A 110474-nucleotide genomic window follows, 5' to 3' on the forward strand; every position below is an offset into this window, starting at 1 on the left:
CAGGCACTAGAGGGAAACTAGGCAATCTTTCAATCCATTTATCAAGATGCTGGCAGTTCCCATTTCCAGCCAGGTGAAATAAACCACGTGCAAAGAAAGCTGATTGGTACCCAGAGCATCTTAATAGATACACGCGTTTAAACTCCAGTTTGACTTGGATGCATAAGTAGTGTGTCAACTCTGGGATCTACTCCAAACTGTAGGGTTCTCGCTAAGTGTAGGAAAGGCCAGTAAAGGTCCAAGTTGTCAGGTTCCCATGCAGTGATCTTAAGGCAAGTAGAGAGGGATACCATACCAACCTTTCTTTGGATCCAGAACTGAGCACAGAGGCCCAAAACCCAGTAATGAAGTTCTGATCTGGATCAAGATTTTTTCCCAAAGTTCAGATGAGGGTGGGACACAGTGTTCCATTTCACGCATACTTTTAGTTTTAGGATAAACAGTAGCAACTATAGGCAGCTATTAAAATCCATGGGAGTTCCAAGAAAAGTAAATTGCTTTACTTAAAGGGAGAAGTGGGTGGATTACAGTGAAGGAATTATGAAACACACTTTGTTTTCTTTCGATAAGTTTGAAGCTGTTTCAGTTTTTGCATGAACGATATTACATTATAATAATTTGTGTAATAGTAAAAGTATAAAATAAAACACTTTTATGTATTTTAAATATTTCTGAAATGAAACTTTTCAGAAATTTCATTGTGTGGAAAACTTTTGCCTTTTCATTCTGATTCAGGATGAAAGAAAATTCCAAAATGTTGGAATTTCCCATGCAATGGAAATTCCAAGTTTTTCACCAGCTCTAATTGTGACACAATAGGATAGTGCCGCTGTTAATCACTGGAGATCTCTTTTAAAATCTACTCTAAAATTATAACACAGTAAGGATGTCACTGTCATCTGATGTATTCTGGGCAGTGGGTCCAAACTCCAGACCTTTCATTGAACCTCAGTAGTGCTGCTGGTGGGAGAAGAGGATTCTTCCAGAATAATCTCTGGTTGCAAACCTGACTCTATAACTTTGGCAATGGATCAGATACAAAAGCTGACAGTATTTCACTAACACTACTGTTTTCACAGGATTTTGGCCAAGAACAGTGTAAATCTTGCGAGCGCTGCTAATGTTGTGAAACTTCCATAATTTGGGGCCAAAATTACACCCAGCAGTTAATAAGACTTCAGCAGCCTCAAACTCTGTTCCCACAATTCAGGTCCCAGGCTTGCAAAACTTACAGGTGTGCTTAACTTCGCTCAAGGACATGCAGGATCAGGGCCTCTGAAATGTTCAGGCAACTTAATCAGATGCGGAAATGTCCAGCTTGAATCAAACTCTAATTCTGAGTTAGTAAAATGCAAGGGAATTCCACCTTGCCTTCCTTGCTGCACTCCCAAGAAATTCATAGATCTCCTCCTTGCTGGATGGTTAGTATTTGAGCCCTCCCAAAATGCTTAACAAAATCAAGCTTGGTTTGCAGAAAAATAAAATAATCTATTTTACAAACCAGATTTGATTAGCCATATGTAGCAGTCCAAATCTGAAGAGTTGTTCTGTGCTTGGTGCGTAAAAAGGGTGGGGAGAAATCAATAGTGCATTCTCTCTCTCTCTCTCTCTCTTTCCCTCTGTCAGCAGTCAAGAAATCTTTCAACTATTCTGAGAGGCGGGCGAAGTGCTGGCTTCCTTTGTCAGAGATCAAGAATGTAGTCGGATTCTTCGCACCTCCCCAGCCAACTTCAGGGAAAATAAATTGAAAAGCAAAGGTTTGTGACAGATCCTTGTTGGTTTCGAAGCTGTTTCGATTTCTCTGTGCTAGGCTACAGGGGGCTGTATTGTTTTGTAGAGTGTGCTTTTTTGCCTGTACTCTTTCCTTTCTCTTGACAGAATAAAGAACTTCTATAGACCTGCAAACTTTGTGAAACTCCCAACTAGTGCATTGACCTAGCCAAAGTTTGATGGTTTTGTACAGTTCTCAATTCCATAGCGACTGTAGATCCTGAAAGTTTAGAATTTTGATCTCTTTAAGGTGAAGTAACTTTTAGACTCACGTTATCCTGTGATGAAGAGTAAATTCCCCCAGAACTGACAGGAATGTCTTTCTTATAATCATTTGATGCTCTGTAGATAGCGAATGGTGAGATAGTGTAGAGAGTGGTGGACATTAGAAAAGGAACCCAGTTTTGATCTTTAGTGAATTTTTTGTGGCACACAACCTGAGGGAATTTCTTATGAGGGGTGAAGTAGTTAGAAGGGTTTGTTAGCTCACAACTAATCCTGGTTGTCTGGATTGTTTTTCCCCAGCTGTTTCTGTGTTTATATGCCTGTACCAAACTGATACTAAGCTTATCTATGGTTTGGGGAATTTTCACCCTGTAAGGGAACCTAGTACCTTAGCATTCCTTTGAGGTTTTTCTCTCCTAATCTTTCTGCAGCTTCCAAGTCCCTTTAGAACCCTGTTAACAGCATCTTTAAATTCTCTTCAATTTACCTGTTGAACATGGTGAAGGTAAATATAGGAGCAAAATCAAAGGTGCTAAGTGCCTTGCAGGGGGCATGAGAAAATATTGGTTTAGAGGAGTCCTGTCCCTTTGCTCGTTTTATACAGCACAACATGCAGCCCCGACTACATAATCAAAGGTGTGGCAGGTGCTGGAAAAGCATCCCACAAAATGTTTTTGATTCAGTGACTAGGCATTTTTCACCAAACCGCCCACACTTTTTGTTTTTTTCAAGTCTGATTTTGCAAATGTTCCAGTCCTGAGATAGCAAGTCACCCCATGATGCTAAGCACGTATCTCTTCCTGGGATCTGGAGCAGGTGACTGACTCTGGAAGGTGTTTGGGAAGCTTAGAACTAACTGAATTTACCAGCTCCAGGTGTGTCAATCTCTGAAGGGAAATTCCACTCGGCCAATGATGCTGGCTTCACCTGTCATCCTCTCCCATGAGTATCTTTGTGGTTTTTCTCATGTAACCTCTTGTGAATGGAAAATCCTCTCTGAACTAGGCCATAACACTGCACCTTCAGCAGAACCACTTGAAAAGCATGCCAATTTTGTAGAAAACCTCATTTTCTTTGGTTGAAAATAAAAATTTTGAAAAACTTCTATTGCAAACTTGGAAAATGTCATCCGGTGCTAACCTTCAAATCCCATCCCAAAATGCACTTGATACTGATGGGAAATTGCAAATTGACAACTCTAGGGGAGAAGGTTGCTAATATCAATGAATTCAATATTTTTAACGATCAGGAACCAGATAAGCCAGACAATGTAAATTCATGCTCTTCTTGCTGGCTCTTTTTGCTCCTGGCTTCATCCCTTCCTATTGCTGATGTTAGCTTGTTGCATCTTTTTAAACTAGACTATCTATGATTTTGTGGCAGGGACACTTTCCTGATGCATTTGTGCAGCATTCAGAACTCTGAGCCTGATTGGAGCTTTTGAGTGCTACTCCTATATTACAATAATGACAATATTATTATTATTAGACCCACTTTGAAAGGTGGCATGTTCCCACACACAGGAAATCCTAGTGATGGGAAATAGGTATCATGTGCTCTATGTACGGTCCATGAATTCCTTCCCGGAGTAAATAATGGGAGAAAGGAATCCACATGCCGGAGGCTCTGTGCTGTCAGAAGGGATGATGTCATATTGGTCCTGTCAGTATCTTGCACTCACCTCTGCATGGCTGAATGCTTACCCCATTAATGGCAGAAATAAACAGGTGGAATAACATGGGAGGCGGTTTGCTGTTCAACAGTTAACCCTTAGGGTCTGAAATCTCACTCACCTGCTGTTGGGGGAGGGATAACTGCCTAACTTTCATCCACACTTTCCAGCTGTGGCTCTCCAAGCACTTTACCCTGAAGCTCTGTATTGTTGTTTTCACTTTACTGGTGGGGAAACCGAGGCACAGAGGTGATGTGACCCACCCAAGGTAACCCAGAAGGCCTTTAGCAGAACCCAGGTCTCCTGGGTCCTACTCTAGTGCTCTATGCACTAAGCCATAAGGACACAGGTATACTTCTTACCCTTGGGTTATTTTCTGAGTCAACACTCGATAAACACGATACATATATTACTCCCCCGCACTGAAGCTTAAAGGTACAATCCTCTGTCTGAATCAGAATATTGCAATGGGCTTGATCCAACACCCATTAATGTAAACGGGATTCTTTATATTGAAAAGCATTATATACGAGCCAGGTGTTATTAATTACTTTGCTTTCTTTACCTAATGGACTTTGGATCCAGCTTAATCTTTGCTGAAGTGGAGAAACCCACGTACAATTCAATCGGATTCCTCCAGATGGCATTCTCTTTGCCGCTGATCCTCCTAGCAGAGCTCTGGGAAAGATTGCTGGCATAATAAATAAAGAACAATTAAAAAAAATAGTATTCCTAATTTTAATTCAGGGCCTTTTTTGCAAGTCCCGAATTGTTGGCTTTGCATCAGGCATTCATAAAAAGGTGGGCTTTGCATTTTTTTGATATGAAGGTTGATCTTTACCTCAACACAGTTTCAAAATGTGGATATTTTTCCATGAAAATATCTATATAAAATGGAAATGAGAAGCAAGATGCTGAAGCTTTCAGATTTTGAAGGCAAATTGCAATTGTTTCACACAGCCGAGTGCCTTGCCATGAACACAGTCACTGCAGGGGTGTAAGTTAACTACCATATGTTGCAACTTGCATGTCTTTCCATTGCAGCATTTTACAGTTCCTGGATTAAAAGTGTAGGAAATTCTGGCTCACCTACCATTTTTTCCTTTTAACTAATGAGGAGCTGACGCAATTGGTGGGAAATAGAAATTTGCCAGAGGCCACTTTGTAACTGTCCATCGTCTTGTACTAAATTGAAATTTTGCTGTAGAGTGAATGGTAGAACTAGTGTTTACAACCTGTCTATGCCAAAAGTAATAAGACTGAACAGCGTGGCTGTAGAAGTGGCAGATGCTGATTATATGTTGGACTATGTGAAATAAGGCCAATAGAATAAACTTTAAACATAGGGACCATGAGACATTGGGCCTGGTGTTCCATCACTTGAATTGTTTTTTCCCAGTTGGACCTGATTCACAGCCTGTTGAAGTTGATGGGAGTGCTTCCATTGACCTCAGTGAGCTTTGGAAGGGGTCCTTTGTCCTGATTCACACCAGTGTCGGACAGGAGAATCAGACTCTTGGTTCATAAACAGTGCTCTCACTTACACTGCTGTAGATTCAAAGCCGCTCTTTAGAACGCCAAATAGATTTTCCCTCTTGGTCTATAGTTGGAACAGTTTGTCCAGGGATACCTCAGGTTCTTGCAAATCTCTTTATGTTGTGTGAAGGAGCAATGAGCCAAGGCCATTATGTCTCATGACTGTGGCAACGGAAGAGGGACTTATCACTACCTGATGAGAGCAGTTGAAATGGACTGGGTAAATAACCCACCAAATGTTTCCATAAGAGAAAAATCCCTCTTTTCTGCATGAAGATTCATTCCTCTTATGTTAGAGAAGGGCCTGAATTAGGAAACCCAGATCCATATTTTGAAACCCTATCCCAAATTCCAGGCCTGTCTGGTTTCAGGGTATTGGCATTATAAGGAAGGGACCAGTCAGAAAATTCAGGTCTGGATTCATATTAAACAACAGGTTTGGATCTGGGGGTTTGGCTTAGACCTTTCACTTCAGATGGTCCAGTTTAGAGTTCAGATTGACAACTGTTTGCCCAACACGTGAGACCATTATCAAAGTGAAATAAGGACTCGCTCTCAAGATTGGCAGGCACAAAGTTGGCACCTCCCCAGCTCTTTTAAATAAAACAAACAAACCACACACCCTTTCCCCTGTATTTTAGCCAGATGCATGTAATACCTTCAGAGGGAAATTGACTGGTGGTATGGAAGGCCAGTGTTTGGATCTCCCTTGCTGTTACAGCTGGGGGTAAAAACGTGTTTTGTTTTTCATGAAAAGCTGAGAGGGAAACTGGGAAAAAAATCATTTTCACTTAAATATCTTGTGGATTTTTTCAGGTTTTCATTGAAAAACTGAAAAAAATAATTGTTCATTGCCTGAAGCCCTGCAAAATATTGAGGAAAATTGGAAATGTCAAAAAGCGTTTGTGTGTTGGTGGTTTTAATTTTCTTTTACAAAACAAGTTTCGGTGCAAAGTTTAACAGGTTCTACTGGCTGAACAGGGGCTGTGTGGGGTACTGCAAGGGACCCTGCACCAGCCCTACAGGGTATGGCTGCACTGCAGCTGGGACCTGGCTCAGAAGCCAGCCCCAAAGACTTAGTGCAGGCCACTGCGGGACCATGGCTCTGGGTTTGTGCAGGTCTAGTGGCCTCCGCTCCTGTGCAGCTGGCCTAGAGGAGATGCAGTGGCTATTCCAGCCTATCCAGTAGCAGTGTTATTGGGGCAGCCCAAGAAGCAAAAAGTTTTTTTTTCTATAGGACCTACATAAATGACAATTGGTTTTACTTTAATATTTCTCAGGAATAAAACTGTGGGTTTAAAATGTTTAAAAATGGTTAACTGGGGATGAGATCTGGATTTTATCCCGCAGAGGCCTGTAACATTTTGAAGGCCCTATCCTGCAAGGTGCTGAGTGCCTTTAACTCCCACTGAACAAGGAAAACAAAGGATCAGGGTCTTAGACAGTGCAAATATATGGCCTAAAGCACTGTTGTTATAATGGTCCTTTGATTGCACTTCTCCCTTCCTTTGTGCTGCCCAGAGAACCTGACAAGCTCACGATCTCCTGCTGCCTTCCCTGTGCAGCCATGCATCACGCTGTTGCCTTTCTACCTAATGAGAGCTTTGGCGAGAGAGAGAGTCAACAAATTGCTTTGAAAACCCACAAAATACCTTCGAGGGGGCGGGGAAGAAGAGAGGAATCAAAAGAAAGTCCTCGCTGGCACCGGGGCAGAAAGATACATAAAGAGACGCTTGCTGTCAGGCATTGATTGTTCGGAAAGCTGAAGGAGCCGGGATGAGATTGTCTGGCAGTGCAGGAAGGCAGATGGAGGCATGCAAACTGCTCACCGAGCAAGTCCTGCAGTGACATGATTGAAACTGATAGCCTCCCCCGGGAGGAGGTGCTTTGCTCTACCTTTGTCATCCATCTTGTGAAGCAGAAGGCATTGCTGAGAAAGGGCTGATTGCACTGTATAGGACTTGGGTACCAAGCGCTATATGCTAGTGGGATTGCTCATGTCGCTCTGCGGCCAGCCTCTTCCATACTGCTGGTGTTGTTTTGATGCAGGCGAAACGGGCTGAGTGAAGTTTCCCAACGTAGCCCTGGCGAGTGGGAGCGAAGAGTCTGTGTGTATTAGTATTCGCAGGTGTGCAGGTTCCCCACGATGTTCTGAAGCACGAGCAGCAGGGGGATTCAGCATCTGTGAAATTGTAGGCCGCTTGTATAGCGACGTCTGGCTTTTTGAATGGCTGGTTTCCCTAAGCCCCCAAAGCACGATAATTGCTCATTCAGCAATGGCAGAGTCAGGCAGCACCCAGAGCCCATCCCAGGTCTTGAGTTTGTGGAGCAGGCAGCTCTGAACTACGAACCCTAAAGCACTCAGACCAAGGATCTGCCAACATTAGGGAAAGGCTCCCACTGACTGGGTTTTGGCTCAGAAGCCATAGCACGGGCGCAGGGGCTTGCACTGCAGGTCTGTCCGTCTGTCTGCATCACGAATGGTGTAGGATTGAAGCCCTGGGTCCATGCAGATCCGGATGTGGATCTGAATTTTGTCGCTGTCACTGTTTCAGTTGTACAAGATTCTCAATCCCGTTCCTGGAGTTTTGCTTTTGAGTTTAGGGTTTGAACACGCATTGAAACCAGGCAACACCTTCAACTCTGAATCCAAATATTCCTCTTCTTTTCAACCCTGCTCAGGAGACAAGTCAAAACAAAAAACTATCCAAATGTGTCCCTGGTGTAACATCAGTGAAGTTCTGCCAAGAATTAACTTAGCCTTCATCTCTGGACTGCCGGCGCTACAAGCGCAATCAGGTGTGTGATTATAAAGCTGCGTCCCTTCTGCTCCATCCTCACAACAATCGCAACGTCAAACAATCTGTGCTTCGAAGAGTGTTCATTGAATAATGCTGCTCTTGTGGGCATAAAGTGTGGACTTCCCCACTCCTTATATTGTAGTCCAGAAACCCGAGAGAGGTGCTGGGTTATTCTGATGTAGCCGTGTTTTGACTTTTGCTGTGATGATTGGGAAAAAATATTATTATTTTTTTATTTTCAAAAACCCAGGCAATTCTGAATTCAAAATTGGCCATTTTGCTGATGATACGTACACTGCAGCAGACTAGAACTGCTTTTCCATACCTGTATGGGCTTCACATAAAGGATAAAAAGAGAGGATAAAAAATGTTTAAATCAAGCAGATATAAAGAAACACGGGGCCAAAGTCTGCTCTGTTAGCTGTGTTGAAACTAGTGATGGTCCTGGAGGCTGAATGGCTCATCGTAGACGGCATCAGTGCAAACTTCACTACATTGCCCGTCAGTGAGCCCCTCAGTCCACTCTTAGGCGACCACTGCTCGGCGTGAGAGGGGAGCATTCACTCTTCTGCCTATTTATCAACCAGGGAGCCAAATTAGTCCGTGCAGTAAGTACGGTTTTGTTTGTTATGTGGTTAGACATAAAGTGCCTTTTCCTCTCCATATAGGACCAGGACGTCATGCTGAGTCACAGGTCCTTCTTGTTTGCCTGCATAACCTTGGCGAGTCATGTCATAGGACACGTGCATGGTCAAGGTAAGCAGGGGGTCTCTGATCACTTTTAAAATAGGCATTGGATACAATAATTACGGGAGTGGCTGTCACCTGAGCTAAGCTAACAGATCTAGTTGGTCCAAGGCCCTGTACTCCACTTCATCACATTTCTCGGTTTGTTTGTAACCCGATAACTTTTGAACACTGTACCTGATCAGAGTGTGTGTGCGTGTGTGTGTGTTGGGAAGGGTTTCAATCTGGGATTCAGTTCTGATCCTTTATACAGAGAGACCCAAATGATAGAATTTGGAACCGGGGTCAAATCCAATTCAAGCCATTTCTGTTTTGGATACCTGGAAGTACTGACCCAGAATCCCAAAATGTAGCCCCAGAAAGACATTGTTTGATACGAGAGGCCCCAAATCTGAAAGGCAGACACAGTGATGGGGAGGGTTGAAAGGGAATGTTCTTCCTCTGTCCACTCTGGAGAAGGGAACCCTGTCCTAACCCCCTGGTTTTGTTTTAAGAATAGGACTAAAACTGGTATAAACCGTCAGCAGCCAAAACGCTGACCACGTCCAAATTACATTGGCAGTTTGCAAGGTTTCCTCGTCAGTGCAGAATCCATCCTGTTATTTCAATGCCAGCTAAATTACTCTTTACAGTGACATCCGTAACCGAGTGTCTTATTACCAGAGCTCTCCCTGGTTTCCTGCAAACAAAGGTCAGCATTACAAACAAATGTCAAGGAGGTGTCTTGCTTTGTGGCATCTCACGTCTCTCTGTGCTGGGGAGAGAGGGAGGGATACTTCAGTTCCTAAATATAGTCCAGTAAGTCCCTTATATAAGCATTTAACAAAGGCTCCCACACAGAGACTTATTATGATTTTGCCTCTTTGACCTTGCACCGCCTCTGGCTATGCAATCCCAGCATCTCCTGCCTTCCGGCGACAGGCACTAAATGGCTAAGGGTCTGCATTGTCTGAAGGCACTTGAGTGCCAGATGGATTCAGGTGATGTACCCAGGTGTCCCACTTTAGAGCCAGGCTGGTTCCCAAGATGCAGCCATTAATAAAGGACCCTTCATATTTTCAATGCTATTGAGTTGTTTAGGCCTGAGCTGTCGCAGTACCACAAGAAAGGTTAGCGGAACTAGTCTGAACACAACTGGGATAACTTCGCAGCGGCACAGAGCACATGTGCTCCTAACGTGGATCTCCATGCCACCCGGCTGGCTGGTGGTAGTGCTGGATAGATGATCAGGTGGGTAACTGGAGGAAGGTAATTCATGTTGTGAGGGGGAGTTTTAACATGCTGTTATAACCAGAAAAGTGGTTTTAAAAAGTTATGGATCCACTTCCTTTGCTGATGAAAATAATCACTTCTGCTGGTAGCACTGGAGAGCCAGTCCAGCTACCGGAGGGAGAGCTGGAGTCTATTCCAGTCTGTAGAATTGCTCATGAAGTTCCCGTAGCATAATTATTACTTGGGATTGAGGAATGAGCAGGGAAAAGCTTACGTTGACCTTTAACAGCTGAAGCTGGGTTTGCAGGCCTGGTGGTTACGCAAACCCTCTTCTTTATTTTTACTTGTAAAGCGAACAGTTTTGAAGAAGAAAACACAGAGAGACAACGATGAAACCAATTTCCCACCGAACAGGAGTCCAGGGCAAACTAAGAGTAAATATACCTCAGAGAAAACAGGCAATGTTATCAAACATAACAGAAGATTTAAGTTGAGGACTGGGATAATAGCTATCTAGCAGATCAAATGGAAGCATGCTAGACAGACCTATCTAAAGAGTCAGAAGAGAGGTCATGAGTTAGCTTCATTGCCTCCATCTTTATTTTAGTCCCTGTCGTCTCTGACAGACTCTGTTAATATTTATGCTCCTGGACATAAGCAACAAAAGTTTAGGGAGGCTGATGTTCAAGGCAATGAGTGTGTTATCCTAGTAGCTCTTATCAGTGACTGTGAGACATAAACCCAACTATTAGAAAGACCTGCTAAGCCTATGGAATCCTGCATCGATATTCACTGCCCCCGCTCAGTTCTGGTTTTCCTTCTTTCTTTGTGTCAGATCAACAGCAGGGCAGCCTTAGACAGATCACGCCTAACCTAGCATTGCTCAGTTCGCCTCTGCCCCCATTTATAGTGAAACTTCCATAACAGCTGGTGGATTACATTGGTGTTATCTACAGTCCAAGTTCTGGTCCCTGCATAATTGCCAGAGTAAAGAAGTTGCATGTAGGAAAACGACACAGGCTAGGTCTACACTGCAGCTGGGCGCAGCCTCCCAGCCAAGATGTAGAGATCTGTGTTATAGGGCTCAAGCTAGCATGCTAAAAATAGCTGCGTTGGACCAGTGGTGTCATGATAAAAAAGCAGTGGGTAAATTAACTCTTTTGGTGTTCCACGCAGGGCAGCGGCAGGGTGGACACTCAGGTGGAGAGGTGCCCTTAGTTTGAATTGGGTTTAAACTAGAATGACATCGGGGGTGAAAAGCAGAAGTGGCGTGAAAATGCATTTGTGGCGTTCATTTTCACACGCAGAGTGATCACACCCCGCCAGCATTTGCTTCTCACGGGAGAGCAGGGGTGAGTAAACGCGGTATTCCCCAAGTGAGAAGTGAAGGGCGTTTACCCGTAACTACACTATTGGTGTAGATGTTGCGGCTTGGGCCGCAGCTCTGGCTTTCAAGCCCAGGGGGTCGGGTGGGCTTGAGATCCCGAGCTGCAGCTCACATCGTGATGGCCCCTGTGCTGTTTTTAGCAAGCTAGGTCAAGCCCTGTGAGCAGGGCCGGCTCCAGGCACCAGCATTCCAAGCAGGTGCTTGGGGCGACAATCCGCAAGGGGCGGCAGTCCATGTATTTTTGCCGCCCCAAGCAGCGCGCCGAATTGCTGCTGTGGACAGCGGGGGCAGTCTGTGTGCCATTAGGGCGGCATGCACGTTTCCGCAGCGGCGGCCATTCGGCGACAGCTTCTATGTTCCGCTGCCCGTGGCAGCAATTTGGCGGCTTCTGTCTTCCGTCTGAAGACAGAAGCTGCTGCCGAATGGCCGCCGCCGCGGAAACGCGCGTGCCGCCCTAACGGCACACTGACTGCCCCTGTGCTGCTTGGGGCAGCAAAAACAGTAGAGCCGGCCCTGCCTGTGAGCATGAGTCTGGTTACCCGGGCAGGGAGGCTCACTTCCAGCTGTAGAATAGACATACCCACCAGAGCCAGTGCTAGTCCATTGCGGGGTCTAAGCAGGAATATTTTGGGGGCCCCCCACACAACACATACTCATAATTAATAGGTTGCCCCCTTGAGCTGCTCGGGGCCCTAAGCAATTGCTTAGTCTGCTTGTGCCTAGAGCCGGCTCTGATACTCACAATGGTCTGTTATGAATCACCTTTTAGGGATTTAGGTGGCAGTGGATTAGACCAGTGAATCTAAGTAGCTGCAGCCCACCCTTGAACCTGTCCCCTCTCCACAAGGCTGTGGGAGACTGCCGTGAACTGTGCTCTGTGACATGCAGGGAGCACGAAGGTCTCCTGTGTAGCCTCTTTGCACCTTGCCCCTTTCAGCAGCAGGTCCATGCTGGTTCTGCTGTGTCCAGAACCTTCTGGGTAAGTGGTTAGTTCTTGGGTTTCTTGGAAGGTGGCAGTCTGTCTGGATTTGAAAGAACTTATATCCATGCTGTGTAGCTAACAATCCTCCAAGGCTTCCATTTAGAGCCTGGCCATAACTCCACGTCAATTGGAGAGCAAGGTTACAATATCAAAGAGTGCATGGAGAACCCAGGGCAGACAGACAGTGGGGCTTTCAGGGAGCTGGAACTCATTTGCATCCAGAATATAACAGCTCTTTAGAGAGTCGTGTCCTCATGTTCATCTGCGGGCATTCTGGCCTTTTAAATTTTTGGGATCCTAGAGCTAGGGTTCAAAAGCTGGATGGCACGTGTCCATCAGAAGACAGCTCTCTGTTTCATCATGCTATGAATCTGTCATTGTTCCATTCTCTTTCCCCATTTCTGCTTAGACTTAACTCTAGGTCTGGTCCTTCCAACACTCTCTGCCCCTGCTCTTTAAAAGACACGGCGCGGGGGAAGGAAAAAAGACTTTTCATTTCCTCCGTTTTGTTTTTGCCTGGGTGGTATGTGAATCTGAGCCTTGTTTTCCAAAAATAGTTGTCGCTAGTTGAGACGTTTTCAGGAAATGTCTGGATCAAAAGGTTAAGGTGCAGATGTTGGGCTGAAACAAGTAGGCCCTCATTGCCTAAACCATTGCTAGCTGCTGCTTTGTGTCTTGGGTTGTGACTACCCAGTAAAAGATGACAAGGCATTTGAGTGGAAGACATGTTGGATCCGAGTGGGCACTCAGGATAGTGCCATTCAATGGGTGGCTTTTCCCTACAAGCACAGTTGGTCAGTTCTAGGGTTACCATATGTCCTCTTTTTCCCGGACATGTCCGGCTTTTCGGCAGTCAAACCCCCGTCCGGGGGGAATTGCCAAAAAGCCGAACATGTCCGGGAAAATGGCGGCTCTGTTTAAGAGCTGGGCTGCCTGAACGCTACCGGCTTCGGGCAGCCCCGTGCCTCCAGACCCTGCGCCGCCGGATCCCGGGAGGGGAAGTGCCCGGCTGGGGGCGCAGGGTCTGGAGGCAGGGGGGCTGCCCGAAGCCGGTAGTGCTCGGGCAGCCCGGTTCTTAAACAGAGCCTCCAGCGGCTGCGGCTCTGTGTAACTGACACTGTGTTACACACAGTTACACACAGCCCCGGCGGCTGGAGGCTCCAGCCGCCCCAGAGCCGGGCTGCCCGAGCGCTACCGGCTTCGGGCAGCCCCCGTGCCTCCAGATCCTGCGCCCCCAGCCGGGCACTTCCCCTCCCGGGCTCCGGCTGCGCAGGGTCTGGAGGCACGGGGCTGCCCGAAGCTGGTAGCGCTCGGGCAGCCCGGCTGGAGCCTCCAGCCGCCGGGGCTGTGTGTAACTGACACAGTGTCAGTTACACAGAGCCCCAGCCGCTGGAGGCTCCGTTTAAGAGCCGGGCTGCCCCAGAGCTACCGGCTTCGGGCAGCCCCGTGCCTGGAGACCCTGCGCCGCCGGAGCCCGGGACGGGAAGTGCCCGGCTGGGGGCGCAGGATCTGGAGGCACGGGGGCTGCCCGAAGCCGGTAGCGCTCGGGCAGCCCGGCTCTTAAACAGAGCGGGGCGGCTGGAGCCTCCAGCCCCCGGGGCTCTGTGTAACTGACCCAGTGTCAGTTACACAGAGCCAAAGAGGAGCAAAGCCTCCAGCCCCCTGGGCTGTGTGTAACTGACACAGTGTCAGTTACACAGAGCCCCAGCCGCTGGAGGCTCTGTTTAAGAACCGGGCTGCCCGAGAGCTACCGGCTTCGGGCAGCCCCCCTGCCTCCAGACCCTGCGCCCCCAGCCGGGCACTTCCCCTCCCGGGCTCCGGCGGCGCAGGGTCCGGAGGCACGGGGGCTGCCCGAAGCCGGTAGCGCTGGGGCAGCCCGGCTCTTAGAGCCTAAGAGGAGCAGAGCCTCCAGCTGCGGGGGCTCTGCTCCTCTTCGGCTCTGTGTAACTTATACAGTGTAAGTTACGCAGAGCCGCCGGAGCCCCGGAGGGGAAGTGCCCGCCTGGGGGCGCAGGGTCCGGAGGCATAGGGGCTGCCCAAAGCCCGAGCGCTACCGGCTTCACGGTTTGCTGGGCAGCCTCCAGACCCTGCGCCCCCGGCTGGGCGCTTCCCCTCCCAGGCTCCAGCTGCGCTGGGGAAGCGCCGGCTGGGGGCGCAGGGTCTGGGGGCTGCCCGGCAAACCGTGAAGCTGGTAGCACTGGGGCAGCCCTTTCCCCCTGGCTGGGAGTGGGAGGGAGGAGGGGGCGGAGTTAGGGTGGGGGAAGGGGCGGAGTTGGGGCGGGGCTAGGGGTGGGGAAATGGGCGGGGCCATGGCCCGTGGAGGGTCCTCTTTTTTTATTTATGAGATATGGTAACCCTAGTCAGTTCTGAACATTGAACCTCTGGGTGTTTATAAGTTCGCTATCATTAAACACAAAGTAGGGGAGGGGAAAATGGTTCCTAAACGGTTTCTAAGGAATAGTCAAACTCCTCAACTTTGATGGTTTGTCCAGGCTGTGTTTTGCTCCTCAAGAATGTTGTTCATTGTTGATTTTATCTTTTAGGGCCTATATTTTTTAGGGGGTCTCTCTGTCTTCGCACATTTCACAAACGCAGATATGTATATGTGTTTGCAAAACAGTGAATGGTCACTGCAACTGCTAATTCTATGCACAATTCAGTATTTGTGCATTCACTTACCAGTTTTACATGTGCAAATGCTGCTTTTTAAACCGTGCACCTGCAACTGCATTCCTAATTTTTGCATTACATTACGACAATTGCATGTGCAACTCTGGTAATCATGCATGCAAATAACCATAATTGGCCATTTGCATTCCTAGTTACCAGTTTGCCTTTTCAATCATGGTGATTACAAATGAAATGAGCAATTGTTTCTGCGTTTTTGTGCACATTTTTGAAAATGCAGTCAGAGGACACGCTCCCATGTGAATTTCATGGGTGCAATTAGGGAAACCTACCGGTACTGGAAAAGTTGCTTTTAATTTGTATGTGATATTCAGGTGGAGGGACTATAAATCTGCCTGGTTTACACCCTGCATCCAATCAAGTAGAGGTATTTTGTAGCTATAGTTCAGCTAAGAGTCATCACATTTAAAAGAGTAACATGAGTTTAGGGATCTAGTTGGAAGATAGGGAATCTCTCTGAAATGGAGATTTAAAGGGAATGGCTGTCAGGAATCAGGGCCTGCATCAGAGCCAGGCTGTGGCAACTTAACGAGCACAGCTGCCCTGTAACAGGCTGCCTGATTGGCTATGCCAACGGGAAGAGTCAGCAGACCAGCTCTTAAGCTCCGCAGCAGTTTAGTGGCTGCTCAAAGCATTTGTCTGTGGCTGAAATAGCACCTCCTTGTTCCTGTCTGGAACCCAGCCCCACCCCTGCCTGGCCTCACTCCGGGTAACCTGGTTCTAACCCTCGGCTCTGATTCTTGGCCTCTGACTTTGGCTGTGACCAGTGGCTCTGGCTCTGGGCTCCACTCCTGGCTACCGACTCCTGTTCCAACCACTAGGCCTGACTCCTGCTCCAACCACTAGGCATGACTGTGCCTAGTCCTGAGACTGTGGGCATGTGCCCAACATATTATAAGTCTTGCTTCTTTCTCCCTGCCTGCAGTTCATTTTCTTCTGCATTTGCTGATTGTTTGCTGCTGGTACAGGCTGGAGCCTGCTGCCTTCAGAATTATAGTCCTGTCAGGGGTTGTTACTTACCCTTGATCAGGTTGTGTATTTTTTTAACATCTGGCCTCGGAACTGCCTGGGAAACTCTCTCTGCAGAATTGTGAAACATAGAATCTCTGGGATTGTTGTACTCCTTGGCAGCTCACGTCTTACGGGCGCGTCATTTGATACCTTTCGCCTTGTTAATATCATCCTGTTTGATGCAGTCCTAATTCTGAGATGGTTAGTGGTACGCTATGGGGAAGCCTGCACCTTGAGCCAGAGGTGTAATTCACAGCTCGAGGAGACGCACCCACGCTAGTTCTGATCGAGCTATGAGTAGAATCTCATCCGAGACATTAGGTGCACGCTCAGGGCCGTTAACCAGGGTGGTGGGCGGGGCTATGCTCCTTGCTCAAAGTGTAGATGTTACACTATGGTGTTGCGGGCCAGCTAGTGCAAAAGCCCTGGATCCACTTTGGTCTCCATTGCCTTTATGATCTAGCAGGTGCTGAGATGCCCACGCGACTATCCTTGCCCTCCTTGACTCTTGCGCTGCTCTGCTTATCGGTAACAACGAATGGAGGGTGTCTTGCTCAGTAAATTGCTGGTTATGGTAAACTCGTTAAAGTCATGGCTGGTCTGAGCCATGACAACAGACTGATTCTCTGTTAGATGAGAGGAAGGAAAACTAGCTACGTGGAACTTGCTCCTCCAAAATCGTGGGGACTCACGGATCCGTCTGAAAAGCAGACAGGGGGCGAGTATGTGTGGATTGTGGACTGCTTGCCACAGGTGCTTCTGGACCTAACACAAGTGATGTTTCTGCTTTTCCTCCAGGGCCAAACCGGTTGAAACTAACCGTCCTCTCGGAAGACAGGCTACAGATGAAATGGAAAGCAACAGAAGGGAACACCAACGGGTATAAGGTTCAAGTGAAGCCCATGGCAGGTACGTCCTGCTGGGATTTGGATTTGACTCTGCAAGGGATACAGGTTGCAGGAGCCGGCTGAGCCCAACTTTCAGCTAGCACACATCTAGGGGCAGGGGGAGGTGGGTTTGACTGTCAATAAGCTCATTGTTAGCGCTGCCATCCTGCGCTGCTGAGTGGGGTGTGGCCACTGCTGCTTTCTGTGATGGTCTGAATACTCTTCATCCATCAGTGATACTAGAACCTCCTTGTGCCCTTCACAACCTCCTCCCAGGGCTGCTGAAGCAGCAGCATCTCTGGCTGGGATTTTCAAAGCAACCTAAAGAAGCCCGGCACCAACGTCCACTCAAAGCTCAGGAAAGTTAAGCTCCTAACTCCCTTAGGCACCACTGGGAATCTCGTACTTTAAGGGTACTGCTTTTTCAGCAGGATCTTCAAAGCACTATGGGGTATCTGTGTTTTACCTTGTGCTTCCAGGTGGGGGAACTTCTGACCTACTTTCTGTTCACATTTACAGTCTGTGCATTTGATCAGGGGATGGTTTAGAGCATCATTTGCACACAGTCCCTTGGCTTGTCCACGCAGTCTGATTTCCTGGAATGCTTTGTGTTTCTAGATAGTCATGTCAAAGCAATGGGGGAGCAGCTCTTTACCAGTGTCCTGCATACTAATTCCAGTTCCTGAGGTCTTGAATCAGCTTCTGCATATAAATACAGTCCCTGAGTGACTGGCAAGATTTAGTGTCCTGTGCCAGAAGATCCCCAGAACCCCTTGAAATAACAGCATAAACATACATTACGTACTGATTTTGTCCTCCCTGGAAAGGGGAGGTGCCCACTTTGACGCCACCTCGTCTGCTGACAATGCCATGCATGGTGCCTTACATTTTTGTAGTATTCTGATTTGCAGGGCGCCTCTCGCTGCAGCCCTGAAGGTTTTACAGGAATTAAATCCCCTAAAATAATTATAGAATTCCCAGGCTCCAGAAGACCAAGCTGGGGAGCAGATTCCAGAGCTGAGGACGCTTCCTGGGCAATATCCATCCATCTACTGCTCTCTTACGCCGAGGGAGTTTAGACAAGCACTTCTGCTGATCGCAGTGGTGCGGTGCTGTCCCTGGCTGTGTCACTGAAGGGCCGTGCAGCGAGGCAGAGGAGGGTAGCTATCAGCAAGGAATGCCTGCATGCACACCGGTTGTTGGATGGGCTTTCACCAACCTTGCATCTAGCTCTGCAGGTACCTGTTTGCTCAGCTGGAGTTGAATGTTTCTCACTTCTCCATCCCCAGTTACAACCAGGGCTGCAGCGTGCACGGGGGATTGTCAGAATTCCAGTGATCCAGGCAATTCCCTTCTCACAGACGTTCACTGCTACATGCCTAAGGCTTTCCCTAATGCTCAGACTTAAAGAGTAATTTCTGGACCTTAAAGAAGGCATCAGTTCAGAAGCTGAGGGGTCAGAAACCTGGCAGTCACCATAGTTTCAGACACATGGACCTGTCAACTCAGTCACAGACTAGCAGTCCAGGGAGCAGTTGTCTCTTTCTCTCAATGTCTCCCTTCCTCTTGGTTTTGTGACCACAAACTCCACTCAGTCCGCCTCACCAGAGATGTCTCATTATAGCTGAAACGAGCATGTCAGAGCGAGGATACTCCTTCCTTTCCCCTAGGCTTATTTGAATTGCCATTGTAACTCTAGCGCCCTCATAGCCAAGATGGAGTCTGCTCTGAAGGCAGCTCTGGCCAAGAGAAGGCGTGCGCAGGAATGCGGCAGGAAAAAATCCCTTCCACCCCAGGGGCACCTGTTCCAACCCCCCCAGAGTGAACACGCCCACCCACAGGAAAAGTACAATGGATATAAGAAAGGGAAATATTTATTTACAGAGGGATGAGAGGAGAAAAGCAATAAGGGGAAATGTAGGGGGAGCAGTACAACAGGGTTGCATCCAAACCAAGGCACCACGTGCCCAGTGGTGGCACAGTCTGGAAGGGCAGACACTGAGCAATGTGTCTGCACACAGAGTTCAGGGGTCCTGAGCAAAGTTCCAGTCCAGTGGTGAGTCTTGGGTGCTCTTGGTCGTCTTCGGCGCCTGTGAACTTTCCCCAACAAACCCCTCCCGGTGCCCTCTTCTGCCGCTCTCTGCAAAGCCACACAGAGCGACCACCTCCCCACTTAACTAGCTACAGCCTCCCTCCTTCTTCCCAATGCAGAGTCACTAGCCCCATACTCACAGCCCCATGCAGCTCTGGGCAGCAGTGATACTGGGTCCAGCTCCGGCCTGTCCTTCCCAGGCTTCAGGCAGGTTCTCTCTGCTTCACTTTGTGAGGGCCTGCGGGCTGCAGCCCTTCTTTCTCTCTGCAACTCCAGAGCCACCTCCTGGACTTTCCCTTCTTACTCTCACTTCTCCCCCTCCCCCCTTGGGAAAAAGATTTAAAGGGGCCATGCTCTCTAAACCCCAAGGGGTTACACCATATGAGATCTTTCCTGGAGCTTCAGACCTTTCATTCCCCCTCGGGCAGGGGTGAGGTACTGCCGTGATCATGGATGGTAGATGAAACCTTACTCCAGGGCCACAATGGGAGAATGATGGGCACAGGCAGCATTGTCACCCTATCAGATAGTCAGTGGCGCCAATCAGACTTTCTGCCCACAGAAAACATGTTACCACTCCCCTCGCACCCCTCCTCTCCTCTCTCCTCCTTACATGCATTTGGTTGCGGCTTTGGAGAGTTAATCCATAGATGCTGTCCCCTCTGTTCTGCGGCTTCTTGCCATGTTGGTTCAGTAAGGGCATGTCCACAGAAAGGTGGCAGCTGCCCAGAGGCAAAGGTCCAGCTGAAATGTCCTGCATCACCAGCTGGCAGAGGCAATATTCCTCCAGCGGTTCTAACCGAGCGATATTACAGTGATGGGATGCAGTTCTACATCGTAGCAAGTTGTGTTGCTTTAAGTCACAAATTCCTGCAGCAAGAGGAAGAATGACTGGGTCTGCAAGTTAACCCCAGGGGAAATGCTGCCTCAGAGATGAAGCCCTTAGCAATGTCACTGTTCAGCTCCTGTCTTAAACGGACGGGTGGTGGCGACCTCAGCCTTCGGTCACCTGTGAAGCTGCTCTGTGCAACCAGCGTTTCTACGTGCCGCCACCAAACAACTGACAGCTCCAGTAGCAAGAGCACTGCTGGCAGCTGCTGCCAGACATATGACAGTAATAGAGCTGCCGTGGACTGTTGGATCTGTCAGTGCCCTGTGGCCTCCCCTTTCTATTCAGCTTCTCTGTTTCTCCATCCATCCATCCATCGCTGGACAGCAGCGTCACAAGCTAGCACAGCAGTGAGCCAGCGAGATTTTCCCACTGGCTCTTTTCCAGTATGTTTGATGCTTTGAAATGAAGCAAAACATTTTCCTCCATCCCTACCTATGGCATCTGTGCTTGTGTAGCCGGTAAGCGTGTGTTGGGGGTTTTGTGAGATCTGGTCACAGGCTCTATGAAACCTAGGCTAGCCCTGCTGATAGAAGGCGTCACTTCCAGAAATGGCCTCTGTCTGGACAGAGCAACTGAATCAGCCAGTGAGAAATGGGGTTTGCTCAGATAGCTGGGGTGAAAGTGACAGAGAGAGAGGAGGGATGACCCACTGGGTAGGGTACCACCAATTGGTTCAGAAGATCAAGGTTCAGTTCCCTGCTTTGCCACCGACTCCTTGTGCGACTGTGGCCAAGTCACTTAGGCATAAACTTTCAAAAGTGGCACCTAGCTTTGAGTGTCCAAATTTTAGACTTAATGGTTCTGATTTCCAGAGGTGCCAGACACCAACGGCTCCCAAGGAAACCAAGGACATGGGTGGGTGCTCAGGAGAGATGGGCAGGAAATGGTTTTCTTGTACCGGGAAAATGTTTGTTTTTTTTTCTTTTCCCAAAATATTTTCCCATCGTGAATCAGGAAGAACAATCGAAATCTCAAATTTTCATGAACCAAAATAAAATAAATCAGTTTGGATCAATTGATACATTTTGCTTAGACAATTCTGAAACATTTTGTTTCAATGTGAACTATTTTTTAATTTTCTTTCATGATTTTTACTATAATTAACTCCGATTTCAAAATGAAAAGTCACTTCCAACAAGGACACCAGAATATTTTGTTTAGAAAATATCAGACCAGGACGTTCTAACAATTTTTGAAACTTTTTGGGCAGAGAAATGGATCAAAACCGACTCTTTCCCACAAACAGTTTTGGTTTCAACAAACTAATATTTTTTTTGGATGGGAAATCAGCTAACTGAAAAATTCCTGACCGGCTGTGGTGCTCAGCACCTCTGGAGAGGCCGTCCCCCAAAGTGTCCAAAACTGGACATTCAAAATTAGAAGTCAGTTTTGCACATTTGGGCCTAATTTCTCTGGGCCTCATTCCCCCAGCTATAAAATGGAGATAATAGCACTGCGCGACCTGCCAGGGGCATTGCAAGGACGTATGTATACACTAAAATTGAGAGGTGCTCATACACTCCAGTAAAGGGGGCTGTGTAAGTACCTTGGATTGGTAGATGGGTGCTGCCTAGCCTACATTCCATTACACGGAAGGAATTTGCAAGAGCTCAACTGGCCGGTGTCCTGCAGTTGAGACCCCTGTCAAGGCTCATAAGACTCCGATATTCTGCATCGAGCCTGTTTTCAAAGGTGTCTGTTTTGTGTCTCTGCCCTCGCAAACCCCATTCCAGGTGACCCGGAACAGGAAGTCATGCTGAAAACCAAAACGCCTAAGGCAACAGTGGGGGGGCTGAGCCCCACGAAGGAATACACCCTGCAAATCTACGTGCTCAATGGCTCCCAAGAAGCCCTGTTTGCTAAAAGGAAATTTGTGAGTAAGTATGATGCACAGTATGTGCTGTCCCCGTTGGCATGGCTTACAGTGCCCGGACAAGCGGGTTTCCTCCGAGTTAGTCCTCTAAAGATATGTCTGTGGATGCACCCGAGCTAGCTTTAATGGAGCCAAGGAAGTTGCAGCCGCCCGTATTTCAGCGGGGGTTGTACAAGCCCTCCCAGAGCACTGGGTAATTACATGTGGGACGAGCCCATATTGGAGCATGTGGTGCTGCAGCTTCCCTGTCCCTGATCAGAGCTAGCTCGGGTATGTCTCCTCCAGCTGCAGTCACACCCTGTGGGGGCAGTGTCCACATCCCGTGAGTGGCATTGGACATTGACATGGCCTTGTGAACTGTCTTTTTATGGTGATTGTGGTTGGAGTGGTGGTAGAGGGCACAGGGAGAGCCTGAGAGCTGCAGTTCGTGGGGCCGATCTCAGTGGCACCAGGTTTACGCCGACTCCCTTTACTTCTCCACCTTCTCCTTTGCTGCTGCTGCTCCTCTTGCAGTTCAGGAGCTGAAAAACGTCTCGCAGGCTAGAAATACCCGAAGGAACACAGCGACCTCCCCAGAAAACAGCATCACTCCTTTGAGAAATACAGCAACTGAGCACATTCCAGCGGCTAAGACAACGTCACCGGCTCCGAGTGAAGCCTCAACACAGACAGGTATGTGCAGGGTCGGTGCACAGGCCAACAGCCACAGAGAGCCAGGAGAAGGCAGGGTAGCAGATGGGGGAAGGAAGGAGAATGGGGCAGGGACTATCTTACTGTTCTGTGTTTGTACAGCTCCTAGCACAATGGAGCCCTGGTCTGTGGCTGGAGGTCCTAGGTGCTGCCACAATCCAAATAATAAATCTGGCCATCAGAAGGGAATATTTCCCAGCAACCTTCCTAGAGGATGCCTTTCAGTTCTGGGTCAAGACAGGATGCCTTGTCCGAGAATCCAGGAGGATTCCTCAGGGTTCTGTGGAAGTGTAAGGATGAGACCTCCCTTCGCTTCACCTCTGGGTTCTCCCTCTGAGAATGCAGAGCCCTATTTTTCCTGAGCCTTTGATCATTTAAAAAACACCCTGACAATGGGCCAAATTCAGCCCTGGAGTAAATCTTACTTCAGGTACACAGTAGTCGGCATATTGCTTCCCCTCCAGCTAGACAAAGCTTGTCCGTGCACACCTGGGGCTCGCAGGAATTCAACTCCAAGGGATGCATTCATATCTGGTAACTGAGTACCAGCCCCTTTAAAAAAAAATCCATGGCTGGTTATATGTAGACATCACAGCCCTAGTTCATGACACTTGGCACGGCCATATAGGAGTCCATGATCTACTGCGGTGACAGAATTTAAGATTTTGGTTCCAAAAACCTAAGTCCCTACCTCTTCACCGATAAGAGAAACTCCATTAGAAGCAGCAGGGTTAGGGCTTATAGCCCCTGTGAGCCAGCCACTGGGGGTATGACACACTTGTGCCAGTCTGCCACTCCATCCAGTAGAACTCAGTGGTGAGACACACACACACACACACTCTTAGCCACTGTGTTCCAGTATGTTCAGCTTGTTCCTCTGAATGGGAGGTGCATGACGTGCTAAGGAGAATGGGCTCTTTCTCTTTTGTGATGCTGTGGAGTGCAGCAAGAGACAGACCTGAAAAGAGAAGACAGAAGGCAACAGTATCCAAGGGCTCCAGTGAAACCCTCGGAAGGAAACCAAACACCAAGTTCAGTGTGACAGAAACACTGACAGTGCTGAAAACAACTCCGCGCAGCCCCACAAAATCTGAGCGAGGAGATCTAGGCCAAGGAAAACACACAAAGGAAACTTTAAAGAGAGGTGAGTCTTGTTTCTAACACAACTTCTACCCCTCCAGAATGCACCCAGGAAAGTTATTCAGCTTAAAAATATTCACCATCCTACCCAAAGAGGAGAAATTGCCTCTGAACAATCCAAGCAAAGGGAGAAGGGTATTCCCAGTAGTCTTAGGTATTTTTATGGCATCTCCACATTCATGAATCTTGTCAAGAATACGGGTGTTTGTTCAGTTTGCTATTATGTGTGGGGTCACGATTTGGAGAACTGCCAAGTACTGATGGAAATGCTCGCAGCTCTGCAAAGTGTCACAGACCTTAGTGCAAAAATTCCTACTGGGAAGTGCACTGACTCATTAACTGCTCTTCTCCATTCATTATTCTCTAGTGTGGAAGTTTCAGGCATCCACTCAAGAAGTAAAAACAACACCGTGTGACCTGTCATGCACTGCAAATAATGAATAGTTAATAGTCCAACTGAAAAGCCTTGCAGACGGAAAGATTTTCATCCAAATTATTCAGCAGATCTGTCTTTCCTTCTTATAATGGAGAGGAAGGATGCTCCAGTGGTTAGGGCACTAGACAAGAACTTGGAGGACCTGGCTTGAAGTCTCTGCTCTTTCACAAACTTCCTGTATGGTCTTGGACAAGTTTAGTTTCTCTATAAAATGGGGATAATACCCCTGTGAGGTGGGACAGTGCTGTTGTGAGGATTAATGCACTAAAGGTTGTGAGGCACTCAGATACCATAGCAATAGGGGTCATATAAGTACCTTAGAGATAGATAACAGTTCCTATGATTGCAGCCGAGTAGCAGAGACTCGGGAATAACTAATACATTCACAGATATCTGGATCATATGCAAAGGATTTTCAAATGGGGGGTGGGAGGGAATGGCTAGTTTTACAAGAAATAGCACCAATAGTGCACAGTGTGTCCATCAGCAAACTCTAGTTTTCTCCAGGCCTTTTGTCCTGTCTCCTGGGGCCTTCTCTTCCTTAGGACAAAAGGTGTATTCTTAACTTGAGGTAAAATTCTAGTGAATGCAGGCTGCTTGTTTTCACAGGAGTTACCAGGTTGAGTTAAAGGCTCCTTTTAGTTTGTGATTTGACCTGCTAACTCGTGTGAAAAGTACAAAGCCTTGTCTTCACGAGGGTTTCACCTTGTGTTGGTTAGCTCGGATTAAGAACACACCTTTTGTCCTAACGGAGAGACCGCCTAAGTGACACTGGATTTGCTCCCTCAGTCTCATCAATGGGGAATGGCAATTGAGTGGCCAGGAGGAATCAATCCAGGGGATCACCAATGGAAACCAGATTGTCCTGCATGCCTGAGTCTGGTCCGTCCGCAGAGACCAGTGGAATCCCTGGCCGTCACATGGTAATTCTGTGAGATGCGGCAGGAATGCGTTCTGCAGTGCAGCCTGTTCTCTCTTGCCTGGTACCCTCTGGTGTTCACCCAAAAAAAAAGTAAATCCATCTGAAAAAAAAATCAGGGGAAAAGTGCAGCTTATCAGTGATGTGCCTTATCTTATTCCCTGCTAGCTGCAGGCATGGGCTAGGGAGGGAGGTGTACAGATACACGGTGCCAACAGTTTAGGAAGAGATTAGATTTAATATAGAGAAAGCATCTGAATAATTATAGCCCGTAGGGGATCTCCTGCTGGAATGGAACTAAATAATCACCTGAGATTCCATAAATTTTAGTGTGATATAAAGGAAAGAGCTGGATTAGAGCTGAATGTAATGGAGCTGACAGTTTACATAGAGCGGGGCTTAGGCGAGGCATATTTCCTAAAAGGTTTAACTTCTTTACCCCAAGAACATCCCCCTTCACTCCTGTACACCTGTGTGCTGATGCTATAAGCAAGCTTGTACTCAGCCAAGTGACCAGGCAACGGTGGTGCCTTGTTGTTGATCTCTCTCTCCTTGGAAGCAAGAAAATTGGTTGTGATTCTGGCCTTGGCACATCGTTTTATCTCTTTGTGCCTCAGTTTGCCAATCTGTGAAATGGAAATAATACTTGTAAAGCTCTTTGAGATCCAAGCATTCCAGAGGCACAAATGATTGTGTCTTAGAGTTGTACCTGCTTGGTGGATTATTTAATGGCAAAACTCAGTTGAGGAGGAGAGAGTGGGATTCTATTCTGCCTTGCTGATCAATCATCTACCTTATAATGGCAGATTACTGTACATTATCTGCAGTCTTGTACAGAAAGCATAAGCTTGATTGTCTAGACATAGACTGAGTTTGCAGCACTGATAGGTAGTACTATCACGGACTAATGCTCTAAGCTAATCACTGCAATTTATGGGGATCACAGACTATTGGTCCATCTAACCACAAAATGGGGTCTGGTTCTAATGAAGTTATGAAAGTTTCAGCTTTGACGTTTCACAAACCTGATTCTTGCCCTTAAAGCCAAGGGGATGTGTTTTGATTCGTGGTGCTGGGGCTCTCTTGTCACAGCTCCTGCATCCTCCGACTGATCTCAATCACTGTGTCTCCTAGGTCCTCAGTTTCGATGTGACACATCTGCCACAACTGATATCGTCCTGCTGGTGGATGGGTCTTGGAGTATTGGACGCAGCAACTTCAAGCTTATCAGGGAGTTTCTGAGCACCTTGGTTTCACCATTCAGTATTGCCCGGGATAAGATAAGGATAGGTAAGAGAGCTTCTTGTCTCCAGGCCTCCAGCTACAGAATCAGGATAAAACCCAGCACATCTCCTCTCCTGGGAATAAGAATGAGGAGTACTTGTGGCCTCTTAGAGACTAACAAATTTATTGGGGCATAAGCTTTTGTGGGCTAAAACCCACTTCATCGGATGCATGGAGTAGAAAATACAGTAGGAAGATATATCTATACAGAGAACATGAAAAGATGCGGGTTGCCATACCAACTCTAACGAGATAAATCAATTAAGGTGGGATATTATCAGCAGGAGGGAAAAAAAAACTTTTGTAGTGGTAATCAGGATGGCCCATTTCAAACAGTTGACAAGAAGGTGTGAGTAACAGTAGGGGGGGAAATTAGCATGGGGAAATAGCTTAAAACTATAATAGCCTGCCTTCATTGATTTGTCTCGTTAGAGTTGGTATGGCAACCCCCATCTTTTCATGTTCTCTGTATATACACCTCTACCTCGATATAACGCTGTCCTTGGGCGCCAAAAAATCTTACCGCGTTATCGGTGAAACCGCGCTATATCGAATTTGCTTTGATCCACCGGAGTGCGCAGCCACGCCGCGCCTCCCCCCCCCCCCGGAGCACTGCTTTACTGCGTTATATCCGAATTGGTGTTATATCGGGTTGCGTTATATCAGGGTAGAGGTGTGTATATATTCCTACTGGATTTTTCACTCCATGCATCTGATGAAGTGGGTTTTAGTCCACGAAAGCTTATGCCCAAATAAATGTGTTAGTCTCTAAGGTGCCACAAGGACTCCTCGTTGTTTTTGCTGATACAGACTAATGCGGCTACCCCTCTGAAGCCTGTCTCCTGGGAATGTCTCCTACACTTGGAGAGGATGTGCTTGTTGACCATTCTACGAGCCTAAATGATCTGCTAATGGCTCTGTTTTTCGCAAAGCTGAACAAATGCATTTTTAAGCAGCGAAGCTAGACGGATAATGAACGTAGCCCTTTGAGTGCCATGTCATACGTGCAGTCCTTGGAAGGATAAGGAGGGCATTAGGTCCCATCCAATTCTATCTTGTTTAAGTGCCCCTCTGGGCAGCTCTAGGATTTGCATTTTTGCACTTTGTTCTCAGCCAACCTCTTTCACGTGGCTGCATGTTGGATCGTATGCTTGCGTATTGACAAAAACAACAAGGAGTCTGGTGGCACCTGTATCTGTAACTTTCACTCTATGCATCCGAAGAAGTGAGGTTTTTACTCACGAAAGCTTATGCCCAAATAAATCTGTTAGTCTTTAAGGTGCCACCAGACTCCTTGTTGTTTTTGTAGATACAGACTAACACGGCTACCCCCTGATACTTGCGTATTGACAGCGATTCTTGTCTGACCTCTAGTGGTTGTAACAGACAACTACAGTGTGTGCTGTGGCCCACATTTTGAGGAGCACTTCAGACATTCAGTGCCTCGTGCAGTGGCAATACAATGAATAAATAGTAACAAGAGGCTGGGGAAGAGAAAAGTTGGGCCGGTGTAACTAAAGGGAGAAAGGTGACGCAGGTACGGAGTGGGAGGTGAAAGGGAAGAGCAGAAGGGAACTGTGGGATGGAATAGGAACCTGGCAACCGCCTTAATGACAATAATACCTAGCTCTTACATAGCGCTTCAGATCTCAAAGCGCATTGCAGGGGAGTTAAGAACCATTATCCCCCTTTCAGAGGTAGAGAAATTGTTGTAGAGAGGTGACTTTGCCCACAGAAGGCCAGCGGTGGAACTGGAAGTAGATCCCAGATCTGTTTGGCGCACTATCCGGTAGCCAACGCTCCCTGTCTATGGCAATCCTGGGAAAAAGTAGCTTTCATCTTGCTGCTTAACCCCTTGGTTGCACTCTGTTGACTGCTCTTGCCTTCCCCAGGTTTGTCCCAGTACAGCAGTGATCCACGGACAGAGTGGAACCTGAACACCTATGTCACAAGGGACGAGGTGTTAGAGGCGGTGAGGAACCTGCGATATAAAGGCGGCAACACTTTCACAGGTAACACAAGCTTTATCTTCAGCTCCCCCACTCTCTGTCTCTGGCTGGGCTGCATGTAGAACCTCTCTATGATCATTAGCCAAGAGCTTAGCATCCTCCACATTAAGGGAGGAATATTCTGGCCGGATGTGTCTAAATTGGATACAGGACCAAAGCAGCGTTACTTACGAGAATACAGTGCAGTCGCTGTACATGGTGCAGATATCTCTGACCTAAGCTATTGGTAATGAAGGAGAAGGTGCCTTTGCGTCTCTCGCATGTGCAAGTGCACCCTCCCCCCCCCCACACACTATGATAGCACCAATGCCCCAGCAAAAGGAAAGGCACGATTGTTACTTCTTTGACTGCATCACTACAGGAAATAATAATTGAATATGGACGTCCTAAGGCCGGGCTGACGCCACCACCAGAGCAGCCACCGCTACTGTACTGGGAACTATCTGAGCATCTGAAGTTGGGGAGGAGGGAGCAGCTCCCCCCTTCAGTCTCCCCAAATCCAACATGCGGCCTCAGCAGTACTCCCTTGGGAGACAGGTGCAGTCATCTCTATAGCACTCTCAGCCTCCGTGGGTCCAGGGAGATGAAGTCCAGAGATAATCTGGGAACCTTGGACTCCTGTACAGGATCTGGTAGGGCTTAAGAGCAGGATGAAGAATGAACTTCGCAAAGGGAAAATCATCTTCTTACTGTAAAGATTACAAGAAACGGTCTGGTTGATTATGGTTAAATTTGGGGAAAATCTATATATTCACCCAAATTCATTGTGTGATTGAAACATGTCACCATCTTGACCACTTGGCTTATATTTTATCCCTTTTCCCTACGCTTTGTCTGTCTGTCTTTTAGGCCCCGATTCAGCAGAGCACTGCCGCACTTGAAACAGTGAGAGCTAAGTGCATGCTTACGTGCTTTTGCTAAATTGGGGCTGTATCTTGTATGATCTTCAAGGCAGGAAATTTGCTTTCATTTATGTTTGGAAAACACCTAGTGCATTGTTGGCTTTGCTTAGGATATTAGTGTTTCATTATATTCCTGATCAGGTAAGAGGTCCATAAGTGACTTGGTAAAATTCAGTGTGGTTTGGTTTTGGATTGTTTACGCTGCTGATACATCTGCGGCCTGATTTTATCAAATGTCTGTGTGGAACGTCAAGCCTAGTTTCCATGCGCAACTACTTTGATTGCGAGCAAAATGGAATAAACATGCATGTAAATCAGGCACATAGTTTTGCACATGCATTTTTTTTAAAGGGACACTGTCAAGGTTTATCTGCCCACAGTTTGCCTCACCTTTGTTCTCTTATTTGTTTGCAAAATCCCCACCATTCTGTACATGTGTATGGAGTTCTACTTGAAACTGAAACTTCAGCAATCCCTTGAAACAAAGCAACTAACATCGCCCGCCTGTGAGCAACCCCACAGTCGCAGAACAGCATTTAGGTCTGCAACGAAGTGAGGAAAAACTTTGGCATGCCAGAAATGTCAGTTCTAACCCATTACCCGCCGAAGGTTTATTTATAAAGCAAGTCATTGTAACCTTCTTTAAAAGACCTTTTTACAACCGTCTCTTTCAGATTGCAATGCAGGAGATCATCCCCACAGCACAGGAGCTGTGTTTGTATCCCTCATGCGGAATTGGTATACCCAGTTTTAACTAAGGAGCTGAGAAAGGTGTTTGTACTTCCCCAAGGCATGTGCATCTCTGCAATCTTGTTTTCAGGGATCTAATTCCATTCTTCTTTCTTCCCAAGGCCTCGCTTTGTCCCATGTCCTAGAACAAAATCTGAAACCTGAAGCTGGCGCCAGGTCGGACGCAGTCAAGCTGGTGATCCTCTTGACTGACGGAAAATCACAGGATGATGCCAACCAATCTGCCCAGACCTTGAAAAATATGGGCATAGAGATATTTGCCATTGGTAAGATTACAGCTTTTAATAACACCAGGTGGGGTTGGCCTAACTCTGTTCCCTTTGAAATCAATGGTAAACGCTATTGGACTTTAATCGAAGCAGTTTTAGGCCAACACTGAGTGCTTTGGAAAATCTTACCCATAAAGTTTGGCCTGTTGGTTGGTTATTATTTTACCATGATCAGATGGGCCATTAATGCATCATTCAGACATGACAGATAGATAGAATCTTCAAGGAGTGGCCAATGGTGGGATGTTGTGTTTTTGTTTTTAAAAACTAGTTTAGTTTTAATTAAAAGTTTTCTCACCACCTACACATCAAAATCTCTAACAGCCTCAGATTTGTATAATGGGAGACCAATGATTACTAAACTGTTTACCTCAAAATGGAATTAAACAAACCTATTAGAGCTGGACATGAAATGGTTTTCCTGTCCTGCAAAACATTTTGAGATGTCAAAAAATGTTCCCACTCGGAATTGGGACAAAAAAGTCAATCTCAAATTTTCATGAATTTTGGTTTCAGGTTGATAGAAACATTTTAAATTATTAAAATTAGCTTACATTTTAAAACAAAATTGCTTCAAAGTGGAAAATTAGAATTTTTCTTTTTGAGGATATTCCCCCCCCCCCCCCCCCAAAAAAAAAGTTGAGTTGAAAATTTGCTGAACTGATCCTGTCCTGCAAACAGTTTTGGTTTAGATGAATTGGCCATTTCCAAAGAGAACCATTTGGTTAAATTCCCAACCTATTGTATCTGGCAATCTGCCTCCAATTACATTCATTTGATTAACATTCTGTATTTCTAATAGTCTTATCTGCTCTTTGCCATCTGGCAGCAATAAGGAGGCATAAAATGACTGGGAGAGGAGCTGTCAATTATAACTGAATTTATCTAGTAAAGGTTAATGCAAGAGGAATAAAATTAAACAATAAAATATTACCCCCCCCCCCCCCGTACTAGAAGTGGTTTATGGTGAGTACACCATAGAGAATTCATTGAATACCACTGTATGGCTATATCTTTTGCAATGTACTTTACTTAATATACTGAATGAAGACATTGACTGTAATAGAGTCTACAGCATAATACTTTAAAACCTGTGCATTTGGATGTATTGCCTGCTTTGACACTCCCCCTTGTTGTTTTGCTTAGGAATGTTTTCAGTGTTTGTGTAGTTTGACTCTAGACAGTCAGAACTTGAGTTACAGTCTCTAAAGAGGAAAGCGATTTACATCGCCTGCCCAGATAATTATTCCTGTAGTGCCTAGGACCTGTAGTCATGGAGCAGGATCCCGCTATGCTAGGAGCTTTACAAATGCAGAACCAAAACACAGTCCTGGGTTAGACAAGGAAACACTACCCGGCCCAAGAATAATATGGCAAGAAATTATGGAGGTGGATCCCAACTCGAGATGGGCCCAAGCCACGACCGCCAAAGCTGGCTCTTTCCCAAAGTATGGGGACGCTTTAATCCAAGGTTTTGGTTTGGATCCATTTCTAATCCCACGTCAAGCTGGGAAAGATGAGCATATTTGTTAAATACAAGATACCTTTTGGTGCTGGTTACTTTTTGCCTGTTACACAAAGAAAATCTCAAGAGAAACATCTTCCCAGAGGATTGCATGCTAATGGCCAGATCCCCATCTGATGTAGATGGCGTAGCTTCATTGACTTCACTGGAATTTCACTGATTTTCACCGTGATCTCCCTCTACATCTCTAATGTGCAAGGGTAAGGCATGGCATTCTACAGGCATAAGGCATTGGGCCTGATTCTGCACCTTGTATAGGCATTTATATCTGTGAAAAGCAAGTGAGAAGAAGTAAAACACTATCCAAATTGGGACCTGCTTTACCTATTGGTGAGCGACTACACCAGATGCAGAGCAATGGAGATTCAGACCCTTTGTGCACAGATGATATGCAGGGCTGGATTTGTGGAAAGAATAACAAGGATTTGTGATGGAGCTTTATGTTCTAGTGAACAGCAGATTCTCTGTGGGGGAAGCTGGCACCTCGTAAATATCAAAGTGTTATTCATTCATTCATTGATTTCTACATATGTTCTGATTTGTCTTCTAGTGGAATATTTTCAGCCTCTGTGGTAGCCAGGCCTGCAGTAACAGGGTAGAGGGGAATTATTAGGAGGATTCACAAGTGTCGCTCTGAACCACAAAAGACCCCCTGACTCCACTGTGTTTAAACACAATCCAGACATGCTCCTTAAAGGCCAGATTGTGCTTATAGCTACAGGCAAGACTCCAGGGCACTGCAGAGTAGCACCACCCCATGGGGCAGGCTAGGAGGCATTTTTAGCCAAGAGACTGAAGTTGTGCTTGGCTCATTAAATAGGGGGAAGACCTTTTTCTGGCCCTGAGTCTTGTTCATCTCCTGGGAGTTTTCTTAGCTGACTGGCTCTTTGCTCTCTCTCTTTTCAGGGGTGAAAAATGCAGATGAGGCAGAGCTGAGACAGGTGGCGTCAGAGCCCCTGGAGCTCACCGTGTATAACGTGCTGGATTTCCCCCTGCTCAGCTCGCTGGTCAGCAGGCTCACCCGGGTCTTGTGCACCAGGATCAAAGAGAAGCGCAAGAGTGAAAACTCAGGTGAGTTAAAGCCTGCAATCTCTGTTCAGTCCTCCCAGCTAGCCTGGCTTCCCCATCTCCCCCTGCAGTCCATGCCAAACGCACCCGCTATGCTCCCCTTCCTCACCCGCCCATTTTATCCCCTCTTCAAATCCTTCCACTTGCTCCCCACCTGCTGTCAGCTTATTGTCACCACCTCCAGAGCTCTGTCTACCTCTACCCTTCCCTGCGTATCCTCTCTTTCAGCTGTCTCCACTGCTCTGCCAGTGCTCCTCACCTTGCCCACCTGTTTGCCAACCTCTCACACGGTCACCATCTTCCATACGATCCCCTATGCATGGTACAGCCTCCCTTGGTTCGTCTGCAAGGCCCCTACCCTCTCCATGCTGAAGTCCCTCTCGAAGACCCGCTTCTGCCAGGCTGCCTACAATGAGCTGATGTATGTATAAATGTGTGTGGTTCCCCTTCCCCTACCCTCCATCCTTAGATTGTGAGCAGCGTGGGCAGAGACTTTTGGGGGTGGGGAAGGCGGTTGGAAAGTATGTAATGGATGGTCCTGTACATAAATAACAGTAGGTGAATACACCGGTGTAGGGAAGAGGGGGACTTACCTGTCCAATGTATCCACTTCAATGCCCGTAAACAACAAATGCATTCTCAACCTGGGTCTCTCCCAAACGTACCCTGTGCAGCTGCATCACTGCCTGTTGGGCTCATCAGTGAGATGTCCCAAGCAAAGGATTAATTTGTGAGCACTGTGGGCTTTTGTTGGGTGGGGAGAGATTGCAAAATTATTGAGTATAAGCCTTTTGCCACCTGTAGTTCAAGCCATATGCCCTCAAGGGCCAGCTAAATACAAATAAGTGTGGTTTTTCTAGCTAAAGAGATGCTAGAACTAGACTGAAGGACTCCCCCCTCCACACCCGCAACCCAATGTTAGGCTGAGTGCCCAGTACCAATACTATATCCGTGTGTAGGTCCCCCCCCCCCCTTTCAATTTTTAATCTCTGCTTATTTTTTCTGCAGATTTTCCTAAAATAGAATGGGAGAGTTCAACTTTCAAATGCACCTTTATTCAAGTGGGTTTGGAATTTGGCAAAATAAATGGACTCTTCCCTTTTAGTCTGTATCTGGTCCGATGTAATTAGACCAGTTTTTCTCAGGCATGCGATAGCCCAGAGAAAATGGGCTGTTTTTTAAAAAACAAACAAACAAACAGACCTTTTCTGGTTCAATTTGACTGTCTTTGGAACTGGCAAAAACAACAAGGAGTCTGGTGGCACCTTAAAGACTAACAGATTTATTTGGGCATAAGCTTTCGTGGGTAAAAACCTCACTTCTTCGGATCAGAAAAATAAACGAAAACGCTTTATTTATTGAAGGCCTCTTATTCCTTTATTGGGGGCAGGCAGGAAGGCGTCTAGAGTGACGCTAGCTAGTATGAGGTTACAAGGGCTTTCAGCATTCGTGTTCAAGGCACAGCACGGTCACTAGGTATAGTTGTGGCTGGTGCTGGTTTGTTTGATTGCTTCCTCTGCTACGCAACCCCTGATATTTGGAACTGGCAAATGCTGGGCTGTCTGTTGAATTGATAGCAGTGACTCATATTCAAATGTAAAATATATTCTCAGCCTCCAACAAAATACACAGTTTGTTCTCAATGGGATTTTTATATTTCCCCTTGGACCAACTTTTAAATGTTCATGGTAGGCTGGAATGCTTCCTTACTGTTTAGGGAAGAAGGCTGTAACTTGATAAAAAGAAGTAGAAACTGCATTTGGCATGTTAAGATAATATAAGAAGGTATCACAGTTTTTTGAAATCATAGGCAGTTCTGTGAAAGCTGTCTCGGCCAACACTGGTCCCCATCTGAGTCCCACCAACCTTATGATATCAGAGGTGACCTCCAGAAGCATGCACCTTTCCTGGACTCCTCCGCTGAGACCACCAAAGAAATATAGGATTGTATATTACCCATCCAGTGGAGGAACCCCCAAAGAGGTAGGAGATCCTGTATTTGGATGTGTGTGGCGGCAGGAAACTAGAGCAGACTTGGACTAGACTTGAGTAGACTTTTCAGGGACACACAGAGCAGTCAGGGAGTTGCATGCCTAATGTGTGTTGGTTTTTAATCCGATGTGTGTGTCAACCTTTTCAGCACGTTACATGGAAATGGCAAGAACTTTACTTTTGGGTCACGCTTATGCTGATTTTGGCTCTTCTTGTCTCTTTTCTCTTCTCTCCCTTGCCCCATCCTCATCACCTCATTTATAGGCTGTCTAAGCTCTTCAGGGCAGGGACCTTCCCTTCATTCTTATCTGTAAAGTATCTTGCATACTGTTGGAAACATAGAAGTAATAATAAGGTGCCCTGGCTGAAACTTTCAGGGCCTTGCTATTGGTAGTTCTTCCTCCGTTACAATTGTATAACCCCGTTGACTTGAGTGGGGTTGGGAAGCCTTCGGCTCAGTAAATATATGCCTCCACCCATAGGCTTTCATCTGAGCAGACAGCCCCGGTTTGTGATTCCCTGCATGGCTGCCACACTCTTTGGCATGTTCCTACTGTTACTATGATTTGCTGTGGTTGCAAAGTCGTCTAGGGAAATAGATTCTGAGTCTCTCAGCTGCCATCCCCACTCTTCAGTCTATATTTGCTTAAATTCTCCTTTCCTGGCATGCTGCCATTGCTATCTCAGTAGAGTTTATTTCCCCCCTCTCCCCAGCTACAAGAGGGTTGGTGCAACTAACCTAAATAACAGAGCTGGTTCCTGTCTGCAGCATGGGGCAGTGATGTCACCAGCAGAGATGCTCCCACGTCACACTGAGCATGAACCAGTGACTCATGGTGGATGCTGGGGATCAGAAAAATAAACTAAAAAGCTTTATTGATTGAAGGCCTCTTATTCCTTTATTGGGGGCAGGCAGGAAGGCGTCTAGAGTGACGCTAGCTAGTATGAAGTTACAAGGGCTTTCAGCCTTCGTGTTCAAGGCACAGCACGGTCACTAGGTATAGTTGTGGCTGGTGCTGGTTTGTCTGATTGCTTCCTCTGCTACACAACTCCTGATGCCACAACTTCTTACAGCCTTTCTCTGTGTTTTTCAGGTAGTTTTAGATGGATCTGCCTCCTCCACCCAGCTTGTCAATTTGACCTCGCACACCGAATACCTGGTTTCAGTGTTTCCTATTTATGAAAATGCCGTTGGAGATGGGCTGAGGGGCATCACTTGGACATGTAGGTCATGAGTAGAGAGCACTAGTCTAGCCTTCACTGCATCCCTCTCTGCTTTGTACAGCTTCTCTCTTCCCATGTCCCAAGCATCTTTCACTCCCTTCCTTAGGCCCAGTTCTCTCTGTGCTGATTTCCTCATCGCCTCAGCACTTCCCCACCTCCCGAGTGGTTGCCCCATGTATAGGGTATGTCTGAGGAAGCTCTTTAAGCAAGCTATGGATATAGGTGATGCCCTATTTTTTAAAAAAAGTGTGTGTGGGAATCTCGATGCTTCAGGCAAAATCCCCTTTGACTTCAGTAAGTGTTTTTGCATGACTGAGGTAAATCAGGACTTCTGGAGATAACGTTTGACCGTAAACAAAATGAACGTTCTTCAGGGGAGAAAATGAGCTATTTAGTATTCTGGCAGGAAGAAACAATGTTACCCAGATAGACTGGACTCAGCCTCGAGCTTTTTGTTGTGATTGTGGTGTTTTTATAATTAAGCTCTGTACATTTACTCAGCCATCCCTGGATCACATTCTCAGGATTGAATTAGAAGATGCTAATGGAATGACATCCCATCCCAGGAGTTTTGTGCCTGGAAGTATGGTACACATGCTCATATATCCTCCTACACATGCTTCCCTTAAGGATTTTTTTTTTTGGCTTGTTCACCCACTGCTGCTGCTCTTTTAAAATGTTGGAGATCCTTGCTGTTCCCTTGTGATGCAATAATTGAAAGAGGGAGATTTTTGTGCTAGGATTTTCCCCAGAACGTCCCCTGAAGGGTCAAGAAAGAGCCAATGTAAAAATAGATCTTGCAAATGCATTCATGCCGTTAAACACTGAGACTGACTGGGGCTGATTGCTGTGAGCCGGGGGAAGAACTCTGGGTCGGCTGCTGAAACTTGCAAAGGCAGAGACAAGCCTCATGAGGTAGATGTTTTACAGGTACTGCTATTAGGGAGCAAGCTGTGCCTTTAAATTGCCCTGCTGGGACTATATCAATTGCTAGAAAGGCTTTTGATCCCGTTGCTTCTGATTTTCCCCCACTGTTCCAAATGGTAATTAATTTGTATTGTGGAAGTGTCTAGGAGACCAGGACCCCATTGTGCTAGGTAGTGTGTTCACACTCTTACGTGGCCCAAAGATCTTACAAGCTAAGTGTAAGGCAAGAGTCAAGAGGTAGATACAGATAGGGGAGCACAAGGAAACAATGAGACAAGATTGGTTGGTATGATAGGCAGTCGTCTCAGCTGCCTAACTGCTGTCAGATTTGTTCAAAGGTTCCCAAGTCTTTGTACCTTTTCTGCATGTTGTTTCTTTTTTATTGCTAATATTTGCCAAATAATATCTATCTTGAAGGAAAGTTTGGCGTTAAATGACCACGTGACAAGGAAAGATTGTGATGGGAGTGATACGTTTCTGATTTTTTTTGCCCTAGATCCCTAAGTGCCCCCCTCAAGGATTGAACTCATAACACTGGGTTTAGCAGGCCAATGCTCAAACCACTAAGCTATCCCTCCCCCCATGTGGATTTCTTTGTTCCACATGTCAAAGATATTCCCCGCCAACAGGAACAGCCAATAAGACCTTCTGACCGGATTCTGATGATTCTCTGTTATAGAAGCATCATATACACATCTCCTAAAATAGCTTTAACCGAACTGTTTTGCTCTGATGTACAGTTTCGATAACCTTGAATCTTTGTGTGTGTGTGCGGGTGATGGGAGGGGTTAAGGATAGAAATGATCAACTGCCTTGTGAATCTTTTTGTTACGTTTTCCTTCATCTGAGTAGCTTTGTCACCACCCCTTTCCCTGAGAGCGTCTGAAGTGAGCCATAACCATCTAAGACTGAGCTGGCAGCCGGCAAGTGGAGCTACTCAGTACCTGGTGCTCTGTTCAGCGGCCCCCAATGGAGCAGAGGATGATACCAAAGAGGTATAGCTGAAGATAGTTATAATTATTCCTTTTGCCACGCTGGATATAGTCAGACATACGGGGCCCAAACTTAAATCCCAGGTCTGCATGAGAATTACTCAACTGACTTTCATTTAAATCTCTTGTAAGTCAAAGTGGATCTGAATCAATGCAGGCTTTGGGAAGGTTCAGATCTGCAAACTTCCTGGCTACCCGCTATTACTATAAAGGTCTGAGTGGAAGCCCTGGGTCTAAACATGGATTTCAAGAAAGTTTGGATCTGGATCCAAACTTTTGTGGAGTGAGCCCATATTTAGACATAACAATCCGTGGCTTTTATACAGCACTTTTCATCAGTAGATCTCAAAGTGGCTTACAAAGGAGGTCAGGATTATTATCTCCATTTTACAGATGGGGAAAACTGAGGGAAAAAGACTTGCTCAAGGTCACCCAGCAGGCCAGTGGCAGACTGAGGAGTTGAGCCCAGGTCTCTTAAGTCCCAGTCCAGTGCCCTATCCACTTGCTATACAAAAATGAAACACATGTAGATTTGGGAGGTTAGTTTTTATTTACTTAAATATGACTCACTCTTATGGCTTTGTATAAACCTTAAATAATACCATACAGTAGAAATGAGGAGAAAAGGAGCTCTCAGCTCATCTAATCCAACATGCATTTTTAATGAACGATCTCAAACATGTACAAAATGATGTGCTTGGAGCCTGATATCTTGTCAAAAAAAATCTATGGCTTCCTTGCTCGGTGTTGAGAAGAAGCGTGGTCTAGTCAGTGGAGCTTGAGGCTGGAAGCCAGGCCTTCCAAGGCTCTGCCACTTATTCTCTGGGTGGCCTTGAGCAAGTTGTGTAACTGCTGTGCCTTGGTTTCCCTACCTAATAAAATGGGGATAGTTACGCTTGCAACTCAGGGTTGCTCTGAAGATTCAGTAGTTCGGGCTTCTACTGCACTTTTGCTCTCAGTATTTCAGTATAGAAATGGTATCTTTAAGATTTGATATTGGGATGGTTGAACAGGGGTAACTTTTTTTTTATATATGTTCCTGGGCAGTCCCACAATTATCCCACCTGCCTCGCACAGAAATTAAAGCACTAAAGCTATGGGCCACCCACGAAGGAGTTAATTAACTTGGTGTGTCCAGCAAATGCTTCCCACCCCATCAAATTCTAGTCTTTCCATTAAAACCTCCTAGAATGTTTCTCAGATTACGAGGCAGGTATTGAGTTTTTGCAATAAGCGGCATTGTAAAACAAGCTGTCCTGCGCATGTTAAGTGGGTGCAGTTCTGCTCTGGAACCAGTAGATGGTGCCAATCCTGCTGTAATGAACAAGTCTAAAAATGGGAAAGCAAAGGAAAAGGTTTGTTTTGTGGGGTTTTTTTGGGGGGGGAGGGAGCGGGGGGGTTTCTTCTTCTGAAAACGTAGCTCTTCAAGTCTCTCTCAGGAAATGGGATATCATGTTCTTTGCATAGACGCAAATTCATAACCACTCTGCACATCCCTGCCATCTCTAGTGTAAAGCATTTTACATCACAAATGTAGAATGATGAAACTGTGAGAACTCTCTTCTTTGCCGTCGTTTGTTGAGTCCTGTCTTCAGTCATACTTCCCCAATGGGACCTTGGGCCTTGGCAGGCTGAGAACTTTGCGTTCTCCCATGGAATCTTAGGCTAGGTCTATACTACCCGCCTGAATCGGCGGGTAGAAATCGACCTCTTGGGGATCGATTTATCGCGTCCTGTCGGGACGCGACAATCAATCCCCGAATCGGCGCTCTTACTCCACCAGCGGAGGTGGTAGTAAGCGCCGCCGACAGAAAGCGGCAGAAGTCGATTTTGCCGCCGTCCTCACAACGGGGTAAGTCGGCTGCGATACGTCGAATTCAGCTACGCTATTCACGTAGCTGAATTTGCGTATCTTAAATCGACTCCCCCCTGTAGTGTAGATGTACCCTTAGAGACAGTTCATTTGAACAACTGGATCCTGTGAGAATCCATCTCTTCCCCTAATCTTTGTGCTGTGATGTTTTTCTGTGCTGAATATCTGTGAATGAAAGAGATGGTGATCTGTCTGTTATGATACCTTCTCCATGCTCACAAAGGATCAGATTTTTATTTTTAATTTGTATTTTTTTACTGCAGTGTGTATTGTCCCTGCATGCAATCTGGGCTACTAGGTTCTATTTAGAGCTGACCGAAAAATGTCTATCTATTTATTTTTTTCAATATCCTTTTTGTTTGTTAAAAAATCATTAAAAATTGAAATTTTTGCCTAAAATATTTTAGGTTTTTGTCAAAAAAACCCCAAACCCATTTTCAGTAAACTGATTTTTTTTGGCCTTTGGAGGAAAACCTGAATAGCTTTAATGAAAATGAAAACTAATTTTTATTTTCAATTAAGTATTTCTCAGGAAAAATAATCATTGCTTTCCCCACTGTAGTTCTACCACCCCTAACCTAAGCAAGCTGGATTGGCATTAATTTCTATTTAGCAGAATTGTACACCCAGAAGCAAGGGCAGAGTGTGGTGAATGGTGGGGGAGGCGTGATGTATAGTAGGGCTGGGCAGAAAATGGTTTTACCATTCCACAAGTACTTTTGAGATTTCAAAAATGTTTCCCATCCCAAATTGGGACAAAAAGTCAAAATCTAATTTTTGCAACCCGACAGACTGGAAAAAAAAATCCAGTTTGTCTCAACCATAGGGGTTAGAAGGGACCAAAAGGGTCATCTAGTCTACCCCCCTGCCAGGATGCAGGATTTGTTGCGCCTCAACCATCCGAGACCGGCTAGCCAGCCCCTTTTTGAGAACATTTTTTGGAAACCAATCAAAACATCTTGATTTGATTTTGACCCTTTTCTCTTTGTTAACCATTTTTTAAGTATAAATTAAGTTAAATTTGAAATGAGTCACTTTGAACCAAGAAACTGAAGGGTTTTTTTGTTTAAAAATATCAGAATAGGATATTTCGACTTTTTTTTTTAAGTTGGAAAACTAGTCGAAACCAACCTTTTTTTGTGAACTGTTTTGGTTTTAACAAATTGGTATTTTTTGGGTCGAAAAAATACTCCGGTGAAAAATTCCCAGCCAGCTGTAGAGTTTGCATACACTGTGCATGATGTCTGTTGGGTTGGGTGGTGGAGAAGCATTGACCACCACACAGCTACGTGGCTGGTGAAGAGTGTTACAAGTACTATTTAATGATCTGTCTTACAGCCGGAGCTGGGTGTATCACTCTGAGCTGGAGAAGACCTACTCACTCCAGCTTTCATGGAGCTAGCATGCTAGAAATAGTGTAGCCATGGTAACACGGGCAGAGGAAAGCCGTGGCATGTTAGCCATCTTGAGTACAAATCTGCCCTACCCCTTTGAATATGTACCTAAAGCAGCTAGCTCAAGGACAGCCAGTGCAAATTTGTCTTCTTGAGCTGGGAATCACACCCTCAGCTTGAAATGTAGACATACCCAAAGAGACAGCCAAGCTGTGGCCTTAGACTCCTGTCTCTGCAGCCCTGCTTTGCTCTTGGTTTGTTAGAGGATGCTACGGGGAGCCAACCATGGTAGAGCCTCACCCCAGAATACCTCTCTGAGCGTCACTCTTTATCCTTGGTAGGTGAAAGTGGAACAGCCCGAGGTTCTGCTGGATGGGCTGTCTCCCAGCACCGAGTACTCCGTAGCGGTGTATGCCATGTACGGGGAAGAGGCGAGTGATCCAGCCAGCATCCAGGAAACCACCTGTAAGTTTTACTTCCTTCTCTGCCTCAGCTGACCCTGAGGCAGGAGCATAAGTGGTTTAATGAATGGTGCACAATTGGCAAGAGAGACTTATTAACTGAGATGCTTCGCGTATTTTTCACATAGCTTGTAAACAGGCTCCCTCTTCCCTGGCTAATGCTAAATGTTGGTGGTTCTCTGAGGCTACCTCTAGTTGTATGATAAGCTTTCTCATGAACAACTCCAGTCTGGGGTACGGGGCTGTGAAAGTGAGTGGTTCTGTCCAGGCAAACTGTGACTGAATCTCCTTGAAATTCAGAATGGGGAAGTCAGATCTGGATCCAAACTGTTCAGAACTGAAGTTAGCTATCTGCTAGTCTATATCTTTATCCACCTGGGTTCTCATACCGCCCCCACCGCCATGGCATCTGAGCACCTATCCCAGCAGGTTTGACCCACTGTAGGAATAGAACCAAGGACAAAATTAGGATCAGGATCTAGACTGGAAGCTCCTGAGAGTTTTGAGCTCTTTGGGGAGTAGGTGGGTTGATTTGACCCTTTCTCTACCCATAAACCAGTCATTCTCCCTGGGCATCATATAGACCTGTGTAACAATGAAATCAGAAACTCTTTCATCTCGCAGTGGGAAAAGTCCAGTAGTTAAGAGGCAGGTAGCAGCAGGAGGCAACCAGTGACTTTACAAGTATAGCCTTAAAAATCTTCACCACATCCTTTTGCTAATTATTGTTGCAGTGGCACTGAGCCCTCCTAGACACCTGAGTTTCTCTGAGGTCAGCCATGGGTCTGTCAAGGTCAGCTGGGCCGCGGCTTCGCGTGCTGTGAGAGCTCACCGTGTGACCTACAACTCAAGCAGAGGGAGCAATGCCGGGGAGGCAAGTCCTTGCTTAGGGGACACGGGAATGTGCTAAAACCGGGAGAACGGCGGCAGAGTGCGAATGCGGTGTTAACTCCAGTGACTCGGCTGCGGAGTTACTCCGGGTGTACATTTGTGTAACCGAGAATGGAATGTAGCCCTGCCGGACTTGATTCGTCAGTTGGTTTATACCTGTCCAAGGGTGTGACCCCTGCATTGCCAGAAGACCGGGTAATAGGGAAACAGCCCTGCCCCAGCCGTAGTGCTATCCTATCTATCCTTTTAGCCCAGCGGGAACATACGGGCACGCGCTTCCATGGGCCCTTCTGAATTTCCTCACATGGTCCAAACCCTTCATATGGAGTCACGCATCCTAGGTGTGGCTCTAATAAAACCCTCCCCATCTTTCCTTTTGCATAAGAGGCACCATCACCGTGTGCTGTCAATAACTCTGCTGTCTCCTGACAGAGGCTGCTCACATGCCTACAGCGTTTTAACAATGATGGTGCCTCGAAACGGGAGGGTTTTGGGGCAACTATCCCGAATTCCAAGTCCCTCTTTGCCCTGGCTCCGTGCTACAATCCTGACCCTGGTGTTTCTGTTTCACTGCAGGTTGAAGTTCCCAGCAGTGCATCATCCACCGTGCTGAGACCTCTGTCCTCTCTCACCCAGTACTTCATTAATGTCAGCTCCATTTATAATGAAGGCGAATCCTTTCCGCTTACAGGCAATGTTACCACATGTAAGTAGGGCAGAGGCAGAGTATGAGGGTCAATAGGTGTTTGGTTCAAGGTCCATTATAAAGTTTGGTGCCTAGCTTCCAGCCAGCCAAAAGTTTATATCTGGACCCAGATGCCAAAGTTCCGGGATGTTCACCGGTGGTGTTTTCTGGTTCCAACAAATCTTAGACCTCAGAGCAAATCGAGGCTGAAATTTGTTGAGTTCTGCCAAGTTTCTACCTAAAGACTTAAATCCCTCCTCAGAGTCTCTCTCTGCCCATGTCAGGGCAGGTTTTTTCCTCCCAAACGTGGCCAAAATTCAGCCCAATGTGGCCAAAAGTCTCATTGGCACTGAACCTGGTTCTTACTGAGATTCAAAACCCTCATTAAATAGATTGCTTTAATAGGGTCCTTCTAAACAGTCACTCATTTTGCTGGGAAATCTTTACCAGGCTACCGGAATTTCCAAATGCTTGGTAGCCTTGAAATTAACTTTTGTAGCCATTGGAAGTTGGACAGTAACCATCTGAATGATACATAGATTTGAGAAAACAACACCTAACTGTGATCCTCCATTGGGAGCATTTGCCCTCAGTAAAGTCTGTTGGTCAAATCCTGCATTTATTTATAGATGCCATGACTTGGAGACAGAAGGGACCATTCTGGCCAGTTCTTCTGGCCTTCTGCATAGCAGAGGACACAGAATTTCACCCTGTAATTCCTGCTCCTAGACCAGCTCATTTAGAAAGATAGTCTTTAAGTTAGCTCTGCTTGAATAACAGAAAAGTTAGGAGAGAAAAAATAATTTGGGGTTAAGCAAAAATGTTCCATTCAACCCAAAACAAAACATTTCATTTTGGGCAGGAGGGATAGCTCAGTGGTTTGAGCATTGGTCTGTTAAACCCAGGGTTGTGAGTTCAATCCTTGAGGGGGCCATTTAGGGAATTGGGGTAAAAAACTGTCTGGGGATTAGTCCTGCTTTGAGCAGGGGGTTGGACTAGATGACCTCCTGAGGTCCCTTCCAACCCTGATATTCTATGATTTACATTTCAAACTTTTAACATTTTTGATTTTTTTTCAAATAAAAATGAAGGAAATTTCTGAACAAAAAGCTGTTTTAACTGAAAAATTGAAACATCTAGAAAATATTGAAACATGTTTCAGCTTTTTCAGAATATTTTTGTGAGGGGTGGGGTTGAGATTAACAATCTGGTGAAAGTGAGAGGGATTTGTTAAAGGTTTTTGGTGTCCCCCAATTTGCATCTTTTGTTGAAAAAAGGTTCAGACACACAATTTCATCCGGCTGTATTTTGAAGCCCGTTGAATTCAGTGGAGTTACTCTAGGGTTTATGTGGGTGCAGTTGGGAACAGAATATGTCCCTGTGTCTGAGGGTACGTTTACTGTGGAGCTGGAGGTGTAATTTCTGACTGGGGTAGAAGTACAGGTGCTAGTTTTGATTGAGCCAGCATGTTAAAAATAGATGTGTAGCCACCGGTGGTGGGAATAGCTAGCCACCCGTGTGAATACGTAGGGTCCTGGGCAGGATTGTACTCAGGGCAGCTAGCCCGTCCCTCTCCTTGTGCTGCCGTGGGTACGTGTCTATTTTTAGCATTGGTAGGGGAGAGCGAGCACTCGTATGTCTACCCAAGCTGGAAATGACACCTCCAGTGTCGACGTACCTCTCTGTCATCCAGGACGGGACTGTAAAGGATGAACTCCTCTGGGATGGCCCCTCAAGGAGAACTGGTTAGAGGCGCTAGCTGAAGCTCTTGAAGAAACCTGGAGAATGATGGTGTTTGTGTCTGTCAGTCTCTCCTGAGGATTATGTAATCAGCAGAAACTATTAATTTTCCCTTAGCAAAGGCGAGCCAGTACTTGAGGCTGGTTTGTTACGATGGGCAAGCCCTTGGAAGTCTCCTGTTGGCCGTAGCAGAGTCCTCATCCATTTACGTATGCCTCCAACTCCCGGCCGCTCGTTACCCCGCTGGGCCTCGCCAGCACTGCAGGAACTGTGTGCAGCTCTGTGCGGTGGGCAGGCAGTACTCTGCTGTCTCCCGAGCTCTGTTAAGTGTAGTCAGGGCAGTCAGGGGACTGCTAATGGGATGGAGCCTTTGACCTCCAGGTCACTGCAGAGCTTTGTAACAGCTCCAGAAAGATTTGGCACAGGCTCCCAGCAGCACTTTTTTCTCCTTCCTCTTCCCTGATGGTGGGAGGGGGACCAGGGGGCACCCCCAGTTTGTACCATTGAGAGCTGCATTAAGTTCCATAGAGAGCGGCGCCTTATTTGTATAGGAAAACTCTGCAAGTGAAGCAGATAAATACAGTTGTCCCTTTTCTGCTGGGGAAATAATAACACCGGAATTAATAAATAACTCTGTCATTCAAAGGGTGTGTGTCTTCTCCCTCCTTTGGTCCCCACCTCTTCCATCCCAAACAGTTCTTTCTCGTGTTATCCCTCTGCCTTTCAATCATTTTCTATCTCCTTTAGTTGATTACTCTTGTCTTTCCCTTTCTCTGACCCTTTTTTCCTCTGTATGCTCTGTTCCCTTTCCCTTCATCCCATTCTCCCCCCCGCTCCACCTGGGGGGTCTCTCCCTCAGTCACTTTCCTGGTTCCTCCCATATACATTTCATTTTGTCCCTCCCTAAATCATTGACCTGCCTCCTCCAGCACTTTCCACCTGTTTCTGATTCCAGTTCTCACACCATCACTAGCTGCTTTATGCTGTTTTTTTTTGCTGTGTATGTGAGAGCCTGGAAGCTTAAAATAAATAAATTAATGGAGATATCCTATCTCTGAGAACTGGAAGGGACCTTGAGAGGTCATTGAGTCCAGCCCCCTGCTTTTACTAGCAGGACCAAGTACTGATTTTGCCCCAGATCCCTAAGTGGCCTCCTCAAGGATTGAGCTCACAACCCTGGGTTTAGCAGACCAATGCGCAAACCACTAGAGCTATCCCTCCCCGCCCCCCCTTTTAGCTGGTCTACTACTCCTTCCCTCAAGTGGATGCGACTCCCTGTTTCCCAATCACCAAAGTGGGACAGCAAATTGAAAAAGGCCATTGAAAATATTTGTAAAGGAAAGTTCAAATGCAGAATAAGTCTCACCATTTTAGGGGGAAAACAGACACACAGAAGCCTGCCTTAATTCTTATTATACAGTACCCAATGGATCACAGCTAGATCTGGGTAAATCATTTGCAAGAATTAAGTTATTCAGATAATTCCTCCTGCTTTCCCATTTGTGAATCATCCGCAAACAGACGGTGACATTCTGACATTCCAGCAGTCAGCCCCTCTGCCCCTTTCCTGGGTTCTTGCAGGCTTTGGTAGCCACAGCTTTGGGACTGGGAAGGAATATTTTCCCATATCACAGGTGTGGCTGAGGCTGGTGGGTTTTTTCGCCTTCTTCGCTGTGAAACCTACGGGTTGGGTTTTGGGCAACTGGAGGGCTGAAATTCTCCTTCCCAGAGGGCACAGCTGGGAGCTATGGGAGAGTCGTTTAGTTATTGCAACTTCTGGCAGGGGCCCAGTGCTGGAACTTGCTGATTTAGGCTCCAGATCCCAAGAGCATCATCTTATGAGATGGGGGCATCATGTCTAACCCCCTAGGGACACGGGACACTAGACCAGGGGGACCACCCCACCAATGCACTTTACGGCAGTGCTGGCTGGGAGGTCAAAGTCCTCTCTCGCTTCAACCCCTGAAAGGGCGAGGGATGTGGGTGGAGGCTTGCAGGGAATCACCTAGTGTGATGACTGGCTACCCCCACGGTGGGAGCACCCCAAGAATTGGCAAAGGATCAAGGGGTTGTCAAGTGACTGCACTGAGCTGTCCCTCGACAGGAACCTTGGATGTAATTTGACTAATAAACTTGCAGCCTGGTTAAAACCCTTCCCACATGTCCTTGCTGCTCTCCTGCAGTGAGCACACCAAACTGAGTGGGTACCTGTGCATTCAGGCTTAAAACGTGCATGTGTTAGAATATTCGCAGAGAGCGAACCCAATGGAGGGGGTGTAAAAGCCATCAGGGCAAAACTCAAACAAACCTTTGCAGGATGTGTGTGTGCGTCCAGCTGTATTATTTATATGCCGAGATGGGTCTGCTGCATTGTATGCTTGTCTATACCGTGCCTCGCCCAAGCTGCCGCTGGGAGTCCTGTGAACTCTTAGAAGCGCTAAAGTTTAAACAAATTCATCCAAAATTATAAAAGTAAGGAAGACCCCCCGAAAAGACACTCTTGCCTCTCTGGGAGTTTAGTACATGGCATAATACTAACCTCTTTGTCCTTGAAAGCCACTCCCGGCATCTTCCCGCTCCCAGCGCCAGCACTGCACATGTCCTCTCGCAAATACAATAATCATCTGTAATTCGTGTTTACAAATATTTTATCCAGGTCCCTCATGATGACCTGTTGTCATTTGGGGTCTGAAGAAGCGAATGGCAGGCTAGTGAGAGACAGCTGCCGGTGGACACTTTTCTCCCTGACCATCTGCTCTGTACCTTGGCTCTGGACAACCAGCTCCTGACGCTTGTTTTCTTGGTGTCTTTCAGTAAAGGTTCCACCACCAAGTGACCTGAAGGTGGCTGAGCTCTCAGGAAACAATGTCCAGTTGCAATGGGAAGCAGCCGCTGCCTCTGACGTCCTGGTTTATCAGATTAAATGGAATGCAAGTGGAGAAGAGAGCTCCCAGGAGGTAGGGTACAATATAGGCCTGGGGAGAATGAGGTGGTGTCCTGGATTTACAGGATCTATGCTATGCCCTGGCCTTTAAGCAGTCCTGTGGGAAGATTTCTTCAGTGTGCCAGTCCTCCAAGGGGTCACACTCTGCTCCAAGGATAGACCATGGGGCCTCAATGCCTCCTAGGCTGCGCCTGGGGCTCCAGTCCTCCTGATTCTCATCGTGAGCTCTGCCCATTGTGGCAGACTCCTGCTCAGACTTTTACTCCCTTCGGGGGTCAGTGCAGTTCAGCAAGTATCTGCAGTGACTCCATGCACCTTTTCAAAACAGAGAAGCGTTTATTAGTCAGCTGGAATACAGCATCAGGGAAGGGCTTAGGTTAGCATAAATAAGGCAAGGTTAAGACATAGTCCATACTGGGGAAAGCCGGGGCTCCCATGAGTCATGCTGCTGTGGGGACCATCGTCATTTCCTTCCCCTGTCACCTCCGCCCATTGTCCACCTGCTGCAAAGTCATGCAGCGGTCACATGTTCAGCCCGCCGGGAGCTCCCATTGATAAGTGCCAGTAGTTAGCTCTTTGGGGTTCCCATGGTCTTTATAGGAGCTTCCATTGATATAGGTTGGTTCCAACCAGTCCTTAATGACCCATTCATAGCCTCCCAGAAGCTATGTGATGAATCACCTCATGTCTCCTGCTTTGTCCCGGTGCAGCATTTTAACCTTTCTACGCCCACTGGGTGGTAGGTACAGAGTCACACAGGTAGTTCATAAAAATATTACAGACAATTCCCACTTCCATCACAGATGGTGTGTTGCCTGTTTAAGGGCTGCTGGGCATGTATATATTACATGCCCTGCCAATGGCTACATGGATACTAACGTGGTCTACAAAGTGTAGTCCTGAGTGAGGAAGTGACTGCAGACATGTGCAAGGTAACTGGAGCTTCTTGAGTGAGCATCCTAAGACTTGGTATTAAAGTAACTATTAACTGTCATCAGCATATCCAGACTGCCTGGGCATCTACAGAACACTAACTAGGGCCAAATTTTGCCCTAGTTCATCTACACTTATGAAAGCTATGAGGGTAGGATTTGGCCCCGAAGTCCTGTGCCAGCATGTAGGTACCGCCTATCTTCTCCACACGCAAAATGATGGGTCAGATCCTCAGCTGGTGTGAATTACCATTGCTCCATTGACTTCAAAGAAATTACATCAGTGCGCAGTACCTCAGGACGGGTGTGTGTTTGTGTGTGTGTGAGAGAGAGAATGAGAGATATCTGTAAACAAAACTACTTCCTCTTCTCTCCTGGCCACCGGCTTAAACCTCAAGAGATTTTGAGCTCCTATTGTGCAATGTTCATTTAAAGTAAAAATAGGGGCTGGAGGGGGGAATGGGGTAGAGTTTTGAAGACCTCTAATTCCTCAGGCATGGCCACACAACTTTTCACAAAGCATCCTGCAGGTTCCAGAAGCAGCATCGCAAAGCTGGTAACTGGAGTCAGGAGACAGTTGGGAGAGCTTCTACTTAACCCCCGCTTCTGTTTACTGGTCAACAACTTAACTGTAGTTGGGCTTTTGCAAGGACATCAGAAACATAGGTCCTGATGATAGTCCATCATTTCTTTATAACTCTGCAAATACTGGGTGTCCTTATGCGAAGAGCAGATAATTCTATCTGAGGTGATCAGTCCTTTTGTAAGAAGAGACATGGTAGAGAACAGTGCCTCTTGTTATGAAAGCATTTGATACTTTAAGATGCCATACTCAACCAGGTAGTTGCAGCTGCCTGGGAACTCTACTTACATTCATTTCTCCTCCATGCTACAGCTGTCTGTTGCTGGGAACCTGGCTGTTGCCAGCTTACCAGGATTGAAAAAGAACACAGAATACCAGATATCGATCTGGGCATATTACAAGGATGGAGCTCGAAGCGACACTGTCTCTATTCTGCACAGAACCAGTAAGTGACCAATGTGAAATCTCTAGGTCTTCAGGGAAGGGAAGTCTCCGAACTAGTCACAGACTAATAACTCAGCTTTGAACAACAGGACGGCCCAGGCCTAAATGTCTAAAAGTGACTTGGGAGGCAAAGTGTGTGAGGTATTATCTTTTATTGGACCAACTAAGTGATTGGTGATTTTGGGTGACCAACCCGAGAGACCTTATAGGGTCTTGAGCACCTCCCCTCTGAAAGCCAGTCCTCTATGCAGATGTTTCAGGTGGATTAGCCAGAAATGGAGGCAGCCAATATCATTAATTGCCCTGGGGAATTTAGGTCCTAGTGAATGTATCTTTGTATAGATATTTTTAGAGGGGACAAGGCAGGGTGCATGTGAAGACTTATAATATCAGTTACAGGCATGTGCTCCCCTTCCCCCCATAAAAGCTGTGAGATGGCACCTTGGTCCTGCCCAGGAGTGATTTTTGCTTTGGTATTCTAGGGGTGAAACCCTGGCTCCATTAAAGTCAATAACAAAACACCGTTTGCTGTCAATGGAGGCAGGATTGTCCCCTAGAACTTCTTTTGGTGACTGCTGGCCTCTGCATCTCTGATGCCTCTTGGTGAATTGATGGAAGGCTAAAATGATCTGCTTTCAGGAAGTATTTTAAGCAGTGAAGAAATGTATTATAACAACATGTAAAATGGTCTTCTTATTAGACACAGCTGTAGATGAACCCACTGAGTGACTGTTCCTTGGTGATCATTGGTCTTTTAAAAGCCTCATGGAAAAATCATCATAACCTGGGACATCTGTCTCAACATAGTCTTCCCTGTACATCTGTAGGAGTGCCCTTTAGCTGGGTGTGCGTTGTATGTTCCAGGAAAGTACCACTGCATATGAAGTCGACATGTGTTTCTTAACGTCAAGTGACATGTATTGGGTGAGTCCCTAGTGCCGCAGACAGTGTGCTGGATGGCTGGTGCGTTATAGATTTGCAGTCTGCTCAAGAAAGCAGGCTGGTTTTATAAGCCAATAGTTTTCGGTACCCTTGAAATGTAGTTTCCTTTTTCCCCATAAGAGGTGTGATAGACCCAGGCCAGTTGGGTACAGCAGAATAGCAGAAGGCAGATATACCGGCCACTGGATTAACAGTTTTCTGTTCCCTGACTGACCAGAGCAGGGGCTGCTCCAGGCTAATGAGAACACCTGACTCCAATTAACCTGCAAAGAGTCAGGTGAGGGCATTAAGCTAATGTGACCACCTGACTCTAATTAAGGTCCCGCTGATACTATAAAAAGGGCTCACTCCAGTCAGGCAGAGGGGAGCAGAAGTGTGGTTGAAGGGCTGGTTAATGAAGACACCCTCAAGTTATTGATAAGGGAGCCCTAAGGTAAGGGTGAAGAAGGGAGAAGCAGGGGAGCTGTGGGGAAGTGGCCCAGGGAAATGTAGCAACTCTGGCAGTGAAAGGTTGGCTGCCAACAGCTGCTACCATTAGGGTCCCTGGGCCGGAACCCGGAGTAGAGGGCGGGCCCGGGTTCCCCCCAACCCACCACTACAGGAACACCTCCTGGGAGGGGAAGTCAGGCCCCTGTCAGGACAGGAGGCTAAAACTGTTCTAAAACAAGCCCTAGGGACAACAGAGACTGTGGGAGTTCTCTCACCAACCTCCTTGCTGGCTTATGATGAAAAGGGCTCAGTAGACTGTAACCCTGGCTCTAGAGAGAGAAGGGCTACGTGGAGGGTCACAGAGAGCCACTGAGGCTAGCATATACCACCTAGAAGTGCAGGACCCGCGGGGACAAGGTCAGAGCTCTGCCACAGAGGATATAGGATATATTGGAGTGGATTGCACGGACTTTCTGTAGGCTGTTTAATTCACTGTCTAGATGTTGCCTGATGAACGTTACTTGTTTATAACATACTGTCTATTAAGGAAGGCGAGGAATCATTTGGGGTCCTAATTGCTGAGTCATTCTTCATTGGGGGCACTTCCAAGAATGAGAGTGAGCCTTGCAGTCGGACTCTACTCTAAGGGAAAGTCTGAATCCTGCTTGGTGCCGACAGAATGAAGTTAAAAAGTGGCCTTCCCAAAGGTCCTCTTAATGAATACCCCCTGTCTAATGGCTTTGTGGCCAGTGAATGGAACACGAGTCATTTAATATCTGTGATCTGCTCCTTCTCCTCTTAGTTCCCAACAGTCTTTGCAGAATAAACTCGTTCTGTCTGGTTTTGTGTTTTCTGAGTTGGTGAAGCTCAGAGTAAATGGCTGTCTTGGAATCCAAAGCCCGGCTTTTATTAATAATGAATACTGATAATGTATGCTTGCGTAAAGCTACCTCAGGCGAGCCTCCAAATGCTGTGCAGCACAAAGGTGAATTGATGCAACAGACTCACTGTGCATCAGACTATTGTACAGGACAGAGGGATACCTGCAGCTATTTAGAGGCGTCAGTAACCAAACAAGTAGGTTTCAAGATGTGAATTCCACAATGTCAAACCTGAGCGGTGAGCTCAGACCAGATCCACAACACACAACCCACTGCAAATCTTGTTTGTGTTGTGCTTGGCATACTCAGAAGACAGGCCAAGGACAGAACTGACCCTAAGGTGTATATTTCCCATTCTTTGCTAGTGCTGGAATAAGTCTGAGAGACGTTGGTGGGACAATGAAGGGGGTGCAGGTTGCACTCCTGCTGCCCATTACGTATCTTTCCAATGAGTGAATAGGGGATTTTGTGTGTCACGGATATCAATCTTTCACCGCCACTTAATTCGTGCAAAGAGCCAGATGCTCAACAAATTAGGCCAGCAGTTACACAGCCAGAGCGCATGCTTAATTTACAAGCGCAATTACCCAGTGTGACAAAGTTCCTCCTCTATCTTGGTGGGTCCTGCGCTTATTGGCGGATTTTCTTGCCTCAGAGATTCACCATGTGGGTTGGGGAACAGCCCAGAGACCTTCCCCTCTGGAAGAACCCACAGTCCAGGTCAATTGGGAGGTTTTGGGGGGAACCCGGGCCCGCCCTCTACTCCGGGTTCCAGCCCAGGGCCCTGTGGACTGCAGCTGTCTATAGTGCCTCCTGTAACAGCTGCATGACAGCTACAATTCCCTGGGCTACTTCCCCATGGCCTCCTCCAAACACCTTCCTTAGTCTCACCACAGGACCTTCCTCCTGGTGTCTGATAACGCTTGTGCTCCTCAGTCCTCCAGCAACGCTCAGCTCCTTGCACCTCTTGCTCCCAGCTCCTCACACTCACACCACAAACTGAAGTGAGCTCCTTTTTAAAGCCCAGGTGCCCTGATTAGCCTGCCTTTTTGATTCTAGCAGTTTCTTCTTAATTGGCTCCAGGTGTCCTAATTAGCCTGCCTGCCTGAATTGGTTGTAGCAGGTTCCTGATTACTCTAGTGCAGCCCCTGCTCTGGTCACTCAGGGAACAGAAAACTACTCATCCAGTGACCAGTATATTTGCCCTCTACCAGACTCCTGTACCCCACTGGTCTGGGTCTGTCACACCAGTTTGCGCATGCAATCAAAATAAGTGCGTATGTAAACTGGGACTGGATTTTGCGTGCACAACTGGATGCCTAACATGTTTGAAAATCTGTCTCTCAATTTAAAGGAGAAAATGCCAGTGAGGAAAAGTGAAGTAAGAGGAGGAGGTGGTTTCAAAGAGAGAGTGCAACTCCCGGGGGCCCCCGAGAAGGCTTGTGGTCCCAATAGCTTGAAAAAGGCTAAGATGGCCGGTGTCCTGGTAGAGAGGGAGGGACTGGCAAGGTTATGGGAAAGACTCGCACTCTCTTTTGTGGCCAAGTTCAAATGAGCATCCGTGAAAAAATCATTCAGCTTAATTGTATGATCAGGGCCGGCTCCAGGCAGCAGCTTAACAAGCAGGTGCTTGGGGCGGCCAAGGGAGAGGGGCGGCACCTGCGGCAATTTGGGGGCGGCAGGTCCCTCACTCCCTCTAGGAGCGAAGGACCTGGCGCTGAACTGCCGCCGCCAATCGCGATCGCGGCTTTTTTTTTTTTTTGCTTGCGCCGGCAGAAATGCTGGAGCCGGCCCTGTGTATGATTCCTCCTCAGTCCCCACTCTGACGTGCTTCTTCAAACCAAGGTTTGCGGGATGAAATACCAATGATGTGTCAAAAATCTTCCAAGCCCTCCTCCGAGTGGAAGGCTTATGTTGCGTCGGAGCCAGCAGGTGCACGCATGCTGTGATAAGAGAGAGCCTGGGTGCAGAGCGGGGTGTATATGTGGGATGAAAAGTGACTCATGCTCTTTTTGTTGTTTTTTTTCTCATCCCTCCATATAGGAAGAGGCTAAACCAGTAAGTTCTTTTAAAAAAAAAATGGTATGCAGTATCTTGCAAGAAATACAGCAACCTCAGGGCAGCCACTGAAGTGAGTCTCTTGCCCTAGAAGCCTGAGGCTATGTAGGAAGCGTGAGGAACACAAGCGCCTCTCTTTCTCTGTTCTCCCCAGGAGAATATGGCCCCCTTGAAGGTTAAGAGAAAAATGACTGCCTTTGTGTATTGGCTTTGCAATGTGGAACTAAATACCCCTCTTGGTGCTGAGGTGAGCACAGCGAGTTCATTTTAATCAGGACTATTTCCCTGCTCAATCCACATACAAAACTCTGTGCAGGTAGATTGTACTCAATGGACGGTGCAGGACATGTCTCTCTTGCAGACAACAGGCCCTGTCACAAAAATCCATCGCTCGGCAGGGCAGTGTGTGCTGCCTTACAAAGGGACGGTTTCGAAACAACATAGGTGTTGTAACCACCTGTTCTCTCTCGTGTTACACTTAGATTTCAGGGTCTTTGCAACAGGGACTGTCTTTTCATTATCATTATCTAGCTCAGTGGGCCCTGATCCTTGATTGGGACCTCTAGGTGCTACCACAATGCAAGTAATTATTATTAATAGCAACACAAAAGCACATACACACAACCCTTTATGCACAGTAATGGGATATCATGTAACATTGCATATCTTTTTGGGACCTATCGGAGTCTTTAATATCTGTGCCATAGACCTAATGATCTTCCTGTTTGCTCCCTTTCAAGGATTTGTAAGGCAGCTGCCATCCTTCTGCCTGAGAAGGATGGGATGGGACTCCCTTTAAAATCCACCAAGACTGTTCTTTCAAAAGCTTGGATGAGTGAAGTGAGGCATCCAGCCCCCTTTCCCTGGAGCGAAGTACTACTCCTCCACCTGAGGTTGTCACCAATCTGCTTGTCCTGAAGGACAAAATGATCAGAGTCGGACCCCCCACATTTCAATGCTTGTGTTTGAAACCACAGCAATGTGCGGTAATGCTGGGTGAGCATGAGATGATACTTCATCAGCACATTGGGACCTGGCATTATTGTCCAGCATGGTGTTTCAAAGCCCCAACCTCTTAGGAATAGGGTGTGATGTGACATTTAAAGGAATGCCTGGGAACAAACATAGCACTCCAACTGTACAGCGAGCTTGGTTTCCCCAGTCCTAGGATTTTCCTACTCCTGACCTGGGAGTAGAACACGCGTTGGTCTGTCACCCTCTGGAGCTAACATCCACAATGGCAAAGTCATGAATAGATAGGTCCTTAAACTTGGGCAAGCTGATGCTTAGTTTAGTAAATAAGTTTAATGAAATTAATGGCGAGGAGCGGAAATGCTGGGAAGAATCCAGAATACTGAGCAATGGGGGCAAGAGAAACTCAGCTGCATCGTGTGTGTAATAATGATGGATAAGGCTCCGAAGGGACATTTGAAATGGGCAGCAGTGCAGCTTAGCAGAGAGGTCTGGAGCTTCTCTGATTTGAGGACATGTACATTATACCAATTAGACCGAGGAGTCCGACGGCTGAAAACCCTCCTGTGAAGGAAGCGTGGAAAAGGTTTAAGGGGCAGCACGTGAGGCTGGCACAGATGGCACTCTCCATGTCAGAGAAACTCACTTCCTCCTGGGCAGCCTAGAAATTTGACCTTTCCCCTGTCTGTCAGATCCGTGCTGTCAGATTCTGCAGGGCCCTGGGAGCTTTCCAAGTAATTCCGACTTTGAAGTTTTCCGCTAACTTACTCTATCTTGTTAGCTTGGGTTATCTTAAAATAACTACAGAGAAACAGTGAATTGGAGGCACATCTTAGCTGAATGAAATGGTCGGTACAGGCAGCAAACCTGTGAGAGGCGCTGGGTGCTATGAAGCAGGCTGGGGGCGGTCTTGCCTAATGGTCAGGGTGGGAGGCTGGCCTTGTGGTCGGTGTGGAGGTGACAGGGCCTAGTGGCCTGAGGCCAAATCAGGAGCCAAGTTACCAAGAGAGCGAGCTGGAGCCAAGCGCTGGGAATCAGGAGCAAAGGGTCAGACCCAGAGAATCAGACAGAGCAGGGGCTGGCACCAGGAGCAGGAACCAGGAACCATGAGTCAACGGGAAGAAGCCAGGAACAAGGAGTTAGGAGCAGAACCAGAAACCCAGCAGTAGGCATGGAATGCGTTTGAGCAGCCAGGGACCCGGTGCTGTTACAGGGCTGAAGTCTTCAGCCAGTCAGGAGGTCTGGTTCATCAATTAAACTCATCTGAAGGCAGTGAACTGGGTCTGGGTTTGGCGGTGGGTCCCAGACACGGGGAACACCCACAGAGCATGGGGTAGTGCAGGATTGTTAAGTGATAGTGCTACTGGAGGGATATTCCCTCCCTCACTGGCCTTGCATACAGGGAGTATTTTCAGAAAGTCTTCTACCATCGATTAAGCACCAGCACCGTTGGTGGAAGTGCTAGTGTAGACAAGGCACTGGCATTTTTTTTTACTACTGTGTCATCTAATCCCGCTCTGAGCAGGTCTAGATGATCTTGTGATGGGGCGTCTGGTGGGAACAGGTGTAATCTGGGCTCCGCTGAAACTCGCTTTCAACCTTAACTCTTTTTCTGAACACAGCTTTTTTTGTTTGTGACTCAAGAACCTGACCTGTGCCCAGGCAGACTGCTCCCCTCCTTCACCCCAGAACAAACACACTTCAGCCTGTCCTTGTTTACCTCACCTTGGGCTGCCATGCAGCAGTACCCTCAAGGCTCAGTCAATAGCTTTTGATTTGGTTTCAATAAAACAAAGCTTATTTGACCCAGGAAAGGGGAGAGAGAATCAATGAAAATGCAAAGCGAGCCACAAAGCTTCCTTCAAAGCACATTCTGAGGTGACCTCAGTCCTCGCTGTGTGGGCAGAAGGGCACCTTTGTGTTATAGGTAAAGCTTGAGAAGAGAGAGCTCGTATCCTGGATTCAGCCATGTCCTTACTTGTCCTTTGGGTTCATCTGCTACATTTTCGTCTCTCTCAGTTTACCTTGCTTCCCTTTTTCCTCCTTAGATTTTCCCTTCTTAGTGCCGGCCTTGTCCCCTCTTGGTTTTCAAGACCAGACTCTAACCGTTGGGCAAGAGACCCTTTAGCAACAAACTCCTTTTTTGGGTGACTCCATATTTCTCTCTCACGCCCTGTGATATGTTTGAACCATACGTCAAGCAGAGGTTGCCCATCCCTTTCGTGCAGTTGGCTTCCTCAGCCATTGTCTTAGGGTGTGTCCACATTGCGCTAAAAAACCCGCAGCACCAAGTCTCAGAGCCTAGGTCTATTGAGTTGGGCTCGCAGGCTTTGGGGCTAAAAATTGCAGCATAGACAATTGGGCTTGGTCTGGACTCTAAGACCCTTACCACTGTAGGAGTCACATTCAGCTCAGGATATGCAATGGGAATCGCACCCAAACTTCCCATGAAACATCTTCAGAAGTCTGTGGGTGGTCTGATGAGAGTGAGCCAAGCAGTGTCACGCTCTGCAAGGCTGCTAATATTTTAGTAAGAAATTGCATTTAAAAACAAGAAGGGACAAATGGATGTCGCATTTACTGGACAATATCAACTTAGCAATGACATCAGAGTAAATTGGAGTGTCCGATCCACTCCTGACCATCTCTAAAGCCATTTCACAATGTGTCTTCTTTATATCTTGGGTCAGAGATACATGCCACCTTGGGTATCTGTGGGGCGCACACACTCACTCACTATGCTTCTAGGTCTCCCTTCTCCTCTCCAAAGCTTTTCTTCCAGCTCCCAGGCCTCTCTTGTCTCAGTGTTGAGTCCTTTCTATATACCCTTAGGCAATCCACTCTCCTCCAAGATCTCAGTCTCTCTCGTTCCCTGGCCCTTAGGTGACGCCCCTCTGTCTCCATTCTGAGCTCTCACTATGATGGTAGCAGAGCAGAGCAGTGAAGCACTTACTAATGTGCCAGATGGAGTTTTTTTGGCCTAGTTTGTATCCATCGCTATCTGCCCGTCATCTAGTTCATATTTGTTCCCTGCTGCAGCTTCCCAGAGCCCACCCACCAACCTCGTTATAGACTCGGAGACCCCCAATAGCCTGCAGGTCCACTGGAGACCCCCTGGCGGCCACATACAGTACTACAGAGTAACCTACGCTCCTGAATCTGATGACAGTGCTCAGCAAACAGTAAGTCCTTGGTTGCTTTTGGACATGCCAGGCACTTGACTAAAGAGACAAAGGCCAATGTCAACCCTGATGTGTCTCTATTGAAGTCAGTGGGGTTACCCCAAGGATAAATTTGGTCAAGAGTACAAGAGCAACTCACTTCCTTCATCTGATTAATGGCAGCGCATTGGAGACAGGAAGGGGGTGTTCAGTTGTGAATTCAAACCAAGGCCTTTTAGGCTCTTGTATGGATTTCTGTATAAAACATCAGGAGAATTCATTGCAGTCAAAGCCCCACAGACTACAGCCGCCTCTTTTATCCCCTCCCTCGCCATAAACCGGAGGGCTGCATTTCCAATAGGTGAAGGATTATGGACAAATCCCCTGCTCTGACCTCAAGTGATTAAGCGTTAACCTTTATCACTCAAATTCTCCGTTTAGACCCAGTTAGACTGCAGTACCCTAAGGAAGTTTGAAATTCATCGGGATGGAGAATGCCCCCATGTTCATACAGAGCTGCCCAGCACCTAGATAAGCCTGGTCTGATGACTTTCTTCCTCCAGTCTATAGCTTCAATAGGAAAACAAAGCAAGAAACCATGGCTGATGAAACTCCCTCGGTGTTTCCATTTAGTTGAGGCAACATTGGCCTGAGACCGGTAGGCTTGTCCAATTTAGATACCCATTAGGAAAATGCGAACAGGGGACATTTTCCAGAATAAATAAGAAAACTTTCAATGGCAGCTGGATGCCTAACTCCCCCTATACCTTTGAAAATCTTCCCTGATGAGCTGAGGGGCAGTCTCGGCACCTAGCGGGAATCTAAGGGCTGGCGGGGGAGGGGAGGAGGGAGCTGGGTGTCTGCAGGAAAAGAGTTGGGAGAAGAGAGGATTTATCGTTTCGCTCGCAATTCAAAAACAAATTTTTACGTATTTTCAGGTTGAATTAAAAATGATTTTTTTCAAAATTTTCATGGCAACCAAAAAATCATTTTGGGTCAAATGAAACATTTTGTCGAGACAAAATTGTTTCATTTTGTTTCATTCATTTTTAAATGTTTGTAAAAATAAAATGAAAGGAAATGTTGAAATTGAAAGCGATTTCAAATCGACAAATTGAAATGTTTCATTTAGAAAATGTGGAAAGGAAACTTTTTGATTGTTTGGGATTTCCTCCTCCCCTCCCCACCAATTGAAACAGTTTGGAGAAACCAACATGAACTTGAGAAATGTTTCAATGTCACTGAATCTGCTGTGTCGGCAGAAACAAGTTTTGGGTGAAAAACCTTTCCCAGCTCTAGCTGGGAAGCGGAGTGTGGTCATCAGCTCTTAGTCTAAACTGCTTTGCTGTTGCCCTGTATTGCCCACTTGTATCCGCAAATGAATAAAAGCTGTAAGAGTCTTTCTCATCTTTGCCGTAGATAATGGTTTCTGGTAAAAGCAGCGGAGTGACCCTGCAGTCACTGCTTCCCAATACAGAATACAAGGTGATGGTTTCTGCTGTCCATGACACCGGAGAGAGTGACGTTGTATCCACTACTGGCCAAACTGGTAGGCAAATCAGTAGGCATTTACCTTTTATGCATTGCCTTTTATCCAGAGATCTCCAATAATTTACAAAAGTGTGATGCTGTCATTATCCCTATTAAGCTGGGGCTTGGAAAGAGTAACAGTGAAAAGCCACGTTAGAAGTTAAAGGGCCAGAGACCGATTTGGCCAAATTAATCTCAGTGTAACTCTGTGGAAGTCAACAGAGATACTCCTCAGATTAGTTGCACCCTGGAAGTATATGAAGATGTACTTGCTTGTGTAGGATAAGCAGTTTACGTATAGGGCCAGCCTTTCAGAAGGGTTGGTCACCCTTTTGCAGATGTAATGTGCACAGAAAGTTGAACTGTGGGTATAAATCTGAGTAATACAAATGAAAATATAGATGTAGCTACCAGTCTGTGTTTGCAAATCAGATAGTTAGAGATGCATGTACTTGGATAGGCAACCACGGTCCGTTCTGCAAGCACAAAAATGAGGGTGCAACATTTTCAGGGTACAACTTGTGCCCTGGAAAGGGAGCCAAGTCCTCAGCCCTTTTGCAAATTCCAGTAGGAAAATGAACGTCTAACCTCTTTAAAAAGGGAAATGAGGTTGGACACAATAGGTCCCCACTTGGAACAATGGGACCAAGACATGGCTCAAACAATGTGCCCATTTCCTCTCACATTCCCAAGCTATTGTTTCCAGTCAGAAGGGAGCACAGGGAAGGTCTAATAACCATGAACAATAGTGAGCCAAACATCACAATCCCAGAAACAGGACTCACAAATGCATTTATTCTTACAGCTTCTGCCTCAGCTAAACTGCCCTCAGCACAAGGCTCCGGTCCCTTCCAAACAGAGGGTAAGTCGCGTGAGAAAGCTGAAATTCACAAGTGTCTTCTTGCAGTGGCAACTCAAGCTGTTGGGGCTTAGCACTTCAAGTAGGACGGGGTGTAAGTCGTTTCTCACACCATGGAAGATGATGCTGGGGACATGTATCTTTCCAGCATGAGTCTAATGTAAACCCAGCAGGAGTAGGTGTAACCCATGCCTCCTTGGTGTGGTGCTCTGTCCCCCTCTGGAGACAGGGTCTGTCGGCATTACAAGTGAGGGCTCATCTGGAATATTAACTGGGAAGATTCTGAAGCTTAAGATGCACTTCCTCAGCTAGGGGAAATATGTGTGCAGGCTGTCTTGCTGTTTTTGAGATCTGGGTTCTCTGAAATGCTTTTGTTCTAAACCAATGACACTTTGCTTTAAGGAGGCTGTTTGATCGCTGATTGGCACTGTCGTTGCCCAGGGAGAACAGAACTGCAGGGTCTGGAGGTCAATCTGACCTGCTGAGGTGGTCACACTTGATACACAGGGGACTGCAACCCAGGGCCTGGTCTGAGAGTGGGAGAATTGTGTGATTCCACCCCAAGACAGAGATGATGGCCCAAGACCTAGAAGGAGCGCTCTCAGAGAGAGCAGGAGGGGTCAGAGGTGGAACTCACCCAGGAACTGGCCATTTCAATAGAACCCTATTCCATTTCTTTATCGCACAGTGCTGGTTCTAATCCCAGTTCTACAGAACTCTTCCAGAAAGAAAAACTTGCTTTATGTGCATGCAAACCAATGCATCTCAAAATAATAGAGGCCAATGGAAAATGTCACCCTTTTGGTTTAGTACCTGATGTCCATAGTCCCAGAGCCATCAGACTCACAGCCTTCAGGTCTCAGAATAGCAGCCGTGTTAGTCTGTATCCGCAAAAAGAACAGGAGTACTTGTGGCACCTTAGAGACTAACAAATTTATTTGAGCATAAGCTTTCGTGGGCTACAGCCCACTTCTTCAGATGCATAGAATGGAACATATATTGAGGAGATATATATACACATACAGAGAGCATAAAATGGTGGGAGTTGTCTTATCAACTCTGAGAGGCCAATTAAGTAAGAGAAAAAAACTTTTTAAGTGATAATCAAGATAGTACAGACAGTTTGATAAGAGGTGTGAGAATACTTACAAGGGGAGATAGATTCAACGTTTGTAATGGCTCAGCCATTCCCAGTCTCTATTCAAGCCTAAGTTGATCGTATCTAGTTTGCATATCAATTCCAGCTCAGCAGTTTCTCATTGGAGTCTGTTTTTGAAGCTTTTCTGTTGCAAAATTGCCATCTGCAGGTCTGTCATTGGATGACCAGATGGGTTAAAGTGTTCTCCTACTGGTTTTTAATGTTATGATTCCTGATGTCAGATTTGTGTCCATTAATTCTTTTGCATAGAGACTGTCCGGTTTGGCCAATGTACATGGCAGAGGGGCATTGCTGGCACGTGATGGCATATATCACATTGGTAGATGTGCAGGTGAATGAGCCCCTGATGGTATGGCTGATGTGATTAGGTCCTATGATGATGTCACTTGAATAGATATGTGGACAGAGTTGGCATCGGGCTTTGTTTCACACCCCGGAGTGCTATGGTACCAACCGCCTGTGGCTCATACTTGGTGGGTGAGAGGGGTCACAAATTAACACAGTGAACTGGGCTTTTCAGGTGCACGTTTATTTGCCAAGGGGAACGGGGAGGGAATGACCAGCTCCGCCTATCTTTTACAGTAGTCAAGTACTGAAAATTGGAACCCTGCTTGTCTGGTGAGCTATGAAATGCCATATGATGTAGTAATAGCAACAGAACGTTTATAATGCAACCTTAATGTAATGAGCTGCTAAGCTGCATTAAACTAGTGACCTAAAAAGCCATTTAGGAAATAGCCAACCTCTCAAGTGTGCTTGATTTTCAGGGACATCTCGGACTTTCAGATATTTTCCTTGTCCCAGTTCCATCTGGCATCCAGGGCCCTTGGATTTAAACAGCAGCAACTAATTGAAAGTAACATTCATGCTCTGTTTTCTAAAACACTGCCATACTCAAACCACTTAAATGGGGAGAGCACTTTATAACTTGTCACCAAAGAGCTTTTGATTCTAGTCCTTTGTCCCTAATTTATATGAGTAGCATCCATATATTTCGCTCTCGCTGCCTCAGGGATGTGATAAGATTGAGCAGAGGATTTCCTGAAAAGGTGAACGGCAAAGGATTGCCTTTTTTTTTTTTTAAAGATTAAGTTCCAAAATGTAATAACAAATGAAAGAATGCACTTAAATCCAGATTTTCAGAATTACGTGGACATGCATAGTCTTTGTGTGCAATTACCACAATTGTATATGCAGCCATGCATATACACAATTGCATATGCACATTTTGTGTGTAAATGCATGCACAGATTTTGTGCATGTGGTTGCTTATACTAGCTTCTGAGAATCTTGGCTATGCCACTTAAACATGATGCGGAGAGGTAAATTTTGCAAAGATGAAATCTCAGCTCCATGCTCAAAAATGATTGGACAGTTGTGTTCCTTTGTTTTGCAATGCAGTTAGAGCAATCGTTTATGCAAACTGGGCAATTACATATGCATTACATGTTTAGGTATCCAGACTACAACTAACCAGAAATATCAAAGAAAAAGCCCATTATAACTGCGTTTTAAGACCACAATGGGCAAGCAGTAGTAGAAGATTGAGTCGAAACAAAGTTATGATGAAGAGGCCTGCCGATAAAGGATAATCATTTCAAAGGCTTGAGTGATGAGTGAGCCATGCAAAACCTTGCAAACTTCCATATTTGCATGTGTGGATTGGCTAAGTGCATATGCAGCTTCTTGTCATAGACCCAAGTTTGCATGGAGTACAAGTTTTCAACCAGTGTGTCTTCAAGCCATTGAAAATATGGCCCAAATGTATGCTGTTGGATTGCCCAGAAGTGTAATGATTATTGCTACCATCAGGCTGGGCCCTGGCCTCAAGGAATTGACCATATTGTAGGATATTATGGTATATATGCCAAGATGTCTACCCAGACTCACTCACTAGGTCTCTATGTGCTTTCCGTTCTGCTGCAGACCACGGCCATGGTTGTTGTATTCCTGTAATAAGTTGCCAGTTTGGTTTCCATTGGGTCTCATGATTTTTCCCGTTTTTGTTTGTTTGTTTGTTTTTTCTCCTGCAGCTTGCCCCACTATCAGTTCCACTGAAGGCTCTCTGCAAGGTACCTTACTAGTTGTCAGTCCCAGGTGGGCTCTGTCATGAATGTGGAAACACTGTCTGATCCTGACTAACCTTTAATCTGCATCGCTGTTACTAAAGCTTGCCTGGCACACATTAATGTCATCTTCCCCACACCCAGAGTGCTGTTGCCGAGTCGGAAAGTCTGATGCAGGAAACCTGGGAAAGCTCAACAAATGTCTCCACCCAACACCTTCATTTCCTTTCCCTTTCCCCACCACATTGGGCAACAGAAATAAATTTCCCTGTTGTACTGAGAATCTTATTTCATCCATCCAAGCTAGGTAGGTAGATTTATGCACCTCAGCTCTCCCATCACCCACCTGTGTCAACCTTTTTGGGGGAACAGCTAGCGGTTAAGGTTGGGAATTGCAAAGCCCCATAGGAAGTTAGGCATCCAACTTCCATTGCACTACCAGGCAATTTGTGTGCCCAAGGCACTTAGGCTCCTTCAGTAACCCCAGCCTAAAGGTTTTCCCCTTTCCCTCCCGCACGGTAATCTCTGCAGGTTGTAAAGGATGTAGACATGCCCAGGGTTTCTGTCAGGACTCAAATGGTATATATTTAACTAGGGGAACTCTACTCCCCATTTATCCTCTTTTATACACTGTAGGACCCATTATATATAGTTTGCAACCTAGAAAGTGACTTGTACTGCCTATATGGCAGCCCCAGCCCCACATCTTCCTAGAGAGATCTAGTGGTCAGGGCTCCAGCCTGAGATTCAGAAGACCAGGGTTCAACCCCTAGCCCTGCCAGAGTCTTAGAATCATAGAATATCAGGGTTGGAAGGCACCTCAGGAGGTCATCTAGTAGGACCAAACCCCAGAGATATTTTTGCCCCAGATCCCTAAATGGCCCCCTCAAGGATTGAACTCCCAACCCTGGGTTTAGCAGGCCAATGCTCAAACCACGACTTCTTTGAGTCGCTTAAGGTACGACATTTGAGCTGGGAGATGTGATTCTCAGCTCGTGTAGACATACCCACACTAGCTCTGGTTGAGCTAACACCTAAAAATAGCAGTGTATCTGTGGTTGCATGGGCCACAGTTCAGGCTAACTGTCTGAGTACATACCCAGGGGTCAGGCAGTGCTCGGGGGAACCATCCATGGTGCTGTTGACACACTGCTACTTTTAAGTGATCGCTTGGGTGGAGCTAGCGTGGTGAGCTGGAAATCACCTCTCCCAGCTCAAATGTAGAAATAACCTTAGTCTGTCTCTGCCAGAGTTCCCCATCCATAAAATGGGGATAATGATAATTGGACTTCTCTGCCTCACAGGGGTGTTGTGAGGATATAGACGTCAGAGACTGGGAGGTGCTCAGATCCTCTGGTCAAGGGGGCCAGATAAGTATCTAAGATCCATAGACTGCCCTGTTTGACCTCTCTCCCCACATTCCTGCAAAACTACTCAGTCTGTGTACGTCCAGGCCAAACTACTCAAACCATAATACCCAAGCAAACATCTCTTTGCCTGTATTTCTCTGTAACTGCTTTGCATGATACAGGTGATTCATCAAGAGAAATAGCCCAGTGCCTTAGCTGTCTCACTGGTGGATTAATAATATGGTTATAACTGTAATTTAAGTTTTGCTTTTAAACGTTGTTATATTTGATATGCATTTTAATGGAGGTGATGATATGCCAATCCCAGGGTTCTTAAATCACAGAGAAATGGGTCTGAAACCGGTCAGAATAATCTGATGAACACTCTGTCACTATGCAGCGTTTAATGTGCATTAGAGCAGCCCAAATGCAAAATACCCACCAGAAGCAAGATCCAATCAATAGCAAGTGGTGCTGAGGTGGCAGAGTACAGCTTGAAAGGGAAATGATGTGATGAACTTGTCCCCCTTTCTCTTTAAAACGAACTGGTTATCTCCCCTCATCCTCCCCAGCCTGCTGTAAAAAAAACCCGAGTGCAAGGTCTGCTTGTATTAAAATCTGAAATAAGAAAGTGACTCATCGAGCTTTAATGATGAGCTGGGAAAGAGAGATGAAGCTACATGAAGCTGGAGATGAGATGTCAAAGATGTCAGGGGAAAAATCTTTGTAGACCGCGTAAGGCAGGGTCACCTCTGGGCAGTTCTTGAAAAATGATGAGAGAAATGGAAATATTTTACTTTACCAACTTTCATGCCTCTCGCACATGAGAGGATACATTTTGCAGCAGAGAATAATTCTCTCTTTTTTCCCTTCCCTAAACAATTACTGGAGAGAATCCACTTCTTTTATGATAATATTTTGCATCAAGTTGAAAAAGCAAAACTCATTATAGCTTGTGTTTTTTTCAGAGCAAATTTTTTTAGTTTTTTTTTAATCTTGTCGATTTTTTTTTTAAAGTGCCACTCTTATTTATTAGGCCTTGCTACAGTGGCTGAGGCCCTCGTGAACAGTAATTAATTCATTCCAAGAACAAATAACACAAATATATTTTTAAGGTTCCTAGGTGACAGACTGTATTTACCTATCATTTATAAAACTCAAGGATGCTAAAGCAAGGAAACAAATAGTTAATGACCTCCTGGATCTTACACTGCTCACATAGTGAACAAACATGTCATTTTTCTCAAACGTAAAAAAAAATAAAATCCTATTTTATCATAAAACAGCCTTAACTCTGCTCCATAATAAATATTATTCAGTCATCATTTATCTCAAAATAAAACTTTTGGTTGCATGGCCAGTGCCTAATCAACTAGGCCAGTGGTTCTCAAGGCCGGTCCGCTGCTTGTTCAGGGAAAGCCCCTGGCGGGCTGGCCGGGCCGGTTTGTTTACCTGCCACGTCCACAGGTTCGGCCGATCACGGCTCCCACTGGTCGTGGTTCGCTGCTCCAGGCCAATGGGAGCTGCAGGAAGGGCGGCCAGCACATCCCTCGGCCCGCGCCGCTTCCTGCAACCCCCATTGGCCTGGAGCAGCGAACCACGACCAGTGGGAGCCGTGATCGGCCGAACCTGTGGACGTGGCAGGTAAACAAACCGGCCCGCCCCGCCAGGGGCTTTCCCTGAACAAGCGGCGGACTGGCTTTGAGAACCACTGACTAGGTAACACTACCTTCCAGCTAGCTCATTCAACCTCTCTGGGCTTTTAATTATCTCTGCTGAAAAACGTGTCTAATGATAATTCTTTTCACTTGCCTAGTTAGTTTTCATCTGTGGAAGACAAAGAATATCACAGGGGTGAGCATTGCTACCTCCATTCGGCAGGTGGCCTAACCAACACAGATCTGAATCATTTTGTATGGTCTGATGAGTAGAGAAAGGTTGACCACTTCAGGGATTGGGTTCTGTTCCCACCAACTCTGCCACCAACTTTCCCTGTAACTTTTAGCAAGTCACTTAGGGCCGGAGTTTCAAAAGTGCTCAGCCCATTGTTCCAGATGGGTAGAATTTGCAGTTGTTCCCAGAGGCGGGAGCTGGGTTCTGGGCACTTTGGAAAATCTAGCCTGAAAATTTTCTGTTCCCTGCATCTGGAAAATGGATCTGTGAATATTTCTCCTAAGCCAAAGTGGCACTTTGATGAGAAACACAGAGGATTCGAGTCAGAACACTGACACAGTATGGAGAGTGTTTTGATCAGGCTGATGATTAGTTATACCTACTAGCCTTCCTCCTTACTGGAATGCACTTGCCCTTGGAGAAAACAAAGCGCAACCATTGCTCAGGCAGATTCCTTACAAATCATTGTTTTCCCTACTATCTCTAAGTGTTTCTTTCTCTGCCCTTCTCTGGCTGCTCCAGGATTTGACCTGATGGAAGCTTTTGGACTGGTGGAAAAAGAATATGCCTCCATTAAAGGAGTGGCCATGGAACCGTATGTGTTCAGCGGGACCCGTACTTACACTCTCTTCAGAGATATTCAGCTAACCCAGAGAACAAGGTAGTTTGGGAAGGCAGCTGAGAACCACATTGATTCCAACAAGAGTTTATTCTCTGTCTAGTGCATAAACATTGGCTCTGGTCCGCACAATGAAAGGTATTGACTGGTGGGGGTGGGTGTAGACACTGGCGTAATGAACACTCAACTGGCAATTTCCTAGTGAAAATACCATGAATGCTAACCCCACCCTAGTGAAACTGAAAAGAATGCAAAGATTTTTTTTCCCCCTTAGAAGACATGTATTGTGTGCTGATCCATAAATCAACCCCTGAATTGCCTCAAGATGGATCACATGATGGGACATGTCACATAGGAACTTCATTGAATACAGTGGGATGATTGGGGCGTTGAGTTTTTGCAAGGCCACGCTCAGATTTTAGGTGTCTACTGGGACCTTCCCTGTTTTAGCTGTGTGCCTTCAATATCACTGCTGTCCAGAATTAAGTGCTCAAAGACAGCATGTGCTGACCATAGAGTTATGTTTAACTGTCCTCTGCTGGGGATACATTTAATTCTTTCCATGACCACTCCTCTCCTCATCCACATGCACTCAAAAGATCAAACTTGGAGGCAAAGCCTCCGCTAGAAACATGTTTGGAGCAGGACCTTTTCAACCTCTTTCACCCTTTCTCCTAATGTTCCTGGTTTGCAGTCCGACAATTACTGTTGTAAAATACAAGCGCATAGCTGCACTGGGCAGCTTGATTTTGATTGACAAGAAGGATTAACCAGTGACTTTGGAATGCGACTTCACTGTGCACCTCGTTAGTTGGGCTCCTTTTCAAAGTCCTATGCATCGTCATGGGTCAACTTTCATTCCAGGCAGCGCCAATGACCCCAGTAGCATTATGGAGTATAAATCAGGGGAGATTTGACTCTTAATAGTCAGTTTTATTTTATTTTGAAGCCTAATCACTACAGCACTGGGATAATTTTAATCTTATTTAAAGAAGCAAAGCTTCTTACAGTAAACAGAGTAGGGGAATTCAGAAGGCTCTAAGTATTTAACAAAGCATAGAGCAATCCATTTGCTCAACCAGTAGTAGTATCAGATACACAAATATGCCCTTCCAAGGACATTATATCATTTAAAACAAAACAAAACTTGATGTCATGTTTGAAGCAGTCCTGAAAAAAGAGGTTGAAGAGTTGTGTATCTACTCATGCAAATGTGGCCCATGCAGATTACGAATGTATCTGCAACATAGCTAATTTTGCTTTCTTCATTCAGTTTTGACCTATGCCTTTTGAGTGACATTTGCATGCAATAAGTGCTTTGTAACAAGTTTGGAACAGAAGCCTAGAAGAGAGAGCCAGACTTTCTCAGGAATCCATGGCTGGACTTGTTACATGTCCGCTCACGGGTTTCATTTTTGAGTCCCAAATTTCACATGGGATCTTAGTATGGCTCATGTGTCTTTTTGCAAGGGACTTCTAAGTACCTCTGTCAAGGCCTGAAGATCTTCCCCTAGTTTTCTACCCCATCCATCACAGCCACCATTTATTCTTCTTGACAAGGAGTTTTGGATAGAACTCTTTCAGAGCCCATCAAAGTAGCTCGATAAGCTACCAGAAATGTCTCTCTTGAATGATGCAAGACTGCATTCACTGTCTCTTCAGCATTCCCTGCCCCAACCCAGGGAGTGACAGATTGACCATGATGACTGGACCCGGACCTCCCTTGTGACGCTACGATAAGGCCACAGGGATGCCCTGCACATGCAGAATTCTACATGTGTTTTTAAAACCCAAGAGGAATGTACAAAATACGGAGCACATTCTCTACTGGGGTAACTCCTTCAACTTCAGCCGAGTTACAGCAGCAGAGGATCTGGCCCACAAATGAGCCTCACTCAGGCCATCATGCCTCGGTAACACCACTCTGTCTATATCTCAGCACTGTTCTGGTTGTCAGGAAGGTAGACTATAAGCCCCCTGGCATTCATAATCATTAGTCACTGAGCTGACTTCTGCTTGTCTCATTCCAGTGAAGTGCTTCTCTCTGGGATTCCGTCTGCGCACACCATCAGCATCCTCCTCCGGCTCCTCCCAGAGGCTCCCAAAGAGCCTTTTGCCGTGTGGCAGCTAACAGATGAGGACTTCCAGCCACTCCTCGGGGTTATACTTGACTGTAAGGTTTCATGTAGTATAGATCAGATTCAGGTATTTGAAAGAGTAACAGAACCAACTTCTATACTCCAGTTGGACAATTTTATTATTGAAACTTGCCAATGTCCAGCATGAACGTTACAGAAGCTATTGAAATAATACATGCAAATATTTTTCTGTATAGTTAAAAACCCACTAAAAACTCGAATTTTATTTACTCCATTTTGCAATGTATTCTTCACTTTGACCATTATTTTCCGTTTTTGTGCTTTTATAGCTTGACAAGTATTAAATGTTTTAGTATGTTTAAGCTTATATATTTTTTGAACATGCTGTAGGTGAAATCAAATTCTGTTTTAATTCTAAGTTCTTATTTGTCCTATTTTCCCCCTGTAGCCAGTAAGAAATCCTTGACCTATTTCAATCATGACTACAAGGCTGATTTACAGGAAGTCACCTTTGACCAACAGGAAGTGAAGAAGATATTCTATGGGAGCTTTCATAAGGTCCTTATCAAGGGATGGAGTAACTTAGATCGTTATCTCACAAGGGCAGGATGAGAAAAAATGCACTCAATATATATTATTTGTACTGAAGAGTGGTTATAAGAATGTTCTTTAAAAAGTCATTAGCAAATTGGCCAACCTGTTTGTGTTGATTTGCAATTGTAAGGAATTTTGAGTCATCCCATATGAAAAATACATATTTTCCAAGTATTGAATATTTCTTAAAATGCATTACATAGTTAGATATACTTAAAATACATGTGAGTATATGAAATATATCCACACATTACAAACTTGGCTAATTGTCATATTTAAAATGTAATATTTGGTGGAAACATGAAATGCTACAGTAGTGAAATATATAGAATGTATGTTGAATCATACACTTCCTTTTTAAATATGAAATTTTTGCCAGTTTTGTACAGTATAAATATTTTATATATTTTCATACAAATATGAAATTTAGCAAAGATATAACCACCCTGTGAAAAATATGTATTTTTCGCCATAAATGATGTATTAGAAGAGCTAACATAGTAGTTCATTCAGTTCACTCACTTTGATTTTAATATTGCCCCGACATGTGTCTCTCAACTGATCTGTTTATTGGAGTGTATGCCTGTCCATTTATGATGCAGTGTGGTAGTTCCAGTGGTGCATAGCATCGTACTTATATAATTGCACAATCCTTTTTTTCTCTGGATATATAGTTGAAATGCCACCTCTGGTCCCAGCCATGCGAAGATTTAAGCTTTTAAATAGTTCCTTTGAAGTCAGTGAGACTACTTCTGGCCTATTGGCCTTAAAGTTAAATGTATGTTTATGTCTATGCAGAATCGCGGTCTAAGTGCAAAAGAATTTGCGAGTCTTTGTCTGGTCCTGATGCACACCATAAAATCACCACTCAGTTTAGCAGAGGGAATCGTCTACTTGAGAGGCAAAGGACTGGGAATGGCTGATTGTAGTATGAACTGGGGTTGAGGTGGATATGCCTAATAGTAGGTGTTTGTGGGGGACATGGGATAAGCTGTGAAAGGGCTGGACAAGCTAGGCTCGCATGGGGTTACAGGTCAGGGTGTAGGTGCCCTGGCATAGCAGTGCAAGGGGATCTTGCTCAGTGGCTGTCTGCTCTATTCCTGGCTCTAACTAGAGACACTGGTTTCTCTTCCATACCCATCACTTTCTTCCTCATATAAGAGTAAGAATTAAAAAGGGAAATGTAGGAAACAGGAAGGAACTGAAGTAAGGCAATTGGGTATGTGATAGACCCACAGTTTGTCAGATGGGCACAGCTATTCACTCTACTAACCCATAAAAAGGTGAGTTGCCATGGAGCACATTCTAAGGCAATATAGCCAGTGGATATGCACAGGTCTAGGACCCAGGAGACTTTGGTCCAATTCCCAGCTCTGCCACTGACATGCTGGGTGACCTTGGGCATGTCTCATCCCTTCCTGTGCCTCAATTTCCCCATCTGTAAAAATGGGGATCATGATATTGACCTCCATTCTAAAGTGCTTTGATCTCTAAAGATGAACAGCACTAGATAAGAACGAGGTGGTGGTATTATTCCCAGCTGAAGTGCCAGAAGGAATCATTTTTTAAGTGCAAAGTTGAGGGCACCTGGCAGATTTGTCAGAGATGGTTAGAAATGAGGCTGTTTTTTGCCTTTTGATTTGGGACAACAATGTTACAAAGCAGTGGAAAACAATGGGTTTTTGTGGCGCATCCTTCATACATGATCCATAAAACACTTTTGCCGAGATCAGCCCTAACCTGAATAGAAGGGGGTGGTTGTAACAAGATTTCACGAAGAGAAGTAACTCTGTGTTCGGGAGGCTGGAGAGGAGGATGGTTAAAGATAGATGGGTCAACACAAGATAGTTGAGGGGGATTTGGAGACAGGGAGAAATGAGGCGGAAATGATGGAGAGCTGGGGCACTATAATTTCTGACCTTGTAAAGACAGAATGTTCTTTTTTTTCTATTGCACTCCCCACAGCCTGTATCTAGGCAGCAGGCACTCCTTAGGGGTTTGCCTCATCCAGAGTAGGTAGTGTTTTATTCTTGAATGCTTCTTGCAAGAGGTCGGAAGAGTGTCTTCCCTCCCAGGACCTTCCACGGTGACTTTACCTTGACACAATGCAAGCCTTGAACACTCTCATTAAAAGCCCAGTGTATTCAAGAGGGAGTAAAAGGAAGGGTCTGCGTAGCACAGCTTGGGCTCTGCCTGGCAAGATCTCAGCTAGGTAGGTGCAGTTCAGATCATTATGGAAAAGAAGCCGTGTCACATTCACAAAGAACTCATCCTCTTTCTCCTTGGCCCCTCACCTTGGGCAGTTTGTCACCCTGCAGGTGACTGCCGTCCAACCTGGCTCCTTGCACCGCTATGCTTTTCAAGTTTCTTTCATGTGCCTGACTGATTACCATCCTCGAGGCCCCTCACACAGTGGTCCCCCGTGTAGAGACACTGGGGGACAATATTATTCTGTCTCATATTTTTCCTAAAGTCACTCCCCAGGGTAGCTGCTGCACTGGAGATGTTGATTAAGTCCTGGTTTTACTGCACCTTCCAAAACTTGAAAAGCTCCTTTGAAGGTGTCTCCACACAGTCCTTCCTCGGCCCACCTTATTACTCCTATAAGCATCTCTCTCTTCCCTTTCTTCTAGCTTGTGACCAGGCTTTGGAATATTAATGATCTTGGCTGGAGGTGTCAACATAAATCCAACTTGGTCTGCTTTAGTTTAAAGAGGCAGGGCTTGGTTTTTGCCTTTTAGTTCCCTCTGAACTTTGTTTTTCTCTGTCTTGTATATGAGTTATTGTCATATTAAAGGCAATCTGTCACAGTCTTCATTGCTAGGTCTAAAACGCTAGCAGGTCTTGTTTGTCTTTTTTAATTTGACGAAGAAGCTGCACAATGAGAGAGAGAGAGAGAATTGAGATGGACTGACAATCAAGCCCCAAATCCAAACACCCTGATCTATGAGTACATTCGTTTCTGGCTCCAAACTTCACAACTGAGTCCTCTTCCAGTCATGGAGTCAACAAAAGCTGCAGATCTAACTAGTCTATATATCTATTTTAGGTACTTATATGGCCACCATCACCATATTATCTGAGTGCCTCACCATTTTAAAAGTATTTATTCTCGCTCACAAGAGTAATGTGAGGGCAGTTCCACTATCCGCCTTTTACATATGGGAAACAGAGGCAAATTGAGTTGCCCAGGGTCACACAGGCCATCTATGGCAGAGCAGGGAATTCAATCCAGGTCACTCAAGTCCTAGGCTGGACCACCCTGCCTCCTTCAACTATGACGTATGTCCCATCTAGATTAAGATTTTTAATTTCAACATGGATTCGTTCCTAATTGTGAGTGGAGACAGGCAGTCCATTTTGAACCTTTACGGACTTCTCAGGTGGCTAAAGCTGTGTGCCTTCCAACCCCCTGAACAGACCCCCAATGGCAGGTAGAATCACTCAGAAGTGCCATGCTTGTCATGTACAGTGTTTGTCATGATGAAGGCAGGGATTTCAGTCTCACTGAAAGCTACAGTGAAGTAGGCTTCCAAAAACGCCTTTCATGGTGCTTTAAAGCAACGACTAACACAGTGGGGATTTCACGTCCCATCCATCGATCAGTATACTCTATACTGCCTATTACCTTAAATATCCTGCATACATTATCACCTTTAAGTGTTTTTGTTTAGTTTTGTGTTAAATATTTAAGAGAAAAACACATTCTTTTTTTCCCATCTGTACCAAACATCCTCTTTGTATTTGCTGTTAATAGCCACTTTCCAAACAGAATAATAACTGTGAGACCGAGAACAGCACTAGAAGATTATAAAGGAAAAGCCCTGCATTTTCATGTGGGGCAGAAAGAGAGATCTTTGTGTTAAAGCAGAGGCCTTTCATAATGTAGCTTAGGGACTGCTAATGGGGTATTCTTTCACCACTAGTTAACCACTTCAAATCTGGACCAGGTTGCTAATGACAGTGTAACTGGCTGGGAGGGAAAAAATAATAATTCCCTGCACCCCTCTATTTAATTAATTAATTAATCATTTGAAATTCAAAAACTTAGAAAATGTTAACTTGTTTGACTGAAAATCAGGGAACATTTTTTTTTTTTGAAATTTTCATGAAAATTGTCCAACTTTTTTTTTTTTAATTTAGAAATTAAAACCCTCCACCCAAATTAGCACCTTACAACTAGACCTGAGCAAATAATGGACTTTTTGGTTTGGGAGTCAAACTGAAAACTTTGATGGGGGGGCAGGGGGAGGGAAGGTAGTTTGGTTCCAGCTGAATCAGAATTTTTTTGTTTGATTTGAGTCAGACAGAACAATTTTGGGGACTTTTCATTTTGTTTCAGGTAATTTTGGGGGTGTTTTCTCACTTTTTTGTTGTAAATTAGCTATATTTCAAAACAAAACACTATTTCATTTCAAAATGTCAAAAAATTTTGTTTCAGAAACGTCAAACCAAAATGATTAAACCTTTTTATTTTTTTTCCAAACTAAAACTCTTTGCTGAATTCTACCCAAATTCATGAATAGTTGAGGAGTTTTGAAAAAATGCATTTTTCAGCAAACTTACTATTTGCCAAAAAAAAAAAATTGCCCTGCTCTACTTAACAACTGTGCCAGTAGACAGCCCATGGACTAAACTAATTATGGAGGCTGATCTACTTCACATCAGAACTCCAGGAATGGCTTCTCCAGAAGAGGGTTGACATCCAACAGTGGGTTCCTTTGGCTCTTTAGGTGCAGGCAAAGTCTGATTAATTGTATCTCCGTTTACTCAAACTCTTGGTTATCCCGAGCTCATGTATGTCTTTCAGGGTTTGACTGTACAGGAACTGTGCTCCAGCTCTCAGCCCCATCCTGCGTCCCTTTTCTCCATCCCAAGAGCTGGCCTAGAGGAAGCCAAAAGTCCTGTGCTCCAAAGCCCTTCAATGCATAAAGTGGGCTGTTTGTTGTTGTTTTGACAGAAACAGTGTGCAGAAGCTCATAGCACTTTTCGCCATCTTTACTGACACTGTTATGGGCTGAAGGCTTCCGTGCACAAGGATTCCTGGCTTGCTCAGGGCTGGCTGGGGGAGAGGCCTGGGAATCTGAAAGAGAGCTCTTCTCTTGCATAGCTCCGAAACTCTGCAGGATTATTGGGGAGCTGGCTCTCCCTGGGAAAACTGGCCCCCTGTTCATAGTCAGGGGAGCTAAAAATAGGAGATCCTGAGTGCAGACTTCAGTGCTGGTTGGACTAGCCCCCTCCACCCCCCAAGTCATCTGAAACTTTGATTCTCCAATGGTTTTGATGTCCCTTAGGACAAGGTATTATTGTCCATAGAGGAGTTCACCCTCTAGGGCTTTCACCCAATATCATTTGTGATCATTACATGCACAAAAAAAGATGCCTTTGCTTGCCGAAGTGGATATGAACTCTGCCAGATACATGATTAAAAAGAATCCTCCGTCCAACAGGTGAGGTCTGACACATCTATTTTTAATTGTTATCCAGGTGCACATAGCTGTGAGCCGTTTCAGGATCAAACTCTACTTGGACTGTAAGAAAATAGCAGAGAAACTGATCAATGCTATGGGAAGCGTCTCCACAGCTGGCTTCATCATGCTAGGAAAACTGACAGGAACCAGAGGACCCAGGAGTGGGTCAGCAGCGGTAAGTCCAGTGTTTATCAGTTTTAATTAGGAGTCTTGTGTCTAAATTCAGGGTTGGATGGGATACAAATCAGAATAGAATTACTGTCCCGTCTCCCCATTGCTCTTGTGTTGAGTTCCCCCTGTGAAGTAGGGAAGTGTTCTACACCTATGCAGCTTTGGAAATCTGATGAGCATTTTTAATGCAATGTTTTGCATTCTCTCCTCCTACCTTTGGGAGTTTGTGATGAGATGTAGCACAGCATGGGTGTGCCATGCAGCCACATCAGCTCGCACCGTGATCTGTGGGTGAGGAGCTTACACGGGGCTTTAATACTACATAGTCTTGAAACCTGAGGACATACCGATCCTGTTGCATTTGGCTGAAAAAGGCAGGAGGGTTACTAGATTGCTTCTAAAAGAGAAGGCTTTCTACATCCGCTCCCATGGAGTGGCAGCAGCCACATACTAGTAATCACGGGGGCAACACAGTCAGATGGGTTTCATTTAGTCTAAAATTCTCAAAAGTGCATTGTCCCTGAATGACTGTCCCTGAATGACTCTAAAACAATACTCAGAGCAGTCACCAAAAACCCCCTCTCAACACCAGACTCAGCCACTTTTGCCCCATAGCTAAAGGAAAAAAATAAAATCTTGGCTTTGTGCCGTGCCCTGAAGATCAATGGTCTTGGGCTGATTGACCCATGGGAAAAGCAAGCACCAGAGACAAAACCCACCCTGAATCTGATTCTTCATTGCCTTATACCTCATGTTGCCATTTACACTGCTGCAAAATAAGTGTAGAAACACTCCAGTGGCTGATCTGGTAGTGTTTTATGCCCCTTGGTCCAGATCCTCAAAGGTATTTTGGCACCTGACTCCCATTGGTTTCCTGGGCATGATTTGCACTGGTTTGAATGATTACACAGGGTGCCGGGCAAGGATAAATTAGGCACCTGCTCCACAGCACTCTGACCGTAGATGTAGGGGGTGCAAATAAGAACAGATCAGCTGAAGGCAGCATTGCACAAGCAATCTGGCCTGTCTGTATTGCATGCAGCCTCAGCTAACACCAGGAGGAAGTGGAGTCATGCAACGTACCGGGAGAAATGCCATCAAAGGAATGAGCTGTATGATATGGGAACAGATTCATAACAAAGCAGGATTCAAGCAGCTCTAATTTTATTTGCCAAAGAAATACTGTGGTGGTTTAGACTGACAGCAGCCCTGTCAGATCTCTGCCTTGGAGGAAAATATCCTCTATCCCTCCCCAGTTTTTCCTTTTAGCAGCTTAGCTAGCTGGATCCAGTCATTGAAGAGCTACTAATGAACAGCCCAGACCTTCTCTACTCCCGTCATGCTTCAAGCCTAACGAAGTTTCGTGTCTTCTGCAGCTCTGCTGCCCTTGAGGAGACAGAGTGCCTCATTACTGGTTATCATCAAACCTTATTTAAGACATCTCTAAGTGCCATTTGATGTATGGGGCTCATTTTATAGCCGGGTGCTGCACATCCCACTCCTCCAGTCGCACTGCTCACTCATCATTAAATGCTTGGGGGGGAAAGATTTGATTTGGTAAAAATGGCATTTTTAAAAATTGTGGGTTTTAAATATATCTCCCCTCCCCTTTTTTTTTTTCTTTTTTTGGTCTCATGCTGCATTTGCCCTTTTGCTAATCAAAATGGAAAGATCTGGCAGTCTAGGGAGAGGCTGAGAAGGAGGGCAGATTTATTTGGAGGGGGAGGATGCATCTCCCAGGAATATCTGCTGTTTTTGTTCTCCTACCACTTTCTTGAGTGGCAGCAGAGCAAAGTTGTCTTTTAACATTTTGGTTTGTGCTGAAGCCAATTAGCTGGGGCTTTGGGAGGGGCTGCTGCTGAAATGTGAGTAAATCAGAAACTGAGGGTTTGTTAGCATGGATGAGCTTACAGAGTTCACTTTGCAAGGCTCTGGCCTCAGAGGCCTGAGACGTGCAATGCCGTCCAATGACCAGCCGCCCCTTCTAAATTCTGTATCCATTGCCTTGTGTCTGCAGTTTGTACAATTGCCTCTGAAAGAATGTGTCTGTATGGGCAGTGGGTAGGGGGAAGGGGAGAAAGCTCACGATAGTCTCTTACATAAGATTATTTTTACATTCTACTGCAACCAGAAGTGGCCAAGAACTTACACAACTTCCTGACAGACCACTCTGCGGCTTGCAGTAGGATGAGCTATTATTCTCATTGGCATCTTAACAAGACTTGGCGTGAGCTATTGTTGGGAACATACAATAACTGGGGCATTAGCCTGCATAATTGCTGTTCATCAGGACACCTGGAGGCACTATATTTAAAAAAAACAAAAAACTGTGCAGTTCTATCCTTTTTTCTACACCTAAATTCTTGTTAGGGGGCCTCTCTTCTCCAACAGCGGGTTGAATAATTATGTATGGCTATGGAAATGGCAGGTTGCACAGCCAACCCACCTGTCACATTTGTTACTCTTCTCATGACTCGTCTAATTCTCTTTGCTCCACAGTTCCAGCTGCAGTCTTTACAGATTGTTTGCAGTGCCTCGTGGGCAGAGGAAGATAGATGTTGTGATCTCCCGGCACTGGTAAGATGTGAACGACCGATGTGGTCATTGGGATGAGACTGGGGAGTTTGTCAAAGGAAATGACACTTTAAATAGAATCTTGGTAGGGCCAAAAGATGAACTTTTATTTTTTCCCGAGAAACTGATAAAACTAGCTAGAGCAAAGGCCAAGTGAGTCTGCGTCTGGTCCCAGTGAAATTAATAATAAAATGCCTGTTGGCTTCAGCAGGTAAGAGAGCTTCTCAAACACATTTCCACCAGGGCACGTAATTCCTGACTTGAATCAGATCTGCTAAGCCAGCGCTGTCACACAGCTCTGCTATTGGCCTTCAGTTCTGAGTTATAACTCCAGCCGGTTGGAAATTTTTCTGATGAAACGAAGCTTCATCGGAAAATGCCAATTCATCAAACCTAAAATGATTGGTGAAAATAGCTTTGGGGACCCGTTGGCCCATGAATCTGAAAGCCCCAAGGTCCCTGGCCTGGGATAGCCTGCATGGGACCGCCAGGAGCTACTGCCTGATATTGACATTCAGCGGACAAGAATGTCAGTTTTACGAAGCAGGTGCCAGGGTTCTGGCACGTATATTTGGTTTTGGAAGTGCCGTGTGTCAGGTTTCTGAAACTTTTTTTTCTTGGGATTTCCAGTTTGTGGGAACTTTTGATATTTCAAATTCTCCCGTGAACCGGAAATCCCGAATTTGTCAGTTGAAGTTATAACATTCCTCTGCTATTCCTTTCCGCTCCTGGGCTTCTACTGCACACACAAAAATTATTGCTCTTGAACTGAGAGGTGGTTTGTTTTGTGGGCAAATATTTAGAAAAGAGTAGATCGATTGATTGTTTTCCTCAGGATATATTTATTGTAAATTTCAGTAACTATAAAATGTTGGGCTGGTTGGAAAATGTTCCTTTTTAAATTGTTTTTTGATCGAAAATTGGGTCTTTGATTAAACAGTGTTTCACACAAACCATCTGCTATTTGCAGAAAATTTTGATTTTCACTGAAAAAATGAATGCTCAAAATCCAAAAATGTTTTGGTTTTGAGCTTAAAACTGAAATACTTCAGATGAAAACCAAAATATTTCAATTTGAATATTGTGTCTCAGCTGGACTTTATCTCCCATAATGCACCACGGCCCTTGGACTCCCATGAAGCACTGCCTCATATCACCAAGAGGGGAGACCATGGTGCATCATGGGAAATGTAATCCAGCTAAGTACTAGAATGATAAAGTAAAATTTTCAGCAGTGCCTAAGTCCCATGTTCAAAAGGGACTTAGGAGGCTCAGTACCATTAAAATTCAATTAGGGCTATCAAGTGATTAAAAAAATTAATCGCGCAATTTATCGTGCTATTAAACAATAATAGAATACCATTTATTTAAATATTTTTGGCTGTCTTCTACATTTTCAAATATAGTGTACAGTGCTCACTTTATATTTATTTTTATTACAAATATTTACATGGTAAAAACCAAAAGAAATAGTATTTTTCAATTCACTTAATACAAGTACTGTAGTGGAATCTCTTTATCATGAAAGTTCATAGACTCATAGACTCATAGACTTTAAGGTCAGAAGGGACCATTATGATCATCTAGTCTGACCTCCCGCATGATGCGGGCCACAAAGCCGTCCCAACCCCTTTCCCTTGACTCTGCTGTTGAAGTCCCCAAATCCTGTGGTTTAGAGACTTCACGTAGCAGAGAGTCCTCCAGCTAGCGACCCCCGCCCCATGCTGTGGAGGAAGGCGAAAAACCTCCAGGGCCTCTGCCAATCTACCCTGGAGGAAAATTCCTTCCCGACCCCAAATATGGCGATCAGTAGAACCCCGAGCATGTAGGCAAGATTCTCCAGCCAGACCCTCATTGGCCATTGATACTATTTACCAGCGATGGCACGCTGTTCATTTGACTAGAATCATGTTATCCCATTAAACCATTCCCTCCATAAACTTATCTAGCTTAATCTTAAAACCAGACAGGTCCTTCGCCCCCACCGTTTCCCTCGGAAGGCTGTTCCAATATTTCACCCCTCTAACGGTCAGAAACCTTCGTCTAATTTCAAGCCTAAACTTCCCCACGGCCAGTTTATATCCATTCGTTCTCGTGTCCACATTAGTACTGAGCTGAAATAATTCCTCTCCCTCCCTGGTATTTATTCCTCTGATATATTTAAAGAGAGCAATCATATCCCCCCCTCAGCCTTCGTTTGGTTAGGCTAAACAACCCGAGCTCCTCGAGTCTCCTTTCATACGACAGGTTTTCCATTCCTCTGATCATCCTAGTGGCCCTTCTCTGTAATTGAAATTACAAATATGGAATTATGTACAAAAAATAACTGCATTTAAAAATAAAACAATGGAAAACTTTAGCGCCTACGAGTCCACTCAGTCCTACTTCTTGTTAAGCCAATTGCTTAGACAAACAAGTTTGTTTACGTATGCGGGAGATAATGGTGACTGCTTTTTGTTTACAATGTCACCTGAAAGTGAGAACTGGTATTCATGTGGCACTGTTGCAGTTGGCGTCACAAGATATTTATGTGCCAGATGTACTAGAGATTCATATGTCCCTTCATGCTTCAACCACCATTCCAGGGGATCTGTGTCCATGCTGATTACGGGTTTTGCTCGATAATAATCCAAAGCAGTGTGGACTGACACATTTATTTTCATCATCTGAGTCAGATGCCATCACCAGAAGGTTGGTTTTCTTTTTTGGTGGTTTGGGTTCTGTAGTTTCCACATCGGAGTGTTGCTCTTTTAAGACTTCTGAAAGCATGCTCCACACCTAATCCCTTTCAGATTTTGGAAGGCACTTCAGATTCTTAAACCTTGGGTCGAGTGCTGTAGCTATCTTTAGAAAGCTCACATTGGTACCTTCTTTGCGTTTTGTCAAATCTGTGGTAAAGATGTTCTTAAAATGAACAACGTGTTGAGTCATCATCCGAGATTGCTATAACATGAAATATATGGCAGAATGCGGGTAAAACAGAGCAGGAGACATACGATTCTCCCCCAAGGAGTTCAGTCACAATGGAGTGGGGCGGCTGCCCCACTCCTGGAGAACGGGTTAAAAAAAGCCAGGCTAGGCTGTTTGGGGAGGCAGCCATAGCTGTGACCAGCCCAATCAGGGCCCAGCTGGCCCTGATAAGAGGGCTGTGGGCCAGAAGCTGGAAGAGTCTCACTCTAGCCCTGGAGGGAGCAGGGCTAGCTGCCTGAGAGCGAGGTATCTGAAATAGAGCAGGGCTGGGGAATGGGGCAAGGGAGCTGGGGAGCTCCAGCCTGGTAAACCCCCAGGCTGCAGGCCTTGTTTAAGGCTTACAAAAGGTATTGGGGCTGCAGAGGGGCAGCCCGAGGATAGGTAACGGCAGCAGGTCTTAACCCCTTGTCAATGATAAGTGGCCATTACAGACTGCAGTCTGCCCCAGGGAGCGGGGGCTAGATGATGACTGGCAGTAGCCACTGAGGCAAGGCGGGTTTAGAGGGTTGGGGGTTCCTCAGGGAGGGTAGACCAAGAGTATAGGAGTACTGCTGGGGCAGAACCCTGAGGTAAAGGGCACCGGGGTCCGGGAGGGACACGGGACCAGCGGCAGGCGAGACACTGGCCTGCAGAGGGTGCTCCAAACGCTGGAAAAGAGCCAATTCCCAGATTACCAGCAGGAGGCGCTGCACCGGTGAATTGTCGCTTCGCTACACACAAATTTAATTAACGCATTATTTTTTTAACAAGCGTCATCAGCATGGAAGCATGTCCTGGAATGGTGGCTGAAGCATGAAGGGGCATACGAATGTTTAGCATATCTGGCATGTAAATATCTTGCAATGCCAGCTACAAAAGTGCCATGCAAAGGAAAGCCTGTTCTCACTTTCAGGTGACATTGTAAATCAGAAGCGGGCAGCATTATCTCCTGTAACTGTAAATAAACTTGTTTGCCTTAGCAATTGGCTGAATAAGAAGAAGGACTGTGTGGACTTGCAGGCTCTGAAGTTTTACATTGTTTTGTTATGGAGTGCAGTTATGTAACAAAAAAAATCTGTATTTGTAAATTGCATCTTCACAATAAAGAGATTGCCCTACAGTGCTTGTATGAGGTGAACTGAAAAATACAATTTCTTTTGTTTATCATTTTTACAGTGCAAATATTTATATTATTATTTTTTATTACAAAGTGAGCACTGTACACTTTGTATTCTGTGTTATAATTGAAATCAATATATTTGAAAATGTAGAAGAACATCCAAACATATTTAATAAATTTCAATTGGTATTCTATTGTTTAACTGTGCAATTAAAACTGCGATTAATCACGATTAATTGTTTTGAGTTAATCGTGTGAGTTAACTGCGATTAATCGACAGCCCTACTTTCAATGAGACTTAGGTGCCTGAGTCATGAAAATGGTACTGAATTTTTGAAAGGGTTACCCATAATTTTCTTTCTTTCTTTCAGAGAAATGAAGAGACCTGCCCTACCTTGACTCCTTCCTGCACCTGCACTTCAGGTATCCCAGGCCTGCCAGGTCCTCCAGGGCCCCCTGTAAGTTTGCCTTCTCACATTTGTTCCTAGAAATGTTCGTATTGTCTGGCACCCACATGGCATTTCACAGCCATGTGCAAAGGACAAGGTCCCTGCCATGAACTCACAATCTCGGCAGACACTGGACAGAGGGAGAGAAGGGAAACATCATAAAGAAAGTTAAGCAATGAACTATGCTGCATGGCATGTGACTCCATGTTTATCATCTCTTATGAGATCATATAACTGATTAAAAGAGGTGGAGACCTTCTCTGCTCTACTTGGACCCAATGACTTTGACTTGCAGAGCTGGGTTTCTCTTCCCTTGGTTCTGAACACCAAGTAAATGCTGGCAGATTTCCATATCCTGAACTCCGAACTTCCCAACTTTTGGGGGAGGTTTAAGACCCCTTAATATCAGAGGTCCAATGAAGCCAAAACGTATCAATCCAGATATCAAATGCCAACAAAGCAAAGGTGCACGGAGCAGGCATTGTGGTCCAAGCCCATCTCTGCATAGGTATTTGTATTTTTATAATGCTGAATAATATAACAACTGCCGATGTTTATGTCTCTCAAGGCAGCCATCTCAACCTGGGCAGGCCTTTCCTTTCCTTTCTCTCTCCTACTGCCAAAGTAAAATAAGTTATCTTGCAAGGCGACAGTGACAGCTGGGGGCAGAGAGAGCATTACTGTACTAATCCTCTTACAGGAGAAGGGCCGGCTTCCCTTTTTGTCTGTCTGTAAAGATCTGTTGCATAGGAAGCTCTGAAACCCTGTATGAATGCTTGAAATGCAAAAGGCATGGCATGGCCACCTTGAATCCAGCTGTATTCAGGGCTGGATTCAATAAAGATTTAACATAGGAGGAGTGTGTATTGACTCTAGCGCTCCGAAGTTCTGGTTGTTCCTATCTGTTTTTCAGTCACTGCAGAAAAATTGTTTAATTACCACAAATTCTGTGTTTCATAATGCACATTACGCAGAGAGAGGGGAATGTTTACAACCAAGGCTGTACCTACTCTCCTCCTGTGTACGTGTAATGCATGCACCAACTTGCCGCAATGGGTTTTTTTGGGTGCAAATATTAACATTTCCCCACAGGACTGTTTAAACAATGAGAGCAGCTATGGGAATACCTAGCAGGTATTTGCACCTGCGGAGTGCAATTGGAATTTTTGCCTGAAGAAGCTGAGGGCTGAAAATCTAGCCCAGAGCATCTTTCACAATGTAGAAAAAATCTTTCTCTGTGTCAAATAAATATGTTTTAATAATAAATATCCTGTCACGGGGTGGCTGGCTCTTTAAGGGGAGTTGGGCCCAGCCTCGTCTGTGAAGGATCCGCTCCCTCCCAGCTGAGAGAGAGCAGCTGGTGATCAAATACTTACAAAAGCCAGCAGGTGGCCCAGTGGAGGAGAAAGCTGCCAGCAGCAGGGAGACCCTGATAGGAAACCACTGGGGTTGGGGAATAGGACAGCAGAAAGCTGGCTGGCTCTTGTGGGCAGCTCTGGAGCAGGGTTGGACTCTCAGACAGGTGGCCTGTAGTATGGAACCCAGTAGGGAGTAGATAGGCCCCTGAGGAAGACCCTGAGTAGGGGGAAGGGACAATTGCGAAGGCTGAGAAAAGGGCCTGCCCCGACTGGGTGTGGAGTCACTTCTTCCTGGAGCAAGGGGACAGGGCAGAAGCCTATGTGCCCTTTGGATGCCAATAAACAGGACTGGCACTTTTTAACTTTTTAAATATTAGGATTCATCTGTGAGGTCAATTTCATCATTAACAAGGAACAACAGTTTGTTAATTAATAACTAGTGGTTAATTCCAATGGAAATTTTAATTACACAGCACATTGCTTCATCACAGTATGTCATTTGTCAAAAACAAATTGTGTCAAACCAACCTGAGAGCTTTCTTTGACAGGGTAACAAGCCTTGTGGATGGGGGAAGCGGTAGACGTGGTATGTCTTGACTTTAGTAAGGCTTTTGATACTGTCTCACATGATCTTCTCATAAATAAACTAGGGAAATGCAACCTAGATGGAGCTACTATATGGTGGGTGCAAAACTGGTTGGAAAACCATTCCCAGAGAGTAGTTATCAGTGGTTCACAGTCATGCTGGAAGGGCATAACGAGTGGGGTCCTGCAGGGATCAGATCTGAGTCCACTTCTGTTCAATATCTTCATCAATGATTTAGATAATGGCATAGAGAGTACACTTATAAAGTTTGTGGGTGATACTAAGCTGGGAGGCATTGCAAGTGTTTTGGAGGGTAGGATTAAAATTCAAAATGATCTGGACAAACTGGAGAAATGGTCTGAAGTAAATAGGATGAAATTCAATAAGGACAAATGCAAAGTACTCCATTTAGGAAGGAACGATCAGTTGCACACATACAAAATGGGAAATGACTGCCAAGAATGGAGTACTGCAGAAAGGGATCTGGGGTCATAGTGGACCACAAGCTAAATATGAGTCCACAGTGTAACACTTTTGCAGAAAAAAGCGAACATCATTCTGGGATGTATTAGCAGGAGTGTTGTAATCAAGACACAAGAAGTTATTCTTATGCTCTACTCTGTGCTGATTAGGCCTCAACTGTAGTTTTGTGTCCGGTTCTGGGCATCACATTTTGGAAGGATGTGGACAAATTGGGGAAAGTCCAGAGAAGAGCAATAAAGATGATTAAAGGTCTAGAAAACATGACTTATGAGGGAAGATTGAAAAAATTGTGTTTGTTTAGTCTGGAGAAGAGAAGACTGAGAAGGGACATGAGAACAGTTTTCAAGTATATAAAAGGTTATTACAAGGAGGAGGGAGAAAAATTGTTGTTCTTAACTGCTGAGGATAGGACAAGAAGCAATGGGCTTAAATTGCGGTAAGGGAGGTTTAGGTTGGACATTAGGAAAAACTTCCTAACTGTCAGGATGGTTAAGCACTGGCATAAATTGCCTAGGGAAGTTGTGGAATCTCCAGCATTGGAGATTTTTAAGAGCAGGTTAGACAAACACCTGCCAGGGATGGTCTAGATAATTAGTTCTGCCACAAGTCTAGGGGACTGGACTAGAATACCCGTCGAGGTCCCTTCCAGTCCTGTGATTCTGTGATAACCTGCTACCTGCATAGTTATGAGCTCATGCGGCCTTCTAATTTAAATGTCTCTTCGGTGCACTTTAGGGGAGTAAGGGGTTTTCTTTCAGCGTGATTGGGAATATAGTTATGACACATATGCTTCATGCATCATGAAACCCTGATCGATTTGCACTTAACATGTCTAAAGTTATTCCATAGTGAGCAAGGATGTCTCATGCATATCCACTCTTCCTTAATGAGCTCCTTCTGCACAGGGATAGGCTCCTTTGGGGCACCCCATAAACAACCTCTAGCCAAGCTCCTAGTCAGATTTGCTTAATCCAAATCCACTGCTATTTACATTCACGAACAAAAGCCATCAGATTAAAACGTCAATAGTTCATACAGCACCTGTACATGCTAGATTAGATTCCTCTGAGATCCAGTGGTTATGCAGATGTGCAGATAAACCAGGTCTCCCTGGATACACTCCCCTTCCCTGCTGTGAGTGTGCTCATTTGGAGCTTATGTAAAGTAGAATGTGTGCTCTAGAGTCCGTACAAGTATGAGCCGCTGTTCCATCCCCAGCTTGCTGCAAGTAGCGGGAATAGAGATTAATCAGCATCACGCCGTGAGAAGCACTTTGAAAAACAAGTGTGTAATCTCAGTGCCAGCACAGAATGCTTCTGTTGCATTTCCATGGTCCCAATGAATACCTGTCCTTTTTATGGAATGTGCTAAACTACGGAGGATCTGATTCTGAGCTCTCTTAGACCATTGATCTGAAAGGAGCTTGCCACAGGGGATGCCACTATTACCCGCTTGTTACTGTTCAGCCCTCTCAAAATGCATTTGTGGCAGACTTACCTAGGGCCATATAGCAGTTCCTGTGTGGGCTGAGCTGAGCGTGAGCAAGAGATGGGGCTCCACTAGAACGCCGCATCTGAGTCCTTGCAAAATTGGGTGAAGCCCTCATTCGGATCTGCCTTCAGAGCCTCTTGGGGGCCACCTCTCACCTGAACTCTTTGCTTTGTGTCAATGTCGGCATTCGCAGAGCCACCCACGCTGCTCTGGAATGAAGCAGAGGGAGCAGAAAAGTTGCTTCCGTCCTAGATTTTTCATAGAAGTGCAAAACCACAACAAGTCAACCCCCACTGCTACCGATGTCGCCTTCGGCAGCCATTTGTTACGGTTACAAAACCAAGCAACTTCAGGCTTTCTCCTGTGCTGCTCCTCATGCCTGGAAGAAATAAGCATCCACAAAGCCACCTCATTGTCCTCCCTTCAAATCTCTCCTTAGAAGTCTGCTGTGACGGATGGTCCGGCAGCAGGTGTGCAGTGACCGCTGCTTTTCACACTCACTAGTATCTCGCTGTTACCCTTCTGCTTCCTGCTCTGTTTGTCACATCCCCCTCTAGCAAGCCCTTCAGGGGCAAGGAGCATCTTCTGATGTGTGGGTACAGTATCTAGCACCAGGGCGCTGCACTGTGGTTCCCAAGCGCTACTGCAGTACAGACATTACTTAATATTAATAACGAGAGTCTTGTTCTTTGTCCCACTTTGGCAGGGCAGTCCTGGGAGAAGAGGACCACAAGGGGAACAAGGGAAACCAGGGCCGAAGGTGAGCAATGACAGCACTCCGACTTTAATTTTCTTTCAGGCAGCTATATGCCTATAGGTCATACGCAGACCTGGGGTGAGAAAGTGCAACTCCCTTAACTTCAATGGACTTACATTTACTCACCCCAGGTCTGAATTCATCCCTACATTAATGATTGAGCCTTCTTACTACTTAGCGCAGCGATCCAGAGATTTTAAGAAACAGAACAATGAAAATGTCTGTAATTGAATAGAAAATGACATGGTTATTTAAGCACCATGTGGGTGCTCAGAGCTGTGTGATCTAGACATGATCCCTGCTCCAAAATTCTCCAGACACCTAGTTGTGTTGATTAACTACATGGATCCAATAAGCTTCTTTCTAAGAAAACAACCCAACTCCATCAGAAAATGTTCATCCCAGTTTTGTGGTGCTCTTATTCTCCCTGCCGTGTGTGGCTGATTTGATCCCGTGCCTCGGCGTGCTTGGGAAAGGTGTGAAGTACAGGGAGAGCCACAGAAACTGGGTATTTCTCTACGGAAAAGGAGCAGAGACAAGTACGAAACAAAAGGCTGGATCTGAACGTCCTGGAATTTGGGGGGTGGGGAAGGCACTGAAATCCACATCCAGAGCATTTGCTATGTGTTACCCAACAAAGCATGACTGAGAGAATCCAGTAAAGAAACAAGGGAACCCCCACCCCCGGCCACTGCTGTCCTTTTTCAAATGAACTGCACAGAAGCCAGCACCATTGATAGAGCTGGCCAGAAAAAGACATTGAAAAATGGACACCGTTTTCAGCGAAGTCTTTGCGGAACTTTCTCCCCCACCATTTTTTGACCAGCTCCAATCACTAGAATAATTTGCTATAGGGCAGGGCTGCTCCTGTTTCCCTGGAAACCAGTGGGAGTTTTGCCATTGACTTCCCTGGCCTCAAAACCTTGGACTGCAAAGGCAAAGGGCTGTACAGCTGAGGGTATTGGACACTTCCAGGCCTTGCCTCTTCCTTTTGCATCCAGTAGCTGCTTTGTGGTCGTATGGTGCAGTCAATGCATGGCGAAGTCGCTGGTGTTCCTCCCCACATTTGGTTTCATTTCTTTGGCTGGCTTTAGGGTGAGCCAGGTCCTCCTGGACAAGCCGGACCGGAGGGTCCTGGTGGACAACAAGGGTCACCAGGCTCCCAAGGAATCACCGTGCAGGGTCCAGTGGTACGTGATCTCTCCCATTGCTTTTATCCCATCTTTTGCTCTGTGTGAAAGATACGGCGGTATGGGGGGGTCTGGTTTTGTTACAGGGATGTGGTGATAAAAACACCTGAGCCTTATCTACACCACTGCTTACAATGCTGCTACTACCAGCTGCGCTGTTGCTATTATAGGGATATCTAGTTTTTCTAATGTTGACGAGATCCTAAATTCTGGTTTAAAAACTGGCCACGGTGGATAGCTGATTCCTAGTCTAGCCCTTGAAGAGTCCAACGGAGTATTAAAATTTCAGTAGCACAGTCATCATGGTTAGAGAAGCAATGGGCAAGTGTTAGAGAAGCAATATACACTTGCACGTATGTGTGTATATACACACAAACCTGCATGCAAATGCCAGGCAAAAGGGTCAGATGTGGAGGTGTGCAAGGATCCCTCTGGGCACAAATCACCTCAAAGGGCATGTGGAGGTAGTTGGGTTCCTGGCCATGCTGAACTGACCATTAGTGATGAGTAGCCATGGACAGATAGACTTCTGCCCAACTTAAGGGGTGGTGCAGAATATATGCAACTCTATTGTGACATTTTGATTCCAGGGGCCACCAGGAATTAAAGGGGAGAAAGGAGACAGTGGAATCCCAGGCATGCAGGTAGTATAATCGACATCACTCCTTTGACTCAAAGAACTACCTATTTTCCCGCTGAACATCTGAAATCCAAGGAATTATCTGTCATTATTGCCATCCCCACTTTGAAAGCGTATCTCCACCACGCAGGAAATCTGCAGGAACACCTTGCACGGCTATCGTGCGTTCACATCCGGGCCCACACAGGAGCATGGCAAACATGAATCAGTTCAGCCTCCCACCAACCTTGCAAGTATTATTGGGCCCGTTTCCCCAAAGAATAAACTGGGCGATGGACAAACAGTAAAGCATGGCAGAGCCAGCAGGCTGGCTTCCACCCCTCTTCTCTACCACTTCCTAAGTATCCCCAGTGCAGAAGAGGCAGGAAATCCAGTTGGGCCTGTAAAATTCTTTCGGGACTCCCTGTTATGGAAGGTGCTGTTAAAATGTAAGGCATAGGGGAGGAGAGAGAAGAGGAGTCTGACCTTATGATGGTGAATGATGCAGGGTTCAGTTTCATATACCGGAAAATAGAGCCGGTTGAAAATGGAATTTTGTTGACATTTTAGTGCTCTGTTTCTTTTTTGTTCTGCTGTGCTTGATTGTCCTCTTTGGTGGTTGCCTTTATCTCCACCATTTAAAAATATGAAGTGGGATGTAATTGCTGGATGCCAGACTTAACTAGCAATTCTGTTTTCTAGGGTATTCCTGGTGCCCAGGGAGCTCCAGGCAGAGATGGCATTCAGGGTGCAAAGGTAAAACACACAGACCCAGATTTTCAAACCTGGGCACCTAACACTCCATATGTGGCCTGATTTGCAGAGATGCTGAGCACCCACAGGTCTTAATGTGTGGGGGGGAAACTGAGGTTGCGCCTCACCTCTGAAAATTGGCCTGCTTTTAGGTGCGCAAATATGGACTTGGGTGCCTAACTTTACTCACTCAGGTTTGAAAACTTTGGCCAGACTGTATCTGCACCACTTCCTGTAAAAAGTGCATGGCAAAGTGTACTGGGGGGAGGGGAGGAATTGGCTTGAGATGGTGGATTAGAGATTTACTCTCTGGGTACTTCCCCCATGGCACCTTACCTAGCAAAGAGCTCTGGGGTCCTATTCTTCTCACAGCATCTTGGAGTAAGCATGGACGTTCTGCTGTCGAGAGGCAGCATTCGCAGTTTTCTCTACTCTCCGCCCGACGGTTGATATTGCTAGCACAGGGCAAGCCTGTGGCAGCAGGGATGGGTGAATTGATGATCCAGACATCTCAAATTTGGCCCCAAAATTCTTCAGCTAGATTTATGTGGCTGAGAAGTTCTTGTGTGTTTGGCAGTTATGTTCCATTGATAAGCCCTGGCTAAACAGCCTTTGGAGTAAGGCATCACATCACTGCACCCTCAGCTCTCACCAATGCTGTGAGGACCCTCTCGTTAACACACTGTTGGGTTTGCAGGGGGTGAGAGGACTGGAAGGCACAGCAGGGCCTCCGGGGCCACCAGGACCCAGGGTAAGAGCTTGCACAAACTGTCAGTACAAAGCTTGTCATCAGCAATAACTTTCACTTCCTGCTGACTTGCTGTATTTTCCACTGGTGCCAATATAACCACCCCCTGGTGTGGGTCATCACAGGGTTAGAACCTGGGACTTTCAGCACTGCAGCAGAGACCTCTACCGCTTCAGCTTCAGGAGTAACTCTGTTAGCTGGTAGCAGTAGTAGACTTAGCTCGTGGGCAGCCTCTAGAGGGACATGTGTTTTGCCAGAGGGTTAGGTAGTCCAGCTGGTTACTGTTCCTCTTTCTTAAATGGTGGATGAGTTTAAGGCATACAGGATGCTAGACTGAAGTCTCTAGCTGGAGCTGGGCATGATGCCAGACAAGATCTCCTCACTCAGCTCTGCCCAGGCCAGTGGGACCTGAGCTGCTCCCAAGCACAAATTCCTAGCTTCCGTTTCGCCAAGGACAGCCTTAGAGTTTATCTACGTATTTATAAGGCTCCAATCACATTAGTGTCGAGTGTCTCTCAACACCGTGGGTGGGGTGAAGTATTATGTCCCCACCTTACAGATGAGGAGCTGAGGGATTGAGAGGCTCAGTGGCCTACTACTGAACTTCAGGCAGTACATGGCAGACCCGGGAAGTGAACCCAGAGTCACTGAGTCCCAGCATGAACCACCAGACCAGCCTTTCAATAGCGAAGATGCCACCTGTGCACTAGGAATTACATTGAAACCTCTACCTCATTTCCCCATGGCCACTAAATAGCTGTCAATCACTATTGACTGGAATCCAGTGGGTGAAAAATTACAAATATATAGAAAATAACTGGCCCTTTTCTTATACAATTCTGGCAACTGCAGAAATACAACTGGGGAGCAGATAGATGTCTAGAGCATGCAGGGTTTTTTTTTTCCTTTAAACAATTCTTCATTATTGATGCAATTACACATTGGAGGGAAGTTCAGCTGTAAAAGAGAGGCGTTAACTGTCCAAAAATAGATGTGCTCTGGGCTAAGACTAAAATAATCTCAATACAGAATGAAAGAACTAAAAACTGAAGGGTAAAAACCACCTTGCAGGTCGTGGGCACAACTCACATCTGCTCTCCTGACCATAATTGAGACAGTAATAGTAAATGATGTGAACATGACTCATACACGATATACTTTTTTAACATTGTCTTCATGGTTGGATGATGCACTGACATAAACCTTAAGGGCACAATGCCTTTAACTGAGCCCTCTAAACTGATTCTGCTGGTGCCCTTGGAGACATAGGGAGATGTCAACCTCAAGTAGCAGAAGAAGAAAGCGGGCAGCTGCCTGGGTCTTCGCTGTAGCTGCATCTCACAATTTAATCTCTGCAGGGTTTCCAAGGAATAACAGGTTCCCGAGGCAGTAGTGGAGAGCGAGGACCTCCAGGTGATGTTGGACCCACCGTAAGTGGTTGTTTGGGTTTTTTTTGTTTTGTTTTTGTGTTGTGGTACTCCAGGAGTGCCTGATGAGAGCATGGAACCTGACAGAGTCCTAAATGGAAATGATCTGCAGCTACAAAGTTCAGCTCTGCCTCTGAACTTCCTCAAAGTTTGAATGTGTGTAGCTCTGAGGGTGTTAGTTCAGATCCATCTCTTCTGGTGAAGGGATTTTAGCTATTCATCAAAGACGTGGCTGACAAATGCCTTGGAATAGACTCAGGGCTAGTTGTTCATGGCAGGCATTGCCCTCTGCAGGATTCGTAGCTCAATAAAATCCAGTGGTCAAAAATTTCCTACATAAGATCCTGGACTGGAGAAAGAAATCACTAGAGATGGGCCTGAACCAAACCCACGGAACCAAACTTTTGGGGCAAGCCTTAGACCACATCTGAACTTTGCAGTTGTCCCTTTAGCTCAGATGAAGAACTCTTTGCATGTGAGGAGAACTTACCTTGGATCAAAGGCAGATCTGTAGTGTTTTCACAGCTCTGATGCTGTCTTTTTGTTGGCATCAGTCTTTTCCTGTTGCTCCATATTTGTTGTTATCCTTAATAAAAATCCTCCATTATTCGTATGAATTTGGTCTTCCGTTGTGGGGGGGGAGTGTATATATCCTTAACTACAGCCACAGTATTTACTGGTTCACATGTTTGTGGCTAAACAAAATGACATTTGTACATGCATGTTGCATAATTCTGTGATATACAACCATAAGATATCAAAGAATGGGGCTGTCAGATCAGCTTTCCCTGTGCAACTGCATTCACATTTGTGGGGTTTTATGCATGCAAATGGCTGAGACTACAGTTTTGGAAGGAGCACCTGAAAAGATCCACTGCAAACGTGGTCCTTATTTTGGAGTTAGCTTGTAAACATACCGCTGGCTGTTCTCTTGAGAATCACAACAGCAAAGTACTGTACTAATACCGGCTTTTATTAAATTGGCCTTTTATTTTCCATTTTTCACCTCCTCCCCGTTTAAAAAGTGTTTCTTTTTGCTCTATTTTCTCAACAGGGTCTGCCTGGTCCAAAGGGGGAAAGGGGAGAGAAAGTGAGTTTTTTCTCCTTGGAGTTCTTTATTTAGTCAACTTGTGGGTGCAGGGAAAAACAAAATTATTGATATTTACCAGTTAAAGATGTTACTGTTTCAAAGCCTATTGATGAATCGATAGAGAGATCCTCAGGGTGATGAATATCTCGATAGCTCAAGCTGATGGTAAGAATGTGCCATCAGAAAACGTACATTCTATCCACTTCATTTCAAAAGCATTTATTTATTTTTAATTTTACTTCAGGGTGAACCACAATCCCTGGCCACAATTTACCAGCTGGTTAGTCAGGCTTGTGAGCAGATGATTCAGAGTGAGTATCACATGTCTCCTTGGGTAGTAGTGTTTCTACAGTGCTTGACGTTTTACCACATAATGAAGAACCTGATCCAAAATCCATTGGCAGGAGGCCCTCCGTTGACTTCAGCGGGCTTTGGATCAGACCCTAAGAGTCGGATCCTGTGAAGTGATGAGCATTAAAAGTGAGTAGGAATCTCTCAGGCCGGCCCTCAAAACTGAACATTTCTCCTCCCCCCACCACCAAGCTGTATTAGAACAAAGACCTGTGAAATATTACTTAGCAGTCCAGCCTGGCATCTTGTACTGGATTTTTCTTTCAAGGGTAGGAAAAGGCTTGGATTGAAACTTGACTCTTTTAGGAAAAATCACTCTGGTGTTCCATTAATTGATCCCTCAGTTTCTACAGCAGAGAAAAACAGGAGGCTTGATTTTGGGTGGGTGGGTGGAACTTGGAAAGCTTAGCTCAGATGATGCCTGGACCAAGTGCAACACCCCTTGAATGCACCAGGGATTTGTGTGTTTGCTTTCCCTGGGATGAAGAGTTGTCAGCAAGATTTGCTTGGGGTTGACCGATGCACAGGGAGATCAAGTTAGTGCTTTTCCCAAGGTCAGATAGCAAGACCATGACTCAGCGGAGTCTTCCTCTTCAGTGCATGATCTCTGCAGTTTGGACTGACAACTTCATAGTACCTGGTGATTTTTATTTATATATCAAGTTTTTTTATTTATATATCTGGCAACATCAGAATACACGGAATATAATAAGACCACATCATTCATCCTGATATGAGTTTTGCAAACAAAACCAGAACCAGGGAACGGTTCTGTAATATCAAAAGTTTCCGTAGTTTGACTCCCATCTATGTAAAATAGCTATGAGCCAAAACTGGAACCACTTTCACTTATCTACCACCCTACTTCCCCTCTCCCTCCCTGAACTTCGGGGTGCAGACAAAACAGAAGTGGATCTGAACCACCCCTAATTGTGGTTTTGCAAACTCAATGAAGTTTCCAGCTAGCACTTTTTTCAAACCCAAATTGCCCTTTGCCTGGTCTGATGATAGGTACATTGCACTTCTAAGACTGGCTGCAGTATTGCCTTCTCTCTGCTATGTAAGTGATGTAACCAGTGTATAACCTTATGGCATCAGAACTGTATATGGGAAACTAAAATGGGCCAAAACGAGGACCTGACTTCTAAACGGCTTCAGATTTCAAGGGCTTGGTGATGGGTTTTATCTGAGTCCTTGAAACTAAATGTAGTGACAGTTTTGGATTCAGAACCAGAAGAGGTTTTTTGGGGGGAGGGGGGATGATGTCTTGTATAGATGCAGCCAATATTTTGAGATTTGTTGGCACTATTGGATCTCAACCCACATACTGGCCCTGACTTGGCTCCAAACCTAAGCCAAGTCCTCTATAGCTCCACATTTGATGGACTCCAACTATTTCTTTGGTTGGAAGAACTTACAGAACCTTTCCTGAGTCTGGTAAAAGGTTAGGGCTTGGCCTGAAGATGGGCGAAAGGCTCTTGGACCCTTTATTTTATCCACACAGGTTACATTCGTGCCAGCAGAGGTTCTGACCTGATGCCTTTTGCTCATCTCAGCATCTCCTCTGGAGTGGAGATGAGGCAGTTTATTTTCTGACTTGCCTTCTCAGCTCATGTGTTGAAATTCGACTCATTCATCCATGAACATACAAGGAAGCCAGTTCCCGTGTGGGATGACACATTGAAGCCAGGAGGACCTGGACCACCAGGTCTTCCAGGTATCGCTGGTACTAGAGGAGAAAGAGGAGAAGACGGTATCCCAGGACAGCCAGGCAAAGATGGGTATCCTGGGGAAAGAGGTACTGACTGAAATGTTCTTAAATAGAACTTTGCCATGGCCTTCATACTTTCAGACATAGTGGCTAATGAAGGGTAGCTTCTTCACCTAAAATGAACTCTTGTTCCAGATAGATCTGAGCACTAAGCTCAGGTCCATTTCACGTTGATGCAGCGTGGATAGGGATAGGCACCAACCACAACGATTCCCTCATGATCCATATGTCTACAAAGTTTGGAGATTACTGGATCAGAGGGGTTTGTTCAGCTCTAGCTCTCACAATGAGCAGGATATGCAGCCTAGTATCTTCTCACCCAGTTTTCAGGAGTGACTTCAAAATTATGGTTCTAAGACATTTTGAGTCACACTCACTCCATTAATATTACAAACAAGTGGAGTGTCTGCCCAGGATTACCAGCACGAGTGTCTATCTGGTCTGCCTGAGTACTGAATATCTGTACTTCGTTCCCCATTCTCTAACTGGATCTCCCAAGTAGCTGTGAGCTGCTCATCACTTGTCACACTCCCCTCCTCAGCTTTGCCAGTGACTCTTCTCCACATCCCCTCACACTGGCCCTTACTTGTGGAATACCCTTCCTGAGCTGATCTCACCTCATTCAGCTCCCACCTCTGTCGGGTCTAAGAAATCAGCTGTTTAATGATGGCTACAGAAAAAAAAGGTGGAAATATCTGGACATGTGTTAAGACCAAAGCCAGAGCATCTGCCGTGGCAGGTGTGCCATTGCGTAGCTGGAGAAATACATAAAAGGGGCCAACTAAAATAATCCTTCCCACCATCAAACAGTACTTAGGGAAAAATGTATGGGACTTGAGACCTGCAGTGTCCTGTACTCCTGTACCAGATATAGACGGGCGATGGAGCTTGCTTACACACACAAGCCGTGTTTATTGTCAGATCCTTTAATGCTCTGCCAGGTATGGCTGAGGTTTATATTACAATTACCTTTCCATTATATGCAAAAAGTAGCCCAGGACAGATGGGGGTGGTGAAACCTTGTTTGTGCCATGAAGCAAAGTTTGATGGGGCAGGAAGGATTCCAGTATTGGATTATACTTTCTCCCATCCATTGTATCGTTACCCATCTCAGATTGCAAGCTCTTTGGGGTAGGGACCTTGTGTATTGGTGTGCGTGCGTGCCTGTATTCACATCACCGAGCCCAATGGAGTGCAGTCCTGATGGATGTCTCCAGACACTCATGTGCCCATAAGTATTAACAAAAAACAGGAGGACCTTCTACCCAGCAGCATCACCCATCATCCAAGGTGGGCTCTCATTCTCTCCAGGCACAATGCTGGACCCCATAAAACTGCCTCTTGGGCCAGCACAAAAGGAATTCACAGGGCCAAATCTGAAAGTCTCACTTGATCAAAACTCCTCTTGAAGTCAATGTAAGGACTAAGTAAAGGTGCCAGCATATGGCCAACAGTTTTTTTCCAGTCTAGGAATGAGAGCAGCGTGCAAAGCTTCTTATCTCCCCCCCCCTCAGTGGGCAAAGCACTCGCAGGCACCTTTATGGAGTAGAACTCATGAGCTTTGGAGAGAATATTCTCTTATCTCTGGCCTCTTGGCCTCAAACTTAAAGCTCCTGCACTTGCAAGGAGAAAGTGTTGCTGGAATTTTTGTTTAATTACAGGGCAAATCTTAACTGTACCGTCGTCCTGGCAGCCACCAGTGGTTTAATAAAACAGTGTATTAAGGATAGGCTGTTAGAAGAACCTTTTGGCTACAGCTCCAAAGTGGCACATACAGCGTTATTAAAGATGAAAACATGCAAGGAGAACCTCTCCCTCCTTTTTCATGTAGAATTTCCTTCCATTTTTAGTCTAAGTTTGTGGTTTAATTGGCACATTTCACACGGCTGCTCACCCAGCAACCTGAATCTGTCAAGAGCGTTCAAGGAAGATTCTGCACTGTTGTTTCCCCCCCACCTTCTTTTTAGTAGCTCCTTCCTTTTCTCTAGAAAAGCCATCTTGAAACGTGCATTGGGGAAGCATCTCCTTACTAGAGCTTTTGGGCATAGCAAGTTTTCTTCTGAAGCAGCCCTGCTCCCCCTGCCCAGTCTTTATGCATAGCATCCCAGTGAGACCAGGTGGGCACCAGCACTAGGGGTATATACCAACCATACTGACAGATTGTTTTCACATGAGGGATGGTTTAAAAAAATTTTTTTTCTTTCTTCTTCCCATTACAAGAAAATCTCCCCCATTCACAAGCTCAATAACTGAAGCTCTGTTTCTGTCCAGCTGAAAAGACATGTAGGGCACACAGCTATTTTTGCTACTAATGCAAAGGACCGCTCCATGCACTGAAAGTTCTTCTGCAGTTTGAGTCCTAGGCCTGTCGGGCGATTCCTGCCGCTCTCTCTCACAGGCATGTATTCCCACGAAAGGGCCCCACTTCAGAAGCAGGTCTCACATATTGATGCAAATTTTTGATGGTAGGAGAGGCAAAGCCAGGTGTTAATGGGAGGAAATAATGTCTGAGCGGATATTTTTATAAAAATATTTGTTGGAGAGTCTCGTGCAACATTAATTGAAACTGCTCTGGCTTCAATGGCTGCTTAATCCTTCTGAAAAGCCAACCCCTCGCTCGAGCTGGTTAGTCATTCAGTTCTGGCCTGAAAACATAAAGCTTATCAAAATGACAATTAAGTGGAGCAGGGACGAAGCAACCTGCAACTATTTCCAGCCAGTCAAGTGAGGAGACGGATCCCCTAGATGAAGAACAGGTAGAACTTACATGTAGAACTGGTCGAAATCTCTTTGCCAAAACTTCTGTCGAAAAAAGCCATTTCCTCAAGAGAAATGTCTTGAGACATGAGGTGGGGCAGGTAATATCTTTTATTGGACCAACTTCTGTTTGGCGAGAGAGACACGCTTTTGAGCTACACTGAGCTCTTCTTCAGGTCCCAGTATGGAAGCATATCAGTGTTGACCATTTCATCAGGAAGGTGAGACTAACTCATTAGCCTGCGGGTCAGGATATTGACCTAGAACCGGGGAGACCAGATTAGAGTCAGAGTAGGGACTTGAACCTGAGGCTAGCATATCCCAGGCCAGTGTCATAACCACCAGGCTGGTGACATTGGGGGAACTTTTGTAAGGTCTCAGTTTCCTTCCTCATCAGAATGAAAACAGATTCCCAAACCTCCAAAACATTTCACCCAATGGAATTGCTGTTTTCCAGCCAGCCCTCCCTGAGCAGCGAGAGCCGAGCATATGCAGTTGCACCGTTTGCCCTGAGAAAGCTGCAGTTGGGTACTGGCCCCTAGACGTGGTAAGGGGAGGAAAAGCTCAGGAAGGCTGGCTCTAATGCACAGAGGGCTGCAGGCACAGCAGAGCAATGCAGATTGATGAGGAAGTCATTTCTACTGCCCCACTAAAATGGTATTCAACAGTGAAGGGTTAACAGGCTCCCTAACACTGTATGATGCACTGCACCATACTTAAAGACCAGGTATAAATAATGACTTGATTTATATTTGCAGGTTCATAAATAGCCACAAACTTAAATTCAGTGTGTAGGGGGATGATCCTATTTGAGGGACAATGCCAAGGGCTGCCCAAGGATACATATGCAGGGCCACACGGGAGGGGTTAAAGGAGGGGATCCTGTTTTGCTGTGTGTGGTACTAAAGACCACAACCTCCTCAAGGACCATACCACTTAAGAGCCACCTTATGGGGAGGCTGGAGTAGAGGGTGTTAATTCAGGGGAAGCTGTTAAGCTGTGGTAAGTGACATCTCTCTCTCTCTCTCTCATCCTCAAACAGGAGGACCAGGACCCAAGGGTGAGAAAGGGATGGCTGGAGCCAGGGACGAAGGAGTCCAAGGACCAAGAGGACGAGCAGGTACAGTGAATACAGTCTTTTGGTTTCAATCGTAATGTTGACTCTTCATCGGTGCTCCCAAGGGGTTTGAGCAAACAGCTTGGGCATAGCTTGCAACAGCCACATCCCAAATTCAAAGCAACACTCAGACTCATGAGGGGCAGATGAGCCTAAATCTGCCTGTAGTGGGGTTTCTGGCACCTTCATCTGAAGCATCTGGTGCTGGCCGCTATCAGAGACAGGAAACTAGACTATATGGCCCCTGGGTCTGCTCCAGTATGGCAGTTCCTCTGTTTCTAAGACCCCATGGGACATATTTTCCAAAGAGCCTCCCTTTGGTAAACGTCTGCCAGTGCAGAGGCAGAAATCCCCAGTGTCTGAACATACCAACTGGTAATTGCATGTTTTAATTACACAGTTTACATACAGACTTTTCAATCTCCTACACTATTGCAGAACTTTGTGCACACAGGGCCAGATGTTCAGATGGCATAAGCCAGTTGAGGAGGTGGCTCACAAAGTGGAAGGCCCTTTGAAAATTGGCCCCAATATGACTTTTCACATCGCCTATGTAACACCAACAGACCCTGGTTGTCGGCGGGCAGGATCGAACCTGGGGCCTCGGGAGCTAAATGCATGAGCCTCTATTGCATGAGCTAAAAGTCATATGGCTCTTGGCTACGGCTCTAGAACAGACTCAATCTCTCTCTACGTGGTCTCGGTGCCACTAGATAGGACAGAACACCACACCCAGGAGGTGTGCAGGTTACACCTACACTATGCAGAGTTTTGTGCACACAAGGCCAGATATTCAGATGGTATAAACCAGTTGAGGAGGTGGCTCACAACGTGGAAAGCCCTTTGAAAATTAGCCCCCCACTTTGTGGGAACCTAAAATCTCTCAAAATTCTCCCCTCGAGAGCCTGATCTGCTGTAGCTGAAGGCAGTGGGACTATTGCGGACTTCAGTGACAGGCTCCAGCAGGGGAGCATTGCAGACAGTATTTTTTCATATATACACGATTGTTACTATTGACAGATAAAGACACAAAACCAATGAACCCCACCAGGATCTTGGGATTAGTGGTTGATAATTCTCCGCATGGGAGACAGTGGTGAGATTCCCTACTCCTGATCCCTGCTCACCACGGGCTGGAATCGCTCCTTGAGGGTGAGGATATGTCGTCCTACTCCTGAGCAATTCCTCTTCCTGATGTTTAGGAGACAGCACTGACGAATGCAGACAAGCGTTCTTTCTTGCCTTCTTCATCCAGTGATGCTGGCCACATCACAAAGCTTCTAGGGCACTGGCGAACAGCAGGAAAGGGTTAAATTGTGGGAAATGGGAAAGAGGTCCATAGATCTTCATCAGGATGCAGTGGGGGTTCTCTAATCTCATCTTCCTTCAAAAGGGAGCAGGGAAAGTCCCCAGATAACTGTCAGTAGTTGTGTGCCGTCAGACAATAGATATTGCATTGGACCCGCAGAGTTATACTGTACTGTTTGAGATGCCATTCATTTTTCAGGCCCTCCAGGAGAACAAGTCATAGGGGACCCGGGTCTGAAGGGTTCCCCCGGGAGCACCGGTACTCCAGGTTTTCCTGGTGCCAGAGGCCATCCTGGGACACCTGGCTACCCAGGTGGTTGTGATATCTCTGGATGCTACAGGGCAAGCACAAGAGGCAAGTCCTGATTCTTTATATGAAGGTGATGATTCTAGAAGCTGCCCCATTGATGTATCTTTGGCTACCTGCCTAACCTGTATTAGACCGATTATTATTATAACTTCATTTATTTTTCCCATGCTTCAAGGACAGTCTGTCCTCGAGAACATTCTTTACTAAGTACTTAACACAAACCATGTGGAAAAAGTTCTTCTGACAGGCTGCTGAACATTTAACAATGGTTGAATTAACCTGTAATAATTGCATTCCTCTGCTCTTTACTCATCTGTCCATCTCTCTCACATAAATTTTTCCCCTTCTCACAACAAAAGACATTATGTGGCAGACTAAAGCCAGTTCGGGAGGCTTTGGGTTGCATGAGATAATGCTACTCCTGGTGTGTTAGAGCTACTTGGATATGACCTCTGCTCTGTACCTCATGAAAGGACTAGGGATTCTTCTTGAGAAGCACTTATGCATGGTTTCTACACTCCACCAGGCTTTCTGCTGCATCGTCCCTCTAGATTCATAACCCTGTCATAGGTGAAGAGCTCATAATTGTTTGACAGAGCAATAATGCACTTCAAGTGGTGTCATTACAAGGCACTTGTGTCCTCCTTGAACTGGATACGTTTGACCTTGGCCTATGTAAAATATTAAATAGTTAAGCACAGTTTAATCTCTAGTTCTTATATTCAGTCTGGAGTCATTAAAGAAACTTCTACTTCAATAAGGCATTCTCATGTGACTGACCATTTATAGTCTGTAATATTGACTTCCCCCTCAAACTAGCCATTTTTTTCAGAGCAGTCATGTCTGTAAACTGGCCTACTATGCAGGGCCGGCTCCAGGCACCAGCTTGCCAAGCAGGTGCTTGGGGCGGCCACTCTGGAGAGGGGCGGCACGTCCAGCTATTCGGCGGCAATGTGGCGGATGGTCCCGCACTCCAGTTTGCGGCTTTTTATTTTATTTGTCTATTTATTTATTTATTTAGGCTGCTTGGGGCGGCCAAAATCCTGGAGCCGGCCCTGCTACTATGCAACCATGTACTGGAAGGGGAACTGGTTCAAGACTTCTCCTGAATGATATTTTCACTCTCCCTGTCAGATGAAGCTGTGCTTCTTTATTTAACTGTATCTGTATTTCTTTTGTCTCCATTTATGTCAGTGGTTGTCAAACTTTTGTCCTGGTGCCCCCTTTCACACAGCAAACCTCTGAGTGCGACCCCCCTTATAAATTAAAAACACTTTTATATTTAGCACCATTATAAATGCTGGATGCAAAGTGGGGTTTGGGGTGGAGGCTGTCAGCTTGCGGCCCCCAGGTAATAACCTCGTGAACCCCTGAGGGGTCCTGACCCCCAGCTTGAGAACCCCTGATTTATGTGCACCACATCTGAAGAAGGCAAAGTAGATTTTTAAAGATGCTCCTGCTCCATATGGATGGCCCTATTTTCTCTTATGTGAAAGGTTTTTTCTCCTAATACTGAGCTACCCAATTTAGTTATTGGTGTATCTTGTCAATTAATGACAAGGACATATCATGGTACCAATGACAGGACATATTAATGCCTTGCTGGGGGGTGGGGTGGAGAAGGATAGCTCAGTGGTTTGAGCATTGGCCTGTTAAACCCAGGGTTGAGAGTTCAATCCTTGAGGGGGCCACTTAAGGATCTGGGGTAAAATCAGTACTTGGTCTTGCTAGTGAAGGCAGGAGGATGGACTCGATGACCTTTTGGGGTCCCTTCCAGTTCTATGAGATAGGTATATCTCCATATATTATTATACCTCCCCATCTCATAGAATAAGAGATTCCCAAATACATTAAGTCCTGTAAAGTACAGACACTAGTTGGTCCCTGAGAGAAGATTGTTAAAGGAGGGAAGACTAATTATGCACCCTCCATCCTCAGTACTTGGTGTTGTATATATTCTTCTGTTCAGTAGTATCTCCTGTTTTTGTCTCCAAATGCAGATTTCATCCCATGATGACTGAGGCATGGGCTCCTGTGGACAGGTCTCTGTCCTTTGGAAACTTCTGCACTAAGGTTCTATCTAGCCAGAGCGTAATTGCAACTTGAACACCCAATACAAACTTTCCCCCCCTTGCACTGGATTTTTGTACGGAGGCATAGAACTCTAAACTAAGCATAAAACACCACCCACAAAACCAGACTGTATGCAGCTGGTACCTAGTCATCCCCTCTCACCTGTATTTCTGTGTTGTTATCTGAACCATTGTGCCTTGGACAGTTGGTGTGTCTGAACTGATGTCAGGTGTCCCACAACAGGGTAAAGAAATACAGTTTGAGGTTCACGCTGTTCAAATTACACGGGAGCTGAGCCCAAAGTAGCATTAATGGTATATGAAATGTTCAGAGAGAGTCTGGAACAATGGCTCGTGTTTGTCCACTTATGCTTTATTTTTTCCGCCATTATTGTGGGTCACCAGTAGCTGAGCAAAACAGTACAAGGTACCGAAAGATGCAAATCCATAGAATGGGGACACTGCCATGTTCTCTGTGGGGTGACAATGGAATAAAGTCTAATACTATTGCTACTGCTTCTGCCTTTGGCACAATATTGAAGTCTTCCTCCCAGTTTCATTATATACACGACTATCATTGGACTATGGTGTCAAGTATCAGGGGGTAGCCGGGTTAGTCTGTATCTACAAAAACAACAAGCAGTCTGGTGGCACCTTAAAGACTAACAGATTTATTTGGGCATAAGCTTTCGTGGGTAAAAACCCCACTTCTTCGGATTCCATGGACGATGGAATCACCTTTGCAGAGGAATGGTGGAAGCCCAGGTGCCTAGTCTAGTTTTATACATATCAAGCAAAGTACTAGAAAATAGAGCATTTGTGCATAATAAGGGATGGCCTAGAGAACCTCCTTGGCCTTCTCCATATCTGCCTTCTAGGTGTATAGTAACAGTTTCCATTGTATCACATCAAATACTGCATAGCCATAGGGCCCAATTTTGTCAATAGGATACTAGAGGTGTTTGTTAGTGTCTGACATTCTAATTGTACAGGCCATAATTGTTCATATTCATACCAAATTTATATTGATACTAGTAATGCAACGCCTTAATGGTAATTGTTTGTTATTTTATATTGTACCAGCTTGTATTGGTCCCAGACGCGAGCTACATTGTAACTGCTTTCAAATAATTGCTCCTCAACCTGGGTTATCGACACAAAGATGAGCAAGTTCTGTGAATAAAATGCCACTGGCGTTAGAAAATCTGGACCGACTCTTCTTGCATCGCGTCTACAAAAAAGCTTAGATACAAAAAAATGGAGCAAAACACACACATTACCGTGCACCTAATGTGTGTGCACATTTCCTCTAATTATTAGCACACTGGATAACTGTACACAATTGGCTAGTGATGGTAATGCGCATACACAATCACACATTTTCATTTGCAATACTGGTAGCTGTGCACAGCTAACCCACTTGAAATTCTAGTCCCGTAATTATCCAACATTTAGGAACCATGTTGCTAGGCCCCTTAGAAATTCCCAAGATAGATACAGAAGTCCTCCCTGCAAAAATATGGCTCAGATGCAGTAACTACCATATATACTCATTCACTAGCCTGTTCATTTATAAGCTGACCCCTCTCCCCCCCAAGATAGATAGGTAAAAATGGCAAAAACTGTATGACCCTTTCATAAACCGACCCTATATTTCAGGGGTTGGCAAACTTTGGCTCCTGGCCCCTCAGGGTAAGCCACTGGTGGGTCAGGACATTTTGTTTACCTGGAGCATCCGCAGGCATGGAGCTCCTCGGCTCCCAATGGCCACGGTTTGCCATTCCCAGCCAATGGGAGCTGCGGGAAGCGGCACGGGCTGCCTCTTCCCGCAGCTCCCATTGGCTGGGAACGGCAAACTGCGGCCACTGGAAGCTGAGGGGCTCCATGCCCGTGGACGCTCCAGGTAAACAAAACGACAATGTATTAGATATTCAATTCAATAATTCAATAGAGCTTAAAATTGTCAAATTTTGATGTAGACCCACTGATAAGCCAACCCCCACTCTTTGATGCTTCCCTTTTTTACCAAAAAAATTCAGCTTATGAATGAGTATATACGGTAAATAATATTCCTCACCCTTATGGAATATTTTAGCCTCTCTGTTGATCTTTTTGAACAATTACATAGCCTTGTCTAGAGAGTCATAACCAGCTAGGACAGTCCACAAAACTTAGAAAGAAGATCATTAAATTCTATAAATATTGAATAATTTGCATCAAACTCTATTGGATTAATTAATTAGTAATTTTCTAGAACTTTTCCATAAGGTGAGTATTTGCAGAATGATGAACGTTCCTATTGTAAAGTCTAGAGGAATACTGTAACTATGGGGGTACCTTTCTATTTACTCAAGGCAAAATTGACAAGCTTTTAAATGTGACTTCTAAATTAGTGAGACTTACAGGTTAGACAAAGGGTATGTCTTCACTATCTGCCGGATTGGTGGGCAGCGATCGACCCCCGAGCCCTCTCCCGTCGACTCCTGTACTCCAGCACTGCCAGAAGCGCAGGCAGAGTTGACGGGGGAGCGGCAGCAGTTGACTCACCACAGTGAAGACACCACGGTGAGTCGATCTAAATACGTCAACTTCAGCTACATTATTCATGTAGCTGAAGTTGCGTAACTTAGATCCATCTCACCCTTCCCCCCCCCCAATGTAGACCAGGCCAAAGTGTCATTAGGGCATGATCCCCAGGTAGCAGAAAAGGGAGGGAGCAGAGGGACAAATATAAAACGTGAATTGAATTTGATGTTTAAAGTAAATGTACTTAAGGGGATGGACATACTGGACAGAAGTTGTTGAACTCTGAATGTTTTGATTTGTAAAGGCCAAAGAGCTATTCTGTATTTTCCCCATTCCTTAAAGTGGAAACATTTCCAAAATCTACAGAACCTACATGAATTCAAATATGGAATGCTGCTGTATGTATGTATTGTATGTTAAACCTCTTGCTATCAGGGACAATAAAGGCACAATGGAGTGGGGAGTGGGAGTATGTGATAGGCAGGTGAAGAGGTAAAAGGTGTTTTCTTTGCACATTTAAAAAATTCTGAATTATGCCCATTAGAACGTTCGTATGCTGGGGCAAGCAACAAACTGTGCATTTGTGCAGATAAAGGCCCTGATTGTTTTTTAAACAAATGACAACCTAGATCCCCCTTTTTGCACTTGCAGTTTTAGAAGTGCAAATAATTTAAGGCACAATCTTTTTTTTTATTTTATTTTTTTTAATCCACCATTTGAGGATGTAATTAATGTCACTTAGATGGCTAGCAACCTGATTTTGGATACAATCAGTTAGCTAGATCTGACATTTTTGTCCATGGATAATTGCAGTACAAGGTTCAGCTTTTAAAAATCTAGCCCCACATGGCTTATTGCCTATGCGAAGAAAAACCTACACCCAGAAGTTATGCATTTGAGAGTGCAAATGGGTAACTCCTTGGTGAAATGATCTGTTTACCCAGTCGTGCATATGTGGCAGGTTTAACTCAGGCTCCTTTGGTAAAAATAACATTTGGAATTTGCTTATGTTTATCCTGGTTGAAAAACATAACAGGACCCAATTCAGCAAACTTACAACCCACTTGGACATTGTGGATTCAAAATTTAGCCGTGGAATGGAACCTTGAAGGGTTTGTGTTCTGCTTACAGAGAGACAAGTCATCACTGGCATTGAACTTGGGAAGAAACTCCTCACTCACTTGGAATTGCTTGTTAGGCAGCTAAAAGTAACTCACACAGGAGTTTTTGTGCCCGTATGACAGTATGTGTGAGACGACTCAGATTGGCTAGGGCCAGGCTGCATCAGTCACTGCCATTACCTGCATAAAAGCCTAATACTACAGGTATTGTGGTAGTAAACAATGCCCATCAGTGTGGTGCCTGCAGTCCTCACCCTCAGTAGCATTTCTCCTGCCTAAACTGAAAAACCCACCACCACTGGCAGGTGCAGTTGGTTGAATTTTCTAAGTTTTCTGGGTTCAGGGTCAGTCCAAAAGCATCAGTCCCACTAGGGCTTCCCCTCACCAGCGGGATGTGTTAGCTAAGGAAGCATATGCTGGTCACATCAGTAAAGCAATTGTGCCCAGATCCACAAAGGTGCTTAGGCGGGATCAGTAGAAGTGTATGCACCTAAATACCTTTGGTGGAGTTGACAGCGTTCACCAGGGACAGTCGCACTTGAGTCCTGGCTTTTTCTGGAGTCCATGGGTCAGTGTGAGCGGCTCAGAACTGCTGGCCAAGCCATGATCTATTTGTAAGCAGCTTGAGAAAGGTAGGGGTGGGGGGGAAATTCCTTCCACAGGAGGAAACACTGGGACTTTCTAAAGCAAGAGATAGGAATGAGGAAGGAACAAGGTCCTACAGCTATCAGCCCCTCAGGCTGAGTGGTTTCCTATTGGGCATGCCATGTTTGCGGTTACAATGGAGGAGCGTGACAGACTGGGAAGCTATAGGTGATGACAGCGCCAGCAGGTTAAGACCATGGCACGACTCAAACAGCTGATAGTAGCAGTAACTAACTACAGAAAGAGGACTCCTACATCGATGTAATTACTGCTCCTGGGGATGTCCATCAGCAACAGAATTTCAGCCATCCGTAGATGATGGCTGCTGAACAAATCACAAACTTAACCTTCCACATGACAGCGGTGGCAGGGAGTGGGGAAGGGAAGGGAGCTCAATTAGTGGTTATTTCTCCAGTATGCTGTATTCAGATAAACCATTCTTCAAAAATACTTTTCTATACTGTGGGCCAGTAGCAGGGCCGGCTCCAGCATTTCTACCGCCCCAAGCCAAAAAAAAAAAAAAAAGCCGTGATTGGCAGCAGCAGGTTCTTCGCTCCTAGAGGGAGTGAGGGACCTGCTGCCCCTCTCCCTTGGCCGCCCCAAGCATCTGCTTGTTAAGCTGGTGCCTGGAGCCGGCCCTGGCCAGTAGCACAAGTCAGATGCCCCCCAGGGAGAACAGGGAGATTTTTTTTTGGCTCTGTTTGTACAGTGTCTAGCACAGCAGGATGCTGGTCCAGGACTGGGGCTCCAGAGTGCTACAATAATACACAAATAATAACGGCAACACATCGATTTCTGTTAATTAGAAGCCAGATTCTAATGCACTTAAAAGTGAACAGTCCCTTATACCACAAGCAGTCACAGTGAAGTCAGTGGGGCTATTGGAGGAGTAAGGCATTACACTCCGAGTATAGGAGGGTGGGAAATTGTTTTTCCGTCCCATGACAACTTTTGAGATTTTGGAATTTTTTTGCTCTGAAGTGGGACAAAATTGGGACCTTCAAAGTTTTTCAAGAAATCCTCCCCTAGCCTAAACAGTAGCCTAGTGATGTGGGAAACCCAACTTCAAGTCCCTACTCTGCCTGAACTGCAGCAGTAAGGTGGTATACTTTGTAAGAACAGGGTAGGAAATAGTTCTTGTATTGTATTGGCTATTCTGTGGTCAGGGGGTGTCTCTCTGGTTTGGACTAGAAATTCCATCCTGGACTAGAGAAATCTTCCTAATGCGGATTTCATCAAACCAGATTCTTTCCTGCAAAATGTTTATTTTCCAATGGAAAAAAAAAACACATTTACTCAAAAAATTCCTGACCAGCTCTAAGTGTGAGTATCCCAAGTCAGTTCTAATTTGTAAACGTTATTAATTGGCCAATTACTAGATTTCTCTAGCTGTGGACACACAGCATTTCTTTATGACTGACCTGTGTTATTACAGACTGAATCTCTACGTGTCCTGATTTCCTACACAATAAAACAACTTTATTTGGTATATTTTCCATGGAAGGGGGATCACACAGTTATACAACTAATAACTGCTGGTCAGGAGAGAGAATAAGAGTGATGGGCAAGGGAGACAAAGGTATTCCAGTCAGAATAGAAAATTTGATGATAGCTAAAACTGTTCCAGTTGGTAGGAGCTGCAGAGGAGAAGGTTCTCAAACCAACAGTGGCAAAATGATGGAGAGAGAGAGGCGTTCAGAGGAGCAGAGGGGGGCAGTGATGTAGACAAGGGAACGCGTTAAAAACAGAAACCCATCCATGATTTTGCTTAGTTACTTTTAGATGTTAATGAAAATAGATGCTACTCACTCATGAATATTAACTATTCCTTCTCTCTTTGGTGAGCAGAACCAGTCATTTCCCCTGCTGGACTTTCCTTTAGTATGCCTTGTACTTTTCTGGCCTAGTTTGTCATTTTTAAAGTAAACAGCTGTTAAAAATAATCCCATGTTTTACAAGTGCAATGCTGAAAACTTCCCTAGCGAGCTTTTCCAGTAGGGACCTCATCCTGAAAAGCTTTAATCAGAACTAATCCTTTCTCAGGCAAGCAGCTCCACTGAATGGGATCAAACAGTGAATTTGACAGGTGATTTTATTGTATAGCTCACTCAAAGCCTAGGTTTCACAGAGTGTGACTATAGCCTGATCTCATTTGGAGAATGCTGAAAGGTGTCCTGTGGGGACAATCTCTTGTCCTTGTGTATGGGAAAGTTTTAATTACCACTTCATTCAAATGGAAGAAGAAGGAAAAAAAAAAAAGACTTGCTAGCTTGCTGGGTCCTCATGGTCTTCCCATGCACAGAGCCATTTTTTGCTAAACCCCATCTTTCTAGCTGCATGACAGATGCTAAGCAAATGCAGTTTCCCTGTGGTCAGCATTTTGAGATCACATCTTTACATTCGCTCTCCTCCAAGCTAACGGGGCATTTGGGTTGTGAGGTTTCATTTGTGATTTTAGGCATAGTTTGATTCTGCATGGGCAGTTAGACACTGGCTAGAACCGAGATGCTTTTAAAAAAATATTTAGTTGGCTTAATTTTTTTTCATTGCTTCTCCCCTCAGTTGTTGGAAAGACTAACTCTGCTGTTCTCACTAATTCCACCTCCAAACCAGCCCTGTGAAACACAGCCCCTCGCTACTCAATGCTGTTGTTAGTGCCACATGCTACCTTTAATAAATAATTTTCCCCCATGGCATCTCAGTGAGAGTAAATTAGACTGCATAAAAAAGGGATTTCAAGGAGCTAGAGGCAAACAGCACTTTGGCAATTCCCACAACCCCACTTAACTGGGCAAAAATA

The 110474-nt window shown here is 45.6% G+C and overlaps 1 protein-coding gene across 7 annotated transcripts; it reads left to right on the top strand.

Annotated features, from left to right (window-relative positions):
- Window positions 1–1623: 1623 nt before the first annotated feature.
- On the top strand, window positions 1624–104588 carry COL20A1 (collagen type XX alpha 1 chain). 7 transcript variants are annotated; one of them, XM_024114911.3, is made up of 40 exons: window positions 1624–1757; window positions 8673–8760; window positions 16830–16940; window positions 21636–21779; window positions 22289–22447; window positions 23412–23609; window positions 26095–26250; window positions 28137–28256; window positions 30007–30171; window positions 32606–32770; window positions 34578–34750; window positions 35854–35983; window positions 37763–37905; window positions 41511–41634; window positions 42365–42504; window positions 43098–43227; window positions 47761–47903; window positions 49718–49850; window positions 58171–58313; window positions 59712–59841; window positions 60628–60684; window positions 63874–63912; window positions 67671–67809; window positions 69798–69940; window positions 70315–70424; window positions 75948–76106; window positions 78602–78679; window positions 83117–83203; window positions 87819–87872; window positions 88964–89059; window positions 89650–89703; window positions 90381–90434; window positions 91129–91182; window positions 92538–92609; window positions 93661–93696; window positions 93941–94007; window positions 95657–95845; window positions 99618–99695; window positions 101200–101380; window positions 103311–104588. In XM_024114911.3, exons 2-39 carry the CDS (start codon window positions 8685–8687, stop codon window positions 101364–101366), a joined length of 4416 nt encoding a protein of 1471 aa, XP_023970679.2. In that variant the 5' UTR covers window positions 1624–1757; window positions 8673–8684; the 3' UTR covers window positions 101367–101380; window positions 103311–104588. The 7 variants fall into 7 exon arrangements, with proteins under 7 accessions (XP_023970679.2, XP_008176828.2, XP_042714392.2 ...); XM_008178606.4 differs by having other exon boundaries at window positions 101200–101355; XM_042858457.2 differs by lacking the exon at window positions 1624–1757 and adding an exon at window positions 7912–8002 and having other exon boundaries at window positions 101200–101355.
- Window positions 104589–110474: the final 5886 nt, after the last annotated feature.

This window comes from Chrysemys picta, chromosome 13, assembly GCF_011386835.1.
Source record: "Chrysemys picta bellii isolate R12L10 chromosome 13, ASM1138683v2, whole genome shotgun sequence".
Lineage (NCBI taxonomy): Eukaryota > Metazoa > Chordata > Testudines > Emydidae > Chrysemys > Chrysemys picta.

What these genes read in the sequence shown, in the direction of transcription:
- COL20A1 (XM_008178606.4), top strand. Translation starts at nt 8,685, where the DNA reads ATGCTGAGTCACAGGTCCTTCTTGTTTGCCTGCATAACCTTGGCGAGT. An exon ending in AGGCGGCAACACTTTCACAG is followed by an intron (nt 28,257 to 30,006) that starts GTAACACAAGCT and finishes TTTCTTCCCAAG; the next exon opens with GCCTCGCTTTGTCCCATGTC. An exon ending in GTGGAATCCCAGGCATGCAG is followed by an intron (nt 89,704 to 90,380) that starts GTAGTATAATCG and finishes TCTGTTTTCTAG; the next exon opens with GGTATTCCTGGTGCCCAGGG.